At 35.1% G+C, this 127,237-nt stretch overlaps 10 protein-coding genes, 2 long non-coding RNA genes and 3 pseudogenes across 13 annotated transcripts; 11 read left to right on the top strand and 4 right to left on the bottom strand.

The window, feature by feature from the left end:
- The first annotated feature begins 14,557 nt into the window (after positions 1 to 14,557).
- Positions 14,558 to 17,047, top strand: LOC112489844 (uncharacterized). Its single transcript, XR_003054105.3, has 3 exons — positions 14,558 to 14,744; positions 14,902 to 14,943; positions 16,801 to 17,047. It is a non-coding gene; the product is annotated as an uncharacterized LOC112489844 (long non-coding RNA).
- Positions 17,048 to 18,129: 1,082 nt separating this feature from the next.
- Positions 18,130 to 20,621, top strand: LOC107404998 (protein SRG1). The gene is made up of 4 exons (XM_016012010.4): positions 18,130 to 18,435; positions 19,409 to 19,656; positions 19,770 to 20,094; positions 20,263 to 20,621. The coding sequence occupies exons 1-4, from the start codon at positions 18,184 to 18,186 to the stop codon at positions 20,503 to 20,505; spliced, it is 1,068 nt and encodes a 355-aa protein (XP_015867496.3). The 5' UTR covers positions 18,130 to 18,183; the 3' UTR covers positions 20,506 to 20,621.
- An 8,286-nt stretch (positions 20,622 to 28,907) lies between these two features.
- On the bottom strand, positions 28,908 to 30,275 carry LOC107404999 (eukaryotic translation initiation factor 5-like; annotated as a pseudogene).
- Positions 30,276 to 34,088: 3,813 nt separating this feature from the next.
- LOC107405000 (protein SRG1-like) lies at positions 34,089 to 43,041 on the top strand (annotated as a pseudogene).
- A 3,240-nt stretch (positions 43,042 to 46,281) lies between these two features.
- On the top strand, positions 46,282 to 46,845 carry LOC107405004 (kunitz type trypsin inhibitor 111). Its single transcript, XM_016012015.4, has one exon. The coding sequence runs from the start codon at positions 46,282 to 46,284 to the stop codon at positions 46,843 to 46,845; it is 564 nt and encodes a 187-aa protein (XP_015867501.2).
- Positions 46,846 to 49,164: 2,319 nt separating this feature from the next.
- LOC107409476 (kunitz type trypsin inhibitor 111) lies at positions 49,165 to 50,125 on the top strand. Its single transcript, XM_016016913.4, has one exon. The coding sequence runs from the start codon at positions 49,271 to 49,273 to the stop codon at positions 49,889 to 49,891; it is 621 nt and encodes a 206-aa protein (XP_015872399.3). The 5' UTR covers positions 49,165 to 49,270; the 3' UTR covers positions 49,892 to 50,125.
- Positions 50,126 to 72,537: 22,412 nt separating this feature from the next.
- Positions 72,538 to 73,126, top strand: LOC125419522 (kunitz type trypsin inhibitor 111-like). The gene is made up of 2 exons (XM_060812897.1): positions 72,538 to 73,066; positions 73,113 to 73,126. The coding sequence occupies exons 1-2, from the start codon at positions 72,538 to 72,540 to the stop codon at positions 73,124 to 73,126; spliced, it is 543 nt and encodes a 180-aa protein (XP_060668880.1).
- A 4,315-nt stretch (positions 73,127 to 77,441) lies between these two features.
- On the top strand, positions 77,442 to 78,134 carry LOC107432611 (uncharacterized). Its single transcript, XM_048465716.2, has one exon. It carries the CDS (start codon positions 77,502 to 77,504, stop codon positions 78,132 to 78,134), a length of 633 nt encoding a protein of 210 aa, XP_048321673.2. The 5' UTR covers positions 77,442 to 77,501.
- Positions 78,135 to 79,541: 1,407 nt separating this feature from the next.
- Positions 79,542 to 80,663, bottom strand: LOC107432612 (putative B3 domain-containing protein At5g35780). Its single transcript, XM_016043798.4, has one exon. The coding sequence runs from the start codon at positions 80,613 to 80,615 to the stop codon at positions 79,542 to 79,544; it is 1,074 nt and encodes a 357-aa protein (XP_015899284.2). The 5' UTR covers positions 80,616 to 80,663.
- Positions 80,664 to 85,871: 5,208 nt separating this feature from the next.
- LOC107432616 (seipin-3) lies at positions 85,872 to 89,004 on the top strand. Its single transcript, XM_025066846.3, has 2 exons — positions 85,872 to 87,343; positions 87,546 to 89,004. The coding sequence occupies exons 1-2, from the start codon at positions 86,663 to 86,665 to the stop codon at positions 88,011 to 88,013; spliced, it is 1,149 nt and encodes a 382-aa protein (XP_024922614.2). The 5' UTR covers positions 85,872 to 86,662; the 3' UTR covers positions 88,014 to 89,004.
- Positions 89,005 to 89,045: 41 nt separating this feature from the next.
- LOC107432613 (uncharacterized) lies at positions 89,046 to 93,951 on the bottom strand. The gene is made up of 7 exons (XM_048465445.2): positions 92,862 to 93,951; positions 91,701 to 91,940; positions 90,908 to 90,997; positions 90,251 to 90,400; positions 90,006 to 90,130; positions 89,617 to 89,746; positions 89,046 to 89,333 (listed from the first exon to the last, which is right to left on the bottom strand). Exons 1-7 carry the CDS (start codon positions 93,423 to 93,425, stop codon positions 89,208 to 89,210), a joined length of 1,425 nt encoding a protein of 474 aa, XP_048321402.2. The 5' UTR covers positions 93,426 to 93,951; the 3' UTR covers positions 89,046 to 89,207.
- Positions 93,952 to 95,563: 1,612 nt separating this feature from the next.
- On the top strand, positions 95,564 to 99,616 carry LOC107432617 (uncharacterized). Of its 2 annotated transcripts, none has more exons than XM_016043803.4 (5): positions 95,564 to 95,876; positions 96,743 to 97,648; positions 98,063 to 98,263; positions 98,542 to 98,737; positions 99,356 to 99,616. In XM_016043803.4, the coding sequence occupies exons 1-5, from the start codon at positions 95,805 to 95,807 to the stop codon at positions 99,538 to 99,540; spliced, it is 1,560 nt and encodes a 519-aa protein (XP_015899289.3). In that variant the 5' UTR covers positions 95,564 to 95,804; the 3' UTR covers positions 99,541 to 99,616. The 2 variants fall into 2 exon arrangements, with proteins under 2 accessions (XP_015899289.3, XP_015899288.3); XM_016043802.4 differs by having other exon boundaries at positions 95,565 to 95,876; positions 96,734 to 97,648.
- Positions 99,617 to 101,529: 1,913 nt separating this feature from the next.
- On the bottom strand, positions 101,530 to 106,004 carry LOC125419485 (BES1/BZR1 homolog protein 4). Its single transcript, XM_048465639.2, has 3 exons — positions 105,120 to 106,004; positions 101,907 to 102,664; positions 101,530 to 101,802 (listed from the first exon to the last, which is right to left on the bottom strand). Exons 1-3 carry the CDS (start codon positions 105,333 to 105,335, stop codon positions 101,799 to 101,801), a joined length of 978 nt encoding a protein of 325 aa, XP_048321596.1. The 5' UTR covers positions 105,336 to 106,004; the 3' UTR covers positions 101,530 to 101,798.
- Positions 106,005 to 118,020: 12,016 nt separating this feature from the next.
- LOC125421197 (putative glycerol-3-phosphate transporter 5) lies at positions 118,021 to 120,259 on the top strand (annotated as a pseudogene).
- A 383-nt stretch (positions 120,260 to 120,642) lies between these two features.
- On the top strand, positions 120,643 to 122,872 carry LOC112492957 (uncharacterized). Its single transcript, XR_007238453.2, has 4 exons — positions 120,643 to 120,925; positions 121,229 to 121,333; positions 121,495 to 121,545; positions 122,289 to 122,872. It is a non-coding gene; the product is annotated as an uncharacterized LOC112492957 (long non-coding RNA).
- Positions 122,873 to 127,237: the final 4,365 nt, after the last annotated feature.

Here is a 127,237-nt window from a genome sequence, read left to right as displayed (position 1 = left end):
CCCTGGTCAACTAGAGATTCCAACTGGAACAAAAAGTCAACTTTTGGCCTGCCTCGGTCAACGGTCAACCTCGGTCAATGTGCACGGATTCCGGTGTGATTTGGGACGGGGTGTTACAATGATCTCTCTAGATCTCTTCACAACATCCATAAAACTAGCTCTGTTTATTTCTGTCATTCTTAAAACTCTGCCTCACATTTTTAAACCATCTGATTAAACATGGAAATTAAAGTTAAGAACAAGTTAAGAGATACAAAAGAAGTACTAAACTTATTAATGAAAATGCTAATTCAAATAAGAAAATTCATCAAAACAGTAAAACCTCCCCAACTCTATGAAACTGGCAAATTTTAAGTCACTTTCTACAGTCAAATCAAGGTCTCAGAGTCAGAAAGTGTTATTCCTAATTGAACGTCCTTTTTACTTGGGTAATAAGAGACGTTAAATTAATACGTGTTGTTTGGTTGAATTATATGAAGTAACAAGTTGTAATGCTCATCATCATGTTATAATTGTAGGGAATCAAGTAAGACCTTTTATCAAGCTCACATAACAAAAAATGATCTCTATAGAATTCTTGAACTCCAATACCTTCTACACTTTTGACGTGATTGTGCGCTGAACAAGCTATATGCATGACCCAATTCACCATCAAATCTGGGACTGTAAAATGCGGCAATTGACAGTCTTTCTTTATTGGACATAAAAGTTTGACATGTTTATTTTATTTTATGCGAATGCTTGGCTAGGATAAATTTGTTGACTATTCACTACATATCATTTAAAATGCATCAATCCATAAGACTGTTTGTAATTCCCATGTTTGTAATTTCAATTTTGTAACAGCCCAGTCCACTTGCATGCGATATTATCCGTTTTGGGCCCAGCTCGCACGGTCTCGTATGCGATATTATCCGTTTTGGGCCCAGCCCGCACGGTTTTGTCAAAACGCATAGCAAGGGAAAAGTATCCACATCTCACAATCCTAGGGTATCCACATCTCACAATCCTCCTCCCTTGGAGCCCAGCATCCTCACTGGCACACCGATCCGGGTACTGACTCTGATACCATCTATAACAGCCCAGTCCACCCACATGCAATATTGTCCGCTTTGGGCCCAGCCTGCACGGTTTTGTCAAAATGCATCGCAAGGGAAAGGTATCCACATCCTCTTTTAAGGCATGCTTCGTTCCCCTTTCCAACCGATGTGGGATCTCACACATTTCTTCTCCACCGCTCATATGATTGACATTTGACCACAAGAAAGTACCACAAATAAGTAACTCATCAACCATGACAAGAGAGAAAACATATTACAAAACCAGCTAACTGTTGTGAAGGGGAAGAGGTTATTGGCATTGGGTATTTCTGTGCTTCCTGTTGTTTTTGAATGGGCTTAAATAGAAAGATTATTCTACTCTATGTTTTATTAATAGCTACTCCAATAAGAGTAAATACATGGAAATTCTACTGAATAAATTGATCATGTATATTTACTATACTGTATATGTCAAATCTCTTTAGAAGAGTTGTAATTTGTAAGGGACTTTTTCAGGTGTAATGAAAATGAATTATTATGTCAAATGTAAAGATTTCTCTAGATCTTACCTCAGCATCTTGAAAATTATTTAATAGTAGAAATTAACCAACCAAATAATTGCTTATAAGGTTTTATGGATCACCGCTCAATTCTCAGCATCTTCAGAGTTCTCTTTCAATCTCACACACTCTGTTTGCTCTGTTTCTTCTGTCATTAATAACATTCTGCATCAAATCCTTGGACTTTCTTGTCAAAACTTGGGAATAAATGATAGGATCATTGATTAATGAGGACAATATATATGATTAATTGAGTTATATTTTCGTGATAATCTACATTAATGAAGACAATATATATGATTAATTACCTTGGAAGAAAATTTATTTCAAAATCTGTGTTTTAATAAATATAGTCCTAAAATTTGAAAACATTAAATTTATGATTAATTTGAATATAGGAAAAGAAAAAAAAAAAAAGGATTGTCAAATTATCTATACCTAAAAAAACTAATGATTAAAGTGACATTTTAACCTCCAGAGAAACAACCTCCACAGCATGTTAAATACTTTGTAAGGAGAGACTCCAAATCCCTTCTGTAATTTTTTTCATTATCTGGCTTATTATATTCCTTACGTGGTTTCTAAACCCAATCGGATAGTACCATACCTTCACGAATTACATGTTTAGATTCTAGAAGCCTGGTTGGCGCATTTGATTCTATGATAGCTTTTTATATAATTATCTTTTTTTTTTTTATAATTTTTTTTCCTTTACATTATATGAAAAATTTACTATCTAATAACAAAACATTTTATACAAAAAATATTTAAGTTTAGTTGCATTTTAGTATGTTATAGTTTAGAAAAGTTGCATTTACCTCTCAAATTTAAAATATGTCAGTTGCATTTTGGTTCAACTAAAATTTTAGGAAATGGTTGTTAACGATTTAAAGATATTAAAATGTATTTATTTTCCAAAACAAAAAAAAACTAAATTGCAATAAATTAAGCTTCTTTTTTTTTAAATAAATTGGAGAGGAGGATTCAAATTAAAACTGAATTATCTAAACCACATCAAATTATATTTTAATATTGATTAAATATATCGGAATCACTAATTACAGTTAGCAAAAAATTTCAGGCCCCGTTTGGGAAGTATCAAAGTTAAGAGGGAAATAATTCTCGGGATTTAGTTTCCTAAGAATTAATTTTTCGCTTGATTTGTTTGGTAAGTAATAAAAAAGTTGGGATTTATAAATAATTAAATTTAACAGTATATAATAAATTAAAGATAAATATGTATTTTAAAAAAATTTCAAAACTATTTTCTCTCGAATTCTCAAAATGATATTTATATATTTGGGAACAACTTTCTCACATATTTTTCTACATTTGTGGGAATCTAATTTCCAGACCCATACTTTTTTACTTTACAATAAATATCCAAACACAAAAAAGTTATTATTTTCCTTAAAGAATTAAATTCCCACTAACTTTATCTCCATCCAAACATACCGTCAATTAAAACAAAATGTAACAAATTGAAATTTGAAGATTTAGATAGAACCATCTAAAATTTAAAAGCAGAAACAAATTATTCCTAAATTGTAAGATATTAAAGTATAATTAATTCAAATATTAAAAAATTGAAGATATTTTGATGGATAATATTGGATATAGTATATTGCACAATAACCTTTTAATTCAACATATTTTGATTATGAATTAAAAAACTATCAGATTATGTAGCATATTAAACGTCGTCGTCTAGTAGAATATTTGTATATTATATATATATACATCTTTTAGTCTATAATATAAATGAGAAGAGCCAAAGGATTTGGTCATATTTTACTATTCATAATGGTTCAAAAACGACCATTTTTTTTTTTTGCGTTTTATTTTATTTTGTGCTCTTCAGTTTGTATGTCTTTTGGAAATTTGAAGAAATTTGAGGGTTGTTAACATCTTTTAAAGTATCTACCAACTTTTGTACGGGAAGTTGAATCTTTCCTCTCCTGTGCATTCTTCATTCCTCCTTCCATTGAAGCTCAGATTCACCCAAAAAAAAAAAAAAAAAAAAGAAGAGAAGAAAAGAAAAATAACTCTGGGATGTGCTTCAACGTCGCTTGGGTCATCTGGTGAGTGTATATTATATTATATTTTTTCTTTCTTTCCTTATTTATTCTTCCTTCCTCCTCAACAATCCTTCGTGGTCTCTCTCTCTCTAATGGGCTTTCCATTTTCCACCAAAATCTATATTCTCTTCCTGTATGTTTATGTATAGATTGGGTTTTTTCTGCTTTTCAATTTGGACCAAGTTTATTTATCTGTTTCAATTTTAGAGAAAATAAGATTAGGATTTGTATTTTATTTGTTTGTTATTGGAAGCCATGTAAACCTTTTAGTTGGTTCTGGAATTCAATATTGTTTCAATGTAGTCATTAACTTGGAATCTATACTCTGGGATGTGCTTCAAGGTCGCTTGGGTCATCTGGTGAGTGTATATTATATTTTATTTTTTCTTTCTTTCCTTATTTATTCTTCCTTCCTCCTCAACAATCCTTCGTGGTCTCTCTCTCTCTAATGGGCTTTCCATTTTCCACCAAAATCTATATTCTCTTCCTGTATGTATGTTCATGTATAGATTGGGTTTTTTTCTGCCTTTCAATTTGGACCAAGTTTATTTATCTGTTTCAATTTTAGAGAAAATAAGATTAGGATTTGTATTTTATTTGTTTGTTATTGGAAGCCGTGTAAACCTTTTACTTGGTTTTGGAATTCAGTATTGTTTCAATGTGGTCATTAACTTGGAATCTATTGATCATATTTGATAAGCTTGGTGAAATTGTTAAAGAATTTTGGGTTATGATTTATCTTATTTAGTTTGTATGTCTTTTGGAAATTTGAAGAAATTTGAGGGTTGTTAACGTCTTTTAAAGTATCTACCAACTTTTGTCCGGGAAGTTGAATCTTTCCTCTCCTGTGCATTCTTCATTCCTCCTTCCATTTAAGCTCAGATTCACCCAAAAAAAAAAAAAAAATAGAAGAGAAGAAAAGAAAAATAACTCTGGGATGTGCTTCAAGGTCGCTTGGGTCATCTGGTGAGTGTATATTATATTTTATTTTTTCTTTCTTTCCTTATTTATTCTTCCTTCCTCCTCAACAATCCTCCGTGGTCTCTCTCTCTCTAATGGGCTTTCCATTTTCCACCAAAATCTATATTCTCTTCTTGTATGTTTATGTATAGATTGGGTTTTTTTCTGCCTTTCAATTTGGACCAAGTTTATTTATCTGTTTCAATTTTAGAGAAAATAAGATTAGGATTTGTATTTTATTTGCTTGTTATTGGAAGCCGTGTAAACCTTTTAGTTGGTTATGGAATTCAGTATTGTTTCAATGTAGTCATTAACTTGGAATCTATACTCTAGGATGTGCTTCAAGGTCACTTGGGGCATCTGGTGAGTGTATATTATATTTTATTTTTTCTTTCTTTCCTTATTTATTCTTCCTTCCTCCTCAACAATCCTCCGTGGTCTCTCTCTCTCTAATGGGCTTTCCATTTTCCACCAAAATCTATATTCTCTTCTTGTATGTTTATGTATAGATTGGATTTTTTTCTGCCTTTCAATTTGGACCAAGTTTATTTATCTGTTTCAATTTTAGAGAAAATAAGATTAGGATTTGTATTTTATTTGCTTGTTATTGGAAGCCGTGTAAACCTTTTAGTTGGTTATGGAATTCAGTATTGTTTCAATGTAGTCATTAACTTGGAATCTATACTCTGGGATGTGCTTCAAGGTCGCTTGGGTCATCTGGTGAGTGTATATTATATTTTATTTTTTCTTTCTTTCCTTATTTATTCTTCCTTCCTCCTCAACAATCCTTCGTGGTCTCTCTCTCTCTAATGGGCTTTCCATTTTCCACCAAAATCTATATTCTCTTCCTGTATGTTCATGTGTAGATTGGATTTTTTCTGCCTTTCAATTTGGACCAAGTTTATTTATCTGTTTCAATTTTAGAGAAAATAAGATTAGGATTTGTATTTTATTTGTTTGTTATTGGAAGCCGTGTAAACCTTTTAGTTGGTTCTGGAATTCAGTACTATTTCAATGTAGTCATTAACTTGGAATCTATTGATCATATTTGATAAGCTTGGTGAAATTGTTAAAGAATTTTGGGTTATGATTTATCTTATTTATGAATGTAGAGACAATGAAACCCCAAATAGGGTGATCAAGGTTTTCCATGTGTTGTTGTGTGGAAATAAAATATCCTGTTTCTTTAGTCTACTTTTTTCTTTTTTCTTTTTTTTTTTCCAAAGAAAATGTCCGTTACCCAGAAAAAAAAATATATATAAATTCTAATATGTGCTTGCATATATGGAATTTGATTCATTCACATAAAAATTAATATATGTATTATATATATAATATGATACTGATTTGATCCAATATGTATAAAAAAATAAATGTAAAATGAAGAAATAATTTATGTTTTGATGTGTATATGAATATGTGCATACAATATATATATATATATATGATTTTCAAAGCAAATTTAAAAAAATAAATATTTTTGTTAAATATTTTATCATATGTGAGTGTAGTAAATTTTTTCACTTTAAATATTAAATAAATTTCTGTTAAATGGGCTGGACTTTTTTGTTAATAAATAATGGATTGGACTTACTCCAACTATTGCTTTGCATTAGCCTTTTATCTTTTATCTATTACGTTAATTAAAATCCTTGAATGTTCCATCACATATTTGATCTTCAACAGTTGTCATACTGGTGAGATCCACATTTTATGCTTCTTTTTTTATTTTGCCATACAGGTGTCAGGGGTTGTGGTATGGCATGGATTATGGTTATAATGACTTACAGTATGGTAAGGATAGAGTTGGTGTACTTTATACAAAATTCTGGACTTCATTATTATACTTCAGAAAGGACTTTGACTTACCATGTAAGTAAAGATTTTGATTTATAATATTTTAAAGCCTATTTCCTTGGTTTTCAGTATTTAAATGCCATTGGCTTTTTTCCTTTTCTATTTTTTTTTTGTTTTCAGCTTTTCGCTCCCCCTACTCTCTTTATCAGTGACGACAAAGAACCTGAGGATTGTGTTATTCACTACAAAATTGGTAACTTTAATTTTTTCCATTCCTTTGTCTTATTACTTAATTTCCTCGTGCATTTCAATTCTTTTGTGAGTTCATGAATTTTATTGTGCATGGATCTTTGCATTTTTCATTGCTTTTGTGTGCACATGCATATGATTTATATTTCAATTCTTCACCCAATATCACATATTGATATATGAAAAACCAACATGTATTTATGTTAACAAAAGGACTAGCTTGTCTGCGTAGATTATCTCAAATATCCATTTTTTGAGAGCTCTAACAACTGCCAGAGCATCCGTGTTTCTCATTCTATAGTCTTCCCTTATTTCATTATTTGTTTTAGAAATTGCAAAATGAAATGTAGCATATTCAACAACCAACCAAAATCTAAATAAAAAAACTTTTTATGAACACCATGTAAAAAACAACTCAATATAAATTGTTGGCTACAAAATTTTCACACTTGCTCAAGTGGCTTAAAATTAAAATAAGCTTTCCCTTTTAGCATTCTCCTACCCATCATGTCTCTTTCCCACACGTGTTAAAGACTTTCATTTTTTTGTTTTTTTTTTCCGTCATACCCATTGTTTTTTTCTTTTTTTCTTTTTCAAATCATTAAACCAAAAGCTTTTTAATTAAGTAGAGTAAAAGTTGAGTACCCTCTACCCATGCCCAAAAACACACATCAATTCTTCTTCTTTTTTTTTTCCCTTTTTTTTCCCCATTATTATACTAAAACCATACTTAAATAAATGTCCTTAGCATTCACATAACATCTAATTATTTTAAAATGAACCACCCTCAAAAACCTTGCTTTAAGATTATTCTTTTGTTCTATCCTTAAACCCCACACCATCAAACAAACATAACTATACAAAAATAATAAAACCCATTTTCAGAATTGAACAATATATTTTAACTAACCCCAACATTCATTAAAGCTCTAAACTCATAATTAACAAAACAATCCCTTTGTCGGGTGGGAAAAAAAAAACAGTAAAAAAAAAAAAACAGAAAAAAGAAAAAGTAGTAGGAGAGCATGCAATCCCACAAGAGATCGTGATGGTCATTGTTTTTTTTCTCTCAGTCTAAAAAATAAATAGATAGTCAATGACTATGTCATCTATAATTTGGTTTATTTGATTCATAGTGAAATTTTGAATATTATGAATAGAAAACCAATCATAATTGGATGTCGACTTAAAGTTAGCTCATATAATGGTATGTTTCCTTAATGACTACACTACAATTGATGTTATTTTTGAACAATTTTTATGTAATTAAAATAGTCGGCAATTTTCTAAATTAGTTTTTATTAATTCAATTTTTTACATGCATATTTGTATTATTTATATCATCATACAGGTATCTCGTTTTCAACCAAATCCTCCAGTTCATTTGTTATTGAACCGGAGATACCACAAGCAGCTGCTTTATCAATTTGGTAAACTAATATTGGAGTTTAAATTTAGAACAATTTTTCTTGTATAAAAAATAAAAATAGAAATAATTAATTTGAGCAATTACAGGTATAATGCTAATGCTGAAAAAGCCATGGACATAATATGTGGAAGGATTGGTCTTGAGACAAAGTCACTGTCTACACTTCCTTCTGCTGAGGACATCATTACCATTAAGATGATAGATAATCAACTTAATACGGTAAATTTCTTGACTATTATTTTGTTTATAATTATTAACAACTATAATATTAAGATATGTTTGTACTTTTCATTATGTAAACAGAGGAGAAGTTTTTGGATCAATTGTCACATCAAAGTGACAAATTTGATTCAACCTTTTTGGTACTTAAGCTGTGAAAAACGCATAAAAGCAACTGGGTATGAATTTGAACAGAGGTTTAACTGCTTGTATTGCAGACATGATCAAGTTAAAGCTATGCCAAGGTATGCATACAAATATTTGTTGTTATTATTATTATTATTATTGTTATTATCGTCCAATTATGCAATCATCATTATATGATTGTAACTTACAACTACTGGGTTTTTTTCCCCATTAAAAACACACTAATTTATTATGCATGAAAAATTTATAATCAATGATATTATATTTTTCATCTCAGGTGTGAAACATAAGATAAAGCTTTGATCTAAATGAATAGGACAAGAATAAAACAGAAAAAAGATATGATTATACCTTGCACTGATCGATTTGTACATTTGTTGAGCCCCATAGCAATCACCTCATTCTACAACTTTTGCTCATTTGTCAATATGCTACATTTAAAAGCAAAAACAGGCTACATTATGATTGAGGATCATGCTTGCTAGCCAAAATAACGAGATTTATTGCAAGAAAAACTCCACTGTCTTTTGAGTATTTTCGGATATTTAGTTGCCATAATAATTGAGATCCACAAAAATTAATAATTGAAATTAATCATCATTATTTGAAACTCAAAAATCAAACTTAAACAGAGATCGTGTTTAAGAATTGCAACACAAAACAAAGAAAAATAACAAAATGAGCCATCTTTTATGTTAAGCATGTTCATTAGGAATTTTCATTTATAGTTTAGTAAGCAAAATATAGAACTCCATAAATTTTTGTTCTCTAAATACTTAGCTTATCTTTGTCATATAGATTATTACTTCATCACCTTTTGTTGTAATCCATTAGGTTAATGCCTCAATCTTTGCCTCTGCTCTCTCCACCCAGTGCCATTTGAATTTTGTATAATGTGAAATACTTTATTCAGTTATTGTATAAGACATTTCATATTATTTATTTTATTCAGGTGCCGAGTCATTGTTGATTTGATAGATGAGTCTTCATCATTGAATGCTACATTGTTCAAAAATCAAGCTGAAAAATTTCTTGGTTGCACTGCATATGAGTTGATGAATAAATCTGATGGGGTAATATAATTCTTTTCATATGTGTTTGTGGAAATGACTGGATAGTTTTAACTTGTTCTTTGAAAAAACATATATAAATGATGTAAATGCTTATGTGAGTACTAACTGTGAATCTTTCTTTTTTTTAGGATTTTGTTAAAGATATTGAAAAAATTGCCACATTATCCAGTAGTCATAAGCTTCTAATTCAAGTTAAAGCATCTAAACATGAATATCGTGATATTACAAGATGGAAATACACAATCCTTTCTGTTTGTGATACTATTTCAAAAGAAATCAACACATTAACACAAACAGATACTTCAAATGATGCTGAAGTTAGTCAAGTTTTAGAAATTGTTGAAGAGCAAAGTGGAAAATCATTAGGCATAACTGAATTGAGATGTATGAACATGTTTGATACATTATATCCTAAGTGAAATTACATGAGCTTTTATTTAATGTTCTAATGCATATATATTACAACTTTCAAAATCAGATATATCTGGAAGTGTTGACAATGCTAAGATAGAGCAAATGAGCAATGAAGATAAAGTCCTAGCTGATTTGGTTTCAAAGTCTACTGCAAGAAACAATGCAACAAAGAAACTAAAGCTGATGATTTCCAAAAGTGCAGGTGAGGCAGATCCAATAGCGCTGAATCTTGAAAGTTCTCATTTACAATTTGGTGAAGGGAGTAGGAAGCAGTTTGCCGAGCTTAAAGACAATGCTTAATTTGTTATCATGGGAACCATCTTTTTGTTAATGTGGACATGATAGATTACTATCAGTTCATAAGTAGATTATTATCAGTCTTTGTGAACTTATAGCATATTTATACTATACTATGATAGTAACACTAATATTATTATTTTGTACATTGCAAGATGTAATAGAAAATTGATTTAGGTATAACCTAATACATTTCTATTAAATCTTGCAATTTATCTTAGGAAGATAGCAATGATGCTAAGATAGATTCATCTATGACACAAGTATTTTATGACAACTTTTTGTTTAACGAAAGTAAAATAGTAATTATGAGTTTTTATGATTGTACTTATATTTCCTATGATCATTTTTTATTTTTTGTGTTTCTTTTAGTTAATATATAAATCCATGAATAAATTAAATTTCATGATAATGGACTAGAATCAAAATAAATTGTTTATGTTTTAATTAGTTTTAAAATTAATTTATTCTCACTAATGGACAGACATCACTTAGCTCGGCCAGACACAGCTTAGTTCGGACAGACATCAGTTAGCTCGGCCAAACACAAGTTAGCTCAGACAGACATCAGTTAGCTTGGATAGGCCATAAGTTAACTCGGACATCAGGCAGACATCAACACTATCCTCGGATATTTTATATCGGACACCCATGTCTCGGACATCTGATCTCGGACTTCAGATATCGGAGCCTTGCCTTGGACATTTGATCTCAGACGAGTCTTGCCTCGGACATCGGATGTAACTTAGCTCAGCCAGACACAACTTAGCTCGGACAGAAATCAGTTAGTTCGGCCAGACACAACTTAGCTCGGACAGACATCAGTTAGCTCGGCCAGACACAACTTAGTTTGGACAGACATCAGTTAGCTTGGCCAAACACAAGTTAGCTCAGACAGACATCAGTTAGCTCGGATAGGCCATAAGTTAGCTCGGACATCAGGCAGACATCAACACTATCCTCGGATATTTTATATCGGACACCCATGTCTCGGACATCTGATCTCGGACTTCGGATATCGGAGCCTTGCCTCGGACATCTGATCTCGGATGAGTCTTACCTCGGACATCGGATGTAACTTAGCTCGGCCAGACACAACTTAGCTCGGACATACATCAGTTAGTTAGGCCAGACACAACTTAGCTCGGACAGACATCAGTTAGCTCGGCCAGACACAGCTTAGTTCGGACAGATATCAGTTAGCTCGGCCAAACACAAGTTAGCTCAGAGAGACATCAGTTAGCTCGGATAGGCCATAAGTTAGCTCGGACATCAGGCAGACATCAACACTATCCTCGGATATTTTATATCAGACACCCATGTCTCGGACATCTGATCCCGAACTTCGGATATCGGAGCCTTGCCTTGAACATCTGATCTCGAACGAGTCTTGCCTTGGACATCGGATGTAATTTAGCTCGGCTAGACACAACTTAGCTCGGACAGACATCAGTTAGTTCGGCCAGACACAACTTAGCTCGGACAGACGTCAGTTAGCTCGGCCAGACACAACTTAGTTCGGACAGACATCAGTTAGCTTGGCCAAACACAAGTTAGCTCAGAGAGACATCAGTTAGCTCGGATAGGCCATAAGTTAGCTCGGACATCAACACTATCCTCGGATATTTTATATCGGACACCCATGTCTCGGACATCTGCTCTCGGACTTCAGATATCAGAGCCTTGCCTCGGACATCTGATCTCGAACGAGTCTTACCTCGGACATCGGATGTAACTTAGCTCGGCCGGACACAACTTAGCTCGGATAGAAATCAGTTAGTTTGGCCAGACACAACTTAGCGCGGACAGACATCAGTTAGCTCAGCCAGACACAACTTAGTTCGGACAGACATCAGTTAGCTCGGCCAAACACAAGTTAGCTCAGACAGACATCAGTTAGCTCGGATAGGCCATAAGTTAGCTCGGACATCAGGCAGACATCAACACTATCCTCGGATATTTTATATCGGACACCCATGTCTCGGACATCTAATCTCGGACTTCGGATATCGGAGCCTTGCCTCGGACATCGGATGTAACTTAGCTCGGCCAGACACAACTTAGCTCGGACAGACATCAGTCAGTTCGGCCAGACACAACTTAGCTCAGACAGACATCAGTTAGCTTGGCCAGACACAGCTTAGTTCGGACAGACATCAGTTAGCTCGGCCATACACAAGTTAGCTCAAACAGACATCAGTTAGCTCGGATAGGCCATAAGTTAGCTCGGACATCAGGCAAACATAAGTTAGCTCGATTGAAGAAATAATTCCGCCTAAATTTCAAAGTTAACTCGTTACCTAATTTGCGATTGACTTTCTTTCTTTTTGGGTTTTTATTTATTTATTTTCTGGACAAATAACTTTAGGAAGGTTTTTATTTTATTGTAAATTAATTAATTCCTAATTTAATATAAAGGAATTAATTAATCAAACTTAGATTAGGAAAGGAAGGATAGTTACGGCCAACTAGGATTCTTTATGTGTGTGGCCGGTTTTACCTAGGGTTTTTAGGGTTTATTTTGTTTCTTTCAAAGCCTATTTAAAGGCTTAGTTATCAATAAGAACTAACTTTGATTTGATTGAGAAAATACTTGTGAGATTAATTATCTTTTTGTTCTTTGAGAACACCTAAAACACCATTAGAGAATTGGTTGGTTTAGCTTGACTTATTAATAGGTTTTCCATCCCCTATTGTGGCGTCTACATTATACCAAGGTTTCTAACCACAGGTTGGTTAGGGGTTGAGGTTAATTCCATTAGAACTTGAACTTAATTAAGATCCGGGCTAATATAATACAGGTTTAGGAGCAGGTTGTCCTAGGTTTGTATCAGTTGGAAGTGTTCTTACTTCAAAATTATATGATGCGATTTGGATATTAAATTTATGAAAAACTTGGGATAAAATGATTAATTTCTTTATGTTTATTAATAATTTAAGATTAAATCCTTCTAAACAAATTGAAAAATGTTAATTAAAAAAACTAATTTAACAACTTTTTAATTCAAACTTTTCCATATTACTTAAAAGCTATTAAACATTCAAATTTTAATCCAAGCCATGTGCATCGCACGTGGCCATACCTAGTATTATATATATGTTTGGTGCTTTATAATTATTCCACTCCCAGAAAAAGCATTGACTCCACCAACTTATTGAACTACTAATTAACTAGCTAATACTTACTCTACTACATTATCAACCCCCCCCCCCCCCCAAAAAAAAAAAAAGAAAAAAAAATGAAAGGAAAAGCTAATACCTACTCTACTATGGTTGTAAGACTAAACAGAAAAATAAATAAATAAATAAATATACAAAAACCTAATGCCTACTCTACTATAGTTGTCAGACTTGGTCAATGGCTTGCTGGACATCGCGTGCTAGCTCTCTCTTCAACGGAAAAAAAATTAGGTGGCTCAAATGACCACTTGTTTTTATTTGGTATTTTTATAAATTTTTAATATGTGATCGAAATTGATTAATATGATTTATGTTTTGAATTTTTATTATAATTTTTATAATATGTCAATAAATTTTTTAAAAATTCATATAAAAATAAATATTTTAAAAATCATTTGAATTTATCAAAAAAAAAGAAGAAGTTGTAACGGAATACTTTAGCAAGTCTACTATTAATACTTTGGACCATAAAACTTTTATTTATTTATTTTATTTTTTTGGTGAAAGGACCATAGAACGTTTTAAATCATTACAAAAACATTTATAAACATACTCCCACTTGTAAGACATAGTCAAATATAATCAATGGAGTTGAGTAGATGTTACTCATGGATGATAATTAAGTTTGACTTAATGAATAAATTATTTACATTTATATTTAGAAGGTAATGAATTTAAAAATATACAAATAAAGAAGGTGAATTACTATAATTATAAAAGGGTATTGTGTGATGAATAAAAAGTAAAGAAGGTGAGCAAATGAATTATTTAACCTAATATATTATTACCATCCAAGACGATTGATCCAAGTGTCAAAAGAATTTTCATGGGCTCTGGCTATTTTAATATTTTTTATCATTATAATAATTCTTTTTTTCATGTTACTGTTTGCTATTTTGACATGGCCGTGGTTAGGAATGTCAATATGTCCCGTCCATCCTAAAACTCATGGTGTACCATCCTTAATGGGGCGGTTTTTTCTCCAAAAAAGGGGACTGTGGGGCGGGGTCGGGCTTAACTCTTTAAGCCCTAATCGAGACCGGGCCGGATCTGGGGATTAAACACCCCTGTATATATTTACTTAATTTTTTTTTTAATGTTTTCACAATTACAAGCCCAGGCCAGCCGACCCTAAGTTAAAACACTCCACTACCACCATCTTCTCCCATTCTCCCTCAGCTCCCTTACTCTGTTGCTCAACCAGTAGTGCCTGCCGCCGCAACTCAACCTTGCTACTGCCGATTCTTCTTCATAGCCGCCGCCACCACCATCAAGCATCACCTCGCTCCCTCAGCCCTCAGGTCAGCCTTGGTTAGGTTTGGAGATCCTTATTTTTGTTATGGTGTTTACTGATTTGGGTTTCTTTTTTTATTTGGTGAATGGTTAATTTATGTATGACATTTTTTTGATTTCCTAACTTATTTTTTTGTTCTTCTCTGTTTCTTTGTTTTGTTTCAGCAATTCCAATGGCTTTTAATTCGCTGAAGGATTCACCTACTGGTGAGCTTCTATGTGGCTATTCAAAATTTGGGTTTTGTTTATATGTATTTAGTGATAAGGATTGTCAGTCCATTGGTCAATACTCTTGGTTGAATGATTCTACTCAACATGTTGTCTATGTAGTGTAGTTGATTCTAGCTGGAATTAAGTAGATGATGTGAAATAAGGTTAATGGATTAAAAGAGTAGCCCATAATTTAAATTTGGTGTTGACAAGGTTAATTTATGCCAATAGTTAAGCCTGGTGATTACTTCTTCAGATGCAAAAATGAAATAAATATGTATATATATATATAATTGATCAGTTGATGACAACTCTAACCTCTTCGTCTTTATAAATTTGGTGAAATATTGAAAATTTGTGTGGCCCAAGCTCAAAGCAACTGCTTTCAAAGTTCTGTAATGTTGATCATATGTGAGGAAACATGCATATCTGGTGCTGTTCAATTTTTATTTTATGCTGTAGGTTTTGCCGAAAATTAGAATATTGCTTCTGTGGGATATGCAAGCTGTTTAGGTGAAAATATTTTCTTTAGACTTTTGATAGGAGGGAGAAGGTTATTCATATTTATTTATTTATTTATTTATTTCCAGATGGTTTGATTGTATAATAGGTTATGGTTCCAAAGGAATCAAATTTGCGCAAGTCAGGAGTATGAGAGTTGTAGTTTTGTTTCTTTCGCGTTTATGACATGAAATTAGAGTGTTGCAATATTTAAGTTGTAATTGATAGATAAGAAAGAATGAGAAGTGTTAACCCTATGTGCCAGACCTAGATTTACTTAGGCATCAAGCTGTTGCCCAGAATTAAGATTTTCATTGTAGTACACTAAAATGTTCATCAAGTGACACTTATTGATCCTTAGAATGGCCCAACTTAGCTTACTATAGATGACTCACCTGATAACAAAAGAAGACTTATGGACCTTCCTACCCCAATTTCTAGTGAATTCTAGTACTTGAATACCTAGACCTTCAAAACTACTAAAAATGGAAAAAGAATATACTCCTAAATAGTAAATGCCTTAGATTCAATAGTAATTTGTGAATGCTATTATGGATTTAGGGGCATCTGGTCCCACGTAACTGTTCTTAGCTGGAATTATAGTAGAGTTGCAATTACTACGGATATGGTAAATTGAATTTATTTATTACAAAAAATGTTTATATTAAATTGTTTAAAATTTTTTGATATTATTTAATATTTTTGTTTATTTTTGTAGCAGTTAACTTTTATCGAACATTCTTCCATGAAAACTTAAGGAATTGAGAAGTAAAACTTTATTATGAGTGCACGCGTATTTTTATAAATTTTATGTTTATGTATTTGGATTATATTATATTATATTTTTTTAGGATGTATTTTATTATAATTATAAATTTGAACTTTGATGTACTTTATTATATTTTTGGTTATTTTATTTACATTGTATTCATAAAAAAAAATACAATTTTGTATAAATTTATTAAAAAAATTATATCAATTATATATATATATATAAAAAAAAACCGTCCTGTATCGCCACCAAATGAGGAATCCCCATTCTCGTCTCATTTTTAAAAAAACAAAAAAAACCACAGAAATGGAATAAAAAATTTTCCACAAAACAGAAATAAAATTTTAAAAACCAATCCCATCCAATACGTTGACATTCCTAGCCGTGGTTACCTAAGCTATACATGATCAACTTCGGTGTCGTCGTTTTGGTTATATTTGTACAGTGTACTCATAGATTTGGTAATGACTCGATATTGTCTTGTTGTCGGGAAACTTTATATACTTTGTTGTCACTGGTGTCCGTGATTAATTTCCACGGTACTTTCCTTTTTGGTGAATATTTCCACGGTACTCTTACAGGGATAGGTGGCACGGAGGTCACTGTGACGTGTTGTGGAATGAAACGTACTTCGAGAGTGCGCATGACGCATAAAAGTCCTTTCCAGCTAAAAAAAAAAAAAAAAAAAAAAAGAAGGAAAAATAATGGTACATAAATGTCCATATGTCTTATCTTTGAATATTACTTATACCGCAATTAAGTATATTGCATTTTAATATTTAAGATTTGGGATAATTACACTTTCAAATTTTGTTTAAAATTTTACAATTCAGCCTTTGCAATTTAAATCCTCAAAATCTCAGAGTTTTAAAATTTAGCACCTCTAATTTGTTTAATTGTATTTTAATCCTATATATCAAATTGGATTTGGAGCCATGTGAGTAATTTGTCTAATTTGTTTAACTCCATTACAAGACGATATCATTTTGAAATTTGAATGGAATTTAATAGCCATTTGATCCGTCTAGGTACGTCTCTCCGACCAGATGGGTTATTATTATTATTATTATTATTATTATTTTTAATTTTTAATGCCAGCTTTGGCTACTATCAGACCAAACTTTGCCATATTTCTGGGCTCCCGGTTAGTGCCTCGTGTAGAAATATTGTTTCAGCGTAGGTATGTATAAACTCATCCGACAAAAACGCTATACGCTCACTTTCCATCTCAAATTACCAAAAAAGATATTATACTTTTCTTCAAAAAAAAGAAAGAAAAAAAAAATAAAACTGTTTTTCCAATTTATTTTAAAAATGATTAGGTGCATAACTTGCTGGATAAACAACCAATATAATAATTTATTTATTATCTTTATTTTTAGAGATTTATGTTTAGTTTAGTAAGGGATACTATAAATTAATCAACATCAACACAATAAAAATTCAATTAAATTAATTAAAAATAAGTTAGGTCACCTTTAAAGATGGAGGTGATAGGATTGAAAAGGATTCTAAGAGGAGATAATTGAGTGTAGCGATTAGTAAAATATTTGGCTTAATTATTAATTAAGAAATGTTGGAAGTTGGTCATTCAAATGTTTAATGCTTAGCTGGCAAAATTAAAAGTGCTAAATAAATCATAATTATAAACAAATAACGCAAACTTAGTCAATAAAGATTTTTTTATTTTATTTTTTATCATATATTAGTCAACAAGAGCTTTGCTTAAATATATAATCCATATATATATATATATATATGTGTATATAGAATCCTTCACATCAATATAATATAAATTAATGAACATAAAATAATTTTTTGTACTTTATTTTTAATAATTTTCATTATATTCTGATTTTATAACCATGATATCTTAATATAATAATTCATATATATATATATATATATGTATTGAATTGCAAAGACGCACAGGCAAATTAGGCAAACAAGAGAGGGGAAAAGCAATGGAAGAAAATAAATCTTTGTTCGGAAGTTCTCTTCTGGTGCCTAGTGTGCAAGAATTGGTGAAGAAGGAGCCGAATCTTAGTGTACCCTCCAGATATATACGTGCTAATCAAGACCCAATTTTCTTTTCTAATCAACTTTGCTCTCCTCAAATCCCAGTAATCGATCTTCAGAAGTTGATTTCTGTAGAATCAACTGCTTCTGAGTTGGAAAATCTCCACTCAGCTTGCAAGGATTGGGGCTTTTTCCAGGTACACACACACACACACACACCCTTCACTTCCTTCATCTTCTTCTTCATTATTTACTTTTATGATTATCAAGAAATTTGATTAGTGAGCCATTAATTCAGCATATGAGTTTAGTTGTGCTCTTGTACCTTGAATTTGTCAAAGCTTGAGAAAAAGAAAAGAATACAATTAAATGCTTAAATAATTTAAGGGTTAGTGATGAAATTCATCTGATCAGTTCACAGAAATGAAATTAAAGTCAGTGATTAGTTAAAAATAGAAAGATTCTTTAAGCCATGTAAATCATGTTCATGATCTAGATCCTCTTGGACTAGGAGGGACTGAAGGCATGATAAAAATACTAAAATGCAATTTCGCCACGAACACATTAATTCAAGCAGCCTGCCTATCATCGTCTAGTCTGTTGAAAACATTTTTTTGATGGATGTGAATTATTGAACGTCTGGACAAGTCTATATTGAATTTCTGAAGAAGGTCCCACATGGGTTTTAAAAATCTATCCATCTTCTAATAGAATTAAACGGGTAAAATTTGAAAAATACATTCTTCAACCTAATTCCATATGATAATTTGACATGTTTGTCTTGTTGTCGGCAATGATAATTCGACAGATGAATTTGGGATAAAAAACTAACTATAAAAAATAATGAAGTCTTCTTATTCCATGTGACTGAAGGGACAAGTACTTAACACGTCTAATGATCAACAATTATTTATTTTTATTTTTTTTAAAGGTAAATCTAACTATCAACAATATTAAACACCCATTTACAAGCAAGATGATTCCCATAACAAAACCAAAAATAAAAATACCAAAAATGAGATGTATACGTTTGGGTTTGAAGAAGATCTTGCTTATTTTATTTATTTAGTGCTTAATTAAAAATTATTTATTTATTTATTTATTTACTGATTAACAAAGCAAATTAGCAAGAATGGTATCCTAGCTAATTATAGTATGGCAATATTCCAGTTGGTAAACCATGAAGTAAGCTCTTCCTTGGTGGAGAAAATAAAGACTGATATTCAAGAATTTTTCAAGCTTCCAATGGAAGAGAAGAAAAAGTTTTGGCAAAATTCAGGGGAAGTAGAAGGATTTGGACAAGCATTTGTAGTTTCTGAGGAACAAAAGCTAGATTGGAATGACATTTTCTTCTTGACCACTCTTCCAGTCCATATGAGAAAACCGCACTTATTTCCTAAACTTCCTTCTCCTTTCAGGTTAATTAATAGTATCCCTCTTTTATTTTTCTTTATCTTTCCTTTTTTAAGGATATGCTTTTCTATTATCACTTGGGGTGTATCCAATTTATTTATGTATATTAATTATGTAGAGAAACCTTGGAAACATACTCATTGGAACTAAGAAATCTGGCAATGAGAATTCTAAAACAAATGGAACAGGCTCTGAAAGTACAGGCCAAGGAAGTGACAGAATTGTTTGAAGGTGGTCTTCAGGCCATGAGGATGAACTATTACCCTCCATGTCCTCAACCGGAGCAAGTCATTGGCCTAACACCTCACTCTGATGCTGTAGGCCTCACCATACTCCTTCAAGTCAGTGAGGTTGAAGGTCTCCAAATCAAGAAAGATGGAATGTGGGTCCCAGTTAAGCCCTTACCAAATGCCTTCATTGTCAACATTGGAGATATTTTAGAGGTAAACACATCTTTGGTATTTTCATAAATGTTCTTACTAAATGTAATTTAGGACTGTTAGAAAGAGAATTTTGGCCAGAGTAATGGTAGTTAATAGGAAAGTGCTAATTAGAGCTTATATATCAATGGTTGTTTGTATTTTGATGGTTAATTACCTTATAAATGGCAGATTATAACGAACGGTGAATATCGTAGCATCGAGCATCGAGCAACTATAAACTCTGATAAAGAAAGGCTATCAATTGCTACATTTTACAGTCCCAGATTTGATGGTGAAATGGGTCCTGCATATAGCTTGGTTAATGAACAATCACCTCAAAAGTATAGAAGGATTGGAGTTCAAGAATTCTATAGTGGTCTTTTTAAACGTGAGCTTGATGGAAAGTCTTACATTGATTCCATGAGATTATAAGTGCAATTACATGGAGAGAGGAGCATTATAACTCATTGCAATATTTACTACATAATATATGTGCTTTGTAATATTTGTCATTATGGAACAAGAACAAACCTTATATTTGTTAAAAATTAATCCTAAACAAAAAACACTTAGCTCGGGCTAATCCTGAATAATTAAAACTGCGCACTTCTTTAATATTTAAGAAAGAATTGATGTACGCCTGGTTTTGGAAACTTGGTTTTATATATAATATTTTCCTCTGCATCCTTGGTTTGGCACGGTATTTGTACTTATACCATAAGTATGAATAAATATATATATATTGGAACATTCGGTTCCCATGGAAAAACTTCCCACCGCATATTGTTGAATGTTTTCAAAATTTATCCATTTCACAACACGTGGTGGGACTTTTTACCAGACCATAAAGTTCTTCAATAAAAGAAAAGCTATTAGGCTTTTTTGTTTTTGTAGTTTTCTTTTCTTTTCTTTTTTCTCCTTTTTTTTTATTTTAATTTTTTGGACGAAAGGATTATACATTGTATCGAGAAGAAGAGGTTGAGTGGCTATCCTATTCTACTTTTTTTTTTTTTTTTTGAAAGAATGGCTATCCTCTCTTTCTTTTTCTTTTTCTTTTTTTAATAATATACCTAATTTATAAGTTATTCAAAATTTTGTTTTTTTCATGATCCAAACTTTATAAACACAAATAGAAATATTCTATCACCGGAGCTACCGGCTTCATCAAATGACTATACTATTCAAAGTAGAGTTTTTGGTCAAAATAGCCACCTTACAGAATTATTTTTATAAAATAACGAACAATTAACATTTGGGTCCAAATAGCAACATTTTAGCATAAGTGGACACGTTTACCCTTTGGCTATTCAGAATAATCATCTTTCGTCCTCTCTATCTATCTATGGATCTCTCAATCTCTCTCTAATACTCATATCTCTCTTTCTCTAACTTTCGCAAACCTTCTCTCTGTCTGTCTGTCTCTCTCTCTCTCTCTCTCTCTCTCTCAGGCATGTATACTCGTCTTTAAATATTTTTGGTATATATATATATATTATGAATTTGCATATGAATATGTATATTATATTTGTCACTAAAATTTTATATCAGGGTTTAAAAAATAAAATTAAAAAAAAAAAAAAAACCCTGACTCGTTTGCTGTATTTGCTCTGCGGAAAAGATGGAAAAGATGAAGTTTAATTTAACAAATTAACATTTTTCGCTTTTATTATTATAAATGATTATTATAGTAATCAGTTATTATTTGTCTGGGGAGAAGAAGGGAAGTTTGCGAAAACCCAGCCACTATTAATTAATCCCTTTCTATTAAGACTTTGCGATCTTCCTTACCCTTTTTTTCAACTTATTTTTACTTTCCTTTCAATTTATCTTTTACTCTATTTTAATGCGTCAGATTGCCACTAAAATTCTTTTACATAGAGGAAAAAATCTCTTTGCAACAGGAACGAAATATGGTGGCAATATGACACATTTTAAAAGCATTGAGAGAGGGAAAAAAAAAAAAAAAGAGAGAGAGAGAGAGAGAGAGAGCAAAATAATGAATTGAAAGAAAAGTAAAAATAAGTTGAAAAAGTAGAGAAACAATAAAGCCAAAACGGTATTAATGAACAAATTTTTCCTTGTGTTTTTATCAACAACCAAATAAGAAAAAGAGTTTGTTAGGGAAATTTTTGTTTTGTTTTTTTTTTTTTTTAAATAAATTCTACAGGAGAAAAATATTTTTTTTTCCTCCCTTTTCTTCAAACATTTTTTCCTCCACATTTTCTTATCTTCAAACAGCGCATAAAATAATTATCCTTTTGCTTTCTGTTCTACTTTCTTCTTTTAAAAACAAAAAACAAAAAAAACAAAACAAAAAAAAATACAATTTTTTTTTTTCTAAATCATATATAAACATTTAGAATTCTTTTTACACCAAAAATCTTTCCAGTCATTTGTCATTTATCTTCATTTTCCTTTTAGGTTTTTTTTTTTTTTTTGGGAATAAACTTTTAGGTATTATTTGGCACGCAAAATAATACTGTATTAATTTTATTATATTGCATTTAATGGGATTATATTGTATTATATTGTACAGTATTAATATTATATTGTATATTGTTTGATGTAAGATTGTTCTATACAATAATTTTTTTTTTAAAAATAACTTTAATAAAATAAAACTCATTTTTATTATTATTCATGAAATTCATATATTTTAAGAAAAAAAATAGTTATCATGTTATATATATATATATATAAAGGAAAAAAAAAGGATAACAAAAAGACAACTTAAAAAAAAAATAAAAATAAAAAAAGAGTGTTTGTAAGCCTTCAAGGTAAACCCACCTTTATCCGTAGCCCAATTTAGCCGCCTACAGAGCACTAGCAGATCGTGTAGCATTATTAGTGCATCTCTGTTTACCTGCAAGGCATGGAACTGTCTTTGTTTAACACAATCCGGGGGTTTAATACGTGTGCTGCTAATGGAACAAATTTTTGATGCTCTTGAAAGCACAGCTCTCAACTCTTATAAAGAGATGTGGCCATATACCACCTCTTTGTGAAAGGCGGTGCCGTTGTTTGCCTTCACCAAAAGTTGTTGCATTTTTTATCAGTTTCTTCTAGGCGGTGGAAACTGGAACGACCTTACATAATATTCCCCTTAGGGTATGGTTGTTACGCAGGACTGGGCAGGTTAGGACAGGACCCAATCTCAGTCCGGTGTTTGGAAAGTAAAAATGGGAGGGGGATAGATTTGTCCTATTGATCATTTTATCCCAAATGAAGGGGATAGATCTGACCCATCTGGAGACTGGGTCACTTTTGTCCGATTGAGCTCTCTTCGAAGCATCTCTGGCTGCCCCCTTCGAAGCATCTTCAATCTCGCATCACCATCCCCTTCGAAGCATCTCTGGCTGGTGAGCATGTCTTCTTCTTCTATTTCGTCGATCTTCCATCATCATCATCTTGTTATTTTTCTTTGTTTCTTACGTTAATTTTTAGCTAAAAAATTATGAAATATTTTTGGGAAATGTCATTTGTTGATCTGCGAAATAAGCTTCGATCTATTTATGTTAGGGCTTGATTTGATATTCAGGAGGAAGAAGCTTGATTTTGGAGGCTTAAACAACCCTTCAAAGCATCGCTGGCCGGTGAGTTTATCTTCTACTGCATCCTTCCTCTATTTCATCGATCTACCATCATCACCATCTTGTTCTTCTTCTTTGTTTTTTACATTAATTTTTTTAGCTGAAAATTTATTAAATTTTTTTGGGAATGTCAGTTGCTTTGTCGATCTTCCATCATCATAATTTCACTATTCTTCTTCGGGTTTGTACATCATTTTTTAGCTCGAAAATTATGAAATTATGGCACCTGAAAGCAAATGTTGTTCAATTTAAAGTCTTCTAGAGGAAGATATGGCCATTTTACCAAAGGGGTGCTGGTTTGCACGTGAACAGTACTTTTGTGCAAGACAGCTGGAAAACTTATTTATCTGTGTTCTCTTTTATTTTGGATCTATATTTATGTTTTTGTGAAGGATTTCTTCGTTGCTTAATTCTTTATCTCTTTGGTAAATTCCATTGAGAGGTGAAACCTATGGATATGGTGAAATGAAATTAGAAGCTAAAACCTCAATTAATTGTTTGTTAATGATTTAAATATGTTCACTTGATTGCCTGGTAATACATTACATATCATTAATGACTTAAGCCAACCAGTCACTACTTCATTAACAAAGGGTCAAGAGACTATCATTCATTAGTCGTTGATTCTTTGACCAATGTTGGCAGTTAGAACTTTTGAATAAATTAGATTTTCTTACTGATGGAGCTTAAACATATAATTTTATTGAGCCACCCTCGAGTTTTGCATAACTATAAAAACGAAATAAGGTCATTCACTTTCATAATTGAACACTACAAAAAAATACAGGCCATAACATTTTTGTACTTTTTCTAGCTAAACATTTTTAGAGATAGAAAATGTCATTATTATACTGTGAACAATAACCCAGTAGCCAAAATTTTCTAGCTATAACTATTATCATTTGCCGTGGTTAGAAGTGTTCATCTTATTTATCATAACTATTTTTGTAGTTAAAACTAATTGCTGTGGTTAAAAACTAATTGTTAAGGCCAACTATAACACCCTGTTCCAAAGTACAATGGAAATTTTCCAACTTTAACCGAGATTGACCGTTGACTTTGACCGTTGATCGTTGACCGAAGGGGTCAAAAGTTGACTTTTTGACTCGGATGGAATTCTAGGTTGACTGAGGTACCGTTATGAAGTACATGTTGGCACGAGTTTGTAGACTAGTAGCACATTGAAAACGGAGCTACGGTTGAAAGATATGAGCGAAACAAGATTGGAGTCCAAACTATCCAGGGTGCCGAAGTTGACTTTTTATTTATGGGGAAATGAGCTTTGACTCATACATGGTTGTGAAGTGTTCGTCGATGCGAGTCCATAGACTAGTGGCACGCCTGATTTGAACATCCCGTTAAAAAGTTATGGACCTGCAAAGTTTTTAAAAAAATATATACAGTATTATTTTAATATTATTTTTAAACGTGTAACAATGTGCCACGTGTGACTCAATAAATATGACCATGTGTCACCATGATGAGATGCCACATGTCAACCATGCTTAATACCATATTATTTTATTATTGTTATTTTATATAATAATATTATTTAATTATTTTATTTTATTTCCTTTTTCTTTTTCTTTTCTTTTTTCTTTTTTTTTCCTTCCCCCACGTGGGAAAAAGACCCAGCCCCCCCCCCCCCTGAATTCGTTCTTCTTCTTCTTCCTCCTTCTTCTTCGTTTCCTTTCCTTTTCTTCCTCTCGGGCCCTTGCCGTTTCTTAAATTCCGGCCACCACCTTGCTACACGCGCCGGCCAGAGAGGAGCGGGGGATGGAGGTGAGCTCGGCCGTAAAATTTTACGGCCACCAGTCGCCGGACGCGCCCAGATCGGGCCGGAGAAGCCCGACTGCTGAAAATTCTCTCTCTCCTTTTTTCTTGTGTTTTCCGGCCATCCCAACTCAACCCATACCTCTATCCCACCATTTTCGACCCCTCTGAGTCCATTTCCGTGATTAGATTGCCCAAAACCCCCACCATTTGAGAGATCTCTCAAGTTCAAGTTCGGCCGGTACTTCTTGGGCAAATTCCGACCACCACCGGCGAAATTGGGATCAATGGAGGCCGGTAATGCGATCCTCATTTCACAAGCTTTGATTTGGTATATTACTCATCAATTTTGGTTAACGTTTGTGTTAGTCCCCCCGGATACCAGATATTATTTACCCGAATAAAATATTAATTTATTTGAGATGTGTAATATTGTTGTTCTAGGAGCACGTGTACATCGTGGAATTGATCCCATGGAGGATCTTGGATTAATTGCGTGCTCGAGGTGAGTGACCCACCTTCAAAATTATTTTGGGATGTTAAAATATATATATTTTATGTTAATTGGTTATTTGAAAATATGTTTGATGTGTTGAATATTTAGTAAATTTATATTTGGAATTTTTGATGCCAAAATTGAATGGAATTAAATATTTGGGCATCATAAATTATGTTGGTTCTAAAGAATTTGAGATTTTGGTAAATTTTATCAAATTTCATTGTTGAAATATCTCATAATTAAATATTTGATAAATATATTTTATGTATTTGATATTAAAAGAATTTCCAGATAAATGGTATTGCTAATTTATAATGTTTTTAATATACGTTTTGGTGCCAAAAGAATATATTTGGAAATTTAAAGAAATTGTGGTTTGATTTATTTTAATTATTGCTATGGTTATTAGTTTTAAAAATTGTTTTGGGGTATAATATAATATATATGTGTTCGAATAATTTGGCTTATATACCATTTGATTGAATGTTTGGATTATGCATATAAAAATAATTACCTTATTAAATATGAGTTGTCATTTTACGTAAGGTTTGACAATGTATTAAATGGTTTTATATTCTAATGGGTTTATAAGTGAACTTGGAGTAGTTAAATATTTTGGTACGTAAATTGAAATTTTAAATCATTTTGGAAACTATTTGGTTTGAGAAACTAGATTGAAAATCATATAATTTTAAGCACGATCAAATATTTTATAATTTTATGTGCTTAAAATTAGTTTATGGTAAATATATTTCACTGTGGTATTTCTGGTTTTCGTATGAAATGATGTTTTGAGATTTTGAAATATTTGAACAAGCGGTTGAACTTGACAATTAAATTATGATTATGATACAATAGGATGTATCGGTCATTTTAAATTGATGTACCATGTAATGCCAATACCTTGGATCAGTATTATATTATATTATATTACCGCGCGTTGGGTTTACCACGGTGCCGTGAGGTTGGTTTCATCCAACGGTTATTTATTATTACCACGGACTGTGAAGTCGGGTTTATCCGATGGTTTATTATTATTACCACGGTGTCGTGAGGTTGGTAGTGTCTAACGGTTTATTATTGCCACGGACCGTAAGGTTGGGTACGTCCCGACGGTTATTTATTATTTCCATGACACCTTTCATATATTGAGGGTCGTGAGGTGGGTGTATCCCACGGTTTACAGATTGATACATCGTATGGTACATTGTATATGTTGTATAAATTGTTGTTTTTATTATTTATTTAAATTTAAAGCTTTACACAAATTTTATGGAATTGTTATCGTAATTTTATTACCTATTCTCATTAATGTTTAAAAGTTATTTGTCTTGATTTTATTATTTAAATCGATTGATATTTTAAAATAAATTCTATTATATTTTTTATCAATTGTTTTATATAGATGTTTAAATTGATTTAAAATATTCCTTTGGTTATATCCTTGATTTAAACAATAAATTTTATAATTTATATATTGGATTTATTTTTGTTCTTATGCCAAATTTCTTTAATATAAGTATTATTTATGATTTTAATTATGGTATCCAATGATGTCTTATTCTTTATTTCCATTATAAATTTGGATCCTTAAATTCTTGTATTTTATTTGAAATTTATTGACTAATTGTTTTCCTTGATTTTGGGATATAAAAGATTGGATTTTGCGAAAATGTTTTAAAAGGGGAACCTTTCCAGCGGAGTGAATGGTGAGGGTTTTGAGAGAAATTATTATTTCCAATTAATTATTATTATTAATTTATTTATTCTTAATTAATCAAGTGTACTATAATTATTATTATTATTGTTATAATTGTACAGTAGATAGAGTCACTCACTGAGATGATTAGCATCTCATATTTTTTTTAAATTCCGTTCCCGTAGGTCCAGGTTGGGAGACGTTGATCGTCCGGGGCGAGCCCGACATCTCAGTTCATTGCTGAAAGTCTAAAAAGCATTTCTTTCCTTTTTCCTCTCCATCTTGTATTGTTTCATCTATCATTGTATTAATTCCACATTTATTTGTATAATGCTCTGTATACTGTATTGGACCTTTAGTTATTAATTATGCACTAATTTACTGTTATTCTTTTGGAGTGCTGCAAATTTGTGGAATTAATTTGTAGTAATGTGGGAGGAATAAGAGTATGTTTATAGAAGTGTGTTTTCAGTGTCGGAAATTTGCGGTAAGTCCAACCCTTAGGGGAGGTTCTGCCGGATTTTCTATTGGAAGGTCCGATAGGGTTTCCTTAGGATCAAGGCTTGTCTAGGGTTCCGGTGAGAAATTTTGGACGGGTCCTGATACCAACAATAATTTTAGGCACAAAATTCATCAATTTTGGGTCTGGACCTCCTGAAAGCTAGGCAAGAACATGCTTTGATTAAAGAGGAAAAGTAGAGAAAAAAAGGAAAAAGACTACGTTAATGATGAATGTGACTCAAAATGCTGATTCCCTCTATTAATTAGAATGTCACGGCAAACATACTCTTTGCAAGACCATCGTTAGCCTTGGTTAGCCTTATTTAAGTGTTGAATTTCCTCTTTGAGTACCTCCACAAAAAGCTTCTTAGATGTACTAGATTGGTAGAGTACAGAGTCTATGATAGCTTCTTCCTTTATCATTCTCTCTTCTTCCATCATACCAACTGGTAAATTTGGTGTCTCTTTTACAGTCCAACAACAGTTTTTGCTTCTTCTTTTTCTGTTTTTTTTTTCTTTTCTTTTTTTAAAATCACTAGCTTCTTTTTGCACTTTGCACATGCATGTAGTTCAATTAAAATTAAATATGCTACATTATCATCATATTTACAGAAAACCTCATGAAAAATAAAGATGCGAATACAATTTTTAAAGAACTTTGTTCCAAGAAAAAGAAAAAATTGAAAACTTAAAAATGAATATAAAAGATTTTAACTTAGTCTTCGAAACAAATTTGTATAAAGATTGCAACTTATTTTTATTTTTATATATATTATTTTAATATACTCGGTGAGTCCTTGTTGCCTCCTTTCGACCCTTCTTCGTACCACTGAATTATGCATTCTTCCTCCAGAATATCAGAATCATAGAGAGCTTTTAAAACCAGCGCAACTTCCTTCAAGGCACTAGAGGTTGACTTCCAACAGAAGTCTTCAAGTGCTCGAAGCAAGACCAGCTGTGATCCCTCATCCTGAGCAACAGCAGCAGCAAGGTAGTTTCTTTTCTTTACCACCTCCTTTACAAAACCTTTCTGAACTCCTTCAAAAAGTGCCTCAACCAAAGTAGATATCTTCTCTTAAGCTGAACCGGAAATAGATCCCAGAAGGGACTGAAACTGCTTGGCAGAAACACCCTTCTTTATGTTTGTTTTCAGCTCATCAAGAACTTCCTAGAGCTGTTGAGTTCCCATTCTCAGCAACATCACTTGTTTTTGTTTTAGTTGCTACCTTTTTCTCTAGCTCATTTGTAGAGAGCATAACCATATCGGCTGTCACAACACTCAACTGCTCTCGACTCCATTGGCGAGCAGCCTCCAATGAGGTATCAGTTTGCCACTGAACATCATCATCATTAACATCATCTACCTCTTCCTTCTCATCTACCTGGCTGTGGGCAGGTGATCTATCCTCATCAGAGCCATTTGCCTTCTTCTTCGAAGAGCTAGCCTTTGAGGTACCCTTCTTTGAATCTTTTTTCAGTTTCTTTTGCTCCTCATCAGCAGCCTCACCTTCCCTAATCTGCTCCTTTTCAGCCCTTCTCATTGCCGCCTTCTTGTCTTAGGATCCCTTCTTCTACTCAGGTGGGTTCTTAATAATGAAAGTGGTGAGCTTGTCCCTCATATCCACATCAGACACAAAACCACATGCAGCATATTTTAGTTGGATCATCTGACTTTTAGTAATCAATATCTCAGTTTCGGGATTCCCACAACCATAACACTGGACATATTTCTTGATAAAGTTCTCAAGAAGTGCAGCTAGCTTAGCAGTTTCATGGGCCCCATTAACCAAAGAAGTACCATTTTTCTCATCAAATTTAGATTGGGCTCCAAGCTCACAACCAAAATATTTTGTGGTGTAAGATGTAGGCCTTGCCAAAGCCTTAGCTATGTCAACCATGTTGACTATATTTGTCTTGATGCCATTTCCTCGGCCCTCAATTTTGGTAATCATTTTGGGCATTTTGTACCTATAGAAGGCATCATCACTATTCCTAGCACCAATGTTCTGTAAAGCCATCTTGACTTCAGCATAAAAGTTGGAAAGGAAATATTAGTTTGATGTCACATCAAGGAAATGCTGGAATTCAAAGTGTAAATAGCTTGACTATTATCTTCTTCACTTTTCCAAACAAGAGAAGACTGATCACTTTTTACTTTAAACTTTCAACTATAATGTGTGTAGAGAAGGTGTAGACCGTGTCAATCAATTATCACTTAATGAGGGAATAAATTAGCAATTAATCAATTATCACTTAATGATAGAGGTGTTTTCATGTAATTTTTATCAATTATCACTTGATCACATTCCATTTAATGTGTTGTTTATTTTGTCCCCCTTTTTTTTTCTTTTTTTTTTTTTTTGTAGATATGGATCGAAGAAAATTATTCACAATACAATCTTTTTGTTCATGCTTTACGGTTGTCTTCCTTATGTATATATATGTAGCATGGAGAAGGAGAAATAATGGAGAAGTTAGGAATCGAATAACTAGGGGGACTGAATTGCGTACATCATTTTTAAATAGTTTGTTAGATAATGATGTCAATTGTATAAGTCAAATGAGGATGGATAGAAGAACATTTGGTGTTTTATGTGAGTTATTACGTCAGGATGGTTATGTTAAAAGAGATGGTACTATTACATTGGAAGAGCAAGTATGCATATTTTTGCACATAATTGCTCATCATGCAAAGAACCGTACAATTATAAGTAGATTCTATAGATCGAGGGAAACAGTTAGTAGATATTTCAATTCAGTATTGAATGGAGTGTTACGTTTACATGGAATTTTGTTGAGGCAACCTAAATCTGTGTCAGATAATTGCTCGGATGATAGATGGAAAATGTTTAAGGTATGTTTGTGGAATAGTTTGATTACTAATCTTACAGTTAGATTATTTGTAGTATTATCTTATGTGAGTGAATTTCTTTGTGACATAGAATTGTTTGGGAGCATTAGATGGAACTAGTGAATTTCTTTGTGACATAGAATTGTTTGGGAGCATTAGATGGAACTTATATTAAGGTGAAAGTATCTGAAATCGATAAGCCAAGATATCGAATTCTAGAGTACTTCGAGATGCATTAAGTAGACCAAATGGCTTAAAAGTACCAACTGGTAAGACCAATCATTAATTTTTTCATTGTAATGGACTAACAGTGCATAAACTGATAGGAGATTTTTTTTTTATATAGGTTGTTATTACTTAGTGGATGCTGGTTACACTAATGGTGAAGGATTTTTTGCACCATATAGGGGAACAAGATATCACCTTTCCAAATTGAAAGATGGTTGTGCACCCACAACTTATCAAGAGTATTTTAACATGAAGCATGCATCTGCTAGGAATATCATAGAAAGATGTTTTGGGGTTCTTAAAATGCGTTGGGCAATTTTAAGAAGTTCATCGTTCTATCCAATTGCAACACAAATCAAGATAATTACTGCATGTTGTCTTATACATAATCTGATTAGAAGAGAAATGACACTTGATCATGGAGAAATTAAATATGATAGGGTGGAAGATGTGGACATTAGTGCAGACGAGGACATTATAGGATCAATTGCTTCCTCCAGTCAATGGACTAACTGGAGAGATGAGTTAGCTAAGCAAATGTTTGATGAGTGGAGAGGTCGTCGTGGTTAGTAGTTGATTGCTCTGTATAATATTATGTTGATTGTTGTAACTGCTTAAATATTATTGTTTGTTTAATCTTTTGGATAATTTGTATGAAGTCCAATTTATATTAAATACAACATTTGAGAATCATGCTATATTTCTTGCATCTTGTTATGTTGTTGTTGGAATAATGCAATTTATACATGAATAGCAATGGAAGCTGGAGATTGCAATAACAATAACAAGGGAAATGAAGCTAGGCGTACCTGGAGTAAAGGTGAGGAAGAGGCTTTACTGAATATTTTAGATGAAGCTGTAGCTAGTAGGCAACGTTGTGACACAGGAGCATTTAAACCTGGCACACTGAATATGATTGAGAGGAAACTAGTCAAGATGTGTCTTAATTCGGGATTGCGAGCAAGTCCACATATTGAGTCAAAGATGAAAAAATGGAAGAAGCAATATGGTATAATATACAACATGCTCAACAAAAGTGGATTTGGATGGAGTGACTCTTTTAAATGTGTGAAGGTTGACAGTGATGATGCTTGGAAAGCATATGTGCAGGTTTTGAATTTTCTTAGGAAATATAGTTTTATTGAATTTTTTGGTTGCTATCCTAAAATTTATTTCTAGCATGTCTAAACTAATCTTTTTATTTTTTTGACTAAACGTTATCTTTCTTTATTTTAGTGTAATCCAAGTGCAAAAAGTTGGAGAAGTAAACATTTTCCCATGTATGAGAGGCTTGCTAATATTTTTGGAAAGGATCGGGCAAAAGGAGTTGGAGCACAAACTCCAATTGATTTGGTTAATGATATAAATATGGAGGTTGCGTATGAACAATTTGATGATATTTGTTCTCCAATGTCTATTAATCAAACACATAGTGAACCATCCACACAATCCCAAGCAAGACGGAAGAGGAAAAATAAAGCGAAGGATGATGACATCGTAAAGGGGTTGGACAATGTAGCGGATAAATGGTTTGATAAATTGGCTGCAACGTTAGAAAAACAAGAAAAATCTGATATCACTTATCAATACTTAGCTATAGAGCTTGATAGGTTAGGATTTCCTATTAGAGACAATCTCAGAATCTCTAAGGCTATGAGATCGGATCCATCGAACATAGAGGTTTTCAAGATTATTAAAACGGATGCGGAGAAGATTGAATTTGCTAATGAGTTTTTAGATAACTAAATTAGTATTGTTGTGGATTATATATTTATATCTATGTATGAGAGGATAACAATTATGAATAATTCAATTTCAAACTTATGGACATATGTTGTAAGGTATTGGATATTGGTTTCTAATTATACATGTAAGGATAATTGATCATTATGTGTTATGTTTTAGAATATTAACACGCACTTGATTACTTTAGTTAATTTTATTTTATTTAATTATATTACTATCTTATATTATTATTTATTATTATATGCAGGAATATTGAATGGCAAGAAAAAGAGTTTATGTTGTATTTAAAGGTAGATAACTAGGGATATATAATTCTTGGCCTGAATGTCATCAACAAGTGCAAGGATTTAAAAAAAATTTATATCAAGCCTATAATACAACTAAAGAAACTGAAATAGCATATGTTCAATTTGTAGAACAAATGATAAGAAATCGTAATGAGGCAAATCCAATACAAAATCCCACCACATATACACATGCTCAATTGAACAACGAGTGGCGTAATGGGTTTATATTAAGTTGTTTATTTGGAGTACTATCAATGTGTGTATTTACTTATTTGTTATACAACTAGATTATCCTTGTAAAAGCCAATATAGATGTAGTAATTGTTACAAGTAAAACCAAATGCTAACTTTGGCATAATGTTAGCTTTTTTTTTTTTTATTGGTGATTAATTATTTTTATGATTTACCATATGTCAATTTTATTTTAATTGATGTTCAAAACAATATATTAACGTAATTTATGGGTGTAAAAACAAAAAATAAATTTTGCATGTTAATATAAATAAGATTGTTTTTTTTACATAACAATAATTTTTAAAATTTTCATTTAAAATAAAAATAAAACTTTAATTATAAAATAATCCAATCCAGTCCGATCTTGCACCAAACGTTGGACAACTTATCTACCATTTAGTCCATAATTGTGCCAAACATAGTACTGTACTATTCTATCCGATCCGATCCTATCCAATCCGGATCTATCATGTCCGATCCTATCCAATCCAAACTTGTCCTACGTACCAAACGCCACCTAACACTTCCATTTATTTATTTATTATTTTTTAATCTTTATCCTCACATTATATATTTGAGAACCAAAATGAGCCTAGATATTTTACAAAGGAAAAAAAAAAAAAAGCAATGGAAGGAAATAAATCTACATATGGAAGTTCTCTTCTGGTGCCTAGTGTGCAAGAATTGGTGAAGAAGCAGTCCATTCTCAGTGTACCCTCCAGATATATTCGTCCTGACCAAGACCCAATTCTCATTTCTGATCATCTTTGCTTTCCTTAAATTCCAGTCATTGATTTTCACAAGTTGATTTCTGTAGAATCAATGGCTTCTGATGAGCTAGAAAACCTCCACTTTGCCTGCAAGGACTGGGGTTTCTTCCCGGTATATATCCCAATTCCTTTTTTTGTTTTGTTTTTTTTTTTTTTTTGCTAATAAGGTATATATCCCAATTCTTCTTATATTCTTATTAATCCATTCCAGTCTGTCTCCTTTGTATCTGTGGACCAACACTATACTTAACAACAAAAAAGGTCCTGTAACCTGAAAAGCTAGTAATATATTGTTTTTGGGCACTGACAAAATGGCACGTAAATTAATTTATTTTCTAATTTTGGCATAATGATAATTAAAAAACATAAAAGTCCTTTTATTCTTTTTTATTAAAGTGAAATATTATTACAGCATCTTTCCATAATATGTGACACGTGATAAGTCATTCTTGCGCTATAACATGGTCGGCATCAACAGTGATTATGTATAATCTATGGGATATATTAATCCCAATTATGTGTGATTCATGATATATATATATATATATGTATGGATTAAGTGTTGCTAATCAACATCTTAGGGGTGATCTCATCCATAATGGAAAACTTATATGAAAGGTACCTAACAAATCTAAATGATTATAAACTTGTTATACCATATGATACATATATTTTAACCCTAAATTATATATAACTTAACACCAATGGTATCATTATGTGCATATTGATGCCTATCTTAGTAAAATCTAAACAACTTATATGTCAAGACACCTATTATTTCTTGACACCTATTATAGTGCAGGTCAATCCCAAATTATATATAATTTAGGGACGAAGTATATATAATACCCATAAATTATATTGGCATCGAATCATAATATGTAGCAAATATATATATATATATATATATGTTTTAGAGAAACTCCAGTGATCTTGTCAAACAAGCTTGTTATATATAATAAATTTATATTCTAACAATTTAAGCTTTTGAGATCAATGGTAAATTAAGATGATATCAAAGCTTAAAATCCTAAAAAAAATCATAGAAACTTATATTCGAATCCCATTATAAATAAGGTAAAATGTTAGACAAGTTTAAAATGAAAACCTAAGTTTGCATTCTACTACAAGTGAGAAGAAATATTAGGCAAGCTTAAAATTGCCTAATTGACACTTGAATGGATCAGAATAACATACATATGAGAAAGATATTTTGATTTAAAACCAAGATGAAATTTTCCACTAAAAAAAAGGGAGAATATGAAAAAGAACAAAAGATGAGAAAAATGACATGCTCGATTTGGGTATGAATAAGGATCTGGCAATTATTTTATTTATCTATTTATTGATAATATCCCTTACTTATTTTATTGATAAAGTAAAGCTTCAATTATATCCTAGCTAATTAGTATGGTACTATTAATCCAGTTGGTAAACCATGAAGTAAGCTCTTCCTTGGTGGAGAAAATAAAGACAGATTAAAGACTTTTTCAACCTGCCAATGGAAGAGAAGAAAAAGTTTTGGCAAACTCCAGGGGAATTAGAAGGGTTTGGACAAACTTTTGTAGTTTCTGAGGAACAAAAGCTTGACTGGAGTGACATGTTCTTCTTCACTACTCTTCCAGTCCATATGAGGAAGCCCCACTTGTTTCCTAAACTTCCTTCTCCTTTCAGGTTAAATTCTTCTTCTTTCAAGGATGCTTAGCTATATTGTTGTGGTTCTCTGACCACTTTAGAGAAGAAATATGAGAAGAAAAATAAAAGAATTCTATTAATCTCTTAAAAATAGAATACAAAAATAAAAACTTCTCTCATGGAGGATTCTCTCGTGGAACCTCTCTCTGCACTCTCCAATTCTCTCTGGAATTGCTCACTCTTCTCTCAAGTTCTCTCTGGAACTTAAACAACTCTCTCTCTTGGAGTTTTCTCTCAATTCTCCTCACTTGGGAGGATTGAGATTGCTCTCTTGGCTTGGTTTTCATGAAACGGTAAGGAGCCTATTTATAGGCTTACAAGGCCACAATTTTCAACATCTTAGCCCACAATGGTGTCAACAATGGTGGCTGTCAACAATGGTGGCTGTGGTTGGTGCGGCTGTGGTTGGTGAGGTTGGTGTGGTTGGTGCGGCTGGACTTCACAATTCTCCCCCTCCAGCCGCATTTAAAACTGATGGTCATCTGCCATCTATTCCAGCTATGTCTCTGCATAGCTTCAGCTTCTCTTGAGCAACAACTTTTGTTAGCATATCTGCTGGATTCTCTTTTGTGTGGATCTTTATCAGTTTCAGCAACTGTTGATCTATTACTTCGCGTATCCAATGATAGCGGATGTCAATGTGCTTTGTACGGGAATGATACATTGAGTTTTTGCTCAAATCCATGGCACTTTGGTTATCACAATGTATCTTGTAGTCTTCTTGCTTGATGCCCAATTCTGTGAGAAAACGCTTTAACCACAACATTTCCTTACCCGCTTCTGCTGCGGCAATGTACTCTGCTTCAGTAGTGGATAAAGCAACACACTTCTGCAATCTTGACTGCCATGACACAGCTCCCCCTGCAAAAGTGTAGAGATAACCTGACGTAGACTTTCTATTATCAGGGTCTCCGGCCATATCTGCATCTGTATAGCCTTCTAAGATTGGATCACCTCCCCCGTAGCACAAGCACAGCTTCGATGTACCTTTAAGATACCTGAGAATCCATTTGACTGCTTCCCAGTGTTTCTTTCCAGGATTTGAAAGAAATCTGCTCACAACACCTACTGCATGAGCAATGTCTGGTCTGGTACACACCATTGCATACATCAGACTTCCTACCGCTGAAGAATATGGTACTGAAGCCATCTCCTCTATCTCTTCTTTGGATGAGGGGCACAATCTCTTACTCAACTTGAAATGATTCACAAGTGGAATGCTGACCGGTTTGGCTTTATCCATGTTGAATCTCTTTATCACCCGTTCAACATACTTCTCTTGAGATAGCCATAACCTTCTATTTTTCCTATCTCGGATTATTTGCATTCCCAAAATTTGTTGAGCTGGTCCTAAGTCTTTCATATCAAAAGACTTAGACAATGCTTTCTTCAGCTTACTAATCTTCATTGCATCTTGTCCAACGATCAACATGTCGTCCACATATAGCAAAAGTGCAATGAAGTTTCCACCTGAAAATTTTTTAATATAAACACACTGGTCTGCTGCAGTCCTTTTATAGCCTTGACTCACCATAAACGAGTCAAACTTCTTATACCATTGTCTTGGTGCTTGCTTGAGGCCATACAAGCTCTTCTTTAGCTTGCATACGAGGTTTTCTTTCCCTGAAACCTCAAATCCTTCTGGCTGCTCCATGTAGATTTCTTCATGTAAATCACCGTGAAGAAATGCTGTCTTCACATCCATCTGCTCAAGCTCTAGGTTTAGACTTGCTACTAAACCAAAAATGACTCGAATTGAAGTCATTTTTACCACTGGTGAAAAAATCTCATCAAAGTCAATTCCTTTCTTCTGAAGAAATCCTTTGACCACCAATCGGGCTTTGTGTTTCACCACCCTTCCGCTGCCATCTTTCTTGAGCTTGAACACCCATTTATTCTTTAGTGCCTTCTTTCCTGTTGGAAGCTTAACCAACTCATAAGTATGATTTTTCTGCAAGGATTCCATCTCATCTTGCATTGCTTGCAGCCACTTTTCCTTCTCTTGATGAGAAATAGCTTCCTGGAAACTCTCTGGCTCCCCTTCTTCAGTAAGCAGAATATACTCAGATTCTGGAAATCTCTTTGATGGAATTCGGCCTCGCTCAGATCTCCGAACTTGTAAACCACTGGTTTCAGGAGGTGTACCATCATCTGACCGCTGTGATGGCCCTGCAGCTGCTTGAGAGGATTGAGTCTCCCCCTGCTCATTATCCCCTTCTTCCTCCTGGTCTGCTTCTGGTATATCTTCATGCACCTCATTATCTTCTGTGGCTATTTGTGCTGGTGCTGGATTAGGACAAAAATTCTCGGCACTAGAACTACAATTAGGAGACATTATGGGCTTTTCAATGTCTTCCATTTTCTGGTTTTCATGGAATACTACATCCCTGCTTCTAATAACCTTCTTTGTTTTCGGGTCCCATAACCTGTATCCGAATTCTTCATCTCCATATCCTATAAAGATGCATGGAGTAGATCTTGCATCGAGCTTCTGTCTGAGCTCCTTGGATACATGTACATAAGCTAAACAACCAAACACTCTTAAATGAGAGTAGGAGGGAATCTTACCCGACCACATTTTCTCCGGAATTTCAAAATTCAACGGTACTGACGGTGATCTGTTGATTAAATAGCAGGCGGCACGAACAGCTTCTCCCCAGAATGGCTTTGGCAGCTTAGCCATACTGATCATACTTCTGACCTTTTCCATAATGGTTCGGTTCATTCTTTCGGCTATTCCATTATGTTGTGGGGTACGAGGGACCGTCTTCTCATGTCGAATGCCGTGTCTTCTGCAGTAGGCATCGAACTCCTTGGAAGTATACTCGCCTCCATTATCTGAGCGGAGACATTTCAGCTTCTTTCCTGTTTCACGCTCTACCATGGTATGAAACAGTTTGAAGTAATCCAGTACCTGGTCCTTTGTCTTCAAGAAATATACCCACACCTTCCGTGAAGCATCATCAATGAAGGTCAGGAAATACTTGTTGCCACCTAATGATTCCACCTCCATGGGACCACAAACATCAGAGTGCACCAGACTAAGCAACTCTGATCTTCTTGATGCAGAGGAACTGAAGGAGACTCTATGTTGCTTACCAAACAAGCAGTGATTACAAGGATCTAGCACAGCATCCTTGCAAACAGTGATAAGCTTCTTCCTTGCCAAAGTGGATAATCCTTTTTCACTCATGTGATCGAGTCTCTGGTGCCACAGATTTTGAGACGCCTCTCCTTCTGCAATATTGAGGCTGTCTGCACATATCTTCACATGAGTCTTGTACAATGTTCCACAAATATGTCCTCGGGCGACAACTATGGCACCTTTCGTCATTTTCCATGTGCCTTTGCTGAAGTAGTTGTCATAGCCTTGCTTGTCTAAGGCTGCTCCCGAAAGTAGATTAAGCCGAAGGTCTGGAACATGACGGACATCCTTCAAAGTGATTGTACAACCAACATTCATTTTTATCTGAATATCACCAGTTCCCATAATCTTTGCGAAACTGGAATTTCCCATCTTTACCGTACCAAAGTCTCCTGCTTTGTACGTTTTAAAGAAATCTCTGTGTGGAGTGACATGGTAGGATGCTGCAGTATCGACTACCCACTCAACATCTTGGGTTGATATATGAAGGCATGTCTCTTCTTCGGTGGAGCAGAGCGCCACTTCTCCTGTACAAGTGACTAGTGTCTCTCCATCCTTCTTCGGCTGATTACCTTGGAGTCTCTGCTCTCTCAACAACTTTCTGCAGTTCTTCTTCATGTGACCCTCCAGGCCACAATGATAGCACTTATACGATGATTTTCTGCCGTCTGTAGATCTGCCTCTGCTCTTGCTCCTGCCTCTCCCCCTATCTCGACCACCTCTTTGCTGTCTTCCTCTCTCTGTGACGAGGGCATGTGACTGATCCATGCCAATGTCCTTTCTCCTGGCCTCTTCATTAAATAGGGCATCCTTAACCATAGCCATAGTAAGTTTGCCATTCGGGGTCGAATTGCTGAGAGAGACTACCAATGTCTCCCAACTGTCTGGAAGAGAGCTTAGAAGTAGGAGGGCCTGATCCTCATCCCCTAGTTGGTAATCCACAGCAGATAGTTGATTTACCAAGCTCTGGAACTCACTGGTATGCTCGGCTACAGAAGTTCCACTCTGTAATGTGAGATGTACCAATCGCTTAAGCAACAGGGCTTTGTTCCGAGCAGTCTTGGCCTGGTACATGTCCTCCAATTTTGTCCAGAGGGCATATGCATCCGTTTCCTTTGCTACATGATGGAAGACACTGTGGTCGATCCATTGCCTGATCTGACCGATCGTTTTCTTGTTTAATTTCTTCCATTCTGCTACTTTGCTGGGATCGGGGTTTTCGCCTTTAGCTTCTATAGGATCAAACAGATCCTTACAATTGAGGAGATCTTCCATCCGAGGTCTCCAAAGTGTATAATTTGTGGCAGTGAGCTTAACCATAGCTCCCGAAGATGATTCTTCCATTGACATTATGGCTTGACCAAAAATGGAGCTGAATTTGGCAAAACGGAGTTAACCGTTGCGTCCGGAACGGCCGAAAATGGTGGACTTGACTCTTCCGGGGTCAAAATATAATTATCAGAAATTTTGGGGCAAAAAAGTAATTTCACAAAATTTCTGGGTCAACCTGCAAATACAGAAACTACAGGGGTCAATCTGTAATTTCCAATAGCGCAGGGGCTGCACCGTAATTTCAGAAAACTACAGGGGTCAATCTGTAATTTTCAATACTTCAGGGGCTGTTCCGCAATTTCAGAAACTACAGGGGTCAATCTGTAATTTCCAATAATTCAGGGGCTGTTCCGCAATTTCAGAAAATATTGCTGACGTGGCAGATGGTGCTGACGTGGCCCCACATGTCAGATGACGTGTCAGATGACGTGGCGACACGTGGCAGATGACGTGTCGGGTGACGTGGCAGATGACGTGGCCGGTGTGCTGACGTGGCTGCTGACGTGGTCGTCTTCAACCTCCAGACGGCGCGTGCGGCGCGTGGGCGCGTGAACAGTTGCAGAAAAATTTCAGTCGGCGCGTGCGGGCGCGTGAGACGTCCGTTTTCTCTCCGGCGAACTTCGTTGTTCTCCTCTCGTCGGGTACTTTCACCTGGAATTGTCAAATTAATTATTTGAGCAACTTTCCGAAACACCAATTTGAAGAACAGTGGCTCTGTTTCTTCAAATTTTGAACCCAAGCTCTCGATCTGGGGCTCTGATACCACTTGTTGTGGTTCTCTGACCACTTTAGAGAAGAAATATGAGAAGAAAAATAAAAAAATTCTATTAATCTCTTAAAAATAGAATACAAAAATAAAAACTTCTCTCATGGAGGATTCTCTCGTGGAACCTCTCTCTGCACTCTCCAATTCTCTCTGGAATTGCTCACTCTTCTCTCAAGTTCTCTCTGGAACTTAAACAACTCTCTCTCTTGGAGTTTTCTCTCAATTCTCCTCACTTGGGAGGATTGAGATTGCTCTCTTGGCTTGGTTTTCATGAAACGGTAAGGAGCCTATTTATAGGCTTACAAGGCCACAATTTTCAACATCTTAGCCCACAATGGTGTCAACAATGGTGGCTGTCAACAATGGTGGCTGTGGTTGGTGCGGCTGTGGTTGGTGAGGTTGGTGTGGTTGGTGCGGCTGGACTTCACATATATATTGTCACTTACGTGTATCTAATTTATTAACTTGCATATATACCTATGGAACTATTAAGATAGATGGATTGCAGGGTGGATGAAGATTGGCCCATCATTCGAGTTTATAAGGACACCCCAACCTTTATCCTTTCTACGTTCTTTTATTCAACAAAAAGATTTATTAACTTGCATATGTTTATATGTAGAGAAACCTTGGAAATATATTCATTGGAACTAAAGAATCTAGCAATGAGAATTCTAGAACAGATGGAAAAGGCTCTAAAAGTGGAAGACAAAGAAGTAAGAGAGTTGTTTGAAGGTGGTCTTCAGTCAATGAGGATGAACCATTACCCTCCATGTCCTCAACCAGAACAAGTCATCGGGCTTACCCCTCATTCAGATGGTGGAGGCCTTACCATCCTTCTTCAAATCAGTGAAGTTGAAGGTCTCCAGGTTAAGAAAGATGGAATCTGGGTTCCAATTAAACCCCTACCAAATGCCTTCATTGTCAACATTGGAGACATGTTAGAGGTAACCCATGTTTGTTTTCAAGAAAATGTTTTATTTATTTATTTTTTTTTTAATGTTTTCTAAAATTGTTGATTTTGAAATTGCAAATTAAAATGACAAGTAGTTTTGGCTGTCTATACTAATATACTAGTTAGATTGTTGGAGGCTTTTAATCAGAAAGTGGTTATTCAACATGATTATAGAGTCTAATTCAGTTGAATTCAAAATATTTTCAGACCTACATATGAAGGAAACTCTAAAAATAGTCTAAATATGATGTTAAACTACGTTCGAGTAGTTTACACTTTGAAAAGAGTGGTAATGCAAATGTTAGAAGCTGATTAATGTATATTGTGTTTAAGTTATATTTTGATATAATTGCCTTAGTTGCAGATTGTAACGAATGGTGAATATCGTAGTCTTGAGCATCGTGCAACTATAAACTCTGAAAAAGAAAGACTATCAATTGCCATATTTCACAGTCCCAGATTTGAAGGTGAATTGGGTCCTGCACGTAGCTTGATAACTGAACAATCACCTCAAAAATACAAAAGGGTGGGAGTTCGTGAATACTATGAAGGTTTTTTTTCACGTGAGCTTGATGGAAAGGCTTTTATTGATTCCTTGAAATTACGACATGGCGAAGAGCATTAGAATTCATGACGTTATCCACTTATTACTTTGTCATCATGTCATATGGAACAAAAACCACCTTATATATGTTATTTTGAATTCTAAGTGTCATAAAAGTTTTTTATAGGTTTGCTCCAGTAATAAGTAAATCACTGATATTCAACTTCAGGTTTGACCTAGAACATGAGTGAAATCCTCTTTAATTTAGGATAATAAATTTCCTATGTTGTGTGGAATTGTACATTTATAAGTAAGTTTGTTATTATATATATATATATATATATATTTCGCTACTCCTAATTGATTCTTTTTAGTATATTAATCGTAGCTTTTTAGTAATTATTAGTTGATTCCCCCACCACCCCCCCCCCCCCCCCCCTCTTTTTTTTCTTTTTTTTGGAATGTCAGAAGCATTGCAATAAAGACTGCCATAAACCCAAACTTAAGCGCACCCATTAAAACGCCAAAACATTGAAAAACTGACAGTAAGATGAATACCAAACGCCGAATCGCTTCGTATCTTCATCATCCAATCCCTTTTTTGGGTCTTGCAAACTAATTAATTAGTAATCACAAATGAAAATGAAAAGCAAAAAAAAAGAGCAAAAAAGGAAAAGAACTAATTAACATAATTATAAGCACTAGTGCTATGTATTCTGATCTTTCTATCTCATCTTTCATGTCTTTGTTTCTGTTCACTATTGATAAATGTCATCTAAAAACATTTGCAAAGAAACTATTAAAAAAAAAAAAAAACTGCTTTTAAAATGAGATAAGATTAATTCTTTTCAAAATTGCTTGAAAAAGAACACAAATGTTATAAGAGCTAGAAATCAATTAATTAGATCATTTCAAATTGGCTTTTCTGCTCAAAAGGAAAAGAATCCAAAAGCAAATTGGCCAGAGCCATTAAAAGACAATTAAAATTGTTAGATTTGAAGGTTGAAATTGGCTAAGGTACTCTTAACCAAAGCCAAGGCTTTAAAATAGAAATCGGATACCAAGTCAAAAAATTACAAATGCTTATGATCGATAGCACACGTAAAAAAAGTCTCTTTGGGTATATAATTTTGGAGCTTTTACGGGTTGATGGAATTAGATTGTTAAATAATCACCATGACTTGAACGAGGGACGTTTGGACGGTGACTTTTTTGTGCACAGAAAGGTAGAAACAGGCTTTGACTTGTTCTCCGTGTGCTTCAATTACCATTTCAAATTTCAAGCTCGGAAAGAAACACTGTTCCAACCTTCTCACTTATGGGCATGGACTACACGTGCCTCTCACGTGACCACACCCTATAAAATACATTATTGGTAAAACATGAAAAAATAATAATAAACAAAAATAAAATATAACATACATATTCATAAACCAAGACCAATATACTGAAATGAAGTCTACGGTTCTGGGCTGCCACTGGGGTGGTTCTGGGCTTTCTGTTTTTTAGAGTGGTCTGGGCTTTCTGTTTTTTAGAGTGGTCTGGGCTTCCTGTTGATTTGGAGCGGGTTTAGTAATTAAATATATCAAACTATAAAATCATATATAACTATAAAATCATATATAAGTTTTCTAATTATATAATTAGGATTTGTTGGATGGTGTTTTTGAATAAAAATTAACCTCTTTGGAGGGTCTATTTTTCTCCTATCCACCTGTGAGCTTAGAATATTTACACCATATATATATATATATATTACATATTTTGTCCAAGAAAATATATATTTTTGGCCAAATATATTGTAATAATACATTTATGCAATTATTTTTTAAAGTTGACCCACTTACCTATAGTTTAAAATATTAATTTTTATATACAATTTAATAAATTATTTATGGTTAAGGAGGCTTAATATAATGGTGATTGGCGAAACTAAATTAAATTTTCTTCTTCTTTTTGATATTGGAAGTAGGAGGATTCAAATTCAGGAGCTATGGATGGGGAAAAAAATGATTTTTCAGGTGCGCCGAAACAAAACTCAAACAACTATTTTACACAAATACATACCAAAAACCAACCACTAAATTTCAGTCACCAAAAATTCTGATATTATGTTAAATTATCATTAAGCTTAACAATTTATATCTAACATATATTATAGTTTCCAATAATTCATGTGTGATTATTGACATTGTTATCTATTTGAAAATTTGATAGATTGGACAATTATAACGCTTAATTATTTGATCAATACTATATTTTGAATCAATTTTTTCCAGTGTATTTTTAGAACCTAGCCAATTTGAAACGATGATAGGATAGTACTATTTACACATAGTTCCATAACCAGTGACAGTTCTAAGTGAAATTATTATAATAAATTAAATTCGTAACTATTTTTCGGGAGCACAACTAAATTTGCAGCATGTGATCCGCACCACTAATTAATTTTAAAATATTATATCTTTCACAATCTGCATATTTTATTAAAAAAAGGGATTAAATTTAATACGGTTAGATAAATATATATATATATATATATATAGATGTGGATATAGATATATATAAAGCAGGTTGTCACAGTCAAGTTATCAATTGCCACATATGATAACTCCTGTCAAGATTCAAAAGCTGGAGCTAAAGTTTATCTTTCCCAAAAAAAAAATTAATAATATAAAGCAGGTTAAAAATGTTTGAGAAAATGAAAGAACTCGTGTATGTATTTCAATGTAAAAATAGATGTGATATTTAGAAATGACAAGTTATGGGACTGAAAGTATGAAATTTTTAGGGAATGGGATCCTTTACAAATGGCAGACAATCATAGGAAATTAAGAATGCCCATATAAAATTGGGCATTGATGGAATTCTAAAGGTTCCAATTGACCAATGTTATCCAAGCCAAAGATTTTAACTGAAATCGGATAACAAGGTTGCTAGTTTGCAACTATTAATTGCATGAGTTAACAAGTTATTATCGAAAAAACTAGTAATAAAAAAGAAATTATTCACTTAAAAAAAATCTTGCCGATATATATATATATATAAATAGTATTACAAATATTAAAATATTGAAATATGATTTAAATATGAATAAATGCATATTAAAATGGAGAGTTTGACTAATTTCGTGCATGGAAGTTAAGTACAAAATGACATAATTGGCTTTCTTGTCATTTTCTTCTCCATGCCTCCATTGCCACCTAATATATTCCTAGCTACAGCTCATCGTTCAAACTTCAAACGTTATTTTATTACGACCTTCTCACTCATTAGGTATGCTTCTACATTACAAGAAATAATTTCTCAAAATGGATAAGAAAACTTGGACTTTTCATTCACCACGTGATCATCAATCGCCACACGACTTATAAGTATATCAACTACACGTGCGTCACACGTGAGCACCCCAACGCCACACCCTATATATACCTTGCATGGAGAGAATATTAACATATATACAGTATCATAAACTAATTTTGAAAAGCTAGCAATTGTTTTCTTAAACCGAACTCTTTTTTTTTTTTTTTTATTTATTCAAAATGATGAAGTTGATGGGAATCAGGCTGAGCTTGATCTGGCTCGTCATCGCCATGGCGATCACGGCCCAGAACGACACTCCTGCTCCGGTGCTCGACATTGCCGGACAGCCTCTCCGACCAGGTGTGGAATACTACATCAACCCTGCCATCACCGACATGGGCGGGGCTTTAACTTTGGTCCAATGGAACGGCTCCTCCTGCCCGAAATACGTCGGTCAGGAAAGGGTTTCGTTGAACAGACTCCCTGTAAAGTTCTCGCTGTTCGATGACAGCCAGAACGTTGTGAGGTTAGGGAAGAACTTCAAGGCGACCTTCTCCGCGGCGACGACTTGTGGAGTTTCGACCATGTGGAATGTCGGAGAGAGAGACGCAGCGACACAGAAGAGATTGATCGAGGCAGGAGATGATGGCAGCTACTTTCTGATTGGCAGAGATAATAGACTTGGAGGAAACAGTAACATTTACAATCTTAGATATTGTCCCGTTGAGGTCTGCCCTCTCTGTAGGTTTGAATGTGGGACTTTTGAAGCTTTGCTGATTGAGAATGGAGTGAAATTGATGAGCTTGGGAGTTGATGGTACTCCTCTTGCTGTTGAGTTTGAGAGGGTTAATTAATTAGTATAAATAATATTATTGTGTTTTCTGTGCTAGTGAAAACGTAATTATAAATAAGAAATAAATTTATATTTACGTCTCCTATGTTTCCTAGCTGTTAGGATATGGGGATTTTTTTTTTTAAATAAAATAAACTCAACTATGAGACAATTGTATACATCTCCTTTTATTGATTTGTAACTATAGATCAATATGTAAAGGAAACAAAATATTATGATACATAGATTACTACGGATAGTTATTATTATTATTATTTTGGAAAAAAGAATGGTGAAATTAATAGAATTTTTCTTTTCCTTTTTCATATTAAAGGTATAAGAATTCAAATTTTGGACCACAGTTGCTTTGCGATTGCTAAAAAACCTCAAAACAAGTATTCAAAACGAATATGTACCAAAGATCAAATATAAAACTTCTTCGTCATGAAAATTCTCATGTTAAGTTATTATTAATATAAAAAACTATAGCTAACAGGAAGTATGTCGAATTATATATATATCTAATATATTATTGAATAATTCACATTCGATCATACGTTATCTATTTACGAATTTGATATATTGGGCAATTTTAATGCTTAATTTAATCGATTTCCTATTTTGATTTAATCTTTTTCCAATGTATTTTTTTATTTAAAAAAAAAAAAGCCTAGCCTATTTTATTTTATTTTTTTTAAGGGAAAAAAAACTATCCTAGTTAACCAATGATGGGATGCTATTTACATACAAAGTTCATAATCGCTGACTATTTTAAGTGAAATTATTAATTATTATTATAAAATTCGATATAGCTATATTTGGAGCTGCGTAACTTATTTTGAAGAAAGCAGTCCGCACCAATTAATTTTTATAACTTAAATACCTTTCCTGATGCAGTAGCAAATTTGAAATTGGGTTATCTGAGAGCTAGAGGGATACAATATTCTCATTGATACATTGTTAACACAGCTTGCAAAACTCAACAATGGTGGAAAATGAACTTGTTTCTCCAAGGAAGAAGACAACTTGGCTTTTATACCAGCCGAATACAGCCAAAACGGATCGTATTGAATAACTGTCTAGGACACGTCACGCGCAGCTTAACAAACTAAATTAACTAATAACTATACATTTAATCAAAAACAAAGGACACGTGTATTAATGAAACGGTGAGCATTGAACTTAAACAATAAAGAGAAGCTAAATTCCCCAAAGCCAGCCACGTCGAGGATCTCCAAGTTAACTTTGGTTTAATTTGGTACGACGACGTTTAGAGCATCTCCCGCATCAGGTCCCAAGCTTAGCTTCGTCATTTCACAATATACGTAATTTATAAAAAAGAAGATAGATCTAAGAATTTTATTATTTATCATATTAATAACAATTTTCAATTTATATAACAAATTTTAATTAAAATATTTAATTTTATTTTTTTAATTAAAATTTTAAATGTAAATTTTCAATGATAATCTATATAGTATACAAGTTTCACTGGTGATGGTTTACCAACAATTCACAAATAGCATTTTTCTTGCTTTAAAGATGGTTAGATAAAAAATTTAAAAAATAAGGCAAGTTAAAATTTTGGAAAAAAGACCACGTGTAGTATTTCAACACTAAAACAGATATGATATTTAAAGCCGACATGTACTAAAAGTATGAAATTGTTAGAAATGAGATCCTTTTCAAATTGCAGAATTAAAAGGAAATTACGAATGCCAATACAAATTTGGGCAGGCTAATTATTAATTGATTTTGATGGTCTTTTAGGTTTCAAATTGACTAATGTTATATTTATATCCAAGTCAAATCTTTAAAATCAAATCAGATAACAAGGTTTTTTATTCTTTTTCCTTGTCAATAATCAGATAACAAGCTTGCAACTATAAATTGCATAAGTTGACAAGCTATTATCAAATTAACTAGTAATAAATAATAATAATAATTATTATTATTCACTTGAAAGAAAATCTTGTGGATAACTCATAAATATAAAATAAGGACTTTATGGGGGTTTGAATGTTTGATTAATTTTATGCATGCAAGGTAGCAGTCATAACTTAATCCATAAGTTGAATAGGGTTTCTTGAGATTTTCTTCTCCGTGCCTCAATTGCCATCCCATATTTCTAGTCATAGCTCATCTTTATTCAAACTACAAATTTGTTAATTACGACCTTCTCACTCACGGGTATATATGCCTCTAGATTGCAAGAAATAATTTCTCCAAATGGATAAGAAACTTGGACTTTTCATTCACCATATCAATCGGCACACGTCTTATATATATATCTCAACAACACGTGCATCACACGTCCTATATATATATATTTTACCCCTCGCATGGCAATGGAAAACATACATACACAAACACACATACAGTCTTAATAAACTAAAAAAGCAAGCAACCTCTTTTATCTTCAAAACATTATCTACTGCTCCTCAAAAATGAAGAAGTTGATGGGATTCAGGCTGAGCTTGATTTGGCTCGTCATGGCCGTCGCGGCCTCCGCTCAAAACTCTCCTGCTCCGGTGCTTGATATTGCTGGACAGCCTCTCCGGCGAGGTGTGGAATACTACATCAAGCCCGCCATCACCGACATCGGCGGTCCATTAACTTTGATATCGCTGAACGGATCATCCTGCCCGAAATACGTGGGTCAAGAAGGGACTTCATCGAGTAGACTCCCCGTAACCTTTGCGCCGTTTGAAGAGAACGAGAACGTGGTGAGGGAGAGGAAGAACTTCAAGGCAACATTCTCTGCGGCCAATACATGTGGTGTCTCAACCACATGGAAGGTTGGAGAGAGAGACGCGGAGACACAGAAGAGATTGATTGAAATCGGAGATGGTGGAAGGTTTGGGAACTACTTTCTGATAGACAGAGATGAAAGGCTGAGAGGAAACAATAACATTTACAATCTTGAATTTTGTCCTTCTGAGCTCTGCCCCACATGTAGGTTTGAATGTGGAAACTTTGAAGCTTTGATGATTGAGAATGGGGCGAGATTGATGAGCTTGGGAATTGATGATACTCCTCTAGCTGTTCAGTTTGAGATGGTTAATTAAATTAGTTATGTATAAATATTGTGTTTTCTGTTTAGTGGAAAACATAATAATAAATTAGAAATAAATCAATCTCTAAATCTCCTTGATTCCTGGTTGTTAGGATAGGGGTATCTTTTTAATAAATATTATGTACATCTCCCTTTGGAGAATTGTAACTACAAATTGATATATATGTAAAAGAGAAAGATATTATGATATTTATATCATATATAAATCTATTTCTTTTACTTGTCATTACAACCCTTCGTAAAGATATGTACTTAGATTATCTAAAGGATCTAAATCTTCTATTTTTTTATTGTCAATATTTCTATTTCATTACTGATATAATATTATTTTATTTAAAACTATTATATTTTAGATATTAAAATTATTTAATAAATAATATATATTAAGATATTATTAGTTAACATATTTATATAACTTATGGATTAATAAAATTTTTAATATAAAATAAATCAATTAAATATTATTATATTATTTAATTAATAAATTTGATAAATATTTTAATAAATCAACATTATTATATTTTAAAACATTAATAAAATAAAATAAAATTAAGTTCAAAAAATAAAACGTTGATCTTTAAAATAAGATATAATTATATTTATCATTTATTGAATACAAACGGAAATAAAAAAATTGTCCTCTATCCCCAATATTCTCTTAACAGTTGAAATAAGATACCTCGTTTAAAATTCTTTTTTATTTATTTTTTAATCATCATTCTCCAAATCATCCATTACAGCAATTTTTACTGCGCCCCACCGTATTAAATGATTTTACCTTTTTTTGGTCCCAACCTTTCCTGCTCCCTCTCTGCTTTTTCTTGGACACCCGATGGTTGAAACAAAAATTTTTTCTTTGTTTTAATAGAATTGAAACAAAATAAGAAAAGGCTTTGCCTTTCAATTTGCTTGTAAAGGACTGAACTTAAAACTGGTGGGTCGAATTTGATAATCAAGGACATTTTAGATGCGATTCAAGCCAAATTTGACAGGACCCTGATCAGGACCGTCGTCGTTCAATTACACCAGCTACATTTCCGAGGGTATTCCAATGATTTGCAAGACCATGAAGGAATCGATGTTGGTGTTTTGATTAAAAATATCGGAATACATTACCATATTCCCATATTCTTCAACAAAGTGGATGAAAAGCTGTTAAAGAACTTGATCAAGGTCGGGTCGGTGGTTCTGATTTACAAAACTCGGCAGAGGCAGTGTTATTATAAAAAGGAATTTCATAATAATAATAAAAAAATAAAAATAAAAATAAAAAAAAGAAGAAAAATGGTTATAAATAAAGGGCAAAATTCTCCAATTTAACATGGTGGGTCCCAGTAAAGTTGCAGTTGGTGATGTGGACAAAGGCAGGATGGAAAGCAAAGATCCTCTGTCCTTGGTTTCTGTCTCATTACCTGTCCTCCTAAAGAATTGCCACCACGTTAATTAAAAACTCTACAGGTTGTTTAATTTCTTTTGCCGTTGGTATCTTCCATTTACCAAATCTGCTTTGTCATAATTCCCACCAAAAAAAAAAAAAAACTCCTTTTTCATTAAAAATTGAGAAAAAAATATTCGGACAAGAAGAACTTGTGTTGAATGAGCACGCCATGGTTTCTCCTCCTACAGACCCTGGTCAAATCTGAAATCTAAAAAATTGGTGGATAATCTTTTTAAAGTCTGATTTGAGTTTGGTCTGAGCCGAGTATCTCATCTATTGATGCCTCAGGATTCGGACTCCAATACCCCTTACAATCTGCACAAGCAAAATCTCAAAAGCACTACTTCTGATCTGCTTGAATCCTCCTTTGTCTTCTAACCCACACTTCCAGCCAGGCTTACCACCAAGCATTCAATTGGCCTAATTATCCATTAATTGTAGCCTTCGAGTTTTCAGTTTTATGATCACTTTGAATTTAGTCTAAAAAAAATATAAAAATAAAAAATGAAGAAATTTTCTCAAAAACCAAAACAGCTTTCTTACGTTACCTGTGCTAGACTTAAAATTTAGCAAACTCAAATATGTGCATATGTAGCACCATTTCCTTTTGATCATTCAGTGAGAGACATTGAAAACGAAGAAGACGGAGAAAACCAACGTTAAAGGGGTAAACAAGCCTAACTTTTACAAAATGATGTGGCAACTGCTCGTTGGAGGGACAAGCAATGGAATAGATGGTTGGGGATAGAAGATTTGATCCAGAAGATAAAGCTAATAGGAAAATGAGATGAAATTTTAAATGATGTGTCATACTTTTAATGTGAGATAGGAATGGGGAAAAGAAAATTGGGACACAAGATCTAGCTCCGAAAATCTACATCCCGATTTGGACAATATAAATTTGTTGTTGTATTTTGCTAATCTGATATGTCTTGCGCCAAAAATAATATATAAACATATGATGCACAATTAGTCTTGTACCTTACTTTTTCAAAATTAGTGATCCAGTTACAGCCATTGTTGGTATTTCCAGCTTTAATTTCATAGGCAGTATTTAATTAGTCGATGTCCTTTCTGATTAAGAAAGAAAATCCCAAAAATTTTTGTTTCAAGATTTATTTAGAGAGCTTTAATTTGCACATAATATGTGTGTCAAGATATGACGTTTGAACAAAATAAATAGACATCTATTCACCCATATATAGATCCCAAACGGCATATCTCAACAACACGTGCATCCCACGTGACCGCACCCAATATAGCATATAGAAGTACCTCTTTGACAATGCATATGGCAAAAGCAAGATTATTAGCATACAAACATAGTCACAATGAAATTATTAAGGTACATATCATGCAAACATAGTGCGAATGAAATTAAAGCTGGAAATACCGACAACGGCCATATAGAATGGATCGCTTACCTTGAAAAGTAAGGTACCAGCCTAATTGTGCATATGTATATATATATATGCTGACATATGTTTATTATATAACACATATATATATATATATATTTATATTGGACAGGACATATGAGATTAGGAAAGTTGTACAATGACAAATTTATATTGCTTAAATAGGGATGTAAATCTTCTATCTCACTTTTTTTTTTTTTTTTTTTTTTGAGGGGGTTCCATAGCTATTCAATTAGTGATAAAATTGCACCTCATTTTAAAAAAATAGCTTTTCTTTTAAATTTTTTGCACTAATTTATTTTATTTCTTTACTATTTTTTTTTTTTTAAATGAATGATGTTATGTTAATGATGGTTAAAGATGAAGACAATAAGAAGGGAACATAATCAAAGTTTGGGATAAAAAGTAAAAGAAAGAGATCATCTATGATATAAATATCATAATATTTTGTTTCTTCTACATATATATTAATTTGTAGTAACAACTCCAAAAGTAGATGCACATAATATTTATTATAAAAAACAAGAAAAAAAAAGATCCCCATATCGTAGCAGCTAGGAAACAAGGAGATCTTTAGAAATGGAAATATTTCTTATTTATAATTAGGAGATCTCAAGAGATCGATTTATTCCTTAGTTATTATGATATACGTTTTCTATTAACACAGAAAACACAGTAATATTTAGACTTAAGCTAATTAAGTAAAACCCTCTCGAACTGAACAGCTACAGGATTATCATCATTTCCCAAGCTCATCAATCTCTCCCTATCCGCAGGGATCAAAGCTTCAAAGTTTCCACATTCAAACTTACATAGGGGGCAGAGCTCAGTGGGACAAAATCGAAGTTTGTAAATATTTTTGTTTCCTCCAAGCCTTTCTATCAGAAACAAGTTCCCAAACCTTCCACCATCTCCGGTTTCAATCAACCTCTTTTGAGTCTGCGGATCTGTCTTTCCGACCTTCCATGTGTTGAACCTTCACACCCTTTGGGCTTAGAGAATGTTGCCTTGAAGTTCTTCCCCACCATCACCACGTTCTCGTTATCTTCCAGCGGCGCAAAGGTCACGGGGAGTCTCTTCGAGGAAGGCTGTCCTTCACCCACATATGGCGGGCAGCGTGCAGATGTTATGTTGTGCTCTACCAAAGGTAAAGAACCACTGAGCGCGTCTAAAAGAGCAGGGTTGATGTAGTATTCCAGGACGCGCCGGAGAGGCTGTCCGGTAGTGTCGAGCACCGGAAAAGGAGGAGGAGGGATGATTTGGGCCGTGGCTGCCATGGCCATGACAAGCCAGATCAAGCTCAGCCTAATTCCCATCAACTTCATCATTTTGAGAAGTAGATAATGTTTGAAGATAGAAGAGTTTGCTTGGTTTTTTAGTTTATAAGACTCCATTGCTATTTATATAGGGAATGGCGTGGGGAAATCACATGTGATGCACGTGTTGTTGAGATATATATACAAGTAGAAAGAAAGAAATCAGAAAAGCCGAAAACTTTCTGAGAAAAACTTCCAGAGAGTTCTTTACGAGTTCTTTTTTTGTAAAACTTACTAACTAACAAGAAACTAATACATCAAGTATTTATATTAGTACTCTAAAACAGAAACAACAAACTTATAACTAAAAATACAAGCACGTGGTGGGTCACATGACATTTAACTAACTGGTGTGATAATCTGGCACCAAGGCTGTGCTAAAGCTATGCTGAGCTGTTACCATTCCACAATACGCCCCCTTTCAAGTTAAAGACACCTTTCATCTTAATGAAAAAAAAAAAAACTGAACTTGACAGTATCCCACAATGCTTCCAGAACTGAACATGACAGTATTCCACAATGCTTCCAGAACTGAACAGTATTCCAATATGCTTCCAGAACTGAACTTGACAGTATTCCACAATGCTTCCAGAACTGAACAGTATTCCACAATGCTTCCAGAACTGAACTTGACAGTATTCCACAATGCTTCCAGAACTGAACAGTATTCCACAATGCTTCCAGAACTGAACTTGACAGTATTCCACAATGCTTCCAGAACTGAACAATATTCCACAATGCTTCCAGAACTGAACTTGACAGTATTCCACAATGCTTCCAGAACTGAACTTGACAGTACTTCACGACAATACTTCCTTTCATCCACTAAAAAAAAAAACTGGCAGCACTCCATAATGCTTTCTTTTCAAGTTGAAGACACCTTTTAATCAACATCAAATGCTATAATAATGCAGATTTCATAACTACAGGAACTTCACTCACTCTTAACTTGTTTCTCAGAAATAAAAAACGTGAAGTACCCAATGATTTAGTAAAAATATCAGCAATCTGCTCCTTTGAAGGCACATAACGAATCTCAAGCTCTTTATCTAAAACCTTGTCTCTAACAAATTGCAAATCAATCTCAATGTGCTTGACTCGGGCATGATGTACAGGATTAGAAGCTAATAGTGCTGCACCAATATTATCACTCCATATTATTGGTTTGTCAAACAAAAACTGCAGTTCTTGACTAAGGTTCCTCAACCAACACAACTCAGCTGTGACATGTGCCAAAGCCCTGTACTCAGCTTCTGTACTGGAACTTGCAACCACATGTTGTGTCAGGACCCGTCCAAAATTCCTTCCCCGGAACCCTAGACAGCCCTGATCCCAGGGAAACCCTACCGAACCCTCCAACGGAAAATCCGGCAGAGCCTCCCCTAAGGGATTTACTTACCACAAATTACCTGCACTGAAAACACACTTCTAACAACATCCCCTTATTCCTCCCACAGTCTACAAATTGTTTCCACAAATTTCAGCACTTCAATATAAAAAAAAAATACAGTAATCCAGTGCAAGATAAATACAACCAGAGTGGAAGAAATAGTACAACTGCAATAAAAGAATAAACGGGTACTGCCGAACTAAAACAGCGAGGAAGATCAAGTCCGCTCCGAATGAACACCGACAACCTGGTACCTAGAGGAACGGAATTTAAGAGTGTGAGATGCTAATCATCTCAGTGAGTGACCCTATCTACTATACAATATAATATCACAGTAATAAGTATATAAATAATAATTAATTGGGAATAATAATTTCTCTCAAAACCCTTACAATTCTCTCAGTTGGAAAAGTTCCCCTTTTAAAATCTTTTCACAAAACCCTTTGTTCGTATTCCTCGAAAACCAAGACATCAAATAAATACCAGAACAGTAACAATTATAATTTTAATTCCAATACAGTTTCTAAACATTTTATTTTTAAAACACAGTTCTAAAAATCATTTGATGCACCCACTATATACCAGTGGCGCCAACAGTACCCAGCGTCCCAAGGTACCGCCAGACAGGAGGTTATAGAGAGAAACCGGCATACGGTCGCGTGGCGTCCCACTGCGCCGCTGCTAACCTGGTGTCCCGGCCAAGGGGGGTGGCCTACCCTCATCCGATGGCAACCACAGGACAACCTCATAATATCAACCGCGCGCTAATCACACCCACCTGCGCTAATCACATCACCTGCGCGCTAATCACACCCACCTGTGCGCTAATCATAACCGTGTGCACACTAACCATATCACATATAAACAGAACACCAGTACGTGCACGGTGCATCCAAAAATCATAAAATCCACATATTTAAATTATATAACAAATTTCACATTTTTCATAAACATAGCGGGTATAGTCCATCCGCTTGAACCCGGAAATTCTCCGTAATTTCTTTATAATCAACACCATAAATTCCATGATTTTCAAATCCACCAATTCAAATATCCACATTTTCTCAATAGCATAAATACTTCTCGAAATATAATAATCAAATCTCATAATATTCCATAGGCATATTTTATAAAAATTGAAATCACCAACATAACCAAATATTTTCCTTGAAATATTTGAAAATCAAATCGTGCCCAATTTAATATTAAAACCACAGCAATTTCAAAATCCTCAAAACCATAAAATAATTTCACATGACATAAATTTATATAATGCACATTTTCTTAAATCCAATAAATTCAAAAATAATTCCACAATAAATCCAATAAATATTTGGCACATAGGTGTCAGGACCCATCCAAATTTCCCCACCGGAACCCTAGACAAGCCCTGATCCCAGGGAAACCCTACCGGACCCTTCTGTGGAAGATCCGGCAGAACCTCCCCTAAGGGATGGACTTACCACAAAATTTCCTGCACTGAAAACACACTTCTATAATTGTCCCCTTATTCCTCCCACAGTACTACGAACTGGTTCCACAAATTTCAGCACTCCAAAATAAAAATACAGTAATCCAATGCAATACAAATACATAAGTGTCCCATACAGTATACAGAGCTTTATGAAGTACTACAAAATACAGAATACAGCAAAAGTGAAAGAAATATTACAACTGCAGTAAAAGAAGAACAAGGTACTGCACGAACAAATACAGCAAGGAAGATCAAGTCCGCTCCGAGTGAACACCGACAACCTGGTACCTAGAGGAACGGAATTTAAGAGTGTGAGATGCTAATCATCTCAGTGAGCGACCCTACTACTCTACACTATAATACCACGGTAATAGGTATATAAATAATAATTATTTGGAAATAATATTTTCTCTCAAAACCCTTACAATTCTCTCAGTTGGAAAGGTTCCCCTTTTTAAAACATTTTCACAAAACCCTTATTCATATTCCCCAAAAACCAAGACATCAAATGAGTATCCGAACAGTAATAAATAAATTTTAATTCCAATACAGCTTTAAAACATTTTATTTTTTTTAAAACACAGTTCTAAAAATCAGTTGATGCACCTACTATATACCAGTGACGCCAACAGTACCCAGCGTCCCAAGGTACCGCCAGATAGGAGGTTATAGAAAGAAACCGGCATACGGTCGCGTGGCGTCCCACTGCGCCGCTGCTAACCTGGTGTCCCGGCCAAAGGGGGGTGGCCACCCTCTCCGATGGCATCCACAGGACACCCTCATAATATCACCTGCGCGCTACTCACACCCACCTGCGCGCTAATCATATCCGTGTGCACAATATCCATATCACATATACCATATCACATAATCAGAACACCAGTACGTGCACGGTGCATCTAAAAATCATAAAATCCACAATTTAAATTATAAAACAAATTTCACATTTTTCATAAGCATAGCGGGCATAATCCATCCGCTTGAACCGGGAAATTCTCCACAATTTCTTTATAATCAATACCATAAATTCCATGATTTTCAAATCCACCAACTCCCAAATCCATCAATTCAAATATCCACATTTTCCCAAGCATAATATTCCATGGGCATATTTTATAAAAATTGAAATCACCAACATAACCCAATATTTTCCTTGAAATATTGGAAAATCAAATCGTGCCCAATTTACCATTAAAACCACACCAATTTCAAAATCCTCAAAACCATAAAATAATTTCACAAGGCATAAGTTTGTAAAATGCGCATTTTCTTAAATCCAATAAATTCATAAATAATCCCACAATAAATCCAATAAATATTGGGCATATAAAAATTAAATTCCAAATATTTAAATCACACATAATATATTTTATTCCAAATATTTAAATCACACATAATATATTCACCAATTAAATTCCCAAAATTAATTTGAAGGTGGGTCACTCACCTTGTGCACGTATCTCAATCAAGATCCTCCGCAGGATCGACTCCGCTACTCGCACGTGCACCTAAAACATCCACAGTACCAAAACCACAAATATTAATATTTTATTCGGGTAATCCCCAAATGGGTACCCGAGGAGCGAACACCAAACGATAACTAAAATTTACAAATTATATACCGAATCGAAGCTCGAGTGATGCTAATCACAGATCCGGTCTTAATTTCCGATGATCGTACCCGACGGGGTCGGAATTTTATCGGGAAGCTTTTCGGGTTTCGGCTCCGCAATTCTCCTAAACCATCACGAATTGGCAGAAATGGAAGTCGTATTTGGGTTCAGGAGGTCGAACACTGCGGACTGGAGCTGGCCGGAATTTCAGGTACTCGCCGGAATAGTATTTTCCGGCGGGCCGCCGCAGTCACCGGCAACCGTCGCCGGCGGCGAGTGCGTGCGGTGGCCGTTGGCTGTGACATTTTGCAGACTTGTAGATCGTGAGGAGAGAAATCCAACGGGACCGACGGTGAGCAAAACGGAGGTCGGACGGCGGAGAAATCACCATTTGAAGATTTCCGACCCCTCGCCGGAAAACGCTCCGATCCCGGCGCGTCGGTGGTCCGATGGCCGTGATTTTTGGTGGGTAGGCCGGACTTGAGGAGAGGATCAAGGCTGTCAGGTGCGTGTGGCCGGAAAATGGCCGGAGCAGTGCCGATTTGCGGTGGCCGGCGGTGGAGGGGGAAAAATCGCCGCCAAACTTCGGACGTCCGATCCGGGCGCGTCCGGCGGCCGTTCGCCGTGAAATTTGGAGGTTTTGCCGGAAATGAGGTGGGCAATCTGGCTGGCCGGTGCATGTACAGTAACTAGGCCGGAAAACGTGAAAATGATCGGCGGCCGGCGGGTCCTCTCTCTCTCTCTTTCTCTCTCCTCTCTCTCTTTCTCTCTCTTCTCTCTCTTTCTCTCTCTTCCCCGAGAGTTTTAACAAATAAAACCCCTGTGTGACACTGTTCATGCCACGTGGACCACTCAGAAGCTGACACGTGGCATTTCACTGTTCACCGACCTAAAAACATTAAAATAATACGGTATCCGGTAAACTTCAAACGTCCATAACTTTTTAACCACATGTCCGATTTAAGCGTGCCGCTAGTCTATGAACTCGTATCGACGAGTACTTTACAACCATACAAGAGTCAACTCAAAATTACATCACAAGAAAAAGTCAACTCCCGGCACCTTCTGGACAGTTTGCACTTCAACTTGTTTTGCCCATAACTTTCAAACCGTAGCTCCGTTTTCGACGTGCTACTAGTCTACGAACTCAGGGCGTCATGCACTTCGCCACGGTACCCTAGTCAACTCGAAATTCCCACCGAGGCAAAAAGTCAACTTTTGACCCCTTCGGTCAACAGTCAACGGTCAACGTGCACGGATTCCGGTGCGATTCGGGACGGGGTGTTACAGCCTTCCCCCCTTACAAAAATTTCATCCTCGAAATTTTCGCACGTCACTGGAACAGATACGGGTACTGCTCACGCATCTGTGCTTCGGGTTCCCACGTTGCTTCCTCGACTAAGTGGTTCCGCCATAAGACCTTAACTAGAGGAATAGTCTTGTTGCGTAGCGTGCGTTCCTCGCGATCCAAAATCTGTACTGGCTGCTCCACATACGAAAGATCTTCCCTTATCTCTATATCCGGACTCTCGAGTACGTGCGAAGGGTCTGCAATATACTTCCGTAGCATCGACACATGAAACACGTTGTGTACTCGAGCTAGCTCTTCCGGTAACGCCAACCTATACGCCACCGGGCCAATCCTCTCCGTAACCTCGTAAGGCCCAATATAACGAGGACCCAACTTACCTCGTCGTCCAAAACGTACTACTCCTTTCCATGGAGATAGTTTTAGGAATACCCAATCTCCTACCTCGAATTCCAAATCCTTTCTACGCACATCGGCGTAACTCTTCTGTCTATCTTGGACAACCTTCAATCGATCCCTAATGATCTTCACCTTGTCCAAGGTCATCCTTAAATACTCAGATCCGACCGCATTATTTGTTGCAAGGAGCCTCTCTTCTCCTACCTCACTCCAACACAAAGGTGTCCGACACTGCCTCCCATATAAAGCTTCATACGGGGACATTCCAGTACTCGCTTGATAACTGTTGTTGTAGACAAACTCTATCAGTGGCAGTTGTTCATCCCAGCTACCGCGAAATTGCATAATGCAAGACCTTAGCATGTCTTCTAATGTCTGGATTGTGCGCTCTGCTTGTCCATCAGATTGCGGGTGAAAAGCGGTGCTGTAGTTAAGTCTTGCTCCTAGTGCATCAGCCAACTTCCGCCATAGTCGTGAAGTAAAGTGCGGATCTCGATCGGAGACGATGGCTAACGGTACTCCATGAAGACTTACAATGCGTTGCACAAACAACTGGGCTAACTTCTCGGGCGAAAAACGTTCTCGTACCGGTAGGAAGTGTGCCGACTTGGTGAGACGATCGATGATTACCTAAATGTCGTCGTACCTTCTAGGTGTGGAAGGAAGCTTGAATACGAAGTCCATGTTGAGTTCTTCCCACTTCCACACGAGAATCGGTAAAGGTTGGAGTAGTCCCGAAGGCTTCTGTCTTTCTGCTTTCACTTGTTGACAAATCAAACACTTTGATACGAAGTCTGCCACTTCTCTCTTCATACCAATCCACCAATAATACTTAACAAGCGTCTGGTACATCTTGGTACTCCCAGGATGCATCGCATACATCGAGCTATGCGCCTCCTCCAAAATCTCCTTCTTGAGTCCTGGGATATCCGGAACGCAAAGTCGTCCTTTATACACGAGGGCTCCATCCCTCCTTATGGAAAATTCCGGATCAAGACCTTCTTGTACCTTGCCCTTAATTGTCCTCAACTTAGGATCTTCCATTTGGGTCTCTACTATACGATCCACCAACACCGGTCGTACCTGGAAGCTAGCCATGAGAACTCCTGAAGGATGCATATGCATTAACACCCCCATCTTCTTCAACTCCACCATGAGAGGTAGTTGGATGACTTGAACGTGAGCAAGAGATCCAGTAGCCTTCCTACTCAAGGCATCTGCCACTACATTCGCCTTACCCGGGTGATAGTCAATCACACAGTCATAATCCTTTAACAACTCCATCCATCGCCTTTGCCTCATATTTAACTCCTTCTGAGTGAAAATATACTTGAGGCTCTTATGGTCGGTATAGATTTGGCACGTGGACCACTCAGAAGCTGACACGTGGCATTTCACTGTTCACCGACCTAAAAACATTAAAATAATACGGTATCCGGTAAACTTCAAACGTCCATAACTTTTTAACCACATGTCCGATTTAAGCGTGCCGCTAGTCTATGAACTCGTATCGACGAGTACTTTACAACCATACAAGAGTCAACTCAAAATTACATCACAAGAAAAAGTCAACTCCCGGCACCTTCTGGACAGTTTGCACTTCAACTTGTTTTGCCCATAACTTTCAAACCGTAGCTCCGTTTTCGACGTGCTACTAGTCTACGAACTCAGGGCGTCATGCACTTTGCCACGGTACCCTAGTCAACATGAAATTTCCACCGAGTCAAAAAGTCAACTTTTGACCCCTTGGTCAACAGTCAACGGTCAACGGTCAACGTGCACGGATTCCGGTGCGATTCGGGACGGGGTGTTACATAGGAATTAAATTCCAAATATTTAATTCACACATAATATATTCATCAATTAAATTTCCCAAATAAATTTGAAGGTGGGTCACTCACCTGGAGCACGCAATTAACCCATGATCCACTACGGGATCAATTCTACGACTCACCGGTGCTCCTAGAACAAAATTCACAGGCAGTCAAATAAATTAATATTTAATCGGGTACATAATACCCGGTACCCGGGGGTCAAAACACAAACGATATCTAGAATTTACGAGTTATATACCGAATCGAAGCTCGAGTGATGTTGATCACAGATTCGGTCTCAATTTCCGATGATCGTACCCGACGGGGTCGGAATTTCGTCGGGTAGCTTTTCGGGTTTCGGCTCCGCAATTCTCCCAAACCGTCGCGAATTGGCGGAAACGGATGCCGGATTCAGGTTCAGGAGGTCGAACACAGCGGACTGGAGCTGGCCGGAATTTCGGGTACTCGCCGGAACAGTAATTTCCGGCGGGCCGCCACGGTCACCGGCAACCGTCGCCGGCGGCGGCGCGTGCAGTGGCCGTTGGCTGTGAAATTTTGCAGACTTGTAGATCGTGAGGAGAGCAATCCAACGGGACCGGCGGTGAGCAAAACGGAGGTCGGACGGCGGAGAAATCACCGTTTGAAGATTTCCGACCCCTCGCCGGAAAACGCTCCGATCCCGGCGCGTCGGTGGTCCGATGGCCGTGATTTTTGGTGTGTAGGCCGGACTTGAGGAGAGGATGATGGGTGTACGGCGCGTGTACTGTAGATCGGCCGGAATAGTGCCGATTCGCGGTGGCCGGCGGTAGAGGGGGAAAAATCGCCGCCAAACTTCGGACGTCCGATCCGGGCGCGTCCGGCGGCCGTTCGCCGTGAAATTTGGAGGTTTTGCCGGAAATGAGGTGGGCAATCTGGATGGCCGGCGCGTGTACAGTAACTAGGCCAGAAAACGTGAAAATGACCGGCGGCCGGTGACTCTCTCTCTTTCTCTCTCCTCTCTCTCTTTCTCTCTCTTCCCCGAGTGTTTTAACAATGCCACGTGGACCAATCAGAAGCTGACACGTGGCATTTCACTGTTCATCGACCCAAAAACATTAAAATAATACGGTATCCGGTAAACTTCAAACGTCCATAACTTTTTAACCGGATGTCCGTTTTGAGTGTGCCGCTAGTCTGTGAACTCGTATCGACGAGCACTTCACATCCACACACGAGTCAAAGCTCAATTCCCCATAAACAAAAAGTCAACTCCGACACCCCCTGGACAGTTTGGACTGCAACTTGTTTCGTCCATAACTTCCAAACCGTAGCTCCGTTTTCGACGTGCTACCAGTCTACGAACTCGTGGCATCGTGCACTTCGCCACGGTATCCTGGTGAACTCGAAATTCCCACCTAGTCAAAAAGTCAACTTTTGACCCCTTTGGTCAACGGTCAACCTTGGTCAACGTGCACGGATTCCGGTGCGATTCGGGACGGGGTGTTACATGTTGCTTTTTAGAGCTCCATGAAATTAAGCTTGCCCCTAGAAAAATACAATAACCACTTGTAGATTTTCTATCATCGGGATTAGTAGCCCAGTCTGAATCTGCAAAAGCATGGAGAACTAACTGGTTTGAAGCTTGTAGTTGAAGACCATATTGAATTGTACCTTTTAGATATCTCAGTAATCTCTTGCAAGCCTCCCAATGATCTGTGGTAGGAGCATGAAGAAACTGACTTAATTTGTTGACTGAAAAGGAGATTTCTGGTCTAGTTATTGTGAGATACTGAAGTGCTCCAACGGTGCTTCTATATAGCTCAGGATTATCAAACATGTCACCATCATATAGGGATAGCTGTTTGCCAGTTAACATAGGAGAAGAAACTTCTTTGGCACCATCCATTTTGGTTTTCTGCAATAGATCTCTAATATATTTACTCTGAGTTAGATGCATAACACCTTCAGATCTATGAACTTCAATTCCAAGAAAGAAGTGTAAATCACCAAGATCCTTAAGAGAAAATTGTTGGTTCAAATCGCCAATAAGCTGATTAACAAAAATAGCATTGTTGCCTGTGATTATGATATCATCAACATACACCAATATCATAGCACAGGTTGTACCAGAATTATACATGAACAAGGATGTATCAGCTTGTGAGTTCTTGAATCATTTGTGAAGCAAAGCTTGTTTGAGTTTATCAAACCAAGCTCGTGGAGCTTGTCTCAAACCATATAAAGCCTTTTGCAGCTTGCAAACATACGCTGGATGTGTTGAAGAAACAAAACCCTCAGGTTGTGACATATACACTGTTTCATTGAGATCCCCATTCAAAAATGCATTATTAAAGTCCAACTGCCGTACCACCCAATTTTTAGAAATAGCTACTGTTAAGATCAACCGAATTGTAGCAGGTTTAATAACTGGACTAAAGGTTTCAAAATAGTCCAACCCTGGTGTTTGTAGAAAACCCTTAGCAACTAATCTAGCTTTACACCTTTGAATAGTACCATCTGCATTATACTTTACTCTAAAAACCCATTTATTGCCAACAATATTCATATCAGAAGGGCAAGGAACTAGTTGCCAAGTGTTATTTTTCATCAAGGCAGAATATTCAAGTTCCATAGCAGATTTCCATTGAGGATCAAGAAGAGCTGCTTTGACTGTTTTTGGGACAACCATTTGACTAAGAGAAGTAGGAGGTAAAGGATGTTTAGTAGTTAAAAGAATTTTTGAAGTATTGGGTTTGAAAATACCATTCTTTGATCTAGTTATCATAGGATGAACTGATTGAGTATTGGGTTTCAACACTGTTCTTGAACTGGACAAAACTGGTTGAGAAACAATAGAAGAAGTATTTAGCCTAATAGGAGATTGAAGACTAGAAGATGAATTTGAAGTATTAGGAACAGAAGTGGAAGTATCAGACTGGGGAGAACAATTATGTGGAGACAAATTAACTGGAGGAACAAGAGCAGAAACATTACGTAAAGGAGAATTATTTGCCAGAGAAGAAATTGATTCAGTAAATGAAGTATTTTGAGGAAAAGAACTTGGTAAATTGTTATTAGGAAGAGAAGAGATATCTGGGGTGGAGTCAGTCAAAGGAGTAGAGGAGACATTTTTATGCAGGACAAACAAAGGTGCATCAGAAGATGAACAAGAAGAGGAAAGTTCATCCTTCTTAGCAGAACCTGAAGAAAAACCAGTCATAAAAGGAAACTCAGTTTCATGAAAAATAGCACTATTTGTAATATAAACCCTTCCCGATGGCTGGAAGCAACGATAACCCTTATGATCAGGGCTATATCCCAAAAAGACACACTTGGTTGTATGAAAATTCAGCTTAACCTTGTTATAAGGTCTCAAATACGGAAAACAAGCACACCCAAAAACTTTAAGAAAAGTGTAATCAGGTTTTTTATGAAACAACATCTCATAGGGAGAAAGTTGATTAAGAACCTGAGTTGGTAGCCGATTGATCAAGAAAGCAGCACAATGAAAGGCTTCCCACCAATAAACCAGCGACATGTGAGCTTGAGCCAAGAGACACAATCCCAATTCAACAAGATGTCTATGCTTCCTTTCCACTTTTCCATTTTGTGTGTGAATATAAGGACAGGGATGCCTAAAGACAATACCAAACTTTGAGAGATAAGGAAGAAAGGATCTGAATTCACCTCCCCAATCAGCTTGAAGAACTTTGATTTTTTTATCAAACTGCCTTTCAACCATAACATGAAAACTTGAAAAAATTGCCAGAGCTTCTGACTTGGTTCTTAAAGGATATATCCAAACATATCTTGAGTAATCATCTAAGAACTGTATGTAATACTTGTATCCTTCCTTGGAACTAACTGAAGCAGGTCCCCATAAATCTGTATAAATGATTTCCAAAGGTGCTGATGCTCTAGAAGTAGAGACAGGAAAATTGATCAAATGATTTTGACCAAGTTCGCAGGCATCACAAAAGAACTCATCTTTATTAAGAAATTTCTTATTACAACTTTTGAGGACTTCCAATGTAACTTTAGTATTTGGATGTCCAAGTCTATTATGAAACAATGCAAACTCTGAAACATTGATTCTACGACAACTGTCACTTTTTACATCTGGTAAACTCTGAGAGGAAGTAGTACATTGAGAAGAAGTAGTACATGCTAAAGGAAAGCAAAACGATTCACCAACAACACCAGAAACACCAGCAGCAGATTTAGTAGCACAATTTGAGAAATAGGGACCCTTGTCACAATCTGAACCAAAATCAGCAGCATAAGAACTGGTGAACACCTTATTTGGATGTAGTCTTTGTCTTCTAAGAACAGGAGCTTGCAATTTGTACAATCCATCTTCCAATACTCCTCTAAGTTGAGTTCTGCGTAAATTGTCCTTGATAAAACAATGGCTATCAGTAAACTCAGCAACTAATCCATTGTCTCTAGTTAATTGAGAAATACTTAACAGGTTTTTTGCTATGCAAGGAACAACCAAAACATTGTTAAGTCTTACTACCATAGAGATGGAAGGTATGAATGAGTTACCAATATGAGTAATATCCACATTCTGCCCATTGCCAACAGTAAGTTTGTTGTTGCCTTGAAACTCAATATGTTCAAGCAAGCTATCACCATCTGCAGCTACATGATTAGTAGCTCCACTGTCTAAAAACCAGGAAGGGCTTGGGTCAACTGTTGCAGACACAACATTAGCACTAGAATGTGGAGAAAGAGACAAATTACTCATATTAGCTGACATTTGAGGCACTGAAGCATGACCAACAACATTTGATCCAATGGAAGCTGAAATTGAAGGCATGAAAGGATAACCAGCAGAATTCATGCCAATTGAAGCAGAAAGAGGTGCACCGAAATGAGGTACACCATTATGAACACAAAAACCAGTAGACTGTTGTGGCACTTGACCAGAGATGTTGTTAGAACTACCAAGTGGTGTTGAGACACCATAAGAAAAAGGATTAGACAAACCAGACATGGAACCATATGACTGCAAATTTGGAGCAACCATCCCAATAGTTGATTCAGGCATAACTGGCGATCTCAGATTGTAATTATATAAAAAGTTATTAGAAAAACCAGATTGGAGAGTGTGTGGTAGAGTGTGTGGAACTCCAGCAAAGAAAGTCCTAGGATTAGCACTGCCAACAGTAAAGCTTGGCTGTGGAACACTCTGCTGAAATGGTTGAGCATACCTATAATAACAAACATCACCAGTATGTCCAACCATTTTACAGACTTGACAAATTGGTCGATTAGTACCCCTGCCACGACCAAAGAAACCTCGACCTCGAGTATTGTAATTCTCATTTCGATAATTGTAGTTGCCAACAAATCCTCTGTCAAACCGAGCTCGTGGAGAGAAACCACGACCAACATTGCTATTGGAACCAGAAAACTGAAAATTACGTCCAGAGGTCTCAACATGCCCATGAGTTGGAGGTTGGACCAAGTTTACAGAATTCAAATCAGTATGAGAAACTGAACTTATCATATTTGCTGAATGAGAATGACCAAGATTCATAGAAAGAGCAGAATTATAGTCTTCCAACTTGCTTTCATACGCAAGTAACCGAGATCGAACCTCTGTCAAGCCGATTGAGTCTAGTCGAGAATTAAGATTTTCAGAGACAGGATCAAACTCAAGTCCTAAACCACCAAGAATATAATACGCAAAATCTGTCTCATGCACAAATTCACCAGCAGCCTCAAGATCATCAGCAATTATCTTCATTTTGAGCCAATATTCATTAATGCCTAAACCTCCTTTTTTGGTGGATTGCAACTGTGTTCGAAGACGTAAAATCTGAGATCTGGAGTGAGATGCATACCTAGATTCAAGAGTCTGCCAAACATCAAATGTTGTTTGTAGCCCAACCAGATGCCGTAGAACTTCCCGTGAAATTGTAGCTCGAATCCATCCTAATAGCAATTGATCCTGTTTCACCCAATAGTCAAGTTCTTCGTCAACATCAGCAACACTGTCAGATCTATCGTCTGCAAGAACTGAAACTTTTCCTGATGCTGTTCTTCGGATTAGAATGAATTTTTCCAGATCATGTCCTTTGAGAGTAGGAAGAATTTGTGACCTCCACAGAACAAAATTATCTTCCTCAAGTTTCATAACATTGCTTGAGAAAGGTGAAACAACAACCAACGCATATTTCTGAGTAGCCATGAAGCTTGGCTCTGATACCATGAAAAGGAAGAAAAACAGCAAGAAAAAGAAACAAAATGCAAGAGAAAATTCAAGAAAGAAAGAAATCAGAAAAGCCGAAAACTTCCTGAGAAAAACTTCCAGAGAGTTCTTTACGAGTTCTTTTTTTGTAAAACTTACTAACTAACAAGAAACTAATACATCAAGTATTTATATTAGTACTCTAAAACAGAAACAACAAACTTATAACTAAAAATACAAGCACGTGGTGGGTCACATGACATTTAACTAACTGGTGTGATAATCTGGCACCAAGGCTGTGCTAAAGCTATGCTGAGCTGTTACCATTCCACAATACAAGTTATAAAATTTTAGATTGATGGACAAAATAGTTTTGGTTTAATTGAGAAAAATATGTAGGAATACGTGGGTGTTTGTGGATTTAATTGGAGAAAGACTTGGTGATTGGACATATGGTGGGTAAAAATGAAATAGAATTTAAACCATATGTATGTGCAACGTAAGAAACCAATCAATTACTAGGTAATCTCCACTTTGCACATATAGCTTCTAAATCCTATCTCACTGACTATCGAATGCCAATTGTTCCCACCAAGTCATCCTCCAATTAAGTCCAAAAACACCCATGTGTTCCTACCTATTTTGCCGCATGAAACCAAAACTATTTTATTGTAATATTCAGTCATCCAAAAACTTTCAATGATACCAAAGGCAGGTTCTTTCATTTCGTTAATTGGGCGTAATTGCTTCCAACACCATGACTAAAGGCATACCCATGAGAAAATAAATTAACTCTTGTAATATAAAGGCATACCCATGAGTGAGAAGGTCGTAATTAAGAGTTTTGAAGTTTGAATGACGATGAGCGTTATATAGCTAGAAATATTGGGTCCTCAAAAAGGCCTATTAACTTACAAATTAAGTTATGACTACCTTCCATGCACAAAATTAGTTAAACTCAAACCCAATAAGGTCCTCAACTTATGTTTATGATTTATCGACAAGATTTTTTTTTTTCAAATGAATAATTATTATTATTCATTACTAGTTAATACGATAACAACTTGTTAACTTATGCAAATTAATAGTTACAAAATTGTTATCTGATTTCATTTTAATTTCCTTTTGATTCTGCAATTTGAAAAGGATCTTATTTCTAAGAATTTCATACTTTGAGGCTGTCCGTTGGTGTCGGAAACAGTTTGGTTGTATGTCCGAGCCTGAACTGATGAGACGGCCATGAAAAGTCAAACGAAGCTCACGCTTCCTGGCAATGATCTCATGATGATTATTAATGTCATTTTGTGTTGCTGGGTTTTGTTTGAGTTAAATTTGTATTGGAAGTAATGGTATTTATAGGACTTGGTTGATGAATAATGGACAAAGCAAGTTCGAAAATTCTTAACCAAATTTCATTCGATTCATGCATAGCTTCAGCCGTCAGGGCACTAGTGTCATAATACTAATAATAGTGCCAAATCGCTGGCTGCGGATTTCCTAAAAAAAAAAATACATGGTTTAAAATGAACCTTCCAAAAAAAAAAGGAAAAGAAAAATATGATATTAGGGTTTAGGGATTCAAACTTAAAAGTCATTGTTGATGAAACTACGGTTTTACTCCTCAAAAGGGTTAAAAGAAAAAAAAAATTTTAATTTGTGTATTTATATTTATATGTAATCTTGCTTTTAATTATTTATTAAGTTATAACTTATGACTACACTGTGGGATAAATATATATCACTTTATTTACCAGTGTCTTTTTATCTTTTTAGTTTTTGCTAAAAATCAATATATATATATATATATTTTTTTTTTTTATTTCACTTTTGCTTATGAAGGAGGAGATCAGCTAGTGGAAGGTAATATAGCCCCGTTCCTTTACTAATTAGTAAAGGAATAGTGGGTTCGTATAGTAGAACAGGCGTGACACTAATGGAAAAGCTTGACTGTAGATCGAATAATATTTGAGAATCTTTTTATTGATTCTTTTTTAGCTCTTTTATTTTAGAAGTATTTAATGTGATAATGTCAATGGGAGCAATGTAGCCTACACTGACAATACCCTATAATTTTTGAGACTTGAAATAATTGTTCATTTAACAAATCAAAAATCATAGTTTTTTCCATGAAAGATTGAAATAGGAATAGTTGAGTGGAAAATGTTATTGGCTATGGTGTTGGAAGTAACTACACCCAATTAATGAAACAACAAGGCTTTGACACCAATGATTGAACTTCGTGTACTTGGATATTAATGGAAAAAATAGTTTTGGCTTAATTAATAAGTGGAAGACTAAGTGGGAGACAATGGCAATTGAGTTAATGGGTAAATATATTGTTAGTTTAATATAATGGGATTCGATATAGATTGGTTTGGTTATGAAGGAGGAGATCGCTAGTGGAAGCTATGTAAAGGAATACAGGTTGGACAACAGTTCAATAGCTTGATTACAGATTAAATAATGTTTGAGAATTTTTTTTGTTGATCCTTTTTTAGCTCCTTCATTTAAGCAGTATTTAATGTGATACTGTCAACAGAAATAGTGTAGCCTGCATAGATACATCCCACAATATTTTATATTTGAAATAAACGATCATTTTAACAGATTAAAAATCATAGTCTTTTTCATAAAAAATTGAAACAGAAATAATTCAGGGGAAGATGTTATCGACCATTGTATTGAAGTAACTATGCCCAATTTATAAAAGAATCTAGTTATGACTCTGATACCATATATTAAAAGATTTTTGATGATTAAATATTAGAATAAAATAGTTTTGGTTTAATCGGGCAAAAAATAGGTAGGAACACGCGTTGGTGTTTTATGAGTTTAATTGGAGGAAGACTTGGCGGAACAATTGGTATTGGATGGTGAGCAAGATAGAATTTAGAAACTATATATGCAAGTGGAGATTACCTAGTCGATTGGTTTCTTACGTTGTACATATATATATAGTTTCTAAATTCTATTTTATTTTTACCCACTATATGTCCAATACTTCCTATTGTACTCCACCTCCAATTAAATCCAAAAACACCCACCTATTGGTACACATTTTTCCCAATTAAGCCAAAACCATTTTGTCCATCAATCTAAAATTTTATCATTTTGTGTATATATATATATATATATATATATCAACAACACGTGCATCACATGTGATTTTCCCACGCCATTCCCTATATGAGATCGGTTGGAAAGGGGAACGAAGCATGTCTTAAAAGAGAGTGTGGATACATTTCCCTTGCGACGCGTTCCCATGAGGGAAAATAAAACCGTGAGGGGTAGGATTGGGTTCACCACCTAGCTTCTAAAGCGAACAATATCGTGATTGGGCTTGGAATGCCCGTGCCAATGGGACTGGTAGATAGGGGTTGTAAGAGGATTCTCCCTAACCATTGCGACACGTTTTGACAAAACCGTGCAGACTGGGCCCAAAGCGGACAATATCGCATGCGGGTATGTGGATACCTTTCCCTTGGGACTCGTTCCCATGAGGGAAAATAAAACCGTGAGGGGTAGGATTGGGCTCACCACCTAGCTTCCAAAGCGGACAATATCGTAATTAGGCCTAGAATACCCGTGCTAGTGGGACTGGTATGTAACAGCCCAGACCACCCACATCAAGATATTGTCCGCTTTGGGTCCCGCCCGCACGGTTTTGCTCTTCCCTACCCCAGTACAACGGTGGGTCATAGGAAAAGGCCTCTTGAAGGGAAAGGTATCCACACGCTTATAAGCCATGCTTCGTTCTCCTTTCCAACCGATGTGGGATGTTACAATCCACCTTCCTTAGAGCCCAGTGTCCTCGCTAGCACACCTATCCGGGTCCGGCTCTGATACCACTGTAACAGCCCAGACCACCCGCATCAAGATATTGTCCGCTTTGGACCCGGCCCGCACGGTTTTGCTCTTCCTGACCCCAGTACAACGGTGGGTCACAGGAAAAGGCCTCTTGAAGGGAAAGGTATCCACACGCTTATAAGCCATGCTTCGTTCTCCTTTCCAACCAATGTGGGATGTTATAGGTAGGTAGGGGTTGTAAGAGGATTTCCCCTAACCATTGCGACCCGTTTTGACAAAACCGTGCGAGCTGAGGATTCCCCCTAACCATTGCGATGCATTTTGACAAAACCGTGCGGGCTGGGCCCAAAATGGATAATATTGCATGCGGGTGGACTGAACTGTTACACCCTATATATATTTACCTTTGCATGGCAATGGAGTGTTATAGACTAAAAAACCAAGCAAACTCTTCTGTCTTCAGACATTATCTATCGCTCAAAATGATGAAGTTGATCGGAATGAGGCCGAGCATTATCTGGCTTGTCATGGCCATGGTGACCACGGCACAAATTATCCCTCCTCTTCGTCCTCCGGTGGTCGACACAACCAGACAGCCTCTCCGGCGAGGCTTGGAATACCACATCAAACCTGCTTTTCTGGACACATTCAGCGGTCCTTCAACTTTGGTAGAGCACAACATATCATCTGCACTCTGCCCGAACTATGTGCGTGAGGGACGGCCTTCCTCAAATAGACTCCCCGTAGCCTTTGAGCCAGTGGAAGAGAACGATCTACTAGTGAGGGAGAGGAAGAACTTCAAGGCAACCTTTTATAAGCCCACAAAGTGTGAAGGTTCAACAACATGGAAGGTTGGAAAGAGAGACGAGGAGACTCAGAAGAGATTGATTGAAACTGGAGATGGTGGAAGGTTTGGGAACTTGTTTCTGATAGACGGATCGGGTGAAAGGTTTGGCGAAAGCAAAAATATTTACAATCTTCGATACTGTCCTACTGAGATCTGCCCCACATGTAAGTTTGAATGTGGAAACTTTGAAGCTTTAATCCTTGAGAATAGGGAGAGATTCATGAGCTTGGGAAATGATGGTGCTTGTCAGGACCCGTCCAGAATTCCTCCTCCGGAACCCTAGACAGCCCTGATCCCAGGGAAATACCACCGAACCTTCCAACGAAAAATCCGGCAGCACCTCCCCTAAGGGATTTACTTACCACAAATTTACCTGCACTGAAAACACACTTCAAAAATATCCCCTTATTCCTCCCACAAACTACAAATTGGTTCCACAAATTTCAGCACTTCAAAACAAAAATACAGTAATCCAGTGCAAGATAAATACAACAAGAGTGAAAGAAATAGTACAACTGCAATAAAGAAGAACAGGGTACTTCACGAAGTAAAACAACGATGAAGATCAAGTCCGCTCTGGATGAACACCGACAACCTGGTACCTAGAGGAACGGAATTTAAGAGTGTGAGATGCTAATCATCTCAGTGAGCGACCCTACTACTATACCATATAATATCACAGTAATAAGTATAAATAATAATTATTTGGAAATAATAATTTCTCTCAAAACCCTTACAATTCTCTCAGTTGGAAAGATTCCCCTTTTAAAACATTTTCACAAAACCCTTTATTCATATTCCCCGAAAACCAAGACATCAAATAAATATCCGAACAGTAATAATTATATTTTTAATTCCAATACAGTTTCCAAACATTTTATTTTTAAAACACAGTTCTGAAAATCATTTGATGCACCCACTATATACCAGTGGCGCCAACAGTACCCAGCGTTCCAAGGTACCGCCAGACAGGAGGTTATAGAGAGAAACCGGCATACGGTCGCGTGGCGTCCCACTGCGCCGCTGCTAACCAGGTGTCCCGGCCAAGGGGGGTGGCCTACCCTCATCCGATGGCAACCACAGGACAACCTTATAATATCAACCGCGCGCTACTCACACCCACCTGCGCGCTAATCACATCACCTGTGCGTTAATCACACCCACCTGCGCGCTAATCACAACCGTGTGCACACTAACCATATCACATATAAACAGAACACCAGTACGTGCACGGTGCATCCAAAAATCATAAAATCCACAAATTTAATTTATAAAACAAATTTCACATTTTTCATAAGCATAGCGGGCATAATCCATCCGCTTGAACCCGGAAATTCTCCGTAATTTCTTTATAATCAACACCATAAATTCCATGATTTTCAAATCCACCAACTACCAAATCCACCAATTCAAATATCCACATTTTCTCAATAGCATAAATAATTTTCGAAATATAATAATCAAATCTCATAATATTCCAGGGGCATATGTTATAAAAATTGAAATCACCAACATAACCAAATATTTTCCTTGAAATATTTGAAAATCAAATCGTGCCCATTTTACTATTAAAACCACACCAATTTCAAAATCCTCAAATCCATAAAATAATTTCACAATGGCATACTTTTATAAAATGCACATTTTCTTAAATCCAATAAATTCATAAATAATTCCATAATAAATTGAATAAATATTTGGCACATAGAATTTAAATTCCAAATATTTAAATCACACACATATTATATTCACAAATTAAATTTCCCAAAATTAATTTGAAGGTGGGTCACTCACCTGGAGCACGCAATTAACCCATGATCCACTACGGGATCAATTCTACGACTCACCGGTGCTCCTAGAACAAAATTCACAGACAGTCAAATAAATTAATATTTTATTCGGGTAAATAATACCCGGTACCCGGGGGATCAAAACACAAACGATATCTAGAATTTACGAGTTATATACCGAATCGAAGCTCGAGTGATGCTAATCACAGATTCGGTCTTACTTCCCGGTGATCGGACCCGACGGGGTCGGAATCTCGCCGGAAAGCTTTTCGAGTTTCGGCTCCGCAATTCTCCCAAACCGTCGCGAATTGGCGGAAACGGAAGCCAGATTCGGATTCAGGAGGTCGAACACAGCGGACTGGAGCTGGCCGGAATTTCGGGTACTCACCGGAACAGTAATAAATCTTGAGGAGAGCAATCCAACGGGACCGGCAGTGAGCAAAACGGAGGTCGGACGGCGAAGAAATCACCGTTTGAAGATTTCCGACCCCTCGCCGGAAAACGCTCCGATCCCGGCGCGTCGGTTGGAGAGGATGATGGGTGTACGGCGCGCGTACTGTAGATCGGCCGGAATAGTGCCTATTCGCGGTGGCCGGCGGTGGAGGGGGAAAAATCACCGCCAAACTTCGGACGTCCGATCCGGGTGCGTCCGGCGGCCGTTCGCCGTGAAATTTGGAGGTTTTGCCGGAAATGAGGTGGGCAATCTGGCTGGCCGGCGCGTGTACAGTAACTAGGCTGGAAAACGTGAAAATGACCGGCGGCCGGTGACTCTCTCTCTCTCTCCTCTCTCTCTTTCTCTCTCTTCCCCGAGTGTTTTAACAAATAAAAACCCTGCATGACACTGTTCATGCCACGTGGACCAATCAAAAGCTGACACGTGGCATTTCACTGTTCACCGACCCAAAAACATTAAAATAATACGGTATCCGATAAACTTCAAACGTCCATAACTTTTTAACCGGATGTCCGTTTTGAGCGTGCCACTAGTCTGTGAACTCGTATCGACGAGCACTTCACAACCATGCATGAGTCAAAGCTCAATTCCCCATAAACAAAAAGTCAACTCCGGCACCCCTTGGACAGTTTGGACCGCAACTTGTTTCGTCCATAACTTTCAAACCGTAGTTCCGTTTTCGACGTGCTACCAGTCTACGAACTCGTGGCATCGTGCACTTCGCCACGGTACCCTAGTCAACTCAAAATTCACATCGAGTCAAAAGTCAACTTTTGACCCCCTTTGGTCAACGGTCAACGGTCAACCTCGGTCAACGTGCACGGATTCCGGTGCGATTTGGGACGGGGTGTTACAGTGCTCCTGTAGCTGTTGAGTTTGAGAGGATTAAGTTACTTAATTAGTTAAGTCTAAATAATTATAGTATTTTCTCTATTGGTGGAAAACATATATAATTATAAATAAGAAATAAATCTATCTCTAGAGATCTCCTAATTATAAATATAAGAAATGAATCGATCTCTAGAAATCTCCTTGTTTCCCAGCTAAAATATTATGTACATCTCCTTTTGGAGTTGTAACTCCAAATTAATATATATGTAAAAGAAATTAATATATATGTAAAAGAAACAAAATATTATGATATTTATATCATAGATGATCTATTTCTCTTACCTTTTATCATATCCTTACATTCCCTTTTTATTGTCTTCATTTTTGGGCACTATTGATATAAGGTCACTTTGTTCAACTTAGCAAAGGAATAGAATAAATTTAGTGCAATTTAAAATAAAATAAAATAAAACTTTTTTTTTAAATGAGGTTTAATTTTATACTAATCAAATAGGTATTGAAATAAAATATAAAAAATGAGATAGAAGATCTACATCCCTATTTTAGCAATATAAATTTATTATCATACTATTTTATTAATTTCGCATGTCACATCTATATATATATATATATAAATTCTATTATCAAGATATTTTGAGAAAATTTTTGTATTTAATATATGATTATTTCAAAATATACAGTGACTTTAATATTAAATTCGCTTAGATCTAGACAAAAATTTTATTAGAATATTTTGATAGAAATAATTATTTATTTATATATATTAGTATATGTCAGAATTAATTTTTATATAATACATACCAAATATACATAATAATTTGTGCACTTAAAATCATACACTAAATTATGATACATATCTATGTAATGTAGTAAAGGCTGCTGAGCTATGATATAAACAATTAGGCTTCAACCTTACTTTTTCAAAGTAAATGATCCATTCTATATGGCCATTGTCGGTATTTCCAGCTTTAATTTGATTGGCAATTTTAGTGTTTATTTATTTGCTGATGTCCACTCTAATTAAGAAAAGAAAATCATAAGCACTTTTCTTTCAAGATTAATTTAGAGAGATTATATATACATAAACAATAATAATAAAAAGCAAAAAACAAGTGAAACACATCTTCCATTTGCACGTAATATCAACCAATAAATAAATAAATAAATAATTGCACATAATAATATATATGTGTCGCCAAATGACGTTGAAGAAAACAAACAGACATCTATCCCATTCACCTACATATATATACATATATATATATATATATATATATATATATGGAACCCCAGTGGCATATCTCAACACCACGTGCATCCCACGTGACAATGCCCAACGTAGTATATATAAGTGCTTCGTTGACGATGCATGTGGCAGAAGCAGATTAACATGCAAACGTACAGAGATAGAGAGTCAAAAAGTCAAAAAAACCACAAAGCGTTTCCTTAGATTAACTAAGTATTAATTTAATTGTTGTATAGGGGTCAAAACAATAGAAGTTGATGCGAAGGCTAAGCACGAGCTTGATCATATGGCTTGTCATAGCCATGGCAGCGAAAGCCCAAGACGATGAAGAAGACGATGTCGTTGTCGAGTACTCTTCGGTGCTCGACACGTCCAGACGGCCTCTTGAACGCGGTGTAAAATATTTGATAAAGCCTGCTCTCCTCACCCACGTTGGCGGCCCATTAACGATGATAGACCTAAACGGATCCGGGTCATGCCCTGTCTACGTGGGTCAGGGAAATGTTTCGGGTTTGAATGAAATCCCTGTAACATTTAATCCTTTGGTTGATGGAGAAAACTTGGTGAGGGAGAGGAAGAACTTGAAGGTGGCATTCTCTACTGCAAGAAGAACATGCACAATATGGAAGGTGGGCCAGCAAGACCCGTTGACCCGAAGGAGTCTGATTGAAACAGCGGGAGAATCATCATCAGACGGTGGAAAGTGGAGCAACTACTTTGTGATTGTAAGAGATCAACGGTTGGGAGGTAATATCTATAACTTGGAATTTTGTCCAATTTGTAGGTTTGGATATTGCGGGCGTTTAGAATGTTTGGTTGAGAAGGGAAAGAGATTGGTAGCCTTGGGTGTGGAGGGTTTTGCGCTTCCTCTTGTGTTTGAGAGGGTATAGGGTACGCTTATCGGTATTAAGGGCATGTGTTTTAAAAACTATATAAGAACCTTTTTTTTTTTTTTTTTTTTTTGGGTAAATGAAAACCTTCTTCCTTTATACATATATATTAGTCAATCATATCATAAATATTAAAAAATTAATTTTATCCACTTTTTAAAATTTGATTTAAATACATATTGGTCATTTTCTTTTAAATATATTATCAATTTTCTATTAAGTTTTTAAAAGCTATTATTTTTCCTTTATTATTGATTCACTAAACTTTCGAGGTTCATATCATCTACTCCCTTTATAAAGCTGCTAAATGTAACTTTTGGAACCTGAAGAATTAAATTATAATTAACATAAATTTTGGTGATTCATATGAAATATATATAATTCAAAATTAAATGTCTTTTTCTTTTTTCTTTTTTAAATAATCTCTTTTTTTTAATATATTTCATTTATTGAAGTTAAATTAAAGTTATAATTATAGAAAGTTAAATTTAAATTTAAATATCATACCTATCACAGTGTATCCTTCAATACATGTTCGGATAAATATATAACATCATTTAACATACTAATTGTTATAATTTCCACAATTGAAATATGTAGGAAAGACTAATAGTATGTACTCGTTTATGTAAAATTAAAAATGACAAAAATAATATGACGTCATATATATAATTTTTTTCCCAGACTGTTTCTTTTTTCTTTTTTTTTCTTTATTCTTTTTTTTTTTTTTTGGTGTGGAAAAAAAAGTAATACTTTTTTTAAAGGTTTTTTTTTTTTTTGTGAATTGTTTTTAGAGGATCTGTTATTGAAAAAAAATTGCCATTTGAAGTGAGCTCTACTTTTTTATTCAAAGAATATTCCCAGTAAATTTCTTCAATCAGTTATTTTTCCCATGATCTTTTGTTTGGCAACTAATAAAAAATGTTAGGAAAGTACCATGTTGCTTTAGTTTTCAAAAGGATGTAAGAAACGTCCAGCCAGCCTAAAGCCTATAAGGATGTACCGCTTAGATTGAGCAGTTATAGGGGCTTTATGCTTATCTCGGGTCCCACAGATTTTGTACAAAAGCCTATATCGTTAAATACTCATTACTCCAAAAATAAAAAAATAAAAAAAACTACCCATCAGTCATCATATTTTTTTTGCTTGAACTACTCATCAGTCATCATATGCTTTCTACAAAAAACCACTTATCATGATATATGCAACATTAGCCAAATTAATACAGATACACTTAAAAATAACTCTAACATTCAATAGTCAATAGATCTCTAAGTTAATTGATTACACTTTTAAATCAATCTGTCAAAAATCCAAGAAATTAAAAATGATCTACATATATATAGTGTATTTATATAATTTTAATTAAAGTGGAAGAATAATCAGTCATTTAATTCCTTAATTGCTTCAACAAATGTAGGTATTTCCGCTGCTTCCACTACTACTACTACTTCCATTGTTTCCAGTACTGCTTTCATTAGTTCCAGCACTACCAGCAGTACTAGTGCTACCAGTATTAGCCGATAATCGCAGTTGATGATTAGCCCTGTGAACCACAACAAGAGCCAAGTGAAGTGTATCTTCTTGAACCCTAAACGACCAAATCTGAACCACATCATCTTTTTGAAGTCTATTCGTTCGTGCCACATCCTGCCAAGAAGTTCTGAGAACATAATTACAAGAGCTGGCCTTGCCAAATTGCTTGGCCATATCCCATTGCGTCATGTTGATGTTCATCACCTCCATTCTCTCTTCATTCGGTTGTTTCATCAACAACGGGATGTCCTCGATAACCTGGTGTCTGCTGAGTATGGATTTCTCTGCGTCCGTCAAGAAATCCCCATCAATTATCTGTCTCACAGGGATTAACAGCCTGTTATGATGGGCTTTCAAATCCGTCTCTGTGAGTTGCTTCTGAATTCCCAATTTTATATTCTTTCCTCGCATCGCTTCGATTTCTCTCATGAATTCCCCCGGAAGCTCCTGGTACGATGCCCGATCGGCCGCCTGCACCGGCCGCCGTACGAAGTTGGAAGGTCTTTTTCTCCGTTTCGTACTTTTCTCGGAATTTTTTACTTTGGTAATATCCCAATCATCAGCATCATCTTTTGCTTCTTGGTTTCTTGATCTTTTCTTGGAATTCTTGGCTTGAATCATATCCCAATCATCATCATCATCATAGTTTTCTTCTTGGGTTCTTGATATTTTATTCGATGAGGGTACTTTAGGAATCTTGAGCTTGAGGCCGTGAACGATTTGATCACCGGCCTTAGTCTCATTCTCTTTCTGATAAGACTTCAACAACGACGGTGGTGGTGATAATCGGTGTTGTTGTACTATCTCTTTGCCCTTAAGACGTCGTCGTGTCTCTTGCTCAAGAACCTCCAAAGCAACGCCGCAGATGTCGGCCAGCATATCAATGCCGGATTGATCGATTTTGAAGTCGAAGCCCTCGAAATCCTCTTTGTTCAACAGCCTCATCTTCTTCCTTCTTCTTTCTTTTTTCTTTTCTTTAACTTCGATTCCCCAACAAAACAAGAATTAAAACTAGTAATTCAAGTTCTTTTTTTTTTTCTTTTTTCTTTTTTTTTTTTTTTTGGGCAGAGAAAATAAAAGAGCACCGACAGAAAGATTGAAAATAAAAGAGCGCTGATCACAAAAGCAAATAATTGTTCATTCTTTCCTTTTTGTATTCGGAGTGGAGTAAAGCCGTTGCGGTAATTAATAATGACATATGTATAATTGGGATTTTAGTAATCCTTTTGCTAATTGGTAGGGTTGGCACTCTACTTCTCTCACAGCTGTCTCTCTCTTATTATTCTTAATTTTCCTCATCAATTTTGGATCTAGCTCTCTATTTTAATGGCGCTTAGGGTATATGCATTTTCTTTTTACTCAGCCTTTTTTTTTTTATTATTTTGTTTTATTTGGCTTTACACTCTTACTTATATATGGATCCCGATTTCTGTCTTATTTTCCTCGGTTCATGTCATCAAGTTCGAATGAAACTTATAAAATTTTGAAATTTGTTATTTAAAATTAGCTTAATTTATTTATAAAAAGTTCAATAGCTCGACACAACTAGTTTTAATATAGAAGTTTAAAAATTATGAAAATGTAATTTCTTAATTATTTTATCATTCAATTATTAGTACATTCCATTTATTCTATTAATTTTTTCATAAAATTAAATAATTATAATATTATTTATATATTATAACCATTTTTATTATCAAACTAATATTACAATATAATTTATACATAAGTATATAAATATAAATTCAAGCTGCTCAAGATTAATTGACTTCATATATCATTTGTGTTTCATTTTTTACTCAAGATTGATTCATATTTTTTGCAAATCAAGTTTGAGCAAGTGAAACCCAAATGGATTACGAGCTGACCTCAAAAAATTTATGCCTATAAATTATAGTTGTAATCTTATGCGAAGGTTCTTGAAGAAGCACAGGAATTTGACTATGGAAATTTTATCTCCATGCTTGTAAAATTACAGATTGCACTAGTACATATGGTGCAATTTATAAATTGAGAGATCAATATAAAATATTTTAAATTCAAAGATCCAATATATAACTTGATCAAAGTAACTATGATAAAATGCAATCAATTGTATAGTTATTAAATCCGATAGCATTCGTAATATGCTATTTATATAGTAGTAGCATTCGTAATATGCTATTTATATAGTAGTACTATGTTCGTACATATATATATATATATGTATATACATATTTAAAGAGTACCATGTCCGTATTAATCATATGCTAGATAAATAATAATTTTAACAACTTCTTAATTGTTTGCGAATAGATAAATAAACTACTTAACTGTTATATAAAATAAAATTAAAAAAAAAACTATTCCATTTGAACTATAATATTATATATAGTTTCCCCTCCTTAACTTTGTTTTTTTTTTTTTTTTTTTTGGTGGGGGGGGGGGTGTAAGGAAATAAAATTACTACTTTTTTTTTAGAGAATCTGTTATAGAAACAAAAATGCCAATTGCTGTGAGCTCTATTTATTCAAAGAATTTAAATTATTTAGTTATTTTTCCTATTCTTTTGTTTGGCAACTGGAAAAAGGATAAGAAAGCACCAATATAATTAGGAAAAAACTTAATTTTAAATGCAATCATTACCTATGATATGATAAATCATTTATAATTGAACACTTAATATTTTTTTTATAATTGTTTTTTTTTAATGGAATCCCCATGCTTTGACTTGATGTTTGCATAAATCTATAGACGATTCCATTTTGGTAATAACTGAAAATTACACAAATAATAAGATGTAACATGTTACATAAAATACTTTCTCAATAATTACTTTCCAAAAGATGTAGAAACCTATTGATTTGAGAAGTACAAGTTTTTTGCTTATCTTGAGTCACACATCTTTTGTTACAAAATTTATATTAAGTTCTAGTCATAATATGCTTAATTTTTTCCAGAAAAACTACTCACAATATGCAACATAACCAAATTCTTAAGAGCGAATCAAATGTCATAACCAAACAATTTAAAATACTTTTCCTTAAATCAATTTGTCAAAACTTAAAAGAGAGATTTAAAAAACAAAAAACAAAAAAATTCAAAATCCAAGAACTAAACATGATCTACATATATAATTAGATGTAAGTTTAATTAAAGTGGAAGAATATATAATTCAGCTAATTCCTCTCTTTAACTAAGCTGCAGGGAGGAGTTGCTTCGGTAGTAATATTGCTATTTCCACTGCTTCCACTACTACTACGACTTCCATTGCTTCCACTGCTTCCACTGCTTCCACTACTTGCGGCACCACTAGAGGTACTACTAGTACGAGCAGGCATTGATCCCAATTGATGATTAGCCCTGGTAACCACAACAAGAGCCAAGTGAAGTCTATCTCCTGTAACCCTAAACGACCAAACCTGTACCACATCATCTTCTTCAAGTCCATTCCTTTCCACCACATCTTTCCATGAAGTTCTGAGAACATAACATGAGCTCGTCTTCCCAGATTCCTTAGCCATATCCCATTGCCGCAGATTTATGTTCATCACCTCCATTCTCTGTTCATCCGGTTGTCTGATCAATAACGGAACGTCTTCTATGGCCTTTTGTCTCCTAAGTGTGTCTTTCTCCGCTTCCCTCAAGAAATCCACATCAACTATCTGTGAAAAAGGGATTGACAACCTGTTATTATTGCTTTTCAAATCGGACTCATACAACTGTTTCTGGATCACCAATTTTATATTCGTCCCCTCCATCGCGTCGATTTCTCTTCTGAATTCTCCGGGAAGGTCCCGGTATGAGGCCGGATCAGACGGCGCCGGCTGCCGTACGAAGTTGGATGGTGCTCTTTTCCGTTTGGTACTTTTGTTGGAACTTTTGATCATCTTCTGGTCGTTTCTTGATCTTTTACGCCGCGGCGGCGGCGGGTGCTGCGGCGACGCCGTTGTAACTGTACCAGTTGTAGTTGTTTCAGGAATCCCGAGCTTGAGGCCATGAGCAATTTGATTCTCTTTCTGTTGTATTATCTCTTTCCCCTTAAGACGTCGTCGTTTCTCTTGCTGCAAAACCTTCGTAGCAACGCTGCAGATGTCGGCCAGCATATCAATACCGGACTGGTTGGTCTTGAAGTTGAAGCCCTTGAAATCTTCTTTGTTCAAGAGCCTCATCTTCTTTCTTTTCTTTTAATAAAAGAAGTTTCTGCGGAGAAAATAAAGAGCACAGCAGAGAGGCAAAGAAAAGAAAAGCAAAGAGAATTAAGTTTCAGGAAAAGCAGATTGAAAAACCTGATTCTTTCTCTTCTTTCTTTCCTTTTTGTACCAGTCGAATAGTGAAGCCGTTCTGGTGGATAATAAAGACATACTTGGGATTTAAGAAACAATTACTTGAAAATAGCTAGGGTTAATCACAATGCGCTCGCGCTCACAACTGTATATATATTCTTAACCTTTTAATTTTTTTTTTTTTTTTTTTTTTGGATTTAACCCTCTAATTTATATAATAATGGCCCTTAGGGTATGCACTCCGTTTCATCACACTCCCTCTATTTACTCAATTTTTATTTTTATTTTTTTATTAGGTTTAACTCTCTTAAACAAATAAGAATATAGAAAGTAACTATCTCTTTCTAATTGAGGTTTCATAACTAATCAAACAATAGTAGGATTTCATACTCAAACAAGTAATATAATATCACCTCATTCAAAAAATTAAAAAAAAATTATTATTTTATTTTATTTTTTTAATGAAGTGATATTATATCACAAGTATGAAAATAAGTAAAACATAATTCAATTGTTCTTAGATGAAATTCTATACCTGATCAAACAGGAAAATATCTCTTACTAATGAACATCTCACTCACTCACTTTTTTCCTTGTTTTTTTCTGCGCACATTAGGATGTAAAATGTTAGTTTTTTGTTTTGGATAATTTCATCAAAAGTACCTAAACTATACTGTGATTTGTACTTAGGTTCGAAAAAAACTTTTTTTAACAATTTGGTTCCTCAACTTCGTACATATTTTGCTGCAAAGTTAGCATCTGCCCAAGTTTTCATCTAAAATTCCATGAATAGAAGGGATCAAAATGCAACTTTAATATAATTCAAGGACCACACATGCAATAAATAAACATTAAAAAGCCTAAATAATACTTTAAACAATATTTTTAATAAAAAGAAATTTTATTTTAGTAATAATTATTTTAAAAATAAATTAATATTATATTTTCGCATGAAAAATCATGAAAAGAAAAATTGAGCAAGTACTTTGTGTTTGGAATTTTTTTAAAAAAAATAAAAATTTTAAAATATATATATTATTTTTTAAAAAATTTATTCTTAAGATCAACTGTCCTTTTTTAAAGTGTCTTTTAACTTCCTTCATTTCTTATTGTATAAAGAATTTTTTTTATAATTCAGGGAAAAAAATTACTAACATTTTAAAATTTTATATTAATTCTTTTTTTTTCACTCTTAAAAAAGTTCAAAAATTTAATTCTCAATTCAATTTTGAAATTTTTTTTTATGAAAAAGTATAAATTTTAGATTTTTTTTTTTAGTTATAAATATTTTTCAAATTTAAAATTGTTTTTTAAAATATTTTAAAAAATATTTTTTGTTTACTTTATTTTATAATTATTGGCACATACGATTTAAAAATTTTAATAATCTCAAAAAGGTTAATATTTTTTCTTTTACAATAAGTAAATGAAGAAAGTAAAAAAACTAAATAAATAAATAAAATTTTACTAAACAACATTTGAATTTTAGTATAACTTTTTTGAAAGATAAAGTTCTATTTTAACGATTTTCTATAAAAAAAAAAATGTATATATATATATTTAATTTATTAAGATTTTAAATAATTATTAATAAAAAACATTTTTAATGTGTTACGTAAGCTCTTTTTTAGTAACTTAAGGTGTAGTTCCTAAACTATCAATGCTACATTTTAGTCTCAACTAATGATGGATTTTGGTGTAAAAAATTGGTTAGAGACTAACCGTGCAACTAAATAGGAAATTGAGAGACCAAATTGTCAAAAAAAAAAAAAAATGGTTGAGGATCTAAGTACAAATTAAGGTATAGTTTAGGGATTTGTAACGGCATTATCCTCTCTCTTTTTTTCTTTTTTCTTTTTTTTAACAAAAGATTAGCTAACACAATTAGATTTACCAACCAAAAAAAAAAAAAAAGTATTAGCTAATACGTGGAAAAATGTATTATATAGGTACTGGATATAAATGTGTACATGGATATGTGTGCCAATAGTCATTAGACAGATCACTGTAAATAAGTTTGAGACTTGAACAAATTAAACAGAATGCAAGTGTTGAAGTGTGTGTCATGCTGCAACCTATCCTGACCCCTCATCCCCAACAATTCATCAGAACAACCAATCACGACCGTAGAATTAGCTGACCCCCATTTCCCAAAACTTTGTCCATCTGTCGCTTTGCACCAATATTTAGTCTGAACCGCTCAATATATTTTTCTTCGCATCCCAAGAAAATGACTGTCAGTGCCACCTCATCATTTCCCTCCTATAAATAGGTCCTCTTGACAGTTTATTCCTAGGACCAACCGGCCACCTTTTCTCATATTTTCACTAATCAAGTTCCACTCCTTGTTGACCCAGAAGCAAAAAGCTCAATTTTTTTCTTTGCAAATTCATTCCCCCCCATGGAAGTCTCAAAACCCCATGAAGAATCTATGGAGTTTGATCCAAACTCCAATGAGAACTCACCAAGATTGCTTGATGTGCTGAAATTTTCAGTGCTAAATTTTGTTTTGGATGGAGCTGACAAGGTGTTGAAAGATCCAAGAACACTCAAAAACCACCTTCATGTCTCAAATGGTATTGCTCTGCAAGAATATCACTTGGATTCCAATGAAAATGGTACTGAAGATGGAAATTCTAGTATGGACACCAACAGGGTTCATGGAGGAAATGTCTTTGAAGGAAAAACTAAAAGGGTTCGAAATTCTTTGCAAGAAAATGAAAGGGTATGCAACTTAATTCGAGCAAAAATTACGGAAATCCTTCAGAAGTGGTAAATTTTTCATCAATGGACTTTAATTTATTCCCTATAAATTTTCTAGCTTTCGTCGCTCTGTCACTGATGAAAATTATAGGATTTCAGATGAGTCTGTTCTTCAGCTTTTTCACATTTCCAATATGGCTATCATATGTTTGTTTAATGTTCTTGCTATTTCCCCTACAAACACTAAGAAGAATCAGAGGGTATTTCATGAAAAAGCTGTTACGAATATGGGGTGCCGCTGAAACCTCTGTTACTTCAGCTGTATCAAAGCGTGTCAAAGCACAAAAATCGATAGCAGTGAGGATTGGTTTTGCTTTCTTCAAGTCAATCTATGTCTGTTCCATGCTTGTCGGATTGCTAGCATCAGGGTTCATACTGGGGGGATTTATGATGAGAAAGCTGGTTGAGAAGCCAATTCACACAAGAGAGATCCTTAATTTCGACTACAGCAAAGCTAGCCCTGTTGCTTTTGTGCCAATCATGTCTTCTGGTGTTGGAAATCCTTCGAGCCTGCTTTCTAAAGTTAATTTAGAATCAGGGAAGCCCAGCAGCACACGTACTATTCCTTATAATCACAAATTGCAGCTCACTGTTTCATTAACCGTGCCTGAATCCGAGCACAACCAAAATCTTGGTGTCTTCCAGGTATTTTGTTCGAGTTCTATCCATAAATCAGGGACACTTATGTGACAATTGCTTATCCATTTATTGCATTATATATGTAAATATATCTGTCCTTTACAGCTGAAGATATGTTGTGAATGTGACAGTTTTTTTCTCTGTTTTTGGCATTTTACTGCTTTATGTGTATGTGACTCCATGAATGTTTCATTGTTCGTGCTTGAAGGTTAGAGTTGAGTTCCTGTCTGCAAATGGTAATGTCACAGCTAGTTCAAGCCATCCATGCATGTTGAGGTTCAAGAGCTTACCGATCCGCTTAGCACAGACTTTACTTAAAAGTGCTCCTCTTGTTGCTGGTTTTCAATCAGAATCCCAAATTCTAAACATACATATGACAGAATTTACCGAAGGACTTGAACCGACAGCATGCTTGAGAGTGATACTGGAGCAACGAGCAGAATACGAACCCGGCAAGGGTATACCTCAAATTTATGCTGCATATCTAGATCTTGAATCTGAGCTTCCAAAGTTGAAAAGGTTTATTTGGTGCTGGAGGAGAACACTCTTTATATGGAGCAGCATGATATCATTCTTGACAGAGTTGGTGATCATCCTAGCTTTTTTCAGGCCAATTATTGTCCCAAGAAGAACTTGTCATGTTAGGAAAACAGTTTTGAGGGGTTCTGATCAATAATTTGCTGGCCCTTGATTGCAAAAATATGAAGCAATAATTTGAACTCCAAGGAGATTCACATTATTAATAACAATGGCATTTGCAATTTGTGTACGGACAAATTATTATGATGAAAGTGAGAAACGATGAAATAATTGCAGAACTAAATCTAAGCGGTATATCAACTATTAATTTATTTCTCATCTATTAGCACTAGCAACTTTTGTTTTTAGCTATCCTCCTTGACAAATGGTTATACAACTTTTAAGTTCGTATGAATACCGAATGCTACAATAATCAACGTTGTTGCTAACTGATTTGACAACATTTATTATCTTGTATTGGAATTCACTTACTGATTAAGAATATTCAGTTTATATTAAACTAGATTTCGCTTGAATCAATTTTAAGAAACTCCAGAAATATCTTTAATCTTTTTAACAATTAAACAGTATTCAAAATAATTACAAAAATAAAATACCGCCACATAATTAATCTGTTTTTTTGAACAAAAATAAATTCAAAATCTTTATAACAATCAAAATCAACTAATTTTCAAAGACATTAATTTTTAAATAACTGAAAAACACATTTTTTAGAATAACTAAAAAATATTATAATAGCACATTAATTAATCTCTTTTTCCTTAACATCTCCATTTAAGTTATTATTATTATATATAGACTATAAATTTTATTATTAGATCATTTGATTTTATTTAAACCAATACTTTTTTAATTTTTAAACATAAAAATAATAAAAATACGATATTTACAACACTTTTAAGTTTAAATACTATTACCTTAAAAATAAAGCGAAAAAATAAAAAGCAGCCTCAAAAAGAATACATCAAAACCATCTTAATGCATTAGAAAATTTTCTCACATAACACCATGATTTTTGCATACATCTTAACCATTAAATTTATTATAATGACATAGCACAACATAGTAGAACCAAATTGAGATACCCAAATCCAACTACATACATCTATTTCTATCCATCATATGAACATAGACAGGCAAAAATTTGTAGGTGCAAAATCAGAGAAAATTAGGAGGAAAAAAAACAATAAAATAAAATGGCCACCAATACTGGTAAAACAGGGGTGATGGGTCAAATTAGCAGAAGACAACATTCATATATTCACATGTGGTATTGTATGACAGAACGAGACTATATACATTTGTATAGCAATTGCTTAAGGTCCAACAATCAAAATTCAATACCACCATTTATCTGAACTGAAAAGGAAGGTCGACCAACACTTGTAAGTGGAGCATCCACTCTGAACACTATCCCTGAGTTCCCAACATTTCCATTCCACTTGGACCTGCCAATCTGAATTAACATGAAACAAATTAAAGCAAGAAGGTGAATACCAGGATACCCTAGACATACAAAAACCACCAGGGAAACCTAAAAATCAGAAGTACAAGCAGAAATTCATATCATTGAAATTGCAGGATAATGCAGCAAATGAATTTGTAAAAGGTGCAATCGGCTCATATTTTAAAAGCTGTTAAAGTGAATCAATTACAGCTTCAGTGATAGAAATTGACAGTAAAGACCTATCCTTGGGCCACTATAAATATAAGTCTTAACTGCTACTGAAATAACTTACTGATATGGATGCAAACGCAGAAGGAGGTGTCACTAATGAACAACCGCAGATCAAACTCAGTTGCTCCTTCACTGAATGAATAAGTTCTGCCCGCAATCCTGGATTGCTTCCACCAAAAGTAGGGCATAAACTGACAATTTAAAACAGGAATAAATAAACATAGCGAGTTGAAGGGAAAATACAAACGCAAATGAATGCATTAACCAAAAGATCAAGATAAATGGAATGCACATTTATCAGTGAGCTATGAAGACCAAAATAACCATAGAAATGTTCAAAGATATAATTCTTCATGCATAAGCATGATAGATTAACTTTTCAAATTAGTCTTGTATCTTGATATAAATTGATTCATTAATTTAGAGGCCACTGAAAAGCATGGAACTTACCTGCATTGGACTGTAGGCCTCACCATGAGACCAGATCTCTGCCAGGCCATGGCTTGTGCAAGACCTAATGAAAAAGATTTATCTGGCCATTGCACCATTGGTGTTATCCTTGTTCCCCACTTATTCTGATAATACATAGGACTAGAAATTCTTAGTTTTCATAAGAATACCAATTTGATATCATGAATCACTTCATTCCAAATTAATATTAAATACTTTTGGAAGCACATAATTTGTTTCCAAACCTTGCAAGAGAAGCTGAATCTCATTTCTCCTGGATATTGTCCGTGCACTTGTAGAAGGCCTCCGCCAACGGGTAGGAATGCACTAGTACTTAGCCCCTCACCAGATACATAAGTGAGTTGCCCATTTGGAAACTGTAAATCAACAAATGACTGGGCCCCAGAGAGAGAGAGAGAGAGAGTCAGAGACAGAAAATAAGAACAAGGAAGGAATTGATGCTTCAATCTCAAATAAATTCAAGTTTAATATGAGATGCCACTCCACCTCAAAACAGTGTACCTTCACAAGACAAAGGTGACAAAAATTTATTCTCAGAAGAAATGAATAGCATCCATTCCTCCACTTATCTCACTGATACTAGGAAGAATAGAATTTTTTGTTTATTTATTTAATTTTTTTTTTTTTTTTTTGGGGATACAGTCAGAGCCCCTTTTTTATTTTTCATTTTCTATTCTCCCAACCCCCATTTAAATCCCTAACAATCCAGGATAGCAAATGGGCGAGCAATATATTTATTCTCTTTGAAAGGTAGCATCAACACACCCATGGTTTGAATACCCATAAGCTAAGAAGCAAAAATGTGCAAACACATGAAAATGATGTGTTTGTGCGTGCACTGGCCATAATGTTTCATATTCTCTTATAAGTAATCAACTTACACAAGCCATGGGATTGAGACATAGCATTGACATTAAGAGCCACCTTCTGTGCTTGGACCACACTGCTGGGCAAAGAGAATGCATGCCATTCTGACAATCAAACAAATAAGCATATAAGAAAATTGAAAAAAAGAATTGCAAAAATCATCAAGAAGAATCTAGATGCAATTTGTGAAATCCCTAAAGCAAATTAGCTTGTAAAAGTAGTTACAAAAAATAAATAAATAAATAAAATAAATCAGAACTTGCAAATTATTGAGATGTTTCCAAATTGAACATTCCAGAGGAGGACATGTCACAGTATATACATTGCCCACAACAAATGGAGCATTAGCAACTCTCAAATCATGTCTAAGATGTCAATGGAAGCTTTATACAAGTAGCTTAAAATTGTATCTCTAATAATGTTCTCAAGACATTTATGGATACAGTATAAAAGTCATAACAAAGAAGTACAGGGGAAAAATATAAAAATAAAAAAAACATATATATTTTGAAAGCCTGTTCAGTATCTCAGCATGTAGATAACATTTAATTTAAACCAATATAAGACACACACTCTTTAAGACTAATTCTCATGAAACGTATACATAATCACCATCCTAGAGTTGATTATTTTGAAACAAATTTCTATCAGTCTACCAAAGCTTATCACCCCTCCTGGGACAGCTCATATGGCAACAAGTATCCTGTGGTCAATACAATGCCCCGATTTGATCAGACCTATGTACTTAATACCCCTAACACTTAATTTAGTATCTGTCCAAAATGAAAAATCTGAAGCTGATCATACCTTCCTATCATAACCATACCAAAGCAAGTGTTGCTTTGACAAATGCACAGGCAGAAGAAGTGTAGCATCACGAACAAATAGTAGTGGGCCAAGCTGAAGAAGGAATAAAGACGAATTATCATTCCCAGATGTGGAACTACTGTGCGATGCTTCGACCCTCCATAGGTCTCCCCTTGCAACCATAGAACTTTCTACATCGCGTGTTCTACTATCGTAAGTCGATGTGATATTGAATAACCCCTACATCAGCAATCAAAAAAGAAAAGTGAACCAACAAATAATCAGCAACCATTTTTCCAACATCTGGAAAATTTACAAATCAGACTGCTATCTAAATAAATCTCAAAAACAATGACAGCTAGAAGGGAAGGAGGAAAGAACATATGGTATAAGGGGCAATGACAATAGATATCATATGGATGTAAAGAGACAATTATATATGTTTTCTTCTTCTTCTTTTTTATTTTTTTTTTATTTTTTTTAAATATTATATAAACGTAAATGAAACAACTAAGGATTTCCAAAATGAACTTTTTTTGAAGATATGGATAGAATAATTTTACTGTATAACTCCAATAATCAAATAATTCATGGCCAATGAAATGCTCAAAAGACTTTCATAATTCCCTTCAAAGGAAACCACCTCTAATAGTTGCAATAAACTATGCTCATATTTTTGGAATGATACCTCAGATTCACAATTTTATTCTTTTCTCACCAACACCTTACTAGCTAATGCCATGACAAAAATTATTCGTAATTTGCACCATGCAGCACAGATGACAATGGTAATCACTGATTCGAAACTCCAAAAGTGAATCCAAACACCATCTATTCCTCTCCCTAATTAAGAACGCAGTTAATATAGCGGCATCACAATCATTACAGAATATCATCCCTTCAGTAAAGATTCTACTTTGAAACTGCCTATGTTTTCCCTTTGTCATTAAGAGGCACGCTAAGCACTTCCTAGCTCCTTTCTCCCACTACAGTAATTGAATTTGTGTGCATCTCTACCTCATACTTAGTGCAACTAATAAATAATAAGTTAAACTAAGAAATCCTTTTTGATAAGCACTAATCTACAGATCCCAACCACCTTAAGCAGAGGTGAAACATAAAGCCATTTAAGTTACGTACTAATTGTGTCAATAAATTTACCTGGGGCCTAGCAAGATGGCCAGCCGCCATGAGATTAAAGCCAGCAATTTCTTCATCCACCAATCCATCAGAGCCAGTTTCATTCTCAACAGAATCCAAATCCTTCAAACGAAACGTCAACGGTCCCAGTTCCTCATGGACGATCACACCCGCATCAGCTCTCTGCCTGTTCTTATTGATATCCATCTGAAGCACTTCTATCACATGTTCCTCTTGCCGAAATGGTACCGGTATTCTCCTAAAAATTTGCTGAACCATCCCATTCAAGCACGCCCCGAAATCCGCCCCAGCTTGCCCGATTCTATTACCAATATCAAAAATCGCCGAAACCCCATTAATTCCCGAGCTATCAGCCAGCAACCCAATATCCCTCTTGCCGAAACTCTGGGTCGGGAATTCAAGATCGAAGAGCTTTGTATTATGAGGATTGGGCCAGGGAAAAGATGGCGGATTCATATGAGACTGAATCAAACCCGTAAAACCCTGAGCAAGCCGATCTGCTAGGTCCTGACCGTGCCGTTGAACCTCTTCCCATGCTTCGAAAGGCCTCTCTACGGACATCATTGGTAAAGAATCTTCACAAATTTGTTTAACCTTCTTCTCCGAAAACTCACAGATACTTCATATTTCCAATCAAAGTAGGGTTTTTTTCTCAATCCCAAATCCCAAAGGAGGCTCAACTTATGCGTGTTGACTAAAACTCAGAGAAACAGACTGACCGCAAAACAAGCAGCTTCAAATGGGGATTTTCGCACTAAAATTTTCAAGCTCCTCCGGACTATGAAAATAGGAAAAAGATTCCAGCTTTGATATTCTCGGAACAGAAATTTATAGAGCTCAAATTATAGAAAGAAATGAGAGATTAGGGTTTCAAACTCCCAAAACGAAAACACTGCAAAAAATCTAAGAGGTTTAAGCTCGGGATTTTAATAAGTTCAGGAATCTGAAATTGAATTTTTGTCGTTTTAATTTCTTTTTACAGGAGAAAATTATCATAAAAAAGGAAGAAGAAAGATTCTGTTTTTAATAACCTCAAAAAAAATATATATATATATATAATAAAGAACAAAAACAAAAAAAATGTGGATTAGAGTTGCGATTTTGGAATCAGGTAGAGAAAATGAAATGTATGAAGTCCCAAACTGTGAAACTCAAAACGTAAATGACTCTTAACCTACGCACACGTTTTCTGTCGGCCATATACAGTGCGCTGGGGTGCGTAATGCGCACACGCGATTATTTAGATGCCACGTAACGCTCTTGTGGCTAAAATGGATATAGATATTCTTACGAGAAAAGTGCTTCTCACAGTTGGGGGACTTTAGTGCCCTGACTGACAAATCAGATTAAATTTTATTTCCAAAAATTAAATAAATAATCTGAAAAATGTAAGTTTAAATTTAATTAAAATGCATATTTGAATTATTGATTTATTTAAATTAAATTTTTAAGTTTTGAAAAAATTTGGATATAATATTCGAGTCAAAATGTAATTTTCAGATTGAATTTATATTATTTTAAGGAAAAAGTTCAGATTGAATTAGTCAATTAGATAAATCACATTATAATAAGTGGGTTGCAGATGTATATCTCAACTTAATTCCATTAATTTTTTATCAAAAAAAAAATTTAATTCCATTAATTTTTACTATTGCAAAAAATATATATAATAATAAAAATCCAAAAAAATTAACTCCATTATTTATGGGATTTTTTTTAATATAATTGAATTCAAACATTCCCACATTTCTGTTCAAAATAATAAATAAATTTTGGTTCAGTCAAATTGTGTGAAGTTCTGGTAAAAAAAAAAAAAAAAAAAAAAAAAAAAGAAGAGGTACATTAAAGTATTATTATTATTTCGCATGAATTGGTCTATCCTTAAGAGGTTATATTCTTTTTATGGTTTGAAGTCTTGAAATTTTTCCCTTCCATCAAAAAGATAAATAAATAAAATATGTAGAGCAAATATATTCCGATTGATTATTGCAATTTTTTTCCGAAATATTTAATTTCTGGAAAAGACTTGAGACCTATCCTTTCGCATTTATAGTGAAAGCGAATGATTTATATCTTTTTTTTATTTATTTATTATTTCTTTTTTATGATAGCGAAAGGAATTATACCATGCTTTCATGAAAATAATTCTTTATATAAGTACCTTTTTATTTTTTGCAACATATATATATATATATATATGTATGTTTTTTGCAATTTTCTCCTTGGAATCTAATTTCTTAAAATACATTCGACAATATATATTCTTTTTGTATGGGCCCATTCTCTTTCTATATGCTCTTGAAACCTTTTTTTTTTTCTTTTAAAATTTAAATATTAGTAGTTGATCAATTTACAGATAATAAGACATATATACTAATTACTTTATAAAAAATATACATTGCGTAACAATTTTTTTTTAAAATAATTAAACGTTACCGTGATTATTGGTTTGTGGAATAATTTTATGAAAAAAATTCTTAAATTTTCAATCTAGATTTTTTTTTTTTTTTTTTTTTTGGGGACGGAAATTTTCAATCTAGCTTATCAGTTAAACATTTTGGAAAAAAAAATAATAATATCATTATACGTATGATTATAAAAATGTATTTTATAATCTGGTAGAGCAAAAAGATATGGTTAAATTTATATAAAAATATAATATGAGTAGAAGTATAACCAGCGATGGTTATTTAGCTAAAAAAAAAAAAAAAAAAAAAAAAAAAAAAAAAAACCAGCGATGGTTTTGGATTACAGTTACCTATTAAAAACGAAAAATCGGGTTGATTATCAGAATATGTGGTTTGGCCTATAAAATTATCTACGTTAATGAATAAATTATGATAATATTATCTGCGTCTGGGTCTTTTTCTCACGGCAAGACATTTTAGACGGCAATTGTCGTCGTCGTCGTCGTTAGCCGTCCGAATACAGAAGGTCTCGCCAATGGAGGGACACTTACTCTACCCCAAAATTGAACTCCATGACCTTCTACCCAATTTCTGTTCACTTTCCCAGGTGACCATTCTCTCTCTCTCTCTCTCTGCTGCTCGGAATGATTTTTGCAAGCTTTGTGTTCCTTTAATTGAAAATCTAACTCTATCTGTACCTACTTTGTATTCTTTAGTCTCTCTATCTGCTGCTCGGAATGTTTTTGTTTGTTTTTAGTTTTCACGGTCTCAAATGGAGGATGGTGTGAATATCGTACCTTTTCTTTCATTCTTTTTTTCCTTTGTTTTACTATGTTGTCTCCCCGCTTTATCTGTACTTTATTTTGTTGTATGATTAAGTGGAATTTTTTCAGAAAATTTTGTAATTTCTGATTGAGAGAATTGAGGATTGGAGAAATTTGTGGAATATGTATATTATGATGCCCAGGTGGATAAGATTCACTATGGAATTGATAAACATGGTGACAATTAATTGAATTAAAAATGCGGAACAGAATTGATGAATAATATAGAGAACCATGTTGATTATGATTCAATGGATATCATCTAGTAGTACTTGTACGATAATAAAATCTTTGGTAGCTTAAAAATCACTACACTGAAGTTGGGAATGTGCCATGTTTGGAAAGTTATAGCTGAAATGTATATGGACTTATTTTATTTGCTAAATTGAAGCCGTTGACAGGCAGGGCAATTGCCTGCTATAATATGGGTGTGCATGAACATGAAATGTGCAAGTGTTACTCTCATTTGTATTTGTTGTTGTTTCTTAGTCAAGATTTTTAGGAGGCATGCATGCTTTGATTATTGTTAATAAAACCTGTCTATACGTTCTGTTATAAGTTCTTTTAATTATGAATCATTGGATTTATTCTTCTCTGTGTGAGATAGCCATGGTTGATGTTCTTGGTTGCTGATGATTAGGTTTCTCAGGACCTGAAGAAACACACAGCGAACAGTAGTTTGAATAAAACAGTTGATTTTGTGCAAAATGAACAGAGACAGCTGGAAAAACAAGAAAATGATGCAATTCAAACCAGAAAGGGGGATAATGTTCCTCAACATGTTAATGATGATGTATCTCAGAAAAAGAATGATCTTTTCTATTATGATACATCTCTTTCTGAAGAAACCGGAGTCTGGGTACCTGTCACTGCTCCTTCCATGTTGGAAAGGGAGCATCAAGAGCGGAATGGGGGTTTCAACGTGAACGCTGAACACTTCCCTGATGGAGACATGGGATGTAATCAGTTTCTTGGAGAGAATAAGGAGCTCACCATGTGGGATGTGGTCAATGAGATGTTAGTAGCAGCTCGTGGAAAAGTAAGTGCTATTACTTCTGGTGATGTTCATAGATCTATGATTCCTTGGATATCAAACCAGCTTCTAGAGCAAGCTTGGAAAGATATGGCTCATACACTTGCAGTGGCAAATTTTGGGAACATCAAGGAAATTCTTGAGGCAGAGCCACCAAAGTGGTTGGCAGATAGTGCTGCTTCAGCTTGCATGCTGTGTAATGTCCGCTTTCATCCTATTATGTGCTCTAGGCATCACTGCCGCTTTTGTGGAGGAATTTTTTGTAATGAATGCTCTAAGGGAAGGTGTTTGTTGCCTACAAAGTTCCGCACTGCAAATCCGCAGCGTGTCTGTGATGTATGTTGTGTGCGTCTTGAGTCTGCCCAAACTCACTTAATGGATGAAGTGAGTTGTGCTGCTCAGTTGCCAACAAAGGATTTGACGGACCTTAGTACTTTGAGATCATGGCTAAATTTTCCATGGGGCCAATCCATGGAATATGAAATTTATAAGGCCACAAATACTATTCAGAGTTATAATAAGGTAACTCTTCACATCTAGAGACATCTTATGAAATTAACTAGGTTGATGAATCTCAGGGACATAGGAACCATTTAGACCTTTAATATAATTTAAAAGAGCTTTAAGAACTCCAGAGCATGAAGAGGCATGTAATGCTTTGAGTTAACAATGGAGCTTTCTCTTTTGATTTTCATGAAAGCTTTTTCATAGCTTTAGTTATTTTTGTGTGGAAATACATCAACCCTAGCTTCCACTTGCATGTCCTGAATCTGCATACCTCATAGGACAAGCAATTTTTTCGTCCTTCTGTTGGTTGCTATTTCTTTTTAGGTATGCCTTTAATTAATTTAAAGTGTGGGAACCCTCGTATTAATGATGTTCTAAGTTGTTTTGAATTGATAACTGATTTGTGTATAAGTATACCTTAATTATCAGGTTGGATCTCTGAAACCTGAAAACTCGATACCAGACGCCATTTTAAAACAAGCAAAAGGCCTTGCTATTCTCACTATTGCAAAGGTTGGTGTTATGGTGACCTATAAAGTTGGGATAGGACTAGTAGTTGCTCGTAGGGAAGATGGATCATGGTCTCCACCATCAGCCATTTCTTCTTTTGGTGTTGGTTGGGGAGCTCAGGTGACATACTTTTATCTGTTGAACTCTACTGAGCTTTTGTAGATACTTTTGAACATCTTCTCAGCATAACGTACTTTCTTTTTCTAGAACTACATTCTACTTTCTAAATTTTGATGAATATCACTGTCTGCTTCTACTTTGCTGTAGTCCTTAGTTGTGACTAATTTTCAAACTTTCTTCTTTGTGGATTGACTTATGAATATCCAAATTTGAGGTGCTAAAAATCTATCTTTTGGATGCTCTTTAGAATTTTATAGCTCTTTTGCAATATCCAACAGGCTGGAGGCGAACTGACAGATTTCATTATTGTGCTGAGAACTAAAGGTGCTGTAAAAACATTCAGTGGAGATGTGCACTTCTCTGTTGGAGCAGGTCTGAGTGCCGCTGCAGGCATTATTGGGCGGGCTGCTGAGGCTGATGTACATGCTGGGGTTGGTGGTTGTGCTGCTTGCTATACATACAGCTGTTCTAAAGGTATAGTTTTTCACTCACTCTTCTTGATAAGATGGGATGTAAATTGTCTGAACTTAGCAGCAGAGCAAATTTTGTTTGCTGCAACTCACTGCTATCATTGACATATCTTTTTTTTCTTTTTAATTTTTCCTTATTGTTTTGTTTTATGTGGTCATGCTCAAGGGTTGTTTCTGTGAACAAACACATGGTGCTGTTTGTTAGTGTGTCATTTACCTTGGTAATCATTAAAACTTCAAGAGCCTCTTCAAAGAAAAACTTGCAATGAAACAATTTCATGAAACAAAATGACTTTCAAATAGAAAAGCTGCCAAAATATGAAACATATTCTGATAAGATACAAAAGAACTTTTGTGAAGTTGGTAGATTTCAGGTTCTCGTAGTCCTAATTGCAGTTTTGGGGATACAATTGTTCTGCTCTATGTCCTCTAAGCCTTTTCTATGAGATGCCCCAAAACAGTCGGATGTTTTGTGTTTGTTAATTCCAACTCTTATCTACTTTTCCTTTTCCATATAACGTATGATTGCTCAACAAAATCTCTCTATGACCACTTTCATGGCCTTGAGCTTCCATTCATGTTATCTTAATCTGCTTGTTTTAAATGAAATTGTGATTGACAGGTGCATTTATTGGGTGCTCACTAGAAGGAAGTCTACTATCGACCCGATCACAAGAAAACTCCAGGTTTTATGGTAGTCAATCCATCAATGCATATGATATTCTTCTTGGTTCATTGCCAAGGCCTCCTGCAGCTGCTATTCTTTATCATGCTCTCTCAAACCTATTTGGGAAGTTTGAGAGATAATTAGCTAAATTCTTACTTGAAAATAATAATAATAATAATGTTTTTTCATAATATTATTGGCGGGTCGGTTGATCAAGATCTATGTGTACATTCTTTTTGCCATGTTTCTCGTTCTATCTCTCTCTCTCTCTCTCTCTCTCTCTCTCTCTCTCTCTCTCTCCATTCTTTGTTCCACTTAAAGTAACCAACCAAAGCGGTGTTGAGCCAAAAAAAGTGAAGATTTAACTTTCAGATGTAGCAGAGGTGGAACATGTTTGAACTTGTTTAATGCTGGGAGGTCTTGCTTGTAGATATGATGTATATGATCAAGTTCTTTAAATTTCATTTCACTGTTGGTCACTGGATTAGACCTCATTATTTAGGAATTCGACAAAAGGGATATTCGTTTCTACCAGAAGCTTTTTTCCAAGCCAAGAGTATGCTAATTGCAAATTTCTTTTGGGTTACAAACAAAACCATGGTATGGCCACAAATCCATTGATATTGTTTAAAAGAAAAGGACAGACAAACAAACCAAGCGGATATGATGAGGACTTGACGGTGTTGCTGCTTACCAATTTCAAATTTCTTCGCCAGTAGACCATCACGCTTGCTGTAGTTTAAAATATGATGCCAACGTCTATTATGTCTTCTTCCTAAGGTTTTAAGATTTTTTTTTTCTTTTTTTTTTGGGGGTTTTTAATTCTAAACTCGGAGGAAGATAAATAAAACCCATAATTAACCAGTATCAGAAATCTGTAAAATCTTTTAAATTAAAATTTGTATTCAGCGTAAAATTTTCTCGTCTTAGGCAGTAAGAACTTCTCTGTTCACGAAAAGTGGAATCCACGTATAGATTATACACATCATATTGTCACCTCACCTATGAGTGGATAATGTGCATTATCCAAGTATTGAAAGTTTTATTTTTATATTTTTGAAACTTTCCATGTCAGGGGAAATAGAATTAGATGGTAGTTGACGCCATTTTTACATGGTTTTTCCGTAGTTTTTGAACTAAAAATTGATTGGTATGATTTTAAAATAATTGATGTTTTTGAATGTTTTGATTTTTTTTTTTTTTAATTATATGTTTGCTACGTTTTAAATAGTTTATAAAAAAATTATTCAGAGAAAGGTGATTCAAGGACAATTTTATTTTATCTCCATGTTAGGAGGAGCAGCTAATGATAGAGCTAGCTCAATTCTGACTACAAGTCTACAGGCGCCTGAAAAAGCAAAAAGACAAAAAAAAAAGAAAAAAATGGAATTTGGGGGGTGTTAATTTGAAAAGGAGAAGAAAACAGGAAAAGTTGGAATGGCAGTTCTGCAAAGTGTAACCTTTTATATATTTATTAGTAAGCCTTTTACACTTTGGCTATGAATTATCGAAATACGTTGCGGGCACAGAAAGTGCAGCATCCACCGAGTCAATTTGACCGCACAAACACATCATTGTGCCCCCACTAAGTAATTATTCAATGATTAACAACCAAAATCCTCAAAAATAAAAATAAAATAAAATGTTGCAATTCAATGTTACAATATGGCTGGTAGCTCCAGAACCAGTACCATCAAAGTTCGATGTAATTTTGGTCACATATGATATGATTATTTGGTGACAGCCATCATTACTCGAACATCATTTGTGATTGTGATTGAACTGTGGTTTTTCTAATTCATAATATTTGTAATCATTCTTTTGACTTTAACCGCAGATGCAAAACAAAACAAAAACAAAGACAACCCTCATTGCTGATTGGATATATTTGGCAGGCAATGTTTGTAGGGGATTGCCGCTTCTAAACTGGGATTTAAACTGGCCTTGAGAGCTGAAAAATGTTGATTAGCCTTGATAATTCTGATTTAGTTTTGTGATTTGCTAAACAAAGAAAAATTTGACGCTCTCCATTTGGATTTAAGTGGATAGGGATTCAGATTCCCTTCCTCCCATCCCTCCCCAAAGCATTACTTTGAATGGCAAACCAACAATTAAATGCAACCAATCTATGTATGTATAAGAGTCCTTTTCATTAAAATTTAGGTTCAGATAGACAATTAAAACCACCCTCACACCTTTGACTCACTATATATAACTTAGGAACAAATAAAAATTAAATAAGAAAAAAAAACAAGAAAAAAAGAAGAAGAAGAGAAAGAAGAAGAGGGAGAGAAGAGCAGCTGTTTGTGCTCACCTCGATCCTTTTAGTTACCCTTTTTTCTAAAAAGCACAAACACTGGATCTAAGGCTATAACAACACCAATTTTTGGATTACGCTTCACCTGCAACATTGTGTGATTCAAGTGAGTAACTATATTACAAGTCTATCAATATATGTAAAATGTCAATTAATCTATGTAAGTAAATATTCAAATAACCAACATACCTGGTTCTTGAGCTTCCAAGAGTGAGCTCTAGATCATCTGATCCACACTCTTCGTGAATCCTCTCTCCTTCCCATGGCTTAACCAGCCCTGTTGCGTGGCTTCCAAATGCAAACTCATCAGAAATCACTTCAGACATAGGAATGTCAGCAGTGTGATCAGAGCCTGCTGCAATGGCAGGAGAGCAAGTCCCACTTTGACCAGGAGTCCACATGCGGGAGCCACCACCAGCCAAAGCCTCATCCTTAAAACCAAATGGATTGGAAGCGACCAAACTGAAAGTTGGGGAAGTTGGCCCTCCTTGGGGGAGCCGAATCCCGGCAAACCATTCTGGATCAGGAACAATCTGTCGGCCAGGGCTTGGTGGAGTAGAAGATGGCAGGAAGGATGAGTGCTGGCCACCGAAGCCTGGCCGGGTAGATTGGTCATCCCAGTCAGGCTTGATTCTTGGTGTTCGAGCAGTAGGAGAGCTCAGTGGAGGAGTGACAGGAGCGCTTATGGAGCCGCTATGGATGTAGAGATGAGGGAGTTTGGAAGAGGAAGCTGATGAGGACGCAGAGGAGAGATTTTTGAGCCATGGTATGAGGGAACTGCTATCACCATTAGGATTAGCAACATACGAAGATGATGCAGGGCTTGGGAAAGACGAAGATCCGGGGCTGGGGTTGTAGGAAGCACATGGACTTGGATGGAAAGATGAGCATGGACTTGCTGCAGTGGATGCACCTACCACATCCATTCGTTCGGCAGGCTTACATCCCTGCATATATCTAAACATGATTAATAAATGCTCTTAACCTCCAATAATCAATTTTAAGGACAACCACACACTAATGGAATTTCCACCAAATCCATTAGTTTAAAACAATTTGTCTGATTATTAAGCAAAGATGGGAATCATGATTGTTTCAATCTTGCATATCCAAGCCCAAAATCTAGATACATCTCATGTGATGTAACAATAAATAAGCAATGTTTATTAAACTATTTATGTGACAGTTAAGCAATGTTTGTATATATTAGGCTTCTTCACGATTGCATTTGTCAAATTATTTATAGGACATTCCCACTTGAGGCCCTCTAAAACCACAATTTTAATACCCATACAGAAACTACAGTCCTGGCATTTGCCAGTTTCTCAATTAACTGTCAAATACTAAATATGAGAAAGAACCAAATTACCAAGGTAAAACATGCAAACATGTCAAATTCTCAAATATGAAATTTGATATGTCAAATAATATCAAAACTTATAATCGCCATCCAGATAAGTACCAAACTATCTACAAGCTGTACATCATACCAATATCTTGATATAATCCTTCTAAGCAAAAACTTGACCTCAATATTTACTTAAATAGTATCTAAAAACACCATAACAAGTAGCAACATATATAAGAGACCTCTCAAACGTTTTATAACTAGAGGGAAAATTAACAACACAATATATACAGCCATATCAGTCAATCTGTGGTATGCAAGTGGCATCACTACTCCTGTGGTAGGTGTGGAAATCAAGGCAATAAACAAAGTAATAATGTGATCGCTACTCCTTATTTTCTACTTTCTTTTTTATCATTATCTTTTTCTTTTCAAAGTTTAAGTTGCATTCTGACTTTTCAACGGAAAAAGCAGCAGTATATCAGCCGGTTACAACCTCCTTTTCCGTCGAAAGTACCAAAAGATGACGTGTCCAAGATGTTGTCCAAGTTGGCAAAACTTGTAGGCTGAACCATGCCACTGACAAATCATGTGTTCATGTAATAACATGTCATAAAATCATATTTACCTCGCTGCCGAGATTACAAAAAATCCAAAAACGCCATTATATCTTTTAGAAACCGCTACACTCCTCTCTCACAAAAATATTTATGCACGATCATCAGGCTGAGTTGGGGCAGAGAGGGATGGAGTGGTTTCAAACAAATAATCCAGAGGGAAAAGGATAGACCCATTTCAATTGACACATAATATTTACTTGGCTAATTTTACATTCACATAATACCTCCAAACTCATCCGAAACGAATTCAGACTTGAAATTATTCAATATATACTATAAACAAATAAAATAATGTGAGTGTAACCCATAAAAGAAGAGTTATCACGGGAACCATGAGAAATAAAGAACTTGCGAAATGGAAAACTTAACCAAAATAAATAAAAAATAAAAAATAAAAAGCTCTGGTGCGTTACATAAACAAAGTAAAAGGTTCACTAACTAAATCTGTCACAACACTGAAAAGTGAAAAAGAGACCCAAATTGACTGGCAAAAGTACCCTTACAAAATCCTCGAAATCCCAGAAGAAAAATAGCTATTCTACCTGTCGCTTTTTAGAAATAAAGAAGGGTATCTTCGTCTCCTCGAGATCTACGTGGTACCCAGGGCTCTTAGACCAAATTTAGCCAAAGGGAGCCAAGAAGCAGAGAGAAAAAGAATCTTCAACTTCACGCGTAAAAGATATAACAAACGAAAAAGTAAAAGTAAAAAGAAAGACCCGTATACAAACAGTCGTCACTACATCTACAGAACGCCGGCGACGACAAATTTAAAAGAAAAAAAAAGTAAGAATCTTTAGCCATTTGTTATCAGTAAAAAGAAAGAAAATTTTCAAAAAGTAAGCTGAAGAAAATTTTCGGGCCCATAATAGACTCTCACTGCTAATTTGCACGACTCATATCATAATTAGCACATATTAGACAAAAACTTTTCTTGTTTTGGATTAATCTCCGACAACCCATCTCCTAACATGGACCGCTGCTTGCGGTGTGAGTCGGGAGACGCCCCAGCAAAACGTATTGCGCCACGTTGCTGACATGCGCCGGCCAAAATTTTCACTTATCCAACATTAATGCCAGCAAGATTAAGAACTAATTCGCCCATTAATCAATCCACTAAGTCGGAGATAAATAATATTAATTCCATAATAGCTAGCTTGGGTATGCCAATTACACAAAGGGAAATTAAGAAATTTCTAAATATTAATTCCATAATAGCTAGCTTGGGTATGCCAATTACACAAAGGGAAATTAAGAAATTTCTAACTCATTAAAAGTTAAAAGCACTAATTATTGCTCTTCCTTAAATCAATTTATGAAGTATTTCAGGAGGGGCTTTTAATGATAAAACCAAAAAAAAAAAAAAAAAATGGTCATCCGTAAATTAATTTCTAAATAATTAATAAAAATGAGCGAATGAGAGAATTTAAAATTTACCTTACGATAAGTAGTGCCGTCGGGTTCGACGGTCCAACCAGCTTCGTTGCAGAGGGCTTTGAGGACCTCGTTGTTGTCGCAGTGTTTTGGAAGCTTGAAGTTTCCGTACATTCTCAGACCGGCGAAGATCTTCGCCGCTATGGCTCTCCTCCTTCTCTCCCTCCTCTTGTTGTTCTCTCTCTCCTTCCATGTCGGTAGCCGAGTCCCCGACGTCATCCCCCCTCCCCACTCTCACTCTCCGATCAACCAAAATATGCAAATCACTTTTACAATAATCGCTTTTCAAAAAAAAAAAAAAAAAATTCAGATGAGCTAGCTAGTGCTTATGAACTTTAAGGTTTAACTTCAATCCATTAAGAACCAAGTATCGGAGACTCCAATTCTGGCCAAGGCGACTTCGATGTTGCTTCGAGCTGATGATCAGACCCGAATGAGTACGGGAAGACGAAGAATCGGAGCGAACGACAGCGTTTTGAAGAGAATAGAGAATTCAGTTGTCGTCTCCGACTAACGAGGAAAATGAAGCTTGGTCTTTTACTAGATCGTTGAATTCAATCAGATCTATGCGTGTAGGAATATTCGGGTCGGATCGGGCAGAAGAAAATGCATTCGGGTATAAGTCGCCGGAAAACCGCTAATTAACAGGAAGTGGTATTGATGAGACCCGGGAAAATACTGAAAAAAAAAAAAGCCAGAATGGGTGGGTAATATGGAGGGGGACTCGGGGATGGTGAGCTTATTATATTGTGGACTCTTTATTTGGTCCTGTATTTTCTTGATTTTACGAGTTTGCCACTCTTCCAACGGAGAAATTCTTGGCTAAAAGAGCTTTTAGACGGAGTTCTCGTAAACAAGTATAACGGAGTTTTGAGGAATTCGTGAAAACAGTAATAAATTTATAATCAATTTTAATTCCACAAAGCAAAAATTAGAAGGAAAAGAAAAAAATATTAAAATAAGGTTTCAAGAAATCTTTTATAAAGGATTTTATCACGCTCAAATGGCCAAATAAAAAGCTTTGTTTGTTCGTGTACTTTTTTTTTTTTTTTTCATTTTGAAAATTTGAAAATAAATATTTTACATGTGGCCGAACAAATTCTAGCCATTTGTTTTTGCAATTTTTGCATTTTTTATTCTAAATTTGACAGATTGTGTATTCTAAATTATATTTTTTTTATCATTGAAAGTGAGGGAGGATTCAAACAAATTGCGTAAAATCACAATGCTTTATTTCTGCAATAGAATATTTTATAGACAGTAATTATTAAATAAATATAAACTTTTTTATTATTTTTTTGACATTCCAAGTTAGGGATTCAAAAATTGAGATCACTATCTAAAAAAATAGTCTTTTACCACTAAGCTTTCAACTGTCCTTGCAGGGACAAATAAATATAAACTTATACAACCATAAGAAAAACAAACATTTTTATTGTGTCATATAAAAGCATTTATGTTATAAATATGACCTTCTTTTTAAATTGTGTTTTAAAATAAACTTCTAGAAGACTATACTTAATTTTTTTCTTAAAAAAAAAAAAAGAAAAAGGAAGAATGAGTGAATTCCTTAGAGGTTTTTCATGAAACTATGCTAAAATTTTAAGTATTAAATCTATATGTAATGTTCATGCGTATATTATATTTATATTTAACAAGAAAAAAAATTAAAACTTTGAATTTACTTAAAATATTTAGGGACTATATAAGGAAGAAAATATTTTTCAAAATAATAAAATGAAAAGAAAATCAAAAAGCAAAAAGGAAATCACATCTTTCGCATTATAGCTTTTCAGTGGACCAAATCCAGGAACAAAAGCGTAACCGCGCACACAAGCATCCATGAAATTACAAAATAGAGGGGCATGTAAGACATTTCACTAAAAAGAGCCGCAAGGGCTAGCACGTTGTGAAGCGTTACGGATTCGAGGAATTCTACTCTGTCCGAGTCTCGTTTCCTAACCGTTCTCTGTTCAGAACGAGACGTTACTACGACACGTGTCCAATCTCAACGCCTCCCCGGGTAACTCTCTCTCTCTCTCTCTGTCTTTTTAATTTTTTTGGTGGATTTTTTTAATTGGGTCGTTTTGTCGACGTATGGTAGTTTTCGCACGTGCCGGATGTAGGCCCACATGTAAGGCCATGATAGGTTTTTGAGGAGTCGCGATGTATGCGTGGACAGCAGCACCACACGATGAAACGGACCCAGTTACTACACCTTTCACGTGACGCCACGCCCATAAGCATCACTAGGTGGACCCCACAGCCTTAGTTTGGATTTCACAACTCGCCGCCTTGGTCTTGGGCGTAAGGCTTTTTTATTTTGAATATTTCATTCTTTCTTGTTTTTTAGAAGAAATTATTAGAATTTTATTTGCAAACGGGAAAACTATTAGAAATTTTATATGAAATTTTAGACTACCATATAATATGCTTTTCGGTCTAAAATGTAAATAGCTAAAATTCTTTAATAGTTACATTTAAGTCTTAACAAATTTTTAACAATGTTGTAATAGAAAAATTAATTGAAAAAATTAAACAGGTGTTTTTTTATTATTATTTTTCCATATTATAGCAGGATTACACAAAAATTAATACTTAATCATTAATATTATAATTTTTAAAAATGACTAATTAAGGGTTTCACAAAAATTAAGAAATTTAAAATGGTTACAAAATTTGTTAAGCTGTAGCATTTTAGTTGTGTTTTTTCTCCTAAAGAAACCAACAAAGTGATAAATGAACTAGCAAGTATGCAAGAACCCTCTTAGACGCAACCTGTAATCAAGCCTGCTACTTGTTTTGATGTTTTCGTTTTTATATTTATTTTCTATTTTTCTTGATACAATTTGCAACTTGTCTACAGAAAAATGGTTACATAATTTAAATGAATAAGTAACAATTTATGATAAAAAGTCCCTCTCCATGCCCATATGTAGAGAAGTACAATTCAAATTAAAATTAAAAATATAAAAATTAAAAAACATACAAACTTACCAAGAATTAAGACAAAAGCAAAAATATTCTAAATGTGTTTTTTGTTCCGCTTATGTTTTCTTGGAGCAATTCCATTTTGGAATTTGAATTCCATTTATGCACATATTTAATGCTTGTTTAGGAATGATTTTGAAAAGATAAAAATTACTTTAAAAAAAATAAAAACACTTGATATAGTATTTGACAATAAAATATAAAATCACTTTTATAATGATTTTGTTATTGAAAAATCATTTATTTGGTGGTTTTATAAAAAATACCAATTAACTAATTTAGAATAATTATTTGAAATAATTTTTAATAATTTCTTTTAAATAGATTGTAAAAGATTTATATAAGTGATTGCTATCTAATTTATTTATTTATTTTACATGAAAATTTTTTTTTATATGTATTTATTCATCGATGAACCTTTGGCATGATAAGGGTATGAGGGAGTTGTTAATTTTTGTTTCCTCTAAACTTTTTGACTAATTTCATTTTTCATTTCAAATATTAGGTATTGGTACAAAGACTAGAAAATGACCTTCATCCCTTCAATGTGAAAATGAAACACAGAATTTCTAAAAACAAAACTCCAAACACACCCACTCGAAGAGGGAATGCGCGTGTTTTTGATTAGGCGGTCAAAGGGGCAATGAACAGAAGCACGTGCAAAAGCGGAGCAAAGACCGGTCAGCGCTTCTCTCCCTCTCTCTCTCCTCTCTTTTGTTTGGATGCGTAACTAATTTTTTGATTCTCTCTCTTCAACGCGGACGACAAACCAGAAAAATCGATGTGTGTGTGTGAGAGAGAGAGAGAGAGAGAGAGAGAGAGAGAGAGAGAGAGAGAGGTGTCTTCGTGGCAATTACACACACGTGTGATCGTGATGGCTTAACTCTCTCATTAATGCTGAGGATAGAGACCTCTACTTGTGAGGATTGTCGAATCCCATTTGTGTTCTATTTTTTATTTAATTTTATTTTTTTAGAGCATTTATTTCTGTGTTTGAAATTTTTTTTTAAGGAAAAATTTATTATTAGTATTAAATAAACTAAGATTATGAACGATGATCTATTATTAAGATATTTTTCAACCGACCAATAGGGTTATTGATGGCCAAATTAAAAATATATGGTATGGAAATTGCAGGTCCATGTGATCATATTCTTTAGTAGGCATACAGATGTTTAGGGAAAAAAATAATAAATAAATAAATAAATAGTAGGCATATAGATGGTGGATGACTGATTTGGTTAGAACTGGGACCCACACGTCTATGGCGGACATGTTAGTGTGCGGTGGGGGTCACGTGCAACTCGATACGCTTGGCCATGCGTGGACCAGTAACCAAAATTTTATTTTTTTTGGGTAATGAGATCAGTAACCAAAATTTTATTTTTTTTGGGTAATGAGATCAGTAACCAAAATTTTATTTTTTTTGGGTAATGAGATCAGTAACCAAAATTTGATCATTCCTTAGAGTTGATGAACACATAAACTCACGAAACCAAAGTCGTTTTGCATAAAGGAATCTAATTGGTTGTTTGACAGGAATATTAGAGAGGAAAACAAGTGGCAACAGTGAATTGGTTAAATAAGTTTTTTTTTTTTTTTTAATTGCTGAAAAAAAACCTAAAAAAATATTATTCTGTGGAAGGTTGGAAAGACTGAAGAAAGTACCAAATCTTTTTCTCCATTAAACCCACTTCCAACCAAAAAAAAGAAAAAAAAGAAGAATAAATCTTAAAGACTCAGTATTTAAATTATTATTATTATTATTATTTTTGTTGTGGAAGTCAAAGAGTGTTAGATCTAGAAGTCAGAGAATAAAATCACAAATTGAATGGATGAGATCCACAGAATACAAAACATCAACTTGGCAATCAAGCTAAACTAAGAAATATCCAAGTGATGGAATGATTTACATAATAATAATAATAATAAAGGAAAGAAATCTACTGCCATGCCGGCGAATTAGACCTTATAATATAAATTCCAATACTTTGTAGAAACTAGAACATCTTATCAGATAGTTAGAAGGCCGAAATAAATCAATTTTTAGTCTTACATATATGAAGGCTCAAATTCTGTGATGTTGGGCTTTGATCTAATCACTATAACAGACCATACAGAATCGCCCTCGTATATATATGTATACATTAACACTTATAATCAAATGCAGCATACGAATACATTTGATCCTTTTTAAATGCCCAAAACGGATGGAGGAAAAGAATATAATAAAAATCCAGTTAGTCCTTAATAGTATGTTTAATTTATTGCTAACAGAAAGGGTATACTATATATTACAAATTAAGACTAGTGTGAGGAAACATTAAGTTCTGTCTCAATTAACCAACACTGTATTCCTTTCACAACAACTAGAGCTGCAATTGAAGAGAAAAACGGCACCAAGAAACACAATATTTATGGCATTGACAACCATAATTCATCCACAATTACAAATGAAGTGGTTTCACAAAATGGTTTGGATCAACTCTAAAACCTCCTTCAGCAACCGACTAATTGAAGCTTTTAGTTCATCATCAGGCACAAACCAACTGTTCTACGAAATGCATCTAACCCATGCATAGTATCAGTCAAATTCTAATTCTTTCCCCTCTGAAACGTTTTGATCAAGAAATTAACTTGCACGATTATTTGACCCCCCCAAAAATGCATATAAAAAGAGAAAGAAAGGGAAATTACATAGAGAGATTGAGAGAAACTGATTCAAAGATGGCGAGATGGCCCCGTTGTTCATTTGCTTAACATTTTTTTTTTTTTTTTTTTTGGGTTAAGAGTTGATATATTTCTTTTAGGCCCAAAAGATAGAGATGGGCACAAATTTACCTCATTGTCCTTCCCAATCTCGATCTTCAAGCCCAAATAAAAGGTTGATGGGCATGTGGTGTGTTTTCTGTACGGCTGCAATAGAAATTCATAATCAACTGTGGAAATCATTTTTCAAAATGATTTAGCATTATGTAATATTATTGGAAGATGTACGGATCCGAAAAAAAAAAGTACTCATCTAGTAATCCAACAAATATATTTAAATGGTATTATGTGACTCAAATATTTTATTCACATTTCCTAGTCCGTACAGTGAGTATATAACATGGACTTGTTTATAAAAATATAATGTAAAATTTAAAATAAAATAATGTAAATTTACAAATTTACACCTAACTTGCTATACACGGCTATTTTCTCCAAATACTAATATAGATATTCTTTCGATCATGTCAGCCTCTCACTCAGCACAATGGACACTCCAAATTAATTAACATATTGGCTGTAACGAAGACCCCAAAAATAGTCCTTGAAGAATTGAAGCTTCACTATTTGTATTAGCTATGATATCCAAGACTTTTCACTCTTTCATATGGTGTTAGTATATGTGGTAAACTTTCAACACTTTAATTTCGTTATTCCAATTATTTTATTTATTTTATTTTTCTTCAGACTCTGCATTATATATAAAAATTTTGAAATAGATAAAAATATCAATGGCAAAAATAGAGGTAAACCGAAGCAAGAAACTATAGAAGAATGCTTTTTCTATTGGTCAAGATTTACATTTACATTTACAAAGGTCTGAAACCATTAAAATAAAAACTTTTTTTTTATATTAGCAAATAAATAAAGCTTTATATATAGAGAGCTCCACACAACCCTCAGAATACTGACTCATACTGACTCTGTTTCATAGATCATTATGCTAAAAGCCTAAAATGAAGACGATGAATTGCCACATTCGATATGCCATCATACTTCTTCTCATGACCTCATGTTGTTTCTTTGTTTCACACTCTTTCAATATCGATAATGCCTCTACCACTTCCTTTTACAAAACATTATGCCTCCCAGACCAAGCCTCTACTTTCTTGCAATTCAAACATGAGTTTGCAGACGTTCCATATGATTATTATTTGTTAAATAATAGTTATCCGAAGATGAAGTATTGGAAGGCGGAAAAGGACTGCTGCTATTGGGATGGTGTTTCATGCAACATGGAAATCGGACATGTGGAAAGCCTTGATCTCAGCCACAGTTGGCTTCATGGGCCTCTGCATTCTAATATGTTAAGCAGGCTGAAATTATTTTGGATAATAAACAGGTCCAGGAGCAAATGGGTAAGTGGGCTATTGCTAAGGCCCAAAAGGAAAAGTTATATGATGACACTCAAAATAAAACGACTGGAGAAGGAAGTCGTTCTAAAGCTGGGATCAACAAGAAAGCAGAAGGAATTTGGAAAAGGAGTGTTGGAGAGACAGGCAACCATCGAGAGAGTAGGAAACGTGTGAAGCCACGCTAGCTCAAGGATTTCATGATGTCAGGGCAGCATTGAGAGTTTTGCGGAATTCCCCATCCTATAACTGATTTCTGTTATTCCATTTGCAATTTTGCTATTTCCTTTTATTCTTTTATCTACAATATTTCTGTTTGAGAACTATATAAAGCTGTGGGATTGTAAATTGGAGGTTATGTTGAATTTGGAAGAATTAATTGAGAGGAGTTTGGCACTAACTCGGAGAGTACATTTCCTTTATATTGCTATCACTGGTGCTTTCATTGAGAGGCATGAAAAACGAAGAACTTGCCAAGATCATGAAGGCCATGGAGGCGAGCTTCAAACAGCATGCCGACGACCAGCTCACCAAGTTCTCTTCTCTTTTGGAGCAGCATATGGCAGCCACCGAACAGCGCCTGTCTCAGTTCTCTTAACTACACCAAGAAGTTGGAACGACGGTCATGAACACACTAGTCCAGCGCAGCTCAAGGGCAGCCCATAGCCAGGTTGGGCGCACGGGCCTTCCATGTGGCATCAGTGGATGGAGAAGAGTGGTTCACTAGCTAGTTGGGATGTGTTCATCCATGAACTCTGCAAACAGTTTGGAGCTTCGATTTATGACGATCCGCTTGAGAGAATTGCCAAATTGATACAAACAGGCAACGTCTCTCACTACCGAGCTGAATTCGAAAGCCGCATGACTAGAATTACAGGTGTACTTAAGTCTATGTTTCTCAATTTTTTTGCTTGGGGATTGCAAAATTGAGATTTGCAGGGAGCTACTGATGGCTCGCCCCTATGACTTGGTTGATGCCATGGCAAAGGCGTAGATCTTTGAGGATAGGAATGAGGATTTGTTGGGACTCTAAAGGAAAGATGGATTTCGAACACTAGATTCACTCGCACGGGTAAGCATGGGTGGGTCTTTGCTGCGTACAAACCAAGATCTCACAGTCCTGTGGGGGTTGCCCCTGTCACTCGATTAGGAACTCCTCCATTCGGGGATTCCAAAATCCCAATCAAACACCTGTCACCAGCAGAGCTGTAGGAAAAGAGGGAGAAGGGACTCTATTTCAGCTGTGATGAAAAATACCATAGCAATCATAAGTGCAAAAATAGGGTGTTGCTTATGTGTGGAGATGAAGAGGAAGGCATGGGAATGGACGAATTTGAACTGGCCAAAGACGACACCGTGCCCGAGGAAGAACTAGAGGTAAGCCTCAATACTCTCTCAAATTTTGTGAGTCCTCGAATATTTTGAATTATGGCTAAGCATCGAATGGAAACTTTGGAAGTCCTCATTGACATGGGTAGTAACAATAATTTCATACAAGAAGCCTTGGTTGAAAAACTGGACCTTAAATGGGAAGAAACTAGGAGGTTTAGAGTGTATATGGGGAATGGCCAGTTCTTGCTGTGTTATAAGAAATGTGTGGGTATGGAGTTGGAGATGCAGGGGATTCGGTTGGAGGTGGGCTTAGATGTTCTACCAATTGGGGCTTGGATGTGGTACTAGGCATGCAATGGCTGAGAACTTTTGGACCTTGACTTCATGACCACAATGAATTGACCATGGAGTTCCAATGGAACGGCCGGCAAGTGAAGTTAGCAGGCAGCAAAGAACTTTCCACTCGCCAAGTCACTTTCACTTAATTCCGAGCATTGCTTTTTGAAGGAGAAGTGAGTGGGATTTACAGGTTATCAGCAACTCCCAATTTAGCAATTATGGAGACTGAGTCACAGCTTGATGAAATGGACCGAATGGAGGAAACCTTGACACCCGAGGGAAAAGGAATATTACACCAGTACTGGAAAGCTTTCGCAGAGCCAAAGCAATTACCACCGGTCCACAATATTGACCACCAGATTCATGTGCAACCAGGCTCGGCTTTAATCAACATGAGACCTTACCAATACCCTTATTCCCAGAAAGATGTCATGGAAAAATTGGTCAAAGAAATGCTAGATTATGGATTCATTCGGCCAAGTAAGAGTCCTTACTCCTCTCCCGTGCTGTTGGTTAAAAAAAAAAAAAAAAAAGGATGGTTCATGGCGATTTTATGTTGACTAAAGGGCATTTAATGGGATAACAATCAAGGATCGCTTTCTAATTCCAACCATAGATGAACTTTTCGATGAACTAGGAGGGGCAGTAGTATTCTCTAAACTGGATCTTCGAGCCGAGTATAACCAAATTCGAGTGGACCATTGAGATGTGCATAAGACAGCGTTCCAAACCCATGAAGGCCATTATGAAATTGTAGTGATGCTTTTCAGGTTATCCAATGCTCCGTCTACGTTCCAGGCAGCTATGAATCAAGTCTTCAACCATTCCTTTGAAAGTTCGTAATCGTATTTTTCGATGACATCCTTGTTTACAGTAGAAGCTTGATTGAGCATGTTACTCATCTGCAGTTGGTGTTGCAATGCATTGTAGAACATAATTTTTTTGCCAAAGGAAGTAAATGTCAATTTTTCTAGCGATCAATCGAATACTTAAGACACCTAGTTTCAAGTGAAAGAGTCAAGGCCGACCTAGCCAACACTGAAGCAATGACCAGCTGGCCCCAACCTACGAACCTTAAATAGTTAAGGGGTTTTCTTGACCTCACGGGATACTATCGCCACTTCGTCGCTCACTATGCTACCATCGCTGCTCCACTTACAGAGCTCTTAAAAAAAGACCACTTCTACTGGACAGCAGAAGCAACCAAAGCATTTGTGAAGCTTAAATAGGTCATGACCGAAACTCCTGTTTTACGTTTACTAGATTTTTCAAAGACATTTGTTGTGGAAACAGATACTTCCAGTGTGGGACTTGGTGGGGTGCTGATGCAAGATGGACATCTGTTGGCATTTTTTAGCAAGAAGCTCAGACCACGTTTATTGGGGGCCTCTACATACTTGCGGAGTTAACGGCAGTCATTGAAGCTGTAGCCAAATTGTGATAATACCTACTGGGATTGCTAAATATGAGGCGCAACATATATATTATTGACATTTCCTAGTATTTATGTCTCCGCACGTAATAGAGATTGCTAAATATGAGGCGCAACATTGCTAATAGAGATTTTCTTCGAGCATGTCGACATCTCACTCAACATAATCCAACTTAATGCATAATTACCGTAAGGAAGATTACTAAATATTCTTCCAAAAACTGAAAGCTAATTAACTGTATTAATTATGAAGTTAAAATCCGGTAGACTTTATAGTCTTGCATATGGTCTATGTTGAAAAGTTGACCAACACTGTAAATTCTGTCTCCTATTACTTTCTCCATTTTATATCTTTTCAGACTCTGCTTCTTATAGAATAAAAAAGTAAAATATACATAGATATAAAAAAAAGCAAGAAACTCAAAGAAATCTTTTTTCTAATGTTCAAAATTTACAATTACAAAGGTTTAAGAGCAACCAAAATAAAACTTTTTTACATTAGTAAATTACAAAATCATTAACTGATGCAGGCTAAAAATAAAGTTTCCTATGTATAGATTGTTACACAACCCCAGAATGCTTACCGACTCTATAGATCATTATGTTAAAACGAAGATGATGAATTGCCACGATCTATAGACCATCGTGCTTTTCCTCATAATCTCATTTGCACAATCTAACGGTTCCGACTAAATTCAGTTTTCATTTTTAATTTACATGACATGTTCAATAGAATTCATAATCCATCCAAATTATATAGTGATTGAAAATAATTGTTTGGAAGCCTAACAGAATAATTCAAAAGAAAAAAAAAAATTTCAAACAGAATAAGGCCAACCCGATTAATCAACTATTGGAGCCAGCTGACTCATCTCACACGCAATGCTACAAACTAATTAACACAATGATTTTTGGAGCAATTTTTTTGTGTTTGAATTTTCTTAAGGTAAAATTTATTATTAGTATTAATTAAATCGAGATAATGAAAGATGATCTTTTATTAAGATATTTTTCAACCGACCAATAGGATTATTGATGGCCAAATTAAAAATATATGGTTTGGAAATTGCAGGTCCATGTGATCGTATTCTTTAGTAGGCATATAGATGGTGGACAACCGATTTGGTTAGAACTGCGACCCACACGTCTATGGCGGACATTAGTGTGCGGTGGGGTCACGTGCAATTTGATTAGCTTGGCCACGCACGGATCAGTAACCAATTTTTTTTTTTTGGGTGAAAAAAAAAATTAGACTTTCTAGTGAGTATCCTCAGTCCAGAAACTGTAAACCATTAGCAGTTATGTATTTCTAATTCGGTAAGAATCTACGTACTATCCAGTTTACCACTGCCAAGCTATCTTTATGGCCCCTCTTCCACAGTGTGCGTAGTACGTGGGATCCACACTTATCAAAATTTGATCATTCCTTAGACTTGATGAACACATAAACTCACGCAACCACAGGCGTTGTGCCTAAAGGATTCTAATTGGTTGTTTGACATGAACATTAAAGGAAAACAAGTGGCAACAATGAATTGGTTAAATAAGTCTTTTTGCTGGAAAAAAAAATCCTAGAAAAATATTATTCCGTGGAAGGTTAGAAAGGCTGAAGAAAGTACCAAATCCTTTTCTCCATTAAAGCCACTTCCCCCCCCCAAAAAAAAAAATAAGGAATAAATCTTAGAGACTCAGTATTTAAATTATTATTATTATTATTTTTGTTTTGGATGTCAAAGAGTGTTAGATCTGGAAGTTAGAGCATAAAAATCATAGTATCAGTCAAATTCTAATTCTTTCCTCTCTGAAACGTTTTGATTAACAAATTAACTTGCACGATTATTAATGCATATAAAAAGAGAAAGAAAGGGAAATTACACACACAGATTGAGAGTAACTGATTCAAAGATGGCGAGATGGCCCCGTTGTTCATTTGCTTAACATTTTTCTATTTTTTTTTTTTTTTTTTTGGGTTAAGAGTTGATATATTTCTTTTAGGCCCAAAGGATATAGATGGGCCCAAATTTACCTCATTATCCTTCCCGATCTCGATCTTCAAGCCCAAATAAAAGGTTGATATGCGTGGGGGGAATTTGGCCCAATACCCCTGTAGGACCGAGCTTCATGAATTTTACCCCCTCAATTCATTTCTTTTTTGATCTACCCCTCCAATCTTTTAAAATCCCAAAATACCCTTATGTGTTATTTTTTTTATATGTTTTTTTCTTTCCTTTCTTCGACTTTTCCCCTCCATCTCTTTATCCATAACCAGACCTTAGGAGCCCTCTGTTTCCTTTCATGAATCGGCCGGATTGTAAGCGTGGAGACTGCGCGTTTTGAAGGAGATGGTGAAGAGGCGACTCAAAGAGAAAACTGCAGGATTTTAGAGAGCCCTAGGAGCAGAAGCAGAAGCAACAGGTAGGCAACAGCTTTAATTTTGGTTGTCTGTTAGTGGTGGATTCTATCAAAGCTCTCCAGAATCATAGTTGTCTTTTTTTATTTTTATTTTATTTTTTTATTTTTATAATATTATAATTAGTGAATTCACAGAGCTACTAATTAAGGCCCTCATCCATCATTGTCTTCTTCTTTGATCAATATATTTAGGGTTATATAAATTTTGAAGCTTTTTTTATGTCTAGGGGTTTCTGTGTAGATTGCTGTGTTGTTGTTATTTTGAAGTTGGATTACAATGGCATCCAAAAATCTAAACCCACCTCCAGGTCTCAATCTCTTCCCATCTCTCAAACCCCCACAAAAAACTTTAGCTTTCCACCAAATCTTAGTCCTAGTAATAACTTTCCTCGCCTATGCTTCCTTTCATGCCTATAGAAAACCTCCAAGCATTGTTAAGAGTGTTCTTGGACCAAATGATCACTCAAACTCATCCCTAACCGAGAGTAATTTGAACTCAACCTTATTGAATTCGAGCTCGATTGATGCTGGTTGGGCTCCTTTCAATGGTCCACGTGGAACACACCGGCTAGGCGAGCTAGATCTTGCATTTCTTTCCGTATATTCCATTGGAATGTATTTTTCTGGCCATGTCGGTGATCGGGTCCATTTGAGGTACTTTCTTGTGTTTGGTATGATAGGCAATGGCATTTTTACAATAATGTTTGGCCTAGGGTATTAGTTGGGAGTTCATGTTTTGGGATTCTTTCTTGCTGTTCAAGTGGTTTATGGATTGTTTCAGTCAGTTGGGTGGCCTTGTGTGGTGGCAATTGTGGGAAACTGGTCTGGGAAAGAAAAGAGGGGCTTGATAATGGGATTGTGGAATTCGCACACCTCTGTGGGAAACATTGTTGGATCAGTTTTAGCATCAGGTGTTTTAGAATTTGGGTGGGGATTTTCCTTTGTTTTGCCTGGAGTTTTGATGATTGTGGTTGGCATTGTAGTGTTTATGTTTCTCGTTGTTAGTCCGGATGATTTGGGGTTTGAGTCTCCTGGCAAGGAGATTGAAATGGATGCGGAAGTTGATAGTGTAAGGAGTTCAGAGGAGAAAGTGGAGTCAGAGAAAGCTGGTCTTCTTGAAATAGGGGACTCTGATTCTTTGGCCGCAATTGGATTCTTTGAGGCATGGAGGCTACCAGGTGTAGCACCATTTGCTTTCTGTCTCTTCTTTTCAAAGCTGGTGGCTTACACTTTTCTATACTGGTTGCCCTTCTACATAAGGCACACAGGTACTTGGTCAAATAGGATGAGTTTATATGAATATGCCATAAAAATTTTCCTATAGGTTGTGCTATGACTTTCCCTTCAGAGTTGGATTATATTTGTCTTCTTGTGGTTAGTGCTCTATAATGCATCATGAATTGGCAATGGCAAGATGAGAATCTTGTCTCTGTTTCTTTGTTATTATTGTTATTATTATTATTATTTACTCTTTTCTTTCATGAAGAATGATGAGCATAAGAAACTCTTTGGCATCTGTGAACATACAGCTAAATCTGCTTTGTTTTGGGACTGCCAATAGGTTTCTTTTTCTGTGTCTTTCCCCATAAGGATAAATATGCCTTTGGGTATTTAATTTTTATCATGAAATAATTAAAGACTGCTAAACGATCAAATCTGCTTAATTTTCATGGGCTCCCCTATGCATTTGAATGTGTTACAATTTACAAGGTTCTCTTATTTATGAATTCTGTTTGGCATTTTAGCTGTTGCGGGAGTGCATTTGTCACACAAAACTGCTGGGATCCTTTCAACTATATTTGATATGGGAGGAGTCCTTGGAGGAATTTTGGCGGGATTCATCTCTGATGTAATTGAAGCTTGTGCTGTTACATCAATTGTATTCTTGTTGCTATCAATTCCAGCCCTCCTTTTCTACAGGGTTTATGGAAGCATCTCCATGTTTGCCAATATTAGTTTGATGTTTCTTTCTGGATTGCTTGTAAATGGTCCATACTCACTCATTACAACGGCTGTTGCTACTGATCTTGGTACTCAGACCATGGTTGGAGGAAATTCTCGTGCATTAGCTACTGTAAGTGCAATTATAGATGGCACTGGTTCTGTTGGGGCAGCTTTAGGCCCACTATTGGCAGGGTATATTTCCACTAGGGGATGGAACAGTGTCTTCTTAATGCTAATTCTTTCTATTTTCCTTGCAAGTTTGTTCTTGATTCGTGTTGCCAGAACTGAGATTAAAGCGAAGTTGAATGAGGGAAAATGGTTTTGGAACAGCATAGGCGGTCATTGATGGATGGAGGATTTCTTCTAATGCTTCATTTATGCATGGGTTTTTTCTGGTCAGATTAGTTCATTTGGGGAAGAATACGGTCATGGATTAGTTACTTGAGCCATTATACATGTATGTATTTTGTATCTTATTCATTTTACACAGGTTAGTAGCTCTTATACATGTATAGAACCTATAAATTCCACAAGATATAAAATTTGTTCAACTTCTTTTTGGTTTCGGTATTTATCCCTAGTCCCTCTATCTGTTAAATCAGGTTTTTTTTGTTGTTTTATTCCTTTCATAACCAGGCATTGATAAATGTACCCTCTAATAAATTTTATATTTTTGCTAGAAATTTTTGATGTTTTTAAGTTGACAATTCTTTTACATACCCTTTTTATCTGATTTGCTTTTTCGTCGATGGAATGTACGATCCTGGAGCTGTGCAGCGGTTTTAAAGAATTGAAGTATATGGTGCCATATCATAAAGGTAAGCCATAGCGGCTGAACCACTGGCTCTTTCCCTATAATAACCCCTCACCGTCCAGTAATATAATGGAAAGAATGATACATAAGTAGGGGAATTTGGCTCAATACCCCTGTAGGATCGAGCTTCATGAATTTTACCCCCTCAATTCATTTCTTTTTTGATCTACCCCTCCAATCTTTTAAAATCCCAAAATACCCTTATGTGTTATTTTTTTTATATGTTTTTTTCTTTCCTTTCTTCGACTTTTCCCCTCCATCTCTTTATCCATAACCAGACCTTAGGAGCCCTCTGTTTCCTTTCATGAATCGGCCGGATTGTAAGCGTGGAGACTGCGCGTTTTGAAGGAGATGGTGAAGAGGCGACTCAGAGAGAAAACTGCAGGATTTTAGAGAGCCCTAGGAGCAGAAGCAGAAGCAACAGGTAGGCAACAGCTCTAATTTTGATTTTCTGTTAGTGGTGTTGGGAATTTTTTTTTTTTGGGAGAAATTGTGAAAGAGAAATTGTGAAAGTTGTGTTCTGGTTTTTTTTTTTTTTTAAATAACGGTCGTGGGAGGCATTTCTTGCTGAGAGATATGTATGATGATATGATGCTGAATGGAGTACAGCCAAGTAGGGATACATTCCATTCTGTCATCAGTTAGTGGAAAGGTGCTTTCATGTTTGTTATCATGGACTTTCATTCTTTCTGGAATTTTCCGTTTGGTTGATTTTGTTTTGTTGCAGGTGGATAAGCAAAATGCTCATTTCTTTGGTGTTACGATCAACGAGCAACAAGCCGAGTGTGGTATTGTAGTAAGAGTTACTTCAAATGCACAAAGCAAATTTAAGGTATGTATATTTCATATTTTTGCATTTAAATTGTTTATATACCATGTTTGATGACTATGAACTCTCTCTCTCTCTCTCTCTCTCTCTCTCTCTGCATCTGCATTTTCTTTTGTGTTGCTAGTGTGACATTAAATTTATAATCTAATTGCTTTATTTTCCAGTTACTTTATTTCGAGCAAGATGTGAATGGCGGTTATGGTTTGGCCCTACAGGTACCATATCTTCTTTCCTATTGTGTCTCCAATCCATTTTCCATTTTATAGTGCATATGGTTTTTGCATTCTGAAAGCTGTCATGGTTGTTTAAAAAATTTGAAGCATAGATGGAGTCAATAGTGCCAATGATCATATACAATTGGTAAAAATGTTTTGTAATAATCTTGTCATGTTAAACTGTCTGCTGTTATATCCTTCAAATTCTAAGTACTATGCATCTCTAATTTATTTTCAAAGCATAAAATTGTGGTTGTGAAATTGTGATTTTGAATATCACACATGGGTAGAACTTCAAATTAGTAACCTACCTGTGAATGTGACAATGATGCTCAACTTCTCTTTTCAAGTGAATGTCATTGCATTGTTTCAAGTGGTCAAGTGGTATTGGTGTGGCATTTCAATTTATTTCTGTTCAGTCCTCTGACCTCATTCCCAAGGGCTTTCTTACTTGCAATTTGACTACAATCCTTTAAACAATTGACTTATATAATTGTACTATGATTTTATGTAGCATGCTTCTTTTTATTTTACTTTGGTTCAGCAAATCTTTACCTTTAGTCAATAATTTTGTCATATGGAAATGCTTTTTTTTCCCCCACCCCTCATCAAGCCATCTAAATTTCAATATATATCATTGACACACAAAAATCATGACAGTCAATTGCCTATTTAATTAAAATTCATTTAGCAGAATCTCTTCCTATGCACATGCATTTGACATTAGTGTGGTCTCTTTACAGATGGATAATTGATCCTCCTCTGGAGGTCAATGTACCATCAAAACGCACACCATGGCCTGATGCCCCTCCTGAACTCCCTACCAATGAAAATGTAGTGTTGGGCATCCAAGAGCATGCTGTAAAGCATCCTACAAAGACCCGCACATCTAGATCAAAGAGACGAAGCAAGAGAAAGCATGACACAAGAACGGTGGACACACAGGTTGCTTCAAAGCATTCTGAACAAATTTGAAAATCTTAGCACGAAGACGGCTAGAGATGCATGCTGCTGTGTGAATTTTAGGCATCATTCTTCAGCATCATAAAAAAATTTGAATTGCAAAGGCTTATTAGCACAGAGGCAGATGGCCTAACCTGGTATATGTGAAAAGAATCCTTCACGCTGGGCCAGTTGATAACAGGCATTGGAGTTTGAATTTTCACTTAATTTTTCACAAATTTTTTCTTTCTTTTATATATTTTTGTTTGGGATATCAGGATTCTGGTTCAGCATGCGGTATGCCAGCAAAGTCTTGCCGTGTCTGCTACCTTGTAGGACTTTGTATCCAATATGTTTTGAATCTTATACATAATCTTGGAACATAGGAATTATATAGTTGTGTTCAGCTGGATTTTCGTAGAAAAAAAGATACCAAAATGTAATAAACAAAAAAGAAAAAAAAAAAAGGAAACTTCCATATTTGTGAAAGGATCCAATTTCTTCCATATTCAGATTTTGTTTTTAGTTTTTGTACTTGATTCTCGTGTCAATATGATGTGTAAGGAAGGATGATAATTTAAATGGATGGTATCAATCACTTTTACATGAATGGCTCCATGGTAGTATGTCCAAATGATACTTGTTAGGAGGGAATTAATTGTCTGGCTTTTGTAAACTATTTAAATACATGGATACCTATGAAAGTGTCAAGTAAAAATAACAGTTTTCTCATTGACTGTCTCGAATATAGGTGATAATATTAAAACAACTTTTTTGACCATCCCTTATTTCTATCTACCCCATTAACTTCTGTCCTGCTACCACATTAAATGTATACTGTGTCTTCCTCTCTCTTTCTCTTTTGTTGGTTGTGTACCTTTCAGCCTTCTTTCTTTGCATTGACGAACATTGCAGAAAATCCCAAAATCTCTTCAGTTCAGTTCACTCTCCCTGCATCATCTGAAAATATTCATTGTGGAGCCCATACACTTCAAAAGTATGTAATTAAATTGTACGTTTCTGCAGATCGGAGTTAACGATTACCTGGTATGTGGATATATATACATATATATATACATAATTTGGCTTTATGCTACTTCTTTACATAATTTTTTTTATCATTTATAATAAATTTTTTCCATCTTAATGTTTTGAAATCATGAACTCCCAATAGTAAACATAAATGGGTTAATAAGTAAGCCAAAAAATAAATACAATATACTTCATATTAATTTTGTTAATTGATTTTACGAAAAAAATTTCCTAAAATATATTTTACGTATAGGTGATAGATAAAGTCAAATATATTAGCCTAAGAATAAGAATTTAATTAGTCAATATTGTATTAAAAAAATAACATTTACTATAATTCATATGGAAATGGTCTCAGTGATCATTATTTTCCTACCAATTTACATGCAAGGTCATTGTTGACAGTTCCACTTAATAATGAATAAAGAAAAGGAGCAAAGGTTTTTCGCCTGGACCATCTCCAAAAGACCACAAAACTTTCTTTTTTTTTTTTTTTTTCCCTAAAGCAACTGGGTTTCAAATTTCAAACCCATAATTTATTTATTTATTTATTTATTCCCAATTCAGTTCTGGTGAAAATTTGTTGTCCAGTTAACCAGATAAGTGAAAATTCGCCGAATGAGCATGGATATGTACCTTCTGCATTGGAAAGGATTGAATAATAGGACTCCTTAAGTCAAAACTTTGTACCACAAAAAAAAAATAAAAATAAATAAATAAATAATAAAATAAAAATTGGCAAAAGGTACGAACTGTACACCCTCGGGAAATTACCGACGAAACTATCGGTAATTTTTCCAGAGGGCATTTGTAGTTTCCCGACAGTTTCATCGGTGATTTCCCGAGGGTGAACAGTGTAAATATTTTTTGCAAACTTTCACACTTTTATGAAATTTTTTGATTTTCTCTCCTTAGTACAATTATAGAATCCATGTTTTGCATGTTTTTTCATTCAACACACCTTAGGGGGCTTGTGGGGTAAAAAAAAATGGCAAAATATGCGTACTGTACATCCTCGGGAAATTAGAGACGAAACTGTCGGTAATTTTTCCAGAGGGCATTTGTAGTTTCCCAACCGTTTTGTCGGTGATTTCCCGAGGGTGAACAGTATACGTATTTTTTGCAAACTTTGATACACTTTTATGAAATGTTTTGATTTTCTCTCCTTAGTACAATTATAGAATCCATGTTTTGCATGTTTTTTCATTCAACACACCTTAAGGGCCTTGTGGGGTAAAAAAAAATGGCAAACTATTCGTACTGTACACCCTTGGGAAATTAGCGACGAAACTGTCGGTAAGTTTTCCAGAGGGCATTTGTAGTTTCCCGATATTTTAGTCGGTAATTTCCCGATGGTGAACAATATACATATTTTTTGCAAACTTGGATACACTTTTATGAAATTTTTTCATTTTCCCTCCTTAGTACAATTATAGAATCCATGTTTTGCATGTTTTTTCATTCAACACACCTTAGGGGGCTTGTGGGGTAAAAAATATTGGCAAAATATGCCGTACTGTACACCCTCGGGAAATTACCGACGAAACTGTCGGTAATTTTTCCAGAGGGCATTTGTAGTTTCCCGACAGTTTCGTCGGTAATTTCCCGAGGGTGAACAAAGTACTTATTTTTTACAAACTTGGATACACTTTTATGAAATTTTTTGCTTTTCTCTCCTTAGTACAATTATAGAATCCATGTTTTGCATATTTTTTCATTCAACACACCTTAAGGGGCTTGTGGGGTAAAAAAAATTGGCAAAAGATACGTACTGTACACCATCGGGAAATTACCGACTAAACTGTCGGTAATTTTTCCAGAGGGCATTTGTAGTTTCCCGACAGTTGCATCGGTGATTTACCGAGGGGGAACAGTGTACAAATTTGTGTACAAATTTTTTGCAAACTTGGATACACTTTTATGAAATTTTTTGATTTTCTCTCCTTAGTACAATTATAGAATCCATTTTTTGCATGTTTTTTCATTCAACACACCTTAGGGGGCTTGTGGGATAAAAATAATTGGCAAAATATGTCGTACTGTACACCTTCGGGAATTTACAAATGCCCTTTGGAAAAATTACCGACAGTTTCGTCGGTACTTTCCCGAAGGTGTACATACAGCATATTTTGCCAATTTTTTTGACCCCACAAGGCCCCTAAGGTGTGTTGAATGAAAACACATGCTAAACATGGATTCTATAATTGTACTAAGGAGAGAAAATCAAAAAATTTCATAAAAGTGTATCAAAAGTTTGCAAAAAAGTGATGACTGTTCACCGTCGGGAACTTACCGACGAAACCGTCGGGAAATTACAAATGCCCTCTGGAAAAATTACCGACAGTTTCGTCGGTACTTTCCCGAGGGTGTACAAACAGCATATTTTGCCAATTTTTTTGACCCCACAAGGCCCCTAAGGTGTGTTGAATGAAAAAACATGCTAAACATGGATTCTATAATTGTACTAAGGAGAGAAAATCAAAAACTGTCATAAAAGTGTATCAAAAGTTTGCAAATATTTGATGACTGTTCACCGTCGGTAAATTACCGACGAAACTGTCGGGAAATTACAAATGCCCTCTGGAAAAATTACCGACAGTTTCGTCGGTAATTTCCCGAGGGTGTACAAACAGCATATTTTGCCAATGTTTTTGACCCCACAAGGCCCCTAAGTTGTGTTGAATGAAAAAACATGCTAAACATGGATTCTCTAATTGTACTAAGGAGAGAAAATCAAAAATTTCATAAAAGTGTATCAAAAGTTTGCAAAAAAGTGATGACTGTTCAACGTCGGGACATTACCGACGAAACCGTCGGGAAATTACAAATGCCCTCTGGAAAAATTACCGACAGTTTCGTCGGTACTTTCCCGAGGGTGTACAAACAGCATATTTTGCCAATTTTTTTGACCCCACAAGGCCCCTAAGGTGTGTTGAATGAAAACACATGCTAAACATGGATTCTATAATTGTACTAAGGAGAGAAAATCAAAAAATTTCATAAAAGTGTATCAAAAGTTTGCAAATATTTGATGACTGTTCACCGTCGGTAAATTACCGACGAAACTGTCGGGAAATTACAAATGCCCTCTGGAAAAATTACCGACAGTTTCGTCGGTAATTTCCCGAGGGTGTACAAACAGCATATTTTGCCAATGTTTTTGACCCCACAAGGCCCCTAAGTTGTGTTGAATAAAAAAACATGCTAAACATGGATTCTATAATTGTACTAAGGAGAGAAAATCAAAAAATTTCATAAAAGTGTATCAAAAGTTTGCAAAAAAGTGATGACTGTTCACCGTCGGGAAAGTACCGACGAAACTGTCGGGAAATTACAAATGCCCTCTGGAAAAATTACCGACAGTTTCGGCGGTACTTTCTCGAGGGTGTACAAACAGCATATTTTGCCAATTTTTTTGACCCCACAAGGCCCCTAAGGTGTGTTGAATGAAAAAACATGCTAAAAATGGATTATATAATTGTACTGAGGAGATAAAATCAAAAAATTTCATAAAAGTTCATCAAAAGTTTGGAAAACATTTATGACTGTACACCGTCGGGAAATTACCGACGAAAATGTCGGTAATATTTCTAGAGGGCATTTTGTAATTTCCCGACAGTTTCGTCGGTAATTTCCCGACGGTGAGCAGTCATCAATTTTTTGCAAACGTTGATACACTTTTATGAAAGTTTTTGATTTTATCTCTTTAGTTTTCATT

This window comes from Ziziphus jujuba, chromosome 11 (genome assembly GCF_031755915.1).
Source record: "Ziziphus jujuba cultivar Dongzao chromosome 11, ASM3175591v1".
Classification (NCBI taxonomy): Eukaryota; Viridiplantae; Streptophyta; class Magnoliopsida; order Rosales; family Rhamnaceae; genus Ziziphus; species Ziziphus jujuba.
This window is presented reverse-complemented; position numbering and strand designations above follow the sequence as displayed.

What these genes read in the sequence shown, in the direction of transcription:
- LOC107432617 (XM_016043802.4), top strand. Translation starts at nt 95,805, where the DNA reads ATGGAGGGACACTTACTCTACCCCAAAATTGAACTCCATGACCTTCTA. An exon ending in CTATTCAGAGTTATAATAAG is followed by an intron (nt 97,649 to 98,062) that starts GTAACTCTTCAC and finishes CTTAATTATCAG; the next exon opens with GTTGGATCTCTGAAACCTGA. An exon ending in TACATACAGCTGTTCTAAAG is followed by an intron (nt 98,738 to 99,355) that starts GTATAGTTTTTC and finishes TGTGATTGACAG; the next exon opens with GTGCATTTATTGGGTGCTCA.
- LOC125419485 (XM_048465639.2), bottom strand. Translation starts at nt 105,335, where the DNA reads ATGACGTCGGGGACTCGGCTACCGACATGGAAGGAGAGAGAGAACAAC. An exon ending in ACGGCACTACTTATCGTAAG is followed by an intron (nt 102,665 to 105,119) that starts GTAAATTTTAAA and finishes AGATATATGCAG; the next exon opens with GGATGTAAGCCTGCCGAACG.
- LOC107432611 (XM_048465716.2), top strand. Translation starts at nt 77,502, where the DNA reads ATGCGAAGGCTAAGCACGAGCTTGATCATATGGCTTGTCATAGCCATG.
- LOC107432616 (XM_025066846.3), top strand. Translation starts at nt 86,663, where the DNA reads ATGCAACTTAATTCGAGCAAAAATTACGGAAATCCTTCAGAAGTGGTA. An exon ending in AAAATCTTGGTGTCTTCCAG is followed by an intron (nt 87,344 to 87,545) that starts GTATTTTGTTCG and finishes TCGTGCTTGAAG; the next exon opens with GTTAGAGTTGAGTTCCTGTC.
- LOC107404998 (XM_016012010.4), top strand. Translation starts at nt 18,184, where the DNA reads ATGGAAGAAAATAAATCTTTGTTCGGAAGTTCTCTTCTGGTGCCTAGT. An exon ending in AAACTTCCTTCTCCTTTCAG is followed by an intron (nt 19,657 to 19,769) that starts GTTAATTAATAG and finishes TTAATTATGTAG; the next exon opens with AGAAACCTTGGAAACATACT. An exon ending in ACATTGGAGATATTTTAGAG is followed by an intron (nt 20,095 to 20,262) that starts GTAAACACATCT and finishes TATAAATGGCAG; the next exon opens with ATTATAACGAACGGTGAATA.
- LOC107432612 (XM_016043798.4), bottom strand. Translation starts at nt 80,615, where the DNA reads ATGAGGCTGTTGAACAAAGAGGATTTCGAGGGCTTCGACTTCAAAATC.
- LOC107405004 (XM_016012015.4), top strand. Translation starts at nt 46,282, where the DNA reads ATGGCGATCACGGCCCAGAACGACACTCCTGCTCCGGTGCTCGACATT.
- LOC107409476 (XM_016016913.4), top strand. Translation starts at nt 49,271, where the DNA reads ATGAAGAAGTTGATGGGATTCAGGCTGAGCTTGATTTGGCTCGTCATG.
- LOC125419522 (XM_060812897.1), top strand. Translation starts at nt 72,538, where the DNA reads ATGATGAAGTTGATCGGAATGAGGCCGAGCATTATCTGGCTTGTCATG.
- LOC107432613 (XM_048465445.2), bottom strand. Translation starts at nt 93,425, where the DNA reads ATGATGTCCGTAGAGAGGCCTTTCGAAGCATGGGAAGAGGTTCAACGG. An exon ending in GCCATCTTGCTAGGCCCCAG is followed by an intron (nt 91,941 to 92,861) that starts GTAAATTTATTG and finishes TTGCTGATGTAG; the next exon opens with GGGTTATTCAATATCACATC. An exon ending in GGTATGGTTATGATAGGAAG is followed by an intron (nt 90,998 to 91,700) that starts GTATGATCAGCT and finishes TTTGATTGTCAG; the next exon opens with AATGGCATGCATTCTCTTTG.